This window comes from Leuresthes tenuis, unplaced genomic scaffold (genome assembly GCF_036924035.1).
Source record: "Leuresthes tenuis unplaced genomic scaffold, fLeuTen1.0.hap1 SCAF_24, whole genome shotgun sequence".
Classification (NCBI taxonomy): Eukaryota; Metazoa; Chordata; class Actinopteri; order Atheriniformes; family Atherinopsidae; genus Leuresthes; species Leuresthes tenuis.
Genome location: NW_027325378.1, coordinates 19,914,864 through 20,042,154, shown reverse-complemented (window position 1 = coordinate 20,042,154; position 127,291 = coordinate 19,914,864). Strand labels below are relative to the sequence as shown.

General features: G+C 41.5%; 3 protein-coding genes across 5 annotated transcripts; all 3 read right to left on the bottom strand.

Annotated features, from left to right (window-relative positions):
- Window positions 1-14,739: 14,739 nt before the first annotated feature.
- On the bottom strand, window positions 14,740-22,717 carry LOC140284480 (ras-related protein Rab-18). The gene is made up of 7 exons (XM_072378347.1): window positions 22,431-22,717; window positions 20,637-20,692; window positions 18,243-18,304; window positions 17,873-17,945; window positions 17,193-17,311; window positions 16,870-16,936; window positions 14,740-16,566 (listed from the first exon to the last, which is right to left on the bottom strand). The coding sequence occupies exons 1-7, from the start codon at window positions 22,496-22,498 to the stop codon at window positions 16,397-16,399; spliced, it is 615 nt and encodes a 204-aa protein (XP_072234448.1). The 5' UTR covers window positions 22,499-22,717; the 3' UTR covers window positions 14,740-16,396.
- A 6,346-nt stretch (window positions 22,718-29,063) lies between these two features.
- Window positions 29,064-55,064, bottom strand: itgb1a (integrin, beta 1a). Of its 2 annotated transcripts, XM_072378035.1 has the most exons (17): window positions 54,973-55,064; window positions 41,935-42,001; window positions 41,529-41,614; window positions 41,055-41,289; window positions 40,792-40,962; window positions 38,371-38,609; window positions 37,911-38,066; window positions 37,723-37,818; window positions 35,405-35,494; window positions 35,008-35,148; window positions 33,767-33,972; window positions 33,420-33,658; window positions 33,105-33,327; window positions 32,514-32,749; window positions 32,192-32,358; window positions 30,799-30,876; window positions 30,223-30,292 (listed from the first exon to the last, which is right to left on the bottom strand). In XM_072378035.1, the coding sequence occupies exons 2-16, from the start codon at window positions 41,999-42,001 to the stop codon at window positions 30,799-30,801; spliced, it is 2,430 nt and encodes an 809-aa protein (XP_072234136.1). In that variant the 5' UTR covers window positions 54,973-55,064; the 3' UTR covers window positions 30,223-30,292. The 2 variants fall into 2 exon arrangements, with proteins under 2 accessions (XP_072234137.1, XP_072234136.1); XM_072378036.1 differs by lacking the exon at window positions 30,799-30,876 and having other exon boundaries at window positions 29,064-30,292.
- Window positions 55,065-64,742: 9,678 nt separating this feature from the next.
- Window positions 64,743-120,967, bottom strand: nrp1a (neuropilin 1a). Of its 2 annotated transcripts, XM_072378071.1 has the most exons (18): window positions 120,467-120,967; window positions 118,933-119,372; window positions 117,587-117,761; window positions 100,587-100,768; window positions 94,074-94,301; window positions 91,325-91,480; window positions 88,729-88,895; window positions 79,711-79,866; window positions 77,875-78,019; window positions 74,512-74,843; window positions 73,088-73,232; window positions 70,828-70,938; window positions 70,155-70,202; window positions 68,287-68,430; window positions 67,890-68,167; window positions 67,673-67,769; window positions 67,493-67,546; window positions 64,743-67,372 (listed from the first exon to the last, which is right to left on the bottom strand). In XM_072378071.1, the coding sequence occupies exons 2-18, from the start codon at window positions 118,997-118,999 to the stop codon at window positions 67,086-67,088; spliced, it is 2,772 nt and encodes a 923-aa protein (XP_072234172.1). In that variant the 5' UTR covers window positions 119,000-119,372; window positions 120,467-120,967; the 3' UTR covers window positions 64,743-67,085. The 2 variants fall into 2 exon arrangements, with proteins under 2 accessions (XP_072234172.1, XP_072234173.1); XM_072378072.1 differs by lacking the exon at window positions 120,467-120,967 and having other exon boundaries at window positions 70,849-70,938; window positions 118,933-119,513.
- Between the last annotated feature and the right edge of the window lie 6,324 nt (window positions 120,968-127,291).

The window sequence follows — 127,291 nt, the reverse complement described above, 5'->3', positions numbered from 1 at the left end:
CCACACATTAGCGGTCTGAGCCCCAGCGATTGCCATCTCCTGTGTATCTTTGTTATCTTTAGAAGGATGTTGTGCATTTCACTTTATTTATTTGACTCGGGATTAGGTCAATATCTGTCTCTCATGAGTTCAGTTTGGCAGCAGAAGCACGAGATAAATGGTTTAGATAAAGATTTCATAAAGTTTGGATTACCTACATCCACCTTTGTGACATGGAGTTCAAGAGTAGTCTGCACATATAATTTGAAAACTTGTGGTGATGTGGATCCTGCACTTTATTGTGAATAGACAACAGAGCCTTTGTGCAGAGTCTGGTAACTCAGGGAGGCCAAGGGGAGACTGAATTTATGTCTCACACTTCCTAGGTGTGTCCTTTTCCTCTGGGCTCAGTCTCCCCTCTCCTTCCTGTGTATTAATGGCTCTACCATGCCACCTCTAATCTTGAACCTGAGCTCTGCCACAGAGCTGAGGCCAAAACCTCTCTTACTCCAGTTAGAGCCATAGCAAGAAAGATAGCTAAAGAGCAAGCAAGACTGAAATCATTTGAAAGATGTTTTTCCCAAGCTGGTAGCAGTGACAGCCTCAAACTGGCCATGGATGGGAGCCCCTGGCTGGCCTGTGAGCTGGCCAAACATCAAAACAGATGCCCCGCTGGTTTTCCTGAGGATCAGTTGTCTCTGGATTGAAGCATGCCTTCCTGACACTTCCTGAAACAATCCTATCAAGTTTTTTGACCTCTCATCCCTCACTGCTCTGTGCTGGCCAAACCCCAGATTCACTGAGCCACATTTTCCATCGAATCCTAAGTGATATTCCACGCTTCTTACAACTTCGCCATTCTTTTTTTTTTTTTTTTTTTTCATCCGTGCGTCCTCTGTGTGCTGCTGAAAGCTTTGAAAGAAGTCTGCACGGTTATCTCGGAGCAGGAGACAGACAAGTGGAGATTCTCACTTGGCTCAGTCCGTGACTTGACAGACTCCAGACTTCACCTTGGCCATTTAGTCAGCCAACAACTCAACTACACCGGCCATGGGTAAAACCACACGGAGCGAAATCCAAGAACGCAGACATTCTAAAAATCATTTCTCATTTGATGAGGAAACACGACTCCCATAGCATGCTGAAGTAATTAGTTACCTTGCTGTGAAGGATGCTCCAATGAGTCCCCATTCATTAAAGCCAGTACTATGTCTTTTACTTCCCTCTGCCCTTGGATACAAATATGAGAGAAACTGCTGGGCTTAATTGTTAGATTTCTTGAAAGAATTGACTGATTAAAAACTTGGTCTGGCCTTGTGATCATTTCAGTATAGGAACTGTTTTGGATCAGCTGTAACTTCATGGGTGTTTGAAGAGACCAGGCATTCAAGCTCAGATCATGGACACTGAACTAGTGCTGCTCATATATGAGAAAAAAGGGTCAAAGAAGCATTATTACTGCATGCTATATTACCATATATTTCCCCAAAGGACCCATCTGTGGAAGAATACAAATTCTTTTTTTTTTTGTTTGTTTGTGTTAGCGTCTGCTACATGATGTTAGCTCATCCAGAGGAAGGATTAGACCACACAGTGTTTAGTTACTGAAACAAAGGCAATGGGATGGTTCATCTGCATTAGTTCAGGCTTTAGGATTTCATGTTAATACGTAATAATCAATATGAAAGCGATATGTAACTGTTGTCAGTCTTCTAACCTGAGAATGAATGAGTTACTCCTTTCTTCTAAATTATGTTGTGTTTCATGATGTTTCATTTCCTTTACCAGCTGTGGTAAGACGTCTTCATGATTATATTATCACAATATATCCCCATTTCTGTTTTCTGGATCGCTCTTTATTGTGAGGTGGTTTTGGGGTCTCATTCTTGTTGAGCTAACCTAAGGCAGTTGTAAAATATTTCCTGTCTTTATTTCTCATCATAAACTTCTAAGGAAACCACCAAGAACAAGATGGAAGGAGCTAATGCTTACATGGAACCACAAGTAAACGCTGAGTCTGGCCAGATGAGGACATGCCGGGTGTTTTTCCAGGTGGACATCATCTCCCTTTTGTTTTGTGAAAGGGAAAAATGTGACACATGCCAGTTTTCTACAAAAAAGGTCAACTGCATTTGTGAGAGCAGACTGTGTAGGCATGCACGTTGTTCTGACCTCAAAGGACAGGGAAATGTAGCTGGCTGAGCTGCCAGAGTAAACTGCTCACATAGAGAGTGAGACACAATTTTTATGATACATAACAGGACGGGATCTTTGAGGGCGAGGTAATACAGGAAATCTCTGCTTTGATACCTGATGTCAAATTTTCACTCTCACTCACTTGACTACCATTGCCGCTCATACAAGTAAACACCCTGTTGTCAGCAAGACAGTGCTTATATAACATCCAACAAAGCATATAATTTCTTCCTCTTCTCTGTAGATGGACATAATTCCAGTCATAGCCTCATCACAAAGCCCTACTACAAAACAGCTATCACATTTAGCACCATTCTTCAGAGGTTAATCTGATCTTTTTCCATCAACATCCAGACAGGCCCACTATAAACAGCTGCACACAGTGGATCTCCCTGTTAGTGTTTTGGAGGGATAATCCGTCTGAATTTCTCCCTGGATCCCATGTCTCAGCCCATCCATCCAAGAGTAACACAGACAGACAGACAGACATACACACAGGCACACAACACACACTGTTACAGAGCTGGACAATCAGGGCGTTTAGTTGCCTGTGGCTCAGCTGTTTCCTAACAGCCTAAATCCTTGTAATTGGCCTTCTACTGAGCTCCTGAGACAGCCTGACTAAACAGCTGCTACAAACAACCCCATCCAGAGGTGCAGTGGCTCCAAGTTAGTCCAGAGCTGCCAACATGGGATCAAGGCAAAGCTACAAAACCTGTGGAGAGCAGAATGACAAGCAAGCTAAGGGATGAGAACTGGTACTATGATGACTGTTGGAGCAAACAAACGTTAAAACAACACCACAGGAAATCCCTTGATGATAGTTAGCATCTCAGTTAGCGTCCAAATAACTTAAACAAATGTATACACTGTTCCAAAACCAGCTAACATCTACAATCAACATGGCTTTTAAGAGGAATATGAAAATCTTTCAGTGGCATAAAAGTTAAATGATTCTACAGTAGTCATGGGTATTTATCAGCTCTGCCTCCGATTAGCATCAATGGTTACACATGTTCATTTTAAACGAAGGTGCTACCCTCTAGGTTACAAGAGTTGGCACAGCTAACTTTATATTTACAAAAACACATATTTAACGACTTTGATGTCTCACAGAGAAGCTCTAAGACTGACAGCAATCAATCACAGAAAAAGAGAGACCAGGTTAATCGATTTAACATGTCTGCAAGATATCTAACAGCTTGATTTTTCTCACACTGAATCCTGCTGTATGCGGTGACTTTTATGCAGCCAAAATATAACTGATATGTACATATATTTCAGACAGTTGTGATTAGCAAAGATCCAACGTAGCCTGCAAGATATGATTTAATGGCATTCTGGTAATAGCAAGTTTCTTTTTATTTGCCTTGTTTAAGTGGGTGTACCTGAATAAAAAAAACTGGTTAGTGTAAAAATAGTATTGAACTATAATAATAATTTATAAGTTCTTAAAATGTTACATACAAATTACACACCGCATGTGACATGTTATTTTTTAATAATTTGAAGCTTTAAAGTGTATTTTTGACAATGTTATAGCTTAAGGAAAAAGTACAGACCAGCTCTCTCAGGATATGTCATGCAGTGACATACCAAACACAAAGAAATTGGGGTATAATTACAACTTCAAGAGTACAGGCTGAAAGAAAAAAAAACACATGAAGAGAACCAAAGTATAGTGTAGAAATGCTTGTTGTGATATAACTAATACTAGCTCAGTTGGATTCCCTGTAGCTGAGGAAGAAGAGCAGTTGTCTGCCACTCGGAAGGGCTGATCCCAGGCTTCCTCTGTCCACATGCTGCTGCATTTGTCTGTGTGTCATGAATTAAAAAAAGCACAGCATGGCCTGTAAGAAATGAGAAAGTACAATGTAAAAACAATCCATTTACTATTTACCATTTCATAATCATCGTGAGTTGCAGTTCTCATTAGTATAAAGCTGCCTCAGGGGGTAACTACTGCTGTAGGACTTGCTTTAGCTCAGGTAGAAGAGGGGCCCGCTGCCAATTGGAACGTCAGCAATTCAATTCCACACTTCCCCAGAACCACGTGTTGAAGTGTCCCTGTGCAAGATAATGAACCCAACTTAGTCTCCAATGCATCCATCAGTGTGTGAAGGTGTGTGATAGAGAAAAAAACAGCATGTAGCCTGTAAGATTGTATAGACTAAGCTGTAATAGTGTGTGTGGATGGGTGAATGTAGTTTGTAGTATAAAAGCTCTTTAAATGGTCAACTATGCCCAAAAAGCATCATATAAGTACAGTCCATTTATTCAGGGTGTATCCTTTCTCTGGTGTGCTATTCTTAATTATATCTATTGTCAAAAATGGTCATCAAAAAAACTCTCAAAAAGCTTAGAACTTATTCCGACAAGATTCTTTTTCTTTCACACTTTTGAAATACTGGACACATTATACTGTCTGAGTGTCTTCAGATGAAAGATGATGTGCAACACACACATATTGGGGAACTGAGGATTTACTATTCAAGAAGATGCGAAGGAAAAAACTTTTTGTTTCAGGTTTTAGTCATTTCCCTTGAAGGAACTCTGGGTGTTGGCAGTTTGTTACCCGACAGCATTATTCAAAAATAACACTCATAGCAGCACCCAGTGCCATGATTGCATGATTGCTGTTTTTGCATTCTGTGGTGTCACCAGCAGCCATTTTGCCCTCTGAAGTTTGTCCTTCAAGGCTGAAATGACTGCCCATTCCATGTGGGGTTAGCCCTCAGTCAGGCACTGAATTGTTGGTTTTTGCCAAATAAATGAGATTGTTAGCAAAAGTGGAATCTTGCATTGCCTGCAATTTGCAAAGACACTGCCTCGTTGAGGTGAGTGCATCATCCTTCCAAATCCACAAGCCTACTTTAAAAAGATATTCTTGGGTTCTATCTCAGCAATGCATCACCACTTCAGCGTGCATTTCTTCAGTGTATAAACACTCAAAACAAATTGAGGATGGAAATTCACTCTATTGACCATGGGAAAAGACATTTAAGGACAAACGGCTTGCTTCTTCAAAGCCTACCACAGTATCTCACATATGCATACATTATTATTGCAGCATACAATAAATACTTGCTCAACTTTTTATCCATACATGTGTGAACTTGTCATACTAGGTGGTAATGAAGGAGGTGGGTCGGTGGGGAGTCTTAGGAGTCCACCCCAGGGAAAAAACAGCTCTCTTATATACATACATATATATGTTGAAGCGTCCTTGGGCAAGACACTGAACCCCGTGTTGCTTACCGATGCATCCAGAATGTAGAAGATATTCTAGTCTAGCTCTGTAGACTAGACTATCTCCAGACTCTGTAGACTAAGATGTGTTGTATGTATGTGTATGTGAATATGGCATGTAGTGTTAAGGTGCTTTGAGTGGTCAGCTACACTATACAAGTATATACAAGAGATTAGAGATCTTAGATGGAATAAATGGAACAAATTAAAACGTAATGTCAAAGACTGAGATAGAGTTTTACCTAATTTAATTCAGTTTACTGAGGTTGCACTAATTCACAACAAAAGTCATCTCAAGCACTTGAGATGAAGTTCAATTCAACTAAATTACAACCCATCCATCCGTTATCTTCCGCTTATCTGAGGTTGGGTCGTAGAGGCAACAGGTCTCCAGGAGGGACACTCTACAGCTGGGATTCCCAGAAGGGACATATAATTCCTCCCAGTGAGTTCTGGGTCTGCCCTGGGCCCTTCTCCCAGTTTGACATGCTTTTAAAAAAAATGTCCAAAGGAAGGCGACCAGGAGGCATCCTTACCAGATGCCCACCACCTCATCTGACTCATTTCACTGCAGAGGGGCAGTGGCTCTACTCCGAGCTCCCTCTAGAAGGTTGAACTCCTCACCTTTCAGCCGCATGTATCCGTGACCTCATTCTTTCAGTCACTACTCAAATCTCATAACCATAATTGGATGGATCAATAAATTTAAAGCGTCCCTGAGCTCATTACTCATTACTATCGATGAAGCCCCTGTCGGTCTGTCCATTTATAATCCAGTTCAATCAAATTGATGGGAGAGGAAGTGGAGAGGAAGAACTTCATTTTAGGTGGAGGATACCTCCAACAGGACCAGAATCAGGAAGGGCTGTCATCTGCTTTGATTGGTTGTGGGGTTAGAGACAGACAAATTAATCATAGCATCATAACACATGGCCAGGGGTTTGCATGTTCTTCCTGTGCATGCATGGGTTCTCTCAGGGTACTCCTGCTTCCTCCCACTATCCAAAAAAAATGCCTGTTAGGTTAACCGGTGATTCCAAATTCACCTTAGGAATGAGTGTGAAGATATGTGGTCATTTCTCTAGTTTGTCTCTATGTTGTCCATGTGAAGGACTGGCAACCTGTCCATGATGTACCCTGCCTCTCAGCTAATGGCACCTGGGATAGGCTCCAGCCCGCCCGTCACCCTGACTATGATTAGGAAGGTATGGAAAATGGATGGATGCATGGATATTTATAAAGATTTACAACAATTTTGGATGTTGTAAAAGTCTTTTGTTTTTTAACTAGCTGAGCAGGGAATGATCGAGACATTACCTCAGATGTTATCTACAAACACAATCCTTAAGGTTGTATGCAGTTGTATGCATCCAAAAGACAGCTTCAGAGGAGGAAGGAGCCTTATAACATGGTGTAGAAACATAACAATTATCCCTCAATCATCAAAAATTAAAAAAATGACATTCTCACAGCCAAAGTGAGCCAAAATCAGCCAAAGTGCTGATTTTGCCAATGTAAGTTTGGCTTTTTTTCCTGTTAACTATTCTGTCCAATATTTGGAGGCTATGAAGTTTGAAGCAACTGCTGAATTTTAGTAATTGATACAAAAATCAAGATTACAAAACTAATTTAGATTTTTATGATTATACATAACCACAACTTATTTTACATGTTCATTTTCTTTCACACAAACTCGGTGTCCAAACTGGGAAGTTGATTTAAGTCCTTTGAGGGCACAGAGTGTTCCCACCAACATGGTGAGCTGTAGCACCAGCAACAGCCCAGCGCATAAACTGCCGAGTAAAACAGAAGCCACAACCACTCATAGCATAATGACAGCCAGGGGATCACAAATAAGACATAAAGGACAGCAGGGCCCGGTGTCTCTGTGTAATATTTCATCACAGAAAAGCTAAATAAATTCCTCACTACAGTCAAGTGAAACCACGTCAATGCAGCAGATGTAAGAAATGGCAGCTGCTGGAGGAATGTGGTTTGGCAGCGAACCAGGCCTAGAGAGAGACTGGAAGGCCCTCTCACGTTAACACTTTGTGTTTGAAAACACAAAAATACATTTGTTGATCAGCTGAAGAAGATTCAATCATGTCTGCCTGTGCTTGTGTGACTACTGTAAATATGTCAGTGTTGAAGGGAACCAGGTGGTGGGACCCATCTCTTTGATTGTCATGTGTAAAGGAAAAAAAAACAATTTCCCCTAAAAAGCAGCCTTCATACTTCAGACCAAGTGAAACTCCCTGGGCATATTCCAAAAAAGATGGCATTACAGGGGAGATACACACAGATGCACACACATAGTATATTTTGATATTCAGACATGCAAAGAGGAGGATGGAGAGTGATGCAAAAACAGTGTGAGAAGCAGTAGGCCTGGCAGACAGCATGGCATGAGTGTAGCAGCCAGCTTTGAAGGCCAGCAAATAAATAGGCCTTCCATCACTCAAGAACACAGCTGGAGCCAAAGCTGTAATGTTACCATAAATCTGGAATTGAATGGGCACACACGGCCAGCGCAGGAGCTCACTCTTCCAGATGTTAGTTATAGTACTCTTATTTTTATTTCGCTCCCTCATCAGATAAATACGTACACATGTTAGGCGTAAAATTGCAGAGTGGGGCTGTCTGGATTCACGATCTCATCATGGGGTGATTCGCAGTTTGATGAAGTCAGGTCACGACTTCATTCACTGCAACTGCTCTGCTTTAGTCGACTGACATTTATCAGATGTGTGGTTAAATCATGAGAGCTCCTGCTGCCTAGAAAACCTGACTTTCTTCATATATGATGCATTCATTCAGGAGGAGGTGATTATTTGCCTCAATGTATGCTTCTATCTACTTCTTACACTGTCACATAAGGGTGTTACCTGTCATTGTCTCTACGTTTATACAGGCTAAATGTGCAAAGCTGTAGCAAAAGAAAGTAATTACTGCCCCATACACATGAGTCAACTGGCACAATTTTTGCACCTGCAGCATCTTGGCTCAGCCAGAGATGCTTTAGTAAGGAGATCAGTGAAATATAACAAGTGCTTTGTATTTGAATACAATAATCAGTCAAAACCGTTGGTAATGACACTATAATGTGTTTGAATAATGTGTTGTTACTTTTCTTATTACCATACTGAGTAAATTTCGAGTTTCGCTGTTATCAGATGCTGCACCATACAATATCAGATGAAATATCAGACTGGAATGAATGGTACATTTTGGGGAAATTTACACAGAGTAAGTAAAGTTTAATATCTAGCTATAGCATTAAGACTGGAAAATGCCATGCATTAGAGGTGCTAGTAAAAGGATTCTGGAGTGGTCCAGAAGTCCCCACACTAGCGACAGTTTTCCAAAGCCCACAGAATCCATCCAAGTTGGAGAGAAGATCACAGATGTAGGGCTAGTCCAAAACTGATGGCAAGGAGGAAGAAGCTTTAACCATTTCTGCCCTTGGTCCTCATGGAAAATGTGAGCTCACTGACTGATGAAATGTATTAGTTTTGAGAGCTGAGGAGGACCCAACAAGAATATTGGGAATGCAGTGTTATGTCTTTCACCAAGACATGACAGTAAGAACATATTCCAGTCTCCAATACCTTATCCCTGGCATTTTATTTCATGGACAGATAGAGACTGCATGCAGAGCAGCAAAAGTAAAAATAACAACTGAGGTTGTAATCCTAGATGTGTTATTGTGAGGGAGCATCTCTGCATCGCAAATGTTGAATCATTGTTTGTGAGTTTCTATGTTATCTACCAAGAGAGTTCACCTGCTGACACTGAGTGCAACATGATAAGTTCAGCTGTTGCCAGGCTATAAGCACAACACCGCAATATATTCATGATGATCTCTTTCACGCTTCTCACTGCTACATATCAACTTTCAAAAATGTATGTTGCGATGATATGATTTCCCTTTAGGTGTTAATGTATTACTCACTTCACTTTACTTTACTTTACTTTACTTCATTCAAAGTCAATTCAATTCATCTCAATTCTATCTTATTCTAACACTATGTTTCTATCAATCTTCTTATCTACTGTACTGTGAGGATAGAACGTGAACAAATGCCTTTTCAAAAGATTTCTCCTCAAGCTGCGTGTCAGTGCACAGCAAGAACTCAGTCAATATTGTTGCAGAACCAGGAAGGAGGAGACAGCATAATGAACAGATGAACATTCACAGTTGATTTAGTCTTGCATCCATTCCATTCTGTAGACAGCAGCCAGTCCTTGATCTCCACACAGTGAAAGGAGTAATGGATGGCAGCTCATGACCTCACTGAAATATATATGTGCTACTGTCTGATGCTGGATTGGGTAAATGTAAATATTTGAGTGCAGCACTGCTGGGAAGCTGGGTCCAGATATCAAGCCCCTTAAGTGAATTTGGGAGCCAGTGGGACATGCAAGCGTGAATCCAAGGTTGGGATTGTAGGGTAATAGAGCATGTGTGCAAACAATGTGTTTATATATATATATATATATGAGTGCATCTATTCAAAACCTCAGGAGAGCACACAACAGCAATAGTGTGAGGCGGGGGAGTTTTTTACAAGCTCAATTCAAGCACAGTGTTTATAAAAGCTACGGTAAAGCAAGGAATCTGAGAACTCTGGAGTCTGTGCTGCTCTGCCTTGACACTAGCTAGAGCTCAGCAGGGTAATAACATAAGCCATATTGCAACTAAGGATACCGAGGTGAAGACAAAATAGATATCTTATTACTATAGCTACTTTTACATTCCACCGCTCTCACGCACAGATGCCTTTGCATAGTTGTTGCGAGCAGGCAGGAATAAAGGTGGACCTGCAAGCATGCGCATCCGATCAGCAAGTGTTGGCGTCTGAAGGCGTCAGTGTCAGCTGACATGGGAAACAGACAATCCAAACCTTTTCCGCAATAAAGTCCAAGAACAGCACAGCACCTAAAAATGGTGAATACAGATTTTCACAAGCATGAGTTGGCACTAGAAACTACACAATGTAAAATTTGCAAACTTGGAGAACTGTGTTAAGTAAAAGCTGCCCAGCGCTCAACTCAACAAGCCTTTGGATACTGATCTGTTTTACCTAATCATACTTAATCGAACATTCATATAAGTACATTTCTTTTCTCCATTTTCAAAGATGCCTCATCTTTCATGCCAATTAAAACTCAGGAGTCCCTTAGAACCTCTAGCAGTAAGTTGCATTATGCAATCAAATAACTCTAATAACTTATTCAGTCTACTTGTCAGAGAAGCAGATATACCACGAAGAAGCCACTGACCTGCAGTGAAGGCTACTTGAACAAAGGTACAACCATGACCAATCTACATTTAAAGACCTGCTTTTTGATCTGTAGGTAGCTTTGAGTAATCGGAGCTCAAACACTGTCTTCTCTCAGGTCATTAGACAGACAGATGTATCTGTGCACGAACCCCACAAAATGACTCTCACAACCTATGCGGTTACAAAACACTTGTCACACCTCTATTATTCCACTTAATCTGATTGAAAGGAAACCCAACGACAAAGCGGACAGTGCACAAACAGTCTGATTTAAATGAAAGTTTCTTGTGTTTTCGTGACCTGGGTCCGATTTCCTTGGACAGAGTTTTATTTAAGTTTGGCGAGCTGGTGGGAGGGTGGGAGAGGTAGAGGGTGGCTTTGTATTTTCAAATTCAATTGTCCACTATAGAGTCAAGGCGCCCGAGCTTCCTGTGGTTTTCAGTAATAAACCTAAACTCAAGTTACTTCCAAGGCACAAAAGGACTGCAAATGGTCTGAAAAAAAAGGAAAGTGATGTGGGCCTGTAATAAGGTTAACTCCTCAAACTGTAAGACCCTGTGGGACCTATACAAAGTGCCAGATAGTTTCAGCCCCTAAACATTCTCCCTATACTCTGCTAGGCTTTGCCCAGCAACTGTAGATCTTCCAGGCCATCCAAACCACCTTGTCTCTTCAAAGCATGTGGAATAGCAGTCTGTTAGTCCTGGTGGTTTAAAAAAAATTTCTCCAGTCTAACCCCAAGAAATCAAGATCAGCTTGGTGAAGAAAAATAAACAATGAAATTACTACACAGGGCAATGATTATTTATACAAAATAATGAATTTGTTTCTATACATGCCAATCATCTCACCCAAAAGGGAGTTTATTCTTTATTATTTTTTTTTCACTGCAAGCAAAGCACCACAGTGCAGCATGCGCCTGTCCATGAAAATCTTTGAGGCATGTGGAAAACCTATACCCAGCCCATGTTGACACAATGTGATTAGTTTATTATAGAAACCAATGGCTTGAATACATTGGTATTTGCTTCTATGTTGTAGCATGCAGTAGCATGGGTGAAATCTGGATGAGCGTTCTGACATAGCTAATGATGACACGGCCGAGGTACAGGGGCAGCATGTGGCCTGAGATGAGCCACACAGGATGGGACAACCACATTCACAGGAAATGATGGGTGATGAGATGATGAATGATGGTACTCATCTGTCCATTTTGTTTCCATAAGGCAGCAGTGCCCCTGCGGCCGGCCTGTCCTCAGCCCTTGCGCTTATTGTCACAGTAACTTGAGGCCCGGATGAAAGCAACCCCTATGGCAAGAGAAGTTTTCTCTTCAAGGGTGAGGGGTCTCCATTCCTGCTTTCTTTAGACCAAGTGCACATGGTGTTGTGTTTTTGAAAATAACAAGAGTAGGTTACAGTACAATAATTTGTGTTTAAATTAGATTGACAGGGTATCAAATATGAGGAAACCTAATTAAAGACCTATTACCAACTAAATTGACTTACATGGATACAAGGCCAGATGTTCACACCAAACAAAGACACAGGTTTTCCACTTACACAGAGCCCGTTCTTATCAAATTATAGGGGGGTCATGTGATTCATCCCTATACATACACTACAAGGCATGTGCATACTAGTTTATGGGTAAGCCAAAATAATAATAGAATCCCTTGTAATTCCTGATAGAAGATCTCCCCAAAAATAAGTTTACATTTGACACTGTGACAATTTAGGTGGTGTCCTTAGCTGAAGCCTACCAACCCAACAAGGTTCTGGGACTGTCACGGATAGTCAAGAGAAGTAAGAAGGGGTTTGACTGACTTCTGTGTAACCCAAAGGATACATGAGGTCACGTAGCTCAAAACACATCAGGCCTGAAATGAGATGCTTCAACTGCCTGATGAAATGTCAAAGGGTCTAAATGTGAACGGGTGCAACAATGTAAACACAGGGTTCCAAGTAATCAAAGTGTTTCCACCTGCAGTGACAGAGCCATCAGTTCTGGTCATGCCAGTCATTACCTCACAGTCTACTGGTGCTCAGAGAGTAACCTAAGAGAGACCAGAACTTGGCTTTGGTTGACTTCAGAGGAAGGAAGGAGCAGGAATAAGGGCGCTTTCCTCTACCTCACCACAGAACGTAAACAGTGAAACAGTCTGCAAACCTACAGGTTCTTTTTTGCACGAGTATGGAAAGAGAATGATTGGATCTTGTTTGCAAAGGTTCAGCCCAAAAGACTAATAGGCTCTGAACTTTTGTCCAAACACTCTGTTAAAGTGAACTCAGGGAAGGCCTGCTGCACCTCTCAGTATCAGCCCCACATCACAGGGTCATTATCACAGATTTGTCCTTATGGCAAACATTTTAGGTCTTCAATACAATATTCCGGTCAGGTGGTTGTGCTGGAGGACAATCTTTCCAATCACCCTCTCTCTCTCTCCCTTCTCCTTTCCTCCAATATAAGTCAGCATGGCAAAACAATTACCTGACAGCAAGCCGGCAATGAGCATGACAAAGTGAGTGACGTCTGGAAACCCAACACCTTATGAAACGATGCCCGATGTCTCGTAACATTTTTACACATGACAGCATGACTGCTCTCCTGAGGGGCTCGTCTGAACACTAATCCATACGGCCTGCTGCTGCGGCAGGCAGAGGAGCATGGAGAGACAAGACCGTGCTAATGGGAGCCAGATCTGCTCAGTTAGCTTAGCGCCTGGATGCATGCTCAGACACAGACAGCGGTGCAGAAAGCAGTCCATCAAGCTGTCCCTGCAGAGCAGCTCTCAGGCTTTCGATGCAACAAGCCGGGGCAGAACACAAGACTTCTGGAAGTCTGGCATTTTACTACATCTTAGGGTGCCAAAGAGTGCTTGGTCATCTCTTCGGTCTCAGCAACAGTCAATCTTTCCTGATGTTTTTTTTTTGTGTGGGTGTGCTGGCTGTTTAGTTGATGGAGATATATTGCATAAAGACTATTCGCTGTCTCTTGCAATGGCCTTAGTTTTTGGTCTGTGACTTCCTGGAAAGATTTACTGTGTACTTCTAACACATCATCACCAGTTGTGTCTGAGGAAAACTCTGGACTCGTGCTCCAACAAGGTATCTCTGATTGTAAACTCCTGTTTTGCAGCCCCAAGTTCAGCATTAACTTGTTTGGTCTTCTTGAAACCAAAATTATCCATAAATGGACAAGGGGGTGAAACTGAAGAGGGAGAGAACATAGAAAACAATAAGTCAGTTTTTGTGCCTAAGGGGTGAAATTCTAATTGCAGAGTGCATAAACTTCCATTTACCAACTAAGAATCAGTGTTTTATTTTCAAAGAATGCTTGATTGTCTGAAAGATAAAACATTACCCTTCAACTTCCCACAGTGTGGTAATAAATGCATAGCGAATTAAACAGTTAAATAAATAAATAAAAACCAGTCAGCTTAGGCACTTATTACTTGATGTTTTTCCATTGTAGGCATGAGGACACGGCAGAGCTGCAGCTCAGCACACTGATGGCCTGCATGAAGGCATTATTACACTCTATGCCTCCGTTGTTGTTTGACTGAGACATATTTCCAGACAGTTGCCCAGACTGTGGCAAGAGATGAGGGATATGCTACAAAGGAAGAGTTCTCAGTCTTGTTGCCAAACCCAACCCTTTAATAATTGCCCAGGAATGATGCACATCCCAGTTAAAGCACTGATAGAGTGAGTTATGACTGTGGTGGTGTTTCCTGAGAAGCTGGCCAAAAAGATGATTTAGAAAGATCACACATCTGGGCACCGAGGGTTCCTCGGACACTGCTTAAACACAAGTCTTTATTCTGAGGATAGAGGAATCTGGAGGGTGGTGAGGGAAAAATCCATCACCCAACAGTGACATTTCCAAAATGGCAACCATGACAGCACGGTTATTGGTCATCCCTGTAGATGACTTGTTAAGGCTTAATTCTTCTTTATACAACACAGCTCTTCAAGTGACAGATGTTAGCAGCTGTGGAGTCTGTATCAACACCAACATGTTTAGTTCTGGTTGCTTAAAAAAAGGATTTTACTTAGTTTAATACATCAGGCTGTTTGTAGTGAAATATGCATACATTCAGCTTTATAATTCATACAGGAATTATCCCAACAGAGTCATAAAATACACAATTTACAAGGTATACATGTTTCAACTTGTTTCTTGTCACAAAAAAGACAACAATACTGGTTTTATAAGTAAAAGCCTACTTCAATTTTGTTCTATTTTAACCATTAAATTCAAATGGTCATCGTGTAAGTAGTGTTTTATTCTGAGCTAGGTAACTAAAGGTTTTTATCGGAAATAGCCTTCGAGGGTCAACAGGCTAAAACAAAAGAAAACAAGCTGAAGAATGGCACACTTTCCATGCAATTAAAAATAGATTTAAATACAATTACATGTGGTAAGACATGCATGAATTCATGTCACTTGCACAACCCTTGTTTTGAGATCAAACCCTCAGAACTACATTTCCTGGAACACATACCAGCCCTCGAATACTGCAAACACGGTCCGAGGTCTGGGTACAGAATGCTTAGAACTCTTTTCTCAGATACTAACACATGAATGGGAGCGCTGTGAAATCCATCAGCAACGAGAAGCACAAAGCTTTGATTTTCCAAATACTCTGGAAACACCCTGATGACTCAGTGCCCCGTTTAATATTGAACACGTTTCCTTTGTCTCTGACCGGTCAAAAGGATCCATATAACTGCAGCATTGCTAGTGATATTACTGATATTATCTGTCTGAGTTAGCAAGTGCCAGTAAGTCGCACTCCATTACAGCAACTCGTTGCAAAAAAAAAACCCCAAAAAACAGGCGTGCAATTTTAAAAGGCTCCCTTCATTTCGGCACCCAGTGGAAAGCCAGCTGGTGCCAATCTCTTTGATTTATCCACTCCTAAGCAAAAGTTTTAAATCCAAGTCAATAAAAGACATAAAATGTTGATCCAAACTCTTGGAAAGAAATGAGGCAGTTGTGTGGACACCAGAAACACATGATGCAAGCCTATAGCTGAAAGTAGTGAGACAGAATACAGCATGGCTTGGCTTGATAAGCTTCTCCATAAGCAGCATTATATTCAGAGTCTGTGCAAGGAGGGCGGGGTGGGGGGGTGGGGGGGCAGGATGCAGCACAGCACAAAGCAGAGGAAAGACAAACACCGGGGAAGCCGGCCCTGCGTCCATACAGATGTGCTTATGAAGGGAAGGTGCTCCGAGAACAAAATTAATCATGCTGGAGACACAAAAAGAAACACCTGACCAACTTTGGTTTATATTTTAGATTAAACTGACTGCACTGCAATTCTCAAATGTGAATGAGGTCAAATTTTGACTAAAGTCCTCACGAAGCAGAAGAAAGAAACACTGAAAATCCATTAACAGCAAGGCGGAGCTGTATTTGTGTTTAAGCGCAGCATTGCAATAAAGTGTGCAAAAGGAGTGTGTGTGTGAGCACAGAGTGTGTGTGAGCACAGAGTGTGTGGACGGTCAACCTTTCAGCTCTGCAGAGGGAGACAGCCGGACCTCCCCGGTGCTTCTGCCTGAGAAGGGAGCTCCGCTCAGGACAAGACAAAATGGGAAGGGTGTGTGTGTGTGTGTGTGTGTGTGTGGGGCGTTTGAGGGCATGGCGTTCACATGTGCTCGTCTGAACATGGGTGCAATGTCTAAACCAGGGAGCAGTAGCCGCTGCAGGCTCCGTTGCCGGCATCTTCGTCTGTGAGCTGGACCGCTCGGCCGTGGTTCTCGCTCTGCCACAAGCCGGGAGACTGGATGATCTTCTCAACCAGCTCCTCGAATGCACACTGAACGCCGTCCTTCGTCTTTGCACTTGCCTCTGGTAGAACAGACGGGGGGGGGGGGGGGGGGGGGGAGAGAGAGGGATTAAAGAAGAGGGAAGTGACAGGGCCAGACGAAGGGGGAAAAGGAAAAAAAAAAAATAAAGAGGTTAGGAAATGAAGAAAAAAAAAAGAAGTGCGGAGAATATTAAGAAAAAAATAAATACAGTTGGTGAGAAAAAAGGACAGCCATGAAGATGATTTATGAAAACCTAAATATTGAGAGTAAATGTTCAAAAAGCCATTTCCCTGTGTAATAACCTGCCCAGAAGGTCTCTGCAAAGCAGGGAATCCTGACTTACCTATAAAAAGCATGGAATGTTTTCTTGCAAACTTCAGCCCTTCGGCCCGGTCTACCTCGTGGTTTTCCTAAAACAAAGGAGAGGTATTGGCTTATTTTAGGTCTGCTGGGCAGAGCTGTCAGCTACTGTGGTCATCACAGTTCAAAGAGAAAAGCAACTTGCAGAGTCAAAAAAACAGGACACAATTAATTCATACAAGTCTACTTCGTGGGACTTAAATACATTTTTCGTCACGTAGATAAAATCCACACAGTGAGCTTATACCAAGGTAAAAACTACCACTTATCTCCTATATACCACCATACAACTGTAAGGCCACTCACCTTATCAATTTTGTTTCCCACAAGCATTTTGACGAGATCGTTTCTTGTGCAGTACGTCTCCAGCTCATTGAGCCAGTTGTCCAGTTTGGTAAAGGTTTCACGCCTCGTGACATCATACACTGCGGCAAACCAACCAAATGAACAAGCTCAGTACAAAGGCAAACACTTACAGAACCGGCTGATGAGACTGGAGCACAGAGGACAGGACAAAGGCAAAGTTTCTCTATTTGATCTCAGGATCTATGATACAATAGGATTCTTTTGCGCAACTGGAACAGTTTGCTCGGCACAGTCATCTTGCATTAATTAGGTCCAACATACAAAAAGTTCAGTTCAGTCACGTGTAATCAAGAGAGATTAATTCTGAAAGGCTTTTGATTTTATCTAACAGGGAAAAAAAAAAAAGAGAGCTATCGATGCGCCAAGAAGGTTTTTGTTACTCTCTATCCTGACAGTGGTCAAAAACCATAAAAACTATGAGCTGCAGCTGAATTTGTTTTACAACTTCAACCAATTTCCTCCGTGTCTTTCTGTACGCGCTGGCATGGCCTGCATTAATATTTAAAGAGCTACACTTAGTGGATGCTAGATGAAAAGACATCGCTCTCTTCAGGATGGACCAGGCTCCAACGTGATGAGGACACACACAAAGGTTTGATCGGTGACGGAGCTTCGCTTACCCAGGATGACACCCTGTGCACCACGGTAGTAACTGGGTGTTAGGGTTCGAAAGCGCTCTTGTCCAGCAGTGTCCTGCAAAACACGTACCTTGTGTTCATCACTCATCAACTGCATACACACACAAGAAACACTGCAGGACAGACGGACACGGCTAACACAGACAGAACCTTTTGTGTCCCTCAAGGTGTGCGAGGGCAGAAAATGGTACATAAGCGCCATCTTCTGGCGCCTTGAAAGAACAGCCAGATAGGAGTCATAGATGAGTCTGACTTTGAATCTTTCTGCACTGACAGACAGACAGGAGCTGCCTCTGTTTGTTTGAATTTGTGTTATTTAAGTTCTAGAAAGATCAATGAGTCTGTAGCTTACCCATATTGCCAACTTTGCCTTGTTGCCATCCACGGAAATGGTCTTTACTTTGAAGTCAACACCTGGACAATGAAAAGCCAGCCAGTCACTCAAACTGACATGATTACCTCATTCTGCTTCAGTCCCAGTATGATGACTCTTACAGGTTTGGTCAATTACTGCCAAGAATATTATATCATGCTGACAGGCTATAATTATTGATGATGAATTGTCAAAACATACATTACCACACAATGTCTCTGAACTCCTGCTAACCCAGGCTATTCAGACTTGCATTGTGCCCAACCCATGTCTTTTAGCTAAATTATTCTTTGACTGTGCATTCATATCCACCACAAAGGGACAGTGTCACCCTGTGTCCTAAACTAAAAACAATTCAAAAGAAATTGATTAAAAAAAAAAACTTTAAAAAACCCCACCACCTGTGAATAAGCTCAGAGAGCAATGATTCACGCACGGAATCCCTGCCAGGCTCTAATGGCTCAGACATTTACATGAAAATAACAGCGCTGTAAACCACCTCTATTGTCTCTGTGCAGCGCCTCAGTGTGCAGCGCCTCAGTGTGCAGCGCCTCAGTGTGCAGCGCCTCAGTGTGCAGCGCCTCAGTGTGCAGCGCCTCAGTGTGCAGCGCCTCAGTGTGCAGCGCCTCAGTGTGCAGCGCCTCAGTGTGCAGCGCCTCAGTGTGCAGCGCCTCAGTGTGCAGCGCCTCAGTGTGCAGCGCCTCAGTGTGCAGCGCCTCAGTGTGCAGCGCCTCAGTGTGCAGCGCCTCAGTGTGCAGCGCCTCAGTGTGCAGATGAGAAATCCACTTGAATTTCAGCACCCACTGACAGATTTACCAGGAGGATGCACACTCGTGTTGGGCCTGTTTTTACCTCTGGGATTACGGGGGGGGGGTTTCAATTCATGGACAAAACAAAGGAGGGACTTAAAAAGAGAGGCTGAGGGTACACAAACATACAGTCTGTTCTCACGGTTAATCACAGCAACGAGCTCTTTCTCGAGTCCAGCAGGTTTGCTCAGGTTGTGCTGCCAGGCACATGTGGAGATGAGTTTACACTAAACGTTTTCCTGAACCTGGACCAGTCCCTGCTACTATAATTCATTACAAATTCAGCCATGCCTCTCCCATGGAACATACAGTAAAGCATCTGTTTGTAATATTTACAACACAACAAGATGCCTCAACCACTGACAGTCAAGACCGGGCTGATGGCGGATCTGTAAACACCCTTAAATCATCTGACATAAACAGACTGAACGCATCACGTAAACACGAAAAATTGAGGCGAAGAGAAGAAATAATTAATGATTCAAATGAATATCTAACCCCGTATTGTCACCATTTCCCCTTTAGCAAGAAGTTGCTTTGTTTTTCTGCTTATGATTGAAAAGGAGGAGGACTTGTTTTGGTCGCAGAACACTCTTTGTGCACTTCTGCAGCTTTTTCTCAGTTTGAGATGAGCCGATACCAGATTAAAAAATAATCCCAGAGACTTGAGTCAAATGGGAGAGCCGTCTCCGTGAAAGACAAACACCTCAACTGGCCAAGAAAAACAGTAGCAATCATGGCTTGACCATGACAAAAGAAAGTGTTCTCACCGTCTCAAGTCTATGCTTTGATTGTTTTAACAAAGACAGCGCTGTGAGGAAAAATATGCTTTAGCCAAACTTTTCAGGCAATGAATCAAAAAAGCTCTGTGGCTGTGAGGGTGTGTGGTGACGAGCCAGCTAAGCGGTTATACCTTTTGTTAGCAGAGCCAAAGAGGCCAATTATCAGAACCTTAACTTGTGTTTTCAAATTACCGACATAAAACGCTGGGTGTGAAGGCAATGCTGGTGGCTGAAGCAGATACCAAAGCTTCTGTCATTTAGTGGATTTGTTACTCAGGATCAAGTCAAAGATCTGCTTGCAGCCTAACCGGGGGCCAGCTGCCATTCATTGAGCGGCCAGCGTTGTGAGCTTCAAAAGTTGAGAGAGGCTCAACTTTATGCAGATGAGCAGTGAGGTGTCCACCAGCAGGCCAAATCATGGCATTTTTAAATTTTAAATCACAGAGGACAGGGCCACCAGCAGCAATCTCCCTACAGGTGACAGTCAGGGGCAGGGAGATGGAGGAATAACAGGGAGGATGCCCAGGCAGACAATGAATTCTCCCTGATTTTGCAACCTGCACCCCTTGGATTGTCCCCAGACATTGAAGCCCCATCACACACGTTCCCATTCACACCCACATTCACATCATCACCATCACCTTCAAGCAGGGCCTTCATTCTATGAAGCAGCATTATTCCTGGTTCTTAAAAAAAATAAATGAATAAAAATAAAAATCAACTGTACTTCCAAGTATTAGACAGCACCAAGTTTTCTTAATAAGCTCATACGTTTTACTCACCTATTGTAGCCGATTGCTCTGGGTCAAATGTGTCATCTGTGAATCTTAAGAGAAGGCTGTTGATGTGAAGAGGAGAAGAAGAAGAAGATTATAGCTCATTATTAATCATTACCAAATACAAGGGAGTGCATTCTTTTTCTTAGTAAAAGTGTTATCAGGCTCTTACATCTCACCCTGCAGGACCAAACTTGTCCAAATCTACATCTCTATTTCTTTCTACTGATTACTTTTGACCACCTTCTCTTGCATTACATGCACAAGCTTCAGATGATGTCACCACTAGAATAGTCAGGGGGACATGGTCCATTTCTTACCTCTGACTAATCATGTGCAAAGTCCTTCATCACATCAGTGACGCAGGCGTATTTCTCTTAATTATGTCATTGTGAGTTCTTATTGAGAACTTACATATACATGGAGACAGCCAAGTAAGAATATATGTACCATTTCTAAACGTATGTGTTCTATGCCCAGCAGACACCTCCCCAATGATTTGAGGCCCTCCTAATATTGTAGGGAAACAAATTAGATAACTGAAAGTTATTCCAAATTCTCCCTACTCATTTTCCAAACTTCACAACACCAGAATTGCGTTGCAAAACAAATCAAGAACACAAAATTGCTTTCTGGAAACAACACACTTGGTCTGAACTGGCAGGCCGCATACAGTGCAGCTGGCCACATGTTCTTTTGATATCTGGGAATAGAAGCAAACGCGGGCCTGTGCTGTAGTATCAGAATCGACTCAGACTGAGCTCTGTACACAGAGCTGTACTTTAGAAGTACATGTGCTGTCAGAACCACAGCAGGAAAAAGCGAGGGGGATAAAAAGGACTTCAGTTAACAAAAAAAAACAGGCCCTAAATGAGTACATTATCAACAAAGGAAATCACAAAAAAAGCAAACAGAGGAATATGGAGCTGAAAACACAGTAACAGGATCTCAGCATAAATAAGTACAGGAATAAACAAAGGGATACCATACTATGCCTTCCACTTTCAATCACACTTTAGTTCATTTAAACTTGACTCATCTCAAGAAGCTGAGGTCTGGTCATCAGTCTTCAATGAAAGAGAAGATTTTTGGCAAGACGTTTAACTTGTGAAAAGTTTACCAGAGGCTTAAGGCGGCTCATTATCCATGTACCGTGAAAATGGCTTCGGAAGACACGGTCATAGTTTGCCATGTGATGGTTGACAGCTAAGGCTGGTTATCAGGATTGTTTGTGTGGACCACAGATAGGAAGACCAGCAAACCTATCCAGGCCCTCGGTTGGCAGTGGCATAAGCCATAAGCTTACAAAGTGATGTTCGTGGAAAACAAAGGAAAAAAAAGGCAAAAGAAAATAAAAATGAGCTGCTTCGAACATCCGGCGTATTTTAGAAGAACTTCTGATTATCATATTAGTAAAAACAACTGTACATTTAAACCCATTATCATTCTTGGACCCATATGTTACTTTAGACATTGCATTCTGTCATGCAGTACAGACCCAGCAGAAAACTGGTCTCGATTGCAACATCTTCAGCCATCTGCATCATGCGTGAACAAAGATGATGTCACACATAGCCTGCTACTATTAGCTGGACAACCAGCAACTACAATCTTATTTTCACTGGCTTATCGTTTCTTAAAAGTCTGGCAATTTGTTGACAGTGACGATAACAAGCGTTATTTGTTATTCTGAATAGAGCCCCCCCCCCAGACTATCTGGGTCGCTACAAAGCTAATGTTAGCAAGCTAATGTTAGCAATTAGCCTCGACATCCATTTCTCAGAGAAAGCTTCAGCTTACCTGGACTTCCCAACTCCACTTTCTCCAATTATCAATATTTTCAGCGTCGTTATTATGTCGTCTTCCATTTTTTCTTTAAAGTGAGCTGTGCTACTCTCGGTAAACGGCTACAACTAATTGTAAGGAGCGACGTTGTCTAACTTGCGTTCTTCTTGTTTACAGCCTGCATTAGATAGTTTGACAGCTTGTAAGAAAGACGTCTCACTCCAACTATATCCTGCATGACTTGCTTGTGCTTCCGGTTGGAATATGAGACATGTTGAATAATGCAGATTACGTAATAAAAGCGTACACTAATGTAACATATCTAATCAATGTGTATATTCACATAACTACGGAAGCCGAGAACGGACGTGGATCTTTGTTTCGGTTTCCATGTATAACTCCATTAGTTGGACCGTTATTTTTTTTGTACCCACAATCCAAAATAGTTCTGTTAACACTCTTCATAAAGTTTACTATATACTCAACATGTATTATAAAGTTTCCCAAAAAGTTAACAAAAGACTGAGGAGCCGAATGAAATATAAATACGAATAGAACGCTATGATTTGCAGGAATCTTGTACCCTACATAGGCTGTCATCACAGTTCCAATACAGAGTCAAACAAGACAAAAGAACTATGCACGCTTTCACTTTAATTTTACTGAACAAAAACACAAGACTATTAAATATGGTTTGCTGAATATCCAATCTCTCCTGTGCAAATTAATGTAACGTTAGTAAATTACTTGACTGATGATCTAGATTTATTTTGTCTTACAGAAACCTGGCTGCAGGAGGAAAACCATGTTAGTGTTAATAAATCAACTCCCTCAATCTGTTTCAAATTTCCCATTCTTTTAACTATAGACAGAAGAGGTGAAGTGGCAGCTATCTTCAAATCAGGGTAACTAATCAGTCCCAGACCCCAGATTAATCTTATTATTTATTTACTCTTTTAAATCTCTGACTCAGTTTTTTTTCACCCAAAGTGGTCATCACAAAAAAGCTTTTCTATTTGTTTTTGTGTATCATCCACCTGGCCTTTCTTCTGAGTTTCTGTCAATCTCAGTTAGAGCTGAGTAAAGATAGTCTAAAAAACTTTAACATTCAAGTAGATGTTGAAAATGACAGCCTAAATATGAACTTAATTCTATATCAGTGTACACAAACCTACTAACTCTCTTAATCACTCTTAATTTTAATGACTGGTATTTACTCTATTTAATCATAACCCTGTCTTATGTGAAAATTTTTTGATTAATTTTGAGTTTACATTAGTTTACTACACAGCATCTGAGAAGAAATTTATTTATAGAGGGTGCCTTTCACAGCCGAATTTGATAGTCTTCTTGACAGCACTACAGTTTTAATGTGGAAAAATTGGACAATGATGCCCCTCTGAAAAAGATCTTTAGTATATTTCACAGCTGTGTGCCTTAAAGCAAACTACCAGAAAGTTGGAAATACAATAGTGTCCCAATTAGTCCTAATTAGAATCTCAATTAGTCTGGAAAGATAGTTTAATACACATAAAGAAAACCTTTGCAAAGCTAGAACTGCTTACTATTCATCATCGATAGAAGAGAATAAAACAATCCCAGGTTCCTTTTCAGCCCTGTAGCCAGACTGACTAAGAGTCTGAGCTCTGTTGAGCCACGTATTCATTTAACCCTCAGTAGCGATGACTTCATGAGCTTCTTCACCAATAAAATTGTTTATATCTGAGTGTAAATTCATGGAATCCTTCCCACTATTGTCACTGATGTATAATCAAGTAAAGCAGTTTTAGAAGTATCTTTTGAAATTGGTTTGTATTTAGAAAGCTTTTGTCCAGTCAAACTCACTGAGCTAACAACAGCAACAGCTTCTTCTAAACCATCAACTTGTATTTTAGACCCAATCCCAACCAGAAACAAAGGAGATTTTCTCCTTAATCAGCACTTCCATATTGGATTTGATCAGTCTGTTTTTGTTGAATTGATAGGTACCTCAGACTTTTAAGGTTGCGGTAATTATATTTTTACTTTAAACAACAAAAAAAACTCTGTAGAATCACCACCCTAATGTGGTGGAGGGGTTTGCGTATCCCCCTGGTAGGGTTTCCCATGGCAAATTGGTCTCAGGGGAGGGGTCAGATGAAGAGCAATTCAAAGACCTCGATGGAGTGGAACCAGGCAGTTAGTTCCCTTGCCCGGAAAAAAGAAACCGGGGCATCCCCCTGGAGCAAGGCCTGGGGGTAGAGCATGCCAGTGAGTGCCTAGTGGCACTAGGATGCAGTGTCAGCTGAATGGCAGGCAAAGATATAGGCCTTGGCATTCCGACCCTCTGTGTTGCAAACTGGGTCTTGGGATGTGGAACATCACTTCGCTGGGGGGGAAACAGCCTGTGTGTGAGGCAGAGCGATACCAACTAGACATAGTTGGGCTCACCTCCACACACAGTGTTGGCTCTGGAACCAAACTCCTGGAGAAGGGCTGGACTCATTCATACTCTGAAGTTGCCCATGGAGAGAGGCGTCAGGTGGGTGTGGGGATACTCATAAGCACCTATCTGAGCATTTCCGTGTTGGAGTTCTCCCCGGTGAGCGAGAAGTCTCAATGCGACTGCAAGTCGCAAGAGGGAAGGTTCTGACTGTTGTTTGTGCGTATGCACCAAACAGCAGCTCCAGCCTTCTTGGAGTCTCTGGGTGGCATCCTGGAGGGGGTGTCACCTGGGGATTCCATTGTTCTTCAGATTCTAGAGGAGTAGTGTTGTTTTCGCCCAGGTTATGGAACTGTGAACCAGATCTTTACCCTTGCAGAGTTATGATGGGAGTTTGACTGTCCGGTCGATGTGGGATTTATAGACTTGGAAAAGGCTTATGGTCGTGTTCCCAGAGGGATTCTGTGGAAGTATGGGGTACTGGAGCTGCTTTTACGAGCTATCTGGTCCCTGTATAACCAAAGCAAGAGCTGTGTCCGCATTCTTGCCACTGAGTCTAACTTGTTTACAGGGCGAGTTGGACTCCGCTTGTCATCAATCCCGTTTGTGATTTTTATAGACAGGATCTCAAGGTGTAGTAATAGAGAACAGGGGATGTGGTTTGGGAACCTAAGGTTCGCATCTGCTTATTGTGGATGATGTGGTTCTGTTCCTTTTCAGTGCGCTTTGGTGCAGTTCGCAGCTGAGTGTGAAGCAGCTAGGATGAAAGTCACCTCTTCCAAATCCAAAGGACACGGTTCTCAACCGGAAAAAGTTGGAATGTTCTCTCCGAGTTGGGGATGAGCCCTTGCTTCAGGGGGAGTAGTTTAAAGCAGAAGTTTTATTATTTTAAACCTGGACCTTATTTCTGGCATAAAATATATTCGTCTACTCACCGATAACAGTTTTGGTGAAAGTCGGCATCATTCGGACACTATTTAGATCTGCATATATCCATATAACGGGAGTGAACGGGGGCATCACCATCATTTATGCCACAAATAAGGTCCAGGTTTAAAAAAAACTAAACTTTTCCTTGAAGTATCTGGTTATCTTGTTCACAAGTTATGGCAGGTTTTAGCGAGAGATGTACATATGGATTGGGGCTTTGTCAGAAGTAATGAGGGCATTTCTCCTGTACGTTGTGGTAAAGAGGAAGCTGAGCCGTAGGGCTCAGCTTTCAATTTACTGTTCCATCTTTGTTCCAACCCTCACCTTTGGTCATGAGATCTGGGTAGTGACCGACAGAATGAGATCACGGATACAAGCGGCGGAAATGGGTTTCCTTCAGAGGGCGGCTGGGCTCAGCCTTAAAGATAGGGTGAGGAACCATCCCGAGGGAACTTCAAGTAGATCTGCTGCTACTCCACATCATAAGAAGTCAGCTGAGGTGGTTCGGGCATCTGGTTAGAATGCCTCCTGGTTTCTTCCATTTGGAGGTTTTCTGGGCATGTTCTACTGGGATGTCACGGAACAGACCCAGAACTCGCTGGAGGTATTATATATCTCTTCTGGCCTGGGCACACCTTGGGATCACCCAGGAGAAGCAGTAGTGTTGCTGGTGAGAGGGATGTCTGGGTTTCTCCCCTGAACCTGTTGCCTCCACAAGCCGACCTTGGATAAATGCATGACAAAGGATGGAACCTACTGTTGATCCAGGAATGTTAGCTAATTATTGACTTATATTATATCTCCTTTTATGTCTAAAGATCTTGAATAAATTGTTGTAGCTCAACTTTGTGATAATTTAAACAGAAATGATCTGTTTGATGAGTTTCTGTCAGGATTCAGAGCATATCAAAGTACAGAAATGGCACTGGTTACCCATGATCTCCTCTTGGCCTCTGAGAGTGGACTTGTGTCTGTACTTGTCCTGTTAGATTTCAGTGCTGCATTTGATACAATAGATCACTGCGAAGAATCTTCCTCACACACCAGAGTAAGACATGGGGTTCCACCGGGTTCTGTGCTGGGACCGATTCTTTTAACTTTATACATGCTTCCATTAGGTAATATTATTAGACAATATGGCATTAATTTCCATTGCTATGCTGATGATATTCAGCTATACTTACCTATGAAACCCGTCTAAATCAATTAGTTGGTTAAACTACAAGCATGCCTCAAAGACATAAAGACCGGGATGACTCAGAATGTTTTACTTTTAAATTCAGACAAAACTGAAGTTATTGTCTTTGGACCTGAGCTCTTCAGGGAGAAACTCTAGCTATATAGTTACTCTAGACGGCATTTCCTTGACTTCTTGTAAGCTACTACAGTGAGGAACCTTGGAGTTATTTTCAGATCTTCCCTTTGACTCACATATAAAACAGATTTCTTGGACTGCCTTCTTTCACCTTTGTAATATTGCCAAAATTAGGAACATCCTGTCTTAGAGTGATGCAGAAAAACGAGTGCATGCATTCGATTAAGATTAGACTACTGTAATTCTTTACTGTTGGGCAGTCCCAAAAATGCTCTGAAAAGCATCCAGCTTTATCCAAAATGCTGCAGCCAGAGTTCTGATGAGAACTAGGAGAGATCATATTTCTCCAGTTTTAGCTCCTCTTCATTGGCTCCTTGTTAAATCCAGAATAGAACATATAAAGCTCTTAATGACCAAACTCAATCTAATCTGAAAGACCTCATAGTTCAGCATTTTCCCATCAGAGCACTGCTCTCACACTACAGGCTTACTTGTGTTTCATAAAATTTATAAATAAATGGGAGGGAGAGTCTTTAGTTTTCAGGGCCATCTCTTTTGAAACTAGCTGCCAATATAGCTTCAGGAGGCAGACATCTTCTCCTTTAAGATCAGGCTTAAAACTTTCCTTTTATAGCCTATAGGCCTAGACCGCTAAAGGACGTCACATGATTCCCAGAGTACCTTTCCACACTCTGCCCCCTCTACTTTCCATGTACATTATTTTTGTCAATGTGTTCCTTCTCTCAGCAGGTACCCCAGACCTAGTGTTATGGTGCTTATTGACACTCTTTCCTGTCCTCTTAACCCAAAACCAATTTAGGCAGATGGCCCTCCTGCCTGAGCCTGATTCTGCTGGAGGCTTTCTGCTTTCCACTTCCGTTTTTTTCTTCTTAGCATTGTCAAATTTCAACTTCCATTTGTGGATAGTGTTAAGTTGTTCATACTGGCATTTGTTTGTCATTAAGTGTTTTTTGGTTATTTTCTGCAGAATCTCAAGACTTTTTAAATCGGCACTGCTCGAGAGCTACAAGTCCAACCCAGTTTTTTGGACTGGTCTATTAGTATGACATTAGTCTCAGAATCTTTTAGTATTTCATAGATTAAATTCCTAAATTCTTACTTTTGATGGTCTTTTTCACAAGAAATCAAGAAACTGCGTTAGAGCCAGTTAAGTTTAGAAGTTATAAAATCTTTTCCCACGTTCTTTTTAAGAACTGACCATGTCTCCCAGTCCTTTTTTGACCCATTTTCAACTTCTTCAACTTTTGCTGCCAGCATCAAATCAAGCCGAGTACATCATTTCCAAATGATAATTCAATGACGTACTTTTAAACAGTCATATACTACTGAGAACTTTTAAATCCTTGTGATCGTTTCATGTATATTTCTCAAAGAATGCTCGCTTTTTGGTGTCAGAATAGCAGTCCACACTGCTTGGTATTAAAGTCTATTTCAATATCTTATTTTGCCATTAGCCCTGGCAATCTAGATACCCTCATAAATAAAAAGTATAGACTCATATCATATTGTCATAAGGCTAAACTGGTCTGAATTCTGTTAGGATGAGTAATTGTATATAGAAGTTAACAAAATGATGTATGGATTTCACCGTTTTTTATGTTTAAATGTAAACGCTACACTTGACTCAGAGTGTAGAAAACAACAATGTATTTTTGCACTATTATTCAGACCTTAAATTCATATCAAAATAGCACAAGGTGACATTGGTCCCATACAAGTATTGAGAGAACATATCAGTGAGAAGGTACTCCAATATCTTCCCTTTTTAAACAAACATAAAATGGAAGAATTTGGTTTTGCATGTTGTGCACAACAGTTAAGTCAGTTCTTAGAGAACTACAACGATGGCCTCTGATTAGGTTGGTCGGAAAGCTTGCGAAAGCCAACTCAAAACATTAAAATAATGGTTGAAGATATCTTTTGGAAAGTCACAGGTGGGGTCAAGCAGACAGACACACAGTTTTTGTTCTCTATTTAATAAATATCTCATGAACAGCATTGTAAGAGAGCATGATAATGAAATAAAAAGGCACTTTGAAAACAACAGTGAAAAGCTTGCATGTGATATTTCAGAGGCATTTGGGTGTGAGCACATTTCGGAGGTGATTCAGGTCACATAAAAAAAAACAACTTTTGCAGTGATTTAGCCTTACAGTCTAAATAACCCCCATTAAAACTAACTGACTCGCACATACGAGTTTACAAGGTCACTGAACAAGCTGACAGAAAACATACTTTTGGTGTACTTGACAACAACACAGGAAGGGACCTGAGAATAAAGTAACTTCAGAAAGTCATCAGGTATCTGTTACCTCACTGCAACATTTATCATAACTACAAAAATCCTTTGATTGTTCATCATCGCTTATAATTTCATCATTTTAACCAGTGGTATACAATCCCTTTTATTATAGTCCAACAACATTACAGTCAATGATAATTGAGATTTTCCTTTATGTTGCATTTTAACAGACAACAGTACTCATTAAGAGTGCAAGAAAATCTTAAAACACTGGCTTTTTGTAAATTCAAAAGTACAGTAACACCCACTGCATAATTAGCTGTGACTTACCATCGCTGTCGAATTTCAGTTGAATGCTCAATATTGTTCAAAAGTTCCGATTTAAGTTTTTTCTCCATATACACACAGATATGACATACAGCAACAGCTGACAAGTGACATATCAAACACACGATTCTCATCAGAGGTTAGCACGAGGTGGGACAAACAGAGATTCAGAGTGAGGCAGAAGCTGAAGAAGTTTTGCTCATAGGTTGTATATTCAAAGTATCTACACTGTGTTGATAAAAATCATAAAAAAGCTAAATCCTCTGCCTATACCAGTCCAATGGCAGGAAAAAAAAACATAACTGTATCAACGTCTGCAAAAATGCAACTTAAAAGTATATACACAAACTGTATACTGTACATCTAAAATACAACAAATGCAAATAAATCATGTGTTAGTAAAAGAACAGATGCTGTGGCCAAATGATACATTATTATGATGAAGCGACAAGACAAATGCGCAAATTTTCCATCGTGCGCTCCCATCAAGCTCCACACTAACAGTAAATGCTGCAGATACTTGATAGCAAGCTTCACTTAAATCAAGGAGGCCATCATTTGCCCTCATATTTGGGATTGACCACAGTTGTGACAGCACTTTTGTAGATTGGATTTTCACCCTGAAAGGACAAAAAATAAAAATAAAATAAAAATAATCAAAGTTAGAAAATTCCAATCAAAATTCTAAATGATGTTCAAACTCAACAGAAAAGTTAGTTTTTGTTTGACATATTCATCAGGAAACAAATGAACTCCACACTAAACGGTCATCACAGTTGACGTTCATGTCATGTTTTCTGATCACACTTCACAAACAGCCATGCTCGTGTGCACGGGGAGCGAGTTAAGTCTCACATTTACCTCCATAAAAGATTTACGGTTCCGTTTCAACCTTCTTTCTCACAACAGGTTTATGAGCATCCTGCTGTAATGTTTGTCACAGCACACTCATGCAGTCTTCTTTAAACATACGTTGGGAAAATCACTCTTTCTACTCTATAGTCTGTTCACCGGCTAGACTATTTCAGAAATACACTTGAAACAAAGAAACAAAGTAGGAGCTGAGTGAAATCGGGACACACTTAAGCAGCCCATGCAGGAAGGTGAGAGGAAAAGAAATACAAACTTAAAGAACAGCAGCTTTGCGTCCATAGTTTGGATTCTGGAACTGATTGATTGGACTCTTGTAAATGGGGTTTTCTTGCTACAGGTAGAGAATGAAGACAGTAATTCAGAACAGAAAGGAAGAAAATCAGAACATGAAAAAAGAGGAAATAAGCAGGATAAACTAAAAGCAAAAAGTCCATGGAGCATGATGAAAGGAAGAAAATGACAAACAGATCGGATAAGGCTCGAAATGAGAATCATGTGTCCTCTCTAATTTGACTAAAAGCCCTAACAGAATGACAAGAATATGAGCCCCTGGGTACCATTCAGGGGAAAACATCCTTACTGGCCAACGAGATCGTGTAAACTAAACTCACTTACGGAATGAAAAAATCTAATTTACAAAATCAGGAGAGCAAAGCTGTGACGAGTTTAGGTTTTTGTAAGGCAGAACTGCTCTGCTTTAAATATACTCCAGTTCCATTCAGTTAACTTTCACTTTGCTGTAACCCCAGTCGGCCTCAGTGTAGCAGTGCTGCCGCATAAAAACACTGATGAGGACATCCCCAAATTAGACTTTAGGTTTTCTAATAAGAAATGCTCTCATTCCTAAGAAGCTCTTGCTTTGGAGACTACTCTTCTGCCTACTGTCATTTAACTCATGGAAGACATCTTTGAGTGTTTTTATTATGACTATTTTCTACTAAATCTCGTACAAAAACAAAATAATATGTTCAGGCAACAGATTAGGAGCTAGTTTCAAACATAAAAAAGGAAGTGTCTTTTTCATCCATTGCTTTTATCTTGTCAGGAAACTGTTACACCATCTCTCATTTCTTAAAATTAGAGGGATCTGAAGCCACAGGCTGCTCTGCACATAGAAATAAGTCGATGATTATGGACATGTGCACCATCAAACTCCCTTTCATAGGGGCTTTGACAAACTCTTACCACTAGATGGAGGAATACTACTGCACATGAATATCTGAAAACCAGCTATGTGCTATATTGATGTTGGCTGATGATGTGACACATGGCAGAAAGCAGGGAGAGGAAGAGCTGTGGCCACTCCCAGGAAAAAGTCTTTCTATGCTCAGAGTGCATAGCATTCCCAAAAAAGTCCACAGTCTCCAACATTTTTTCCTCCTCATTTTGAGCACCATTCAATCCGTCTCCACAGCTGTGAGACCGCAGAGAATGGGGCAAAACTCCTAATAATGACATCAACAAGTCTAAAATCTCCTCTGCTGCTAAGAACAACAATTTACCTTCCCAATGTAATTCCTTCCCAGTGAATGGCTCAACAACTACACCTGTTTTCCAAATTCAATTTATTCAACCGAACTCTGGCCAAAAATCCCTTTCTACATCCTGTTCATCTTCTACAGATTGTCACCGTTTCAGGCACTCACCGTATCCCATTTGGCATTCATCTTCTCCTTCTCGAACTTGGCAAACTCCCTTCTGTCATGAATGATCATCAACAGCTTCCAGATGAGCAGTAGGGCCAAGCCAATCAGGACAATACCAGCGACAACGCCTGCCACGATGGGGATGATGTCAGGACCGGAGGGGCAGTCTGAAACAGAGCAGGGAGCAGCAGGGTTTTTATGACTATGTGAATAAACAAAAGACCTATTTTTGTAGCCCGACCACCACAATCCTTGTAATTACTTTTGTCTGTAACAGATTGCTTCTACTTCCTGGTTTATGCTAGCCTAGCGCTTTGCTTACCCGGCTTTTCCACCACATGGACCTCCTTTTCTGTGTTGTTGTTAATGGCATAGGTGTAGTAGAACCAGCAGTCGTTGGCATCCCTCTCCTTGCAGTGCATCACAGGGTAGGCCGCAGCATTGGGCTGGGGCAGCTTGTCCCTGTCCTTCACTTTAATCATTGTGAAGTCGCTGCATTCTTCTTTACATGTGGCTGCCTTTTCACCGGTGCCAAACGCCCGGCACTCGACACACTCTCTGAAGACAAAGAGTATTGTTAGGTGTAATAATGAAATATTCAGACGTCTGACTTTTTGCCTCAACTTCATAAACTGAGATTAAATAAACTAAGATCCATATTGACTGCAAAATGCAACAATTTAAGATTAAAATGACTGTTTTAGGTCTGTCCCTGTGTGTTGACAGATACGGGTCACTGAATGCCTTTGGTGAAAGAAAGTGACATGGACAAATTCCACAGTTGTCTGTCAGCAATAGTCTCACATTATGGCCAGGAGGAGCAACACCTCGGCATGTCTCTATTTAATTCAAATACACCAAATCAAAGTGCTTTATATGGCATCCTAAACATGTTTCTGATTTAATTTCTTACTTGTGCTCAGTACAGACTCCTGGACAGGTAGGGCAGGTTTCACATGTGGGACCCTGGAATTTGGGGTCTGTGCACTTGCAGGTGCCACACTCACACACTCCTCTACCATTACAGATCTGCTTGTTGCTGGCCCGGCACATGGACTCGTCCAGTGAACAATCACAGGCGCTTCCCGTCCACATGGGGTCACAGATACACACTCTGCACTCACAGCGTCCGTGCCCTGAAAACCAGAGAGAATCGCAGCTTTTACCAAGTGTTTGTGCACGCTAACAGACAGATCTTTCCTGCAGCCTTTCATGTTGACATACTTACCGCCACACAGCTTGTTTCCAGAGCGGTCACAATTAAAGTTGTCACATTCGCAATACTGGCCGCTGTACCTCTCCTCTGGGTTGTCTCTCTTCTTGCACTCGCATGTGCCGCACACACAGTCTCCGTTGTTGCTGCAGATGTCAGTGCCGTTGTCTTTGCGGCAGGTCCGGTCCATGTCCTCTGTGGCCACGTCGTTGCTGCTGCATTCACACTGTCTGCCCACGCGGCCTTCCTTACACCTGACACAGAGGGAAAGGTTGTGATTCTGAGGGGTTTCCTAACACAGAGAAAGAAAACCCAAATATGACCCAAAGTGAAACTTAAGGAGATTGCGGAAATGGGCTTACTTGCAGGCTCCGCACTCATAGGTCCCATTGTGGCAGTCTGCACTGTTCTCGATGCTTTCGTTGTGGCAATCACACTCGCAGATAAAGTTGAGGATAACCTCCACCTCCTCAGTGAATCCCAAAGCCTTTATCTTAATGATCTCAGGCTTGGTCCAGTTGACTTGTTTTGAACAGCCTTTAGATGTGATACTGATGTGAAATTTGACCTGGGAATGGAGGAATAAAGCAGAAAGACTGACTCAGACAAGTATATACAGACCCTCAAATTCAACATTGTACAAATACCTACCTATGAAATAAAACGCTGTCTTAGAAAGGTTTGAGGAAATTAGAATAGTACCATAACAATTGAGGTTTTCAACTCTGAAGCTATATTTAGTCACCTCTGTGGCATACAAATTTTTCAAAATTGAAGGTGCAAATCATTATCCGGATTTTGTGGATTGTCTCGCACAAGTTTCAATCTGATCACCTCAGCTGGTGTGTACTCAGAATCACAAACTGGAAAAGAAATCCATATGAATAAAGCACTGTGAGCATAGCAGGATTTAAATGGTCCCATCGTCGGTTTTATGGTCTTTCAGTGCTATTTTCACCAAAACATGTCACAAGAATTTAATTCAAGGGGAATTGTTATGGTGAAAGAAAAAGATTTATTTCTGTTCTTGAAAGCATCAATTTGGGTGCTGAAGTCATCACCAACCAAAAAAAAACTGAAAATGTGACATTCAGTGAGCCCTTCAGATGTGCACGAGAAGCACCGGTCACTTCACCAGACCACGGTACTCAGTCTGTCTCCCGTTTTCCAGCTTCAGGTGATGCTGCATTCGCTGTACCTCAGGAGTGGGAAGTTGCTTTTTGCTTAGCTTTTAACATCAAGTGTCACCATTAGTTGTACAGTTACTTTAGCTACCCAACTATTTTCTTAAATAAGCTGATAATTCTCAACAAGTACTTTGTTCAATGTTTAATACCCCAACATGGAAGTGCTACTTCTAATTGTTAGTTGATGAATTTTACAGGCCAACTGCAGATGATGGAAATATTTTAGAATACAATTGTCAGTCACGTATTGCTGTGTGTGGTCTGAACTCTCAGGGTCTCTATTGCTCCAAAGGTTCTAACATTTACATTTAGCAGATGCCGTCTATCCAACATGACTTATCAAGTAGTGTCTCTCTGTGTTATTTTGACCAAAGAATGACACAACAAGAATGATAATTCCATTTTCTAATTCTCACCTCATCCCCAATGGAGATGTTGGAGCATTTTCGTCCGTTTTCGCCCTCGCTGACCACTCCATTCTTACAGCGCGATGTGTATGAGATAGTCACTCCCTCTGGCAGCTTGCTGTTCTCCAGTATTACCTCTGAAGAGAGAGACTGCCAAAACCCAAAAGATAACAGCATGAATGTTGTTGTTTCCTGCGTTGGAATGCCATCTGGTAGCTTTGCTTTGACAGCACACAATAACAAAGGCTTATCCGAGCATTAAAAGCAAATGTTTTTGGAGAAATCCTCGACTGCTTTGTCAGAATGCAGCACACTTTCAAGCGGTTCATGATAGAATGATAAATGATAGTTAGAGCACGGTTTAATAAATTGGAATTTTAAATTGGAATCTCAACAAAGCACTTACGTTGTAAGCATCGATAATGAGGTGGATTACGTTGCTTGAGTTGGCAGACAGAGTGCCTACTGCAGACTTTGGTATCAGGTTCTTCAGCTCCTGAAGAGAGGGGGGAAAGTTCAGAAAGAGCTTCATCAAAAGCCTTGTTAAGCTCGTGTTTTTTTGGAAGAAACAAGAGATACTTTACCATGAACATTTATAGGTTGTTGTTTCAACTTATGTGCGCATGTGTATCAGACTAACACCCTGAAACATATTGCTTTGAGCATTTCATTCCAGATTCAGATAAAACAAGTTTGCCTTATGAGACTAATCTATTTTAATTGGCAACTGTGTCTCAGACCAAATAGCTATGACCTGTGGGGTTCCCCAGGGGTCCCTCCTAGGACCCCTATTGTTCAATCTGTACATGCTATATATGACACTCACATCTATGTGTTTTTGACGACAGGAGAAGATGGGCCTGTAGTTGCATTGTGTCACTGCATCGAACAGATCAGTGTGGATGCAAAACAATTTTCTCCGGCTAAACTCAGACAAAACTGAAATCATTGTCCGCGGCCCACAGAAACAAAGAGAAAGTGTTATCATTCACCTTGAGACTCTCTCTAAAACCTAATAATCAAGTTGGAAATCTAGGGGTAATATTGGACTCAGACCTGAACTTTAACAGTCACATTAAATCAATAACATCAGCAGCTTTTTACCATCTTAAAAAACATTGCCAGAATCAAAGGAATAGTGTCTTAACCAGACTTAGTAAGACTAATCCATGCATTTGTCTCCAGCAGGTTAGAATACTGTAACGGCCTGCTCACTGGGCTCTCTAAACGGGCTGTGAGACAGCTGCAGTACATCCTTTCTGTTGCCCAGAGAATAGACTTTAAAACAGCTCTGCTTGTGTACAAGTGTCTTCATGGTCTAGCGCCAAAGTACATCTCTGACATGTTAGAGCCATATGAACCAACTGGGACTCTGAGAAACAGGACTAAACAAGGTGAGGCTGTGTTTCAGTTTTATGCTCCTAAAATCTGGAACAGTCTTCCAGAAGATGTGAGACAGGCCTCAACTCTGATAATGTTTAAATCCAGGCTGAAAACAGTTCTATTTAGCTGTGCATATGACAACTCAAAGTATTTTATCTGCACTCTTCACTTTGAATTTAATTAATTAATGATTATCTTTTTTTGGAATGATTTTATTTGCCTTTGTGTGATTTCAATTAGCTGTAAAGCACTTCGAATTGCCTTGTGTACAAATTGTGCTCTACAAATAAACACGCATTGCCTTGCCTTGCCTTGCTGGGACGACTCAAGCGATAAATTGAAAAACTAACCAAAAGTTATTCAACATCTAGTGATGTTAGAGAAGCAGCTGTTGCTGCCCATCATTGTGGGAGGGGTTATAAGGTAATTTCCAAACAATTTATACACAATATACACAACAATTGAAAGTATAGAGAATGTGAATCAGATGCCACAAAATTGTTTCTACAGACCTACTGCATTCCTGTTTGCTCTGAGGGTTTACTTTGTGTGCACAGATTCTGAATTCTGCTTTCAGGACAGTGTTTCTGAGCTACGATTGTAGTATCAGCTTCTAAAATCTCTGTTTCCCGTCCAGATAACCCAGCTAAACAGACTTGCTAACATACAGCTCTGGCATTCAGCAGCCCAGTTTGATTCATCCAATCAAAGACCATCTTCTCTCCCTTTTTCTTTTCAGAAGCTCTTCCTTTCTCCACCAGTTTTTGCAATTTTAGCCAAAAAAGGAAGAAAAAAAAGACAATAGTGGTAACACGAGAGCAACCGTTGCAAGATGGCCTCCCCACGTCGCAGCATGCAACGAGGCACGACATACCTTCACGTTCTCTGTTCTCAGAAGTGGACGGCCCAGGTACACCCCAAGGTCAAAGAATACAATTGTCGGAAAATTGCAAAAAAAAGTAACACCTTAGACCCGACATGTCATGAACTCCTCTGTATACCAAATATTCTAGTCAATCATTCATGATGCCATCTGTAAGACAGCACATCCACAGTGTAAATGTCTGAAAACTAAAAGAATTCAGGTGTTGCGTTGATGCACTCAAAGTCTTCTACCTGAGGAAAACGCTGTTGTAGGACCTCCAGAGAGCTGTGCATGAACGGATACCAATAAATTTGGGCCTATTGCTGCTAAAGGGGGTCGTACAAACCTCTGAATGGGATGTGCTTGGTTATTCAAACACTGTTTTTTAAACAACACAATATAAAAAGGAAAAAAAAGGTATGAGGAACGCTTAAAAGATATTCCAAGAAAAAACTAGCGCATGAAAGAGAACTAACCTGATAAACGGGCTGAAACTCCTCGGTAACTGCAAAGATGGTTTGAATGTTGTTGTCGCTTAGCTTCTGAACAAGGTGAGCAATGGAGGGATAGTCCTTAAAAGAAGATAGAAGGGAAGAAATTACAATTGCAACGTGACTTTACAAGAATCAGTCAAAACTCGTCTGAGCAGGATTAGAAACCTTACATAGTAATGGCTCATTGTGTAAATATTGTTTTCCATGTGACATTTTCCATCATTAGGCAGTACAATGCCTCCCAACTTGCCATCTCCAGCAAAGTGGAAGCCAGCATCAGTGGAGAAGACCAGCAGACGAGTCACATCTCTCCAGCCTATCTGTTGCTGATGAAGAATGACAAATAAAATATTCAAAAAGACATACTCTAACAACAAAGTGGGTTATTTGAGCAGCTTAAAATGAGACACATGAGCTTTAGATTACCATTTTGATTAGCATCCAGAAAAATCCTTGTAAACACAAAGCCCTCATAAAATACCTTTTCACAAATCACCGCATAAACATTTTTACGGGTGCTGTATCCCTTCAAGCGAGTGCCATAATGCTGGGAAAATTACCGTCAAATCTAAACCAGTGTGTGAAAACTTCCCACGGGATCACTGAACAGCAGGACTTCTTACTGCTTACCCCACACACAGCCACTTGCATGATGGCGTCAAAGCCCCCCTCAGGAGAGTCCAGATTCCCAGAGATGTGCTGCTGTCCCACCAGGGTGTTAAACTTCTGGCCATCGCTGGTCAGATTCAACACGTTCTTGTAGCTGAATGGGCTGGTGCAGTTCTGGTCACTTGTGCATGGGTTCAGCAGCTTGGCTGGGGTGGTGCTGATGTAAGGCATGACTGTCTTCTCCACAAAGGACCCAAAACCTTTCAAACAAAGATGGATTCAGAGTTTGATCTGAACAAATGAACATTTTGAGTAAAAATTAAGCAAATAAGTGATTTCAGTAAAGAGTCAATTGCCCCTTTTCCACCAAATCAGTTCCAGAGCTGGTTCGGGGCCAGTGCTGCTGCTGGTTCACAAGCTGAGAACCAGTTTGCTTTTCCATAGCTTGGGGTGCTTGACAACATATTACCTACACAAAGCATCCAACTATTTTGGATAAGCCCAACCCACTAGAGACAGGTAGATTGAAGAACGTCCACGTTATGCAACGCCCTTTGGTTTGCTGAATATTTATTTTTATTTTGAGCGTTTCATTCACAGTGAGTCCTCCTCTACCATCCATGTCAAAGACATTAGCAGTGTGGCAGAATTTTATGAAAATAGATCGAAAAAAGTCGAATGCAAAATTTGCAAACAACAGTTTGCATATCACAGCCCGACTACAAACATGGCGTATCATCTAAAAACGGTAATATTTCAATACTGTAGGCTATTAATATCATATTAAACATATTTCAATATTTTAGTCGAATAATAGTTTATTCGTTTTATAACTGCAGGCAACAACGGCAGCATCCCTCAGATACAGCCGGACCACGCTGGATGTTCAGCCTCCTCCATCATCCAAACGGAATGCAGTAATGCACAGCTTTATTACGTTTGCCCATGTCTTGATCTGGGATGTTTAATAAAGATCATTTTCCCTGAACTGACTTTTGTGTTTAACTGCCTTCTTGTGCTGATATCAGTGCATTTTCGACAATCATCGGCTATTATATTGTGCAGATGCACGCGATGCAAAATGCTGTCAGACTCGAGTTTGCCCTCTGCCTCCCGATTAGTCCATTTTTGGTTGAAATTTCAGGGTTTCAGTCGACCAAGAATTTCTTTGGTTGATTACAGCCCTAATTTTCACCTCCGAATGTCTGTTTTTAAAACCTATTCGAATATATATTCAAACTTAAAATATTCTTTGACAGTCCTAGCTTGCATACACGTTGACGCAAACATTGAAGCAACAACAACACAGAGAAGAAGAAGAAGAAGCAGCAGCAGCAACAATAATGGATGACTTGTACAGCTGCTGCCTCTGGCTTTATGTTGCTTCATTGGGATCAGAAAACGGCAGATCCAATATGTTTGTGTTGATCGACAGCTTTTGATTGGACGGTGATTACATTCGAGGAGACAGGTAATAACCTAATAACGTTTTGACTCTTACTTACACTGAATGTGAGATGGTTATGTTAGCCTTTGCTATGAGCTAACATTAGCCGGTGTTATGTCCCTGCTGGAATCGTCACAAATTCTCAAACATATTAGGCTACTTTTTAAGACGCTCATATCTACCACTGCTCTTGCGGTCTTGCTATTGTTGTTGGTCTTAATAACTCCACCCCCGTGCTGACGGAAGCAGTTCTTTCCTCTAGCCCAGCAAAGACCTGGTGCTACCCTGGAACTGTTTTTTTTTCTGGCCCAGAGCCAGTTCTTTGTCAGTGGAAACAGAAAACCCGGTTCCAAACTAAGCCCTGGCCCCGAACCAGCCCTGGAACCAGTTTGATGGAAAAGGGGTAGATAAGATTTTGGGACCAGGTGCTCTGCGCTGAGGGTACGCAAGTGACTTCTCTGAACTCTGAAGAGTTTAATTTGAAAAAACACTGGAATACTGGAAAACAATCAATCTACTTTCCAGATTGTATAAATCAGTCTATTCAGATAAGAATCAATCCTTTAGACATCCTTTAGCTGTGTATGAATCATGCTGACGGCTCATGGACAACAGAGAAAATGAACATAAATATGTTTTTTCATATGCAACATTATTGTTTGTCTCGGCATCTTGTTTCGTTTGGGGAATATTGACCTTCATGGAACAACTGATTGATTTAGGAGATGTGAGCAGAAAGCATAAGCGTGCCACAGAGTGTGCGCTACATCTTCAACCTGTTTTATCTCTGCCAAAGAAGGAAAAGGACTGGTTTGCCCTATTCAAAGAAGGCAGCTCTGCCACTATAAGTGCATCAGTGTGTATGTGTGAAAGGATGAATGATAACATTTTTACAACATAGGTGGGAAAGCACTTGCAGGTGAAATCTAGCCAAAATTACTTTATATGCTTAATTAGACTGTATGAACATTGACAAATGCCCTATTGATTCTTACCTATTCTGAAGTCAGAGGTGATCTTTGACATCTCCAGCATCAGCTGAGTCCCCAGATTCTTAACATTCTCCAGGTCATCCTTCATGGAATAGGAAAGGTCCATCAAGTAGTAAAGGTCAATTGGATAATCTTCAGCCCGTTTGAACGTCAACTCAAAAGACTGGGGTTCACCTGCATGAAAGGTACCACAATCGTAACAATTCCAAATTGTCATAGACATCTAAAAGTGAAGAGAACATCTTTGTTAAGATGTATATTTGCACCCGATCGGAGGACGAGGTTGATTTTCTGGGGCCGGATCTGAGTGATTTCCTCTGGCTTTAATGGGTTTGCCCTGCCCGGTTCTGTCACTTTCTTGCGATTTGTAAGAGACTTGTTCTGGAGGATCGTCTGTCCTCCGTGGGGGTTCTCAATCATACTTTCCTGACAGCCCCTTTTCTTCAGAGACTGCAGCTCATCACAGCGGGTCGACACAGTCTCGCCCTGTTTCAGGAAGTCCTAAAAGCATCAGCACAGGGACAATTAAAGGGACAATCAACCAGGTTATGGAAACAAATGTTGAAGACATCTTCATTATTAGTACCACTTAGTTCAGCTAAAAGAGGCTAAAGAATAACCAATCATTTTAACAATAAAAACCACCCGCTGTTACAAGCTCACAGTCACTATGCATATTGTAATGGTGTCAGACTGCAATGCTCAGCAGTGAACACGGCCGACAGCTTTGAATCACATACTGGGTCTTTACACCAGCCACATTTGGCTCCAGCCTGGATGCACTCCCCGCAGTATTTGGCATTGGCATTGATGCACTCGTTCCCCTCTATGGAACACAAAGAGAGAAGAGAGAAGAGTTCAGAGGGAGCAGCGACATAACCTGCCCTGTTAAGCCCCATGTTTACGCATCAGTTAATCCAGACCTCTGTGTCTCAATGGTAAAATATTCCATCTTTTTCATGATCCCCTATGGACTGTGATCCTGTGCTAGAAGGCTGCTGACTCTGTTCTTTATCAGCTAACACATTCCTCCCAGGAGGGACCCATCAACATGAGCTGGATGTTTACTAGACAAGCTGTCTACAAAATGACATCATGAGAGAAAATAAGGGCCGTTTAGCTTTATAGATATAACAGACATCTTACCTTTCTGTGCATTACAGTAACAACAGACTCCTAACAATGTTGTCCACAAGATCAGCTTCAGGTCCATCTGAAAAACACACACAAGAAAACAAATGAACACAACCGACTGTGTTTTTGTTTGACAATAATAGCCAGCGTGCACGGTGGCCCGAATTCACAGGACAAAAGGGCCAAGAGGCGTGAAGAAGAGTCTGCGAGAGATGATCGATTGTATTTGTAAATGGCCTGGCTATAATTGGAGGTAATAAATTATCCAGTGATGGGGGCTTGGCTATTCAGAGGCAGTCGGAGTAACAGCCAGCTAATTAAATACAGGCCACTTTCACACACAACCATGGATCTACACCAACACACAGCTTCACAGAAAATTGCTGCTAGCGTGGAGTATCCTCTAACCCCCACCAAGCCTTTACTGTAAATAGCATCAGCTCCCTGAAGTCCAGCTCTTTGTTGTTATGTTTATTGATTCCGTGTCTAACTACAGAGTCTTTGGTCAGAGCATGTCGATGCATCTCGGGCTACTCCTACTGTAAAGCTTGTGACTTACTAATGGATAAAGGGACTAAATGCACTCATAGAGGCTCATTTGTGACCAGTGAAAAACAACAGTTGCAGTGTACCGCAGTCTATGAACAACCAGCCAGTATCGCTATCGCACAAGAAGAAAAATCCTGGTCCCAAGGCCAACTATAACGATACTAATGCTATGTTAGCTAAGCTTTGTAAGAAAAAATAAACAAAAAGATTTTAAATACCTTTTCAAAGAGTTTAAAAAGTTACGTTAAGTTGTTCTGGTTAACAAAGAGTGGTGAAGAAATGTGCAGATCTAATCTTATAAACCATGTGCTCAGTGTTAATTCGTTATGTGGAATCATTACTACATTGCTACTTTGGTGAAAGTTGTGACGATTGAAGGACCGACAGTAGCTCAAACTGTGATCATTCTGGTAAGAGGCAGCTGGAAGGGATCACACAGACAATAAAGCAACGGTTACCTGCGGTATTAACACGCGACAGCCAGAATGCGAGCTAAATCTAATTAATATTTGGAATGTACAGCCAATGTCTCCTCAGGCCATCAATCGCAATCTTTTGGAGTCATTTCTAGAAAATCTCCACAGAAGCTAAAGTGTACCACAGTGGATATTAAAGCACGAGGTTCAAATTAAAGCCAGACAGCGATAATGTGACAAAAGCTTTTTCTCTTTCAGCTCTTTTTTCAAACCAGTAGCGGATGCCGTTTCTTTTTTTTTTTTTTGTAGTGTCACCATTAAAAGTCTATTCCCTTACACTGCTGGTAAAAGAAGCTCTGACAGTTAATGTGTGTGGTGTTGACCGGTGCATTCCTGAATGCCTGTGTGAACGTGTGTGTCCATTTATATAGACACAGGAGGGCAGACAGGCTGTCTGCAGCCCCCCAGATTAGATCAGATGGCTTGAATCTCCACTGCCATACAGGGGCACTGTGTGTTTGCATGTGCTGCATTTCCATATGAGAGCATCAATTACATAATCTTCAAATCTTCTTCTTGTTGGAGTTCAGGCTTCAGCTCAAGTATACGTCATACGGACGAGACTTCTACTGCAACAAGTTCACCAGATTTTGCGTCTTAGTTTTGGTTGTCACGCTAACCACTCTGTTACGCTCCAATCGGCCCATAAGGGCACAAAGGTTGCAGCAGCACACTAACAGCCATCCTCCTCACTTTCTGACGCTGTCAGGAAGTTACTGCAGACCAAGTTTGGTTGAAAGACCACAACAGCAGCTGTTTTTGAACATCTTTCATTGTGAAAAGAAGGACCGCTGCGTAGAGGCCATGCCCGATGAAATCGCCACAATTGTCTCACAACGATCATCTTCCCTCTGGGAAGGCCAAAAAAAAAATTTTGAAGGTGGAAACGGTCTAATTAAAAGCTCTAACTCCAACTAACTATATGCTGTCATGATGCCAAGATTTAAAGAGCTCCTTGAGGACATCAGAAAAACGAACGATTGGAGGCGCCCATGGGTCTGGGAGTGGATTTAGGAAGATCTCTAAAAAATATGTGGAAAAGAAAAGGCTGACGGAGGTGAACACCACTTCACACGCAAACGTTGGGAAGCATAATGACTTACTTGGTGTAGAATGTGCATAACTACACAGACAATCTAACCCTGGTTCTTTATGCTCGTAGCAGTGAGATGCCGTAGATCTATTTCACTTGCACTTTTTAAGGTGGCGGATTTAAGGAAAGTGTGGAAAGACTGTCCCTGATAATAGGTGTGAATATAGTCGTTATTCACTATAAAACATAACCATAACCACAAGTACCATCTTCTAATATTCTCCTAATATTGCATATTTCATGACATCACTGCAGTGAACGGACACCAATGTGTGCACCGGGACACACTTAGAGCACAGTGAAGACTCAACGGTGCTGCCACACACACACACACACGTGTGTGTGGTTGTGGGGTGTGGTTTGTGTTCAGCTGCTGAGGAGAGAGGAGGAGCAGATGGGTTCAGGGAGCAGTGCCAGGTGAGGGAAATTAGCGCAGCTGTGGTGCATTAACTCGTTCATTCCTTTACGTGAAATGTGCTGACACAATCCTGAGGGTACTCTCTTTAATTAAGCAAAGTGGGGTTGAAGATGTGCGCTTTCTGGCATCAACAAGGAGCACCCGGGTGTTGAGGAAGACACTGCAAATATTTAGAGAAAAATAAGACTTTCCATGATTCTCTAGATTTGTTCTGAAGACAACACAACCACAAAGTTTTCAAAATGATATTACAGTGCGGTGTTGTGACAGTATTGGAAATATGTCAAACAATCTGACTGCTTTAAACAAACATAAATACTGCAGTGACACATTAGTGTAATGCTGCATGGATGGACAAACTGACACCGCTGGAGGACATTATGGTTCCTTATGTGGCAGATACATTCTTTTTCTTGGTGTTCCTGTCAATTCTTGCTAATATTAACTGTGGGATGCCAACCAATCAACCAACGAAACAGGTCTGGTGCTGGTTCAAAGCCAGAGTCTAACTTAGAACCAGTTCTTTCTGTTTAAATGATAAAAAAAAACAAAACAAAAAAAAACAAACGGGTAGAGCTGGATGACTACACCGTGGTCCTCAAAAGAAACTGAGAATATCATCATTAATAAAGAGAGTCTGATGCATTGCAACAGACAGACAGTTAATCATCCGAAAGCTGAAGGTAAAGTGGAAAAAGAAGTTTTGACTGGATAATGATTCTCAACACACAGGCAAATCCATGAGGACTGGCTCAAAAAGAGGAAATAAGGAGTGAAAGCCCAGATTTAGTCTCAGACTGTGTTCACTGTGGACTAATCACACTGTTGTTCTCATAATGTGGGATTTATTATCTCAAACACACATGGGAAAGCAACTGGCTGAGTTTGGGTTTGGTGTTCCTCTACCAGCATAAGTTTGATCAAGTCTGTGGAAGAAAAACTAAAAAGAAACAAATGAAACAGCAGCATGACACGGCGAAACTGAAAAGGAACTTCTTATGACACGACAGGAGTTCCCAAAGAAGGCAGATGAATAAGTCTGAATCTAATTTCCTTGGAGGCTCATCTGTTGAATGACGGCTGTTAAGTTTAAGTTGTGACCGTGTGGTAGTGTTAAAAAAAGAAAATTCACCTACTAAAGCGAGACAGACCACCAATGGCTTTCACAATCATGAGTTTATCGAGCTGTCCTCGTCTGTCTTTCAGATGTCAGCACACAAAACATACATTTTCCTTTTCACGCACAACCGAGTTGTGACTAATGGCAGCTTAACGTGTTTTATGGGCTTTCAAAAGCTCTGTCAGTTGGCAGGAGAAGTTGATGCATGGCAGAGACCGTGGTGCATGACTAAAACAGGGTAACCTTCTCAGGCATTCCTGAGACCCTGAATGCAGCCTGACCAGGATAGGAACCTGCAATCAGTTCCTGTACTTTGGGGAAATGTGAGCTACACCACCCATAATGCACAGATGCTTGATTTGCAACACCCTGACTCATGCAACTGTCACTCGTCAGTTTGTTACTGTTCATTATACTAACGCAAGCTTCATTTTTTTAGCTTAATTGTGTCATAAAGACTTGTGAAGATCCGACTTTCCTCCAACCACTCTGGCAAAAGCCTTTTTAGTAAATGTGAGTAAACCTTTGAGAACTGAGGAGACCACTTTTCAAGTATTCCAAGATGGTAAATGTTCATACTGAACTCTAGATTCTACAAAGCTCTTTATATAGGTTTCTATACACAGTATGCGTCAAGGACACATGGACGCACTGAGACAACCCCTAACGTTTTCAACAGTGAAAGCTCTGGACTGCAGGAAGGCTCCGGCACTTGAACTTTTGTAACTCAAGCAACAGATGCAAATGTAGTTAAGCAATGTCTTGCTAAAATACGCAAGGTCTTCCGCGAAAAAGACATCATCTGGATAGGAGCATATTTGGCCCTGTATGTACAGTTTAGCATTGATAGAGCCTTTCCAGATGTAGAAGTTGCCAGTTCCATTAGCGCTAATGCACCTCCATAACATCAGAGGGATTTGAACCAAACACCGGTAACAAGTAAGATGGCCTCTATCCTCTTGCATCCACGATTGAACAAAAGGAGAAATGACATTTTCCAATCCGTCTGACCACAGAACAGTGTTCCAACTCGCCTCGGCCCATTTGAAATGAGCTTTGGCCCAAAGAAGACAGCAGCGTTTCTGATGAGACTTCTCACCTGCGTTTGTGGACGGCAAGGCAAACTGCGCTCAAGACAATTCATTTTTGGAAGTGATCCTGAGGTAATGCAGCGATTTCCATGACAGAATCATGCCATTTCTTTTTTATGCGGTGCTGTCTGAGGGCTTTGATGACCATCCAACAATGATTTAAAGCAGCATCCCGTGCAGACAGATGTCTCCAGATTCTTGGACTCTACTGATAAAAGTTTCTACTGTGGAGGATAGCATATTTAGTATTTTCTATTTCACATTCAAGAACATCGCTCTGATCAATGGATGCACAGTATGCAGATGCAGTTTTTTGGAGATTACTGAACTAACTTAATTAGTTGCAAGATGTTCATCCAGCTGTTTCTTTTTAGTAACACTTTTTCCCCCCAGTCTTATGCTGACCCTGTCGCAACTTTTTTACGATGTGTTGCTGCGATCAAAGACTTTTTTTTATGAATATATCTCACTTTCAGCATCGCCCGCATGTTCTATTGTGAATGAAATGCTGGTTTATGAGATTAGCAAATCACTGCACCGTGTTTTATTTGACATTTTAAAGAGCATCCCGACTTTTTTGGAAGGGGGGGTTGTACTTTGCTCACCGAGCACTGCCGTGAATAATGAATAACCAGAAGCTTGAAGGACTGAAACAGTAAGGCGAGCAACGCAGCAGTAAAGTGGCAGCTCAGAGTCACAGCGGTCTTTGTAGCAGGGGCCCTGGTGCTTCCCTCACTCAGATAGGCCGTTCTTCTCAGTCTATGAAACGAAGGAATGGAAAAGAGGGAAAAACAGGAAAGGGCGTTGCATAGTTCAGAGGGAGAAAGGGTTGCCTCAAGTCCAAAGGAAAAAGATCTCAGACTTTCCTCTCCAGATTTGGCCTATTAGTCTCTTCTAATCTATTGATATTTGGTGAAAATTGTATGATAAGTTTTTTGTTTTCCAGCAGTTTAATTATATAATAGAATACTTAAGCATATATGTTATTCATGAGAATATAAACCAGTCTGTGTGGCTTAAGTTAAAGTTTACAAAATGTCATCATGTTGAGCTTTCAAACGCATTTTTCATTAAAAACACTCGGATGAGCTGAGTTACTCCACCACTGTCTGTGGTATATCTTTCCCATCCTGCACTCCCACCCTCCCTTTTACTTCATGCCATTTCCCTCCTCCTTCGTATAACCCACACAATTGCTTAGTTCACTCCCTCCGCCATGAGCAGAGCCAAACCATGAGAGCGCTTTGACTCCACTCACCCTTCAGATGTGCAGAGTGGGAAACATGTCTGAGTTCTGAGACGTACAAGCACAGCAGAACTGAAGGAGAATACCAAACAGCGTCTGTCTGTGTCTGTGTCCAATCCCCCCGCCGCCTCTCACCACCATTTGGAGGACCCTCTCCTCGCAGACAAAAGAAATAAATCAGGCTGCCCTCTGAGACCATGACAGAGGGTTTGATACTTAAAGTGTCCCTACTCTTTACTAAAAGAGTCGATGCGACAAAGACTACTAATGAGAAAGGCTTATGTCTTTAATCTTTTACTTCCTCTTCTTGTTTTGAGGGCAATCATATGTACATGATATTCAAATTTAATAGCCAACTTGAAATTTCCACTCAGACAAGAAAAGAGACAGAAAAATACCCTGTCTAATGAAGATGAAGGTCAAGATGAGAGAAGAAGTGAACGTAGTTTCCCTATTACTCAAGCATTCCAGGTTTCATACTATTCCTAAATAGGAGAAGCTTAGAGAAATGGGGGAAAAAAAACTGAAAATAACGATTCCAAAGAACAAGTGTTAGAGTGGAACAAGTGATAAAATGAGCGGCCGAGTTAGAAGCCGGCTAATGAGTTCTCTTGCATGCGATTCAGTCTGTAGTCTGTGTTACTCTAAAAATATGCACTCAAGTGTCAGTGACACGATGAGAAAAGCAATCAACATAAGAAAAGTAACAGTATGTAGCGAGATATCAACTCTTTATATAGAGTAAACAGACAGAGTGTGAAGCAACATTCTCTGGGTAACAGTTTTAACATCACATGTTTCATTACACTAACAAATCATTTGTGTGACACTGCTACAGTAAAAGCTGTAAATAGAAGAACTAAAATGATCATGACTTTTTTCTGTTGGGGGGTTGTTTGTCTGTTTTCTTTTTTTAGCAGTGGTATGAGAAAAATGACACCTTATCCGCAGTAAGAAGGCACCCAAACTGTAAAATCACACAACACTGATGAAGAGCTGCCTGCAAACGTCTTGACAGACCAATGGTCGAGTCGCCAAAGCAAAATTCTGCCGATGTCTGCAAAACACGGGGTTCTAGAATTATGATGCATTGACCACTCATAGCGCTAACTGCTGAACTACTGCTGACTACAGCTAGAACAGCTGTCTGAGCAAAGTGGTTTCCTGAACTACCGTTTAGCAAGGTAATTATTCTGGTTGCTAATGGGAGACTTATCACAAACATATTATGAAATTTTTTTCTGCGATTGTGAGCATATATGTGGAAGTCTTAAATCACTACCACCTCAAAAAAAAACAACCCCACTCTGTCATTTTGTTTTGCTCCCTTTATCTGAAAATGTGGCATCTCGTGAGCCGTTCAGATTTGCGGGGAAAAACTCACAGGAAGTCACTCAAAACTCCTGCCTTTGATTTAAGATCGTGCTGCAGTCGCTGTACTTCGGGATTGGGAGGTTGAAGGGAAGTCGAAGTTGAAGAATGGGAAGTCGGGAGTTTATGAAGCCGACATGCGGTAGAGGATTGTTCAACTTGGGAAAGTTCAACATGTGACTTGTGACAAGAGCAAACCAAAAGAGGGACCAGCTGTTCAACAGTGGCCATTTCCACTTTAAATGGTACCACAGGTGTTGAGGCCAGACAATCACCAACCTAAAAAAGAAATGTCAAATCCTCATCATGTACTACATTTGGCAAAATGTCAAATAGGGGATGTGAGGGTACACGCAGCCACCTTGAATAAGACATTTGGCTCGTAGTGAGAGTTTCTTGGTTTGGAGAGTCAAAAAGTTTTTGTCTCCATTTTAACAAAAAAAAATATTACTGCATTTCTTTTTTCTCTGCTGTACAAAATGTACCAAACTGAAGCCATAAGACTGGAAAGCCATAAGAAATATTGTCTCCTGTTACATCTCCAGTGTTTTCACCGCTTGTTGACTTTTCATTTTTTTAAATGGGAAGACAAACATTCCTTAAATGTTACTTGGTCTGGTCAGGAAAATACATTCTGTACAAATTGTCTACTCGTTTCCTGATCCAAGGTATGCAGTATAAAAGCATCGTGTTGAAGTCACTGCCTCTTTCAAAATCTTTCCCTTTATGTTTATTGTGATAAATAATAAAACAATGAGCACAGTAGCTAAAGCCTAAATTCCAGTTGTATCAGTAGTTCCACACAGAGCCTGCTGCTGCTCTTACAAAATCTGCTCTGCTTTTTACAGAAAACACTTTAACCACATATGTTGTTTCAAAGCCTGCCAACATTCCTCTTGTGTTTGGCAGAGGCTAAAGATACACTGGGGGGTGGGGTGGCCTTGAAAAGACTTTCTAATATTTACAGTCCAAAAATCTATAACACTTAAGCAGAGATGGTCTCTTTTTGCTACCAAACAAATTAACATTGAATAGCGTTCACATCTCATCTCCCCACAGCAGTTGAGTTGGAACAATGGAGGCAAATCCACAAACTTTTGAAAGGGGCTTCCAAAAAGTTAATTTAAGCCACTTTCATGTGTGCAAAGTAACATTTTTTTCGACGTATTCTGGTGGAGCCACACGTGAGAATGCAACTGTTCCAATATTTGCTCAAATTTTCACCTTTGTGGGGTACCTTGTACTATCTTGAGTTACTAATAAGTAAGGTACTGATAAGTTTCTGCTTCAAAATCAATTCTCCTAACCTACATGTTGTTTTCCATTGCTCAGGGATGTGGTACTAACATCAACACTGAAGAAATAAGTAGAAGCTGACCAACAATCGACCTTTATCTCATTCACAATTATCATTAACTGTAAACCTAATTTTCTAACAGATCCACACTTTTCTGAGGCAAAGACTCAATAACTGTACTGCCAAAGAGAAGTTGAAAAAGTAACTTGCATCTACACTGTGCATGTCAACACAAACACAAATACAAAAGGAGGATTATGAGTGACACGGCAGGTTAAATGCACAGACTGCTTCACCACTGTAGCTGAATACAGGTGCCTTTAACATGCTTGGCCTCGGTAACTTGTGGCTATACTAATATACTTTATAGCCTTCAACGTTTGAGAACAGAATTAGAAATACTTGACAAATCTTTGATTCCCTGCATGAAGCCTTCATGGAAACTGTTAAAGGTATTTGTGTCATCACATGCTGCTGCTACCGAGGTAAGAGACAGCGTCTTGATAGTAGCCATACACCTATAAAACGTGTGAAACTTGTGTGATTTGTAGAAGGTTGTTTATGTTACTGTTAATGGGGATCCTTTCATTTTTGGGAATCTTGTGACGTTGCCTGGGAGCGACAATGTGAGCTCGGCCTGTATTCTGTGGAGTCGGAAACTGTTGCCCAGTAAGCGTCCCAAAATTCCCCACATATGCTGAATCTGCACTGCACAGGAAGCTCAACTTGATCACACAGGAAGCCTGCCTCAAGATGCCTGGAAACCAGCCAAATCTCGCTATTGAAGATATAACGACAATGTAATAGGCATTAAATGGGAAGAAGAGGTGAAAGAAATACTAAGAGCAAGAGAAACAGTAAGACTGCTTTGTTGCAGAGAGGTGAAATATTGTTCGCTGCCAAAATGGACACGTATTGTTTTTGTAAATCAAGCATTCTGATCTAAACCTAAACCAGGCCATCACCGTAGTCTAAGTTATGGCAAAGTCCAAGTAAGACTGGAAACTGTCTCAAACAATGAGAGTAAAACCGCCAAAAGACCCAGCTGGAAAACAAAAGGTTGGCACTTATCTTGATCCTCTGTCAGTAAGCTAGAGAAGAGCAGCTGCAAATGGGATCCAAACTATACCCACTAAAGGGGGATATCTTCAAGTCTTGGTCTAATCACAAACTTCATGGTACCACCCGTAAAACACAGATTAAAGTGAAAACAGCGGCACAAAGGGCAAACTACAGTATGCAAGTTTTTCAACAGAAGCTAAGCTGTTGCAGAGACTGTGTGTTAACTGCCGCATGAGGCTCTAGAATGTTCCTTCACCATACAGACAAGTATGTCAAAGTTTTGTCTAAAAGATCTATCTTCAACACCATAAATGGGATATCTGTGAACTCCTCCACCGTATGTCTGCTGAGAGCCTATTTCTAGAATATATGACACTCAGATGTCTTTCGTTAGACCTCAAACTTCACACCTAAACCAGGGGGGCACCATTTCTGCAGCAGCAAGAGAATGAATCCTGTGCAGAGTTTAGCTGCAAGGACTCCACAGTTGCATGAGCCTTTTCTCACGAGAACAGTGAAGGAATATCTGTCATGTTAAATCCCCACGAGCTTGAGATGGAACGCTGTATGTAAAAAGTAGTTCAAACAAAACACACAGGCTTGTGTTCATTTAGTTGATCCAGTGCCCAGCTGGTGCTCTATACTGCATTAATTAGTCAATCACACCATATATCTTGTTCATTTTGAGTATTGCATCATTTTATTGTCAGGAAGCTAGCGACCTGCTTTGTTAGTCAGATTCATTCTAAAGTGTCAAACTTGTTTGCACAAAGCATGCAAGTGTTGCTGTATTTATTTTCATGCCTCATGATAAAAAAACGGAAAAAATCTCAACTAGTGATTTGCTTAAAACTCCTGAAACGTCGACATTTTTGTTTACAAAGATGGAGAATAGCTTTATTTACATAAACTCACTGCATTCAGAAAGAATATCTAGAATCTGTGAGTAATCTATGAATAATATTGAATTTCATGCCAGCATCGCACACTAAACGTGTGAGAGGCAAAGAAAGAGAAAGGTTCACAGATTGTGAAAGTAACAGTGTAGAAGATTGTCACCATCGACCGAAAGCTTAGCTTTTCCTAGAAAGAACAGGCCATGGCTCGCCACTTTATGCCAAAGTCCATCAGAGAATCGTTGATTTGTAACTTCTCAATGCAAAACTGTAAAGGTCTTTTTTTTTTTTTTTTAAACACCTACAGTGTTCGAATGTCAAATGTTCCAAATACAAGAAACAGCAGCAGAACTCCAGCTAAATAAAGTAAAAATCTGACATAAATACATGGGATACACTGTGACCGAGGCTACAGATTTAGAGAAGATTAAGACATTGTATTAGTTCTGGCTGGGAAATGTCAGGCCCATGTCTGCCGACTCATTTCCTGTCACCTCCCTGCGCTTTCTTATCTAACAAAGCACTCAGGATTGGTACCCTTCCCCAGTTTCCCACTCCGGTATAATGGCTATTTCATTGATTTCAGCTTTCCTATTGTAAGTGCTGGTGAAAAACAAGCTGTGCCTGCATTTCAAAACACAAATATTTTCATTTTTCATGTCCTTGAGCAAAAACTTAGCACATAAGCATTTTTTTTAAGCATATCACGTTCAGCTTGGTTTTCCCAGCAGACTTTGGCAAGCGAGGGTCAGTTTTAACTGTGCCATTCCTCCTCGGTGTTTCAGAGGCTGTTTTTAGAAGCAGGAGGCACACAACCAAAAATGGCCCAGAGGAGCAATTGAGCTCACTGTGGACAGAGAGAGCAGCGAGTGACGAGCAAAGCCGCGACAAAGTGGCTAAAAGCAGCTCTGGTGGTCATGAACAAAAACCATGAATATGGCCAACCAGGAAATCTAAAAATGTGGATGTTCAAAAACATACACGTCAGACAAATGACATGCAAAAGAACAACACAGAACAAATTAACCACTAATTGAATTTATATGACCATGTGGCTTGATTAACACTAAGAAAGACTTCTTAAGTGTAAGAAAGATTAATGTGCTAAGACTAATAAGGGCTCAGTGGGGAGACATGAGAGTAACTGCCCGACCTATCACAGATAAATGCTCATTTGGGATCATGCGTGTGCATGTGGTCGAGGTAAATGGCTCTAACAGGCGACTGTCTTCACCATTTTTATGCTTCTGAGCCTAAGATCTTCCCGTGCGGCACAAAGCATGTGCTGTGGAGAGCAATCGTATACATTCATCACTTCTGTCCCAAAGGAACAGAGAAACACACACACAGAATCCACATCCATCACTTCTGTCCCTGAGGCGACAAACTCGCACATAAGGTGCATGTCACTCACCACCAAAGACACAAACATACGCCTTCATGTTAAACGTCACATGTCCAGAAGAAAGACCTGGGTGTGGCTCTCTGTGTGAATTAAGTGGCCTCATAAATCAGGTGGGAGCCAGCTCCTGCAGTAGCAGCTGTTCCCTGTGGGTCTGGGGTTCACATCCATTCAGCTGGTGGCCACTACCGTCTTTAACACCCACCCCACCCCCACATTGTCCTACATTTACCCTCCTACTCAATTAGCCTTCCTCTCAGCTCTCCCTCCTCCATCAGCCACTTCTGCCTTATCTCCTTCTTGACATCCCCTCATTCTCTCCGCCCTTGCCTCTCTTCCTGCCTCCATTTCCCTGATTAAACTGAGCTCCAAGGGCCCTCCATCCACACTGTGGAGTCAGCATGGCTTTCGTCAGGCACAACATAACTCTCCAAGCTGATACCAGCTTTGTCTCTTCTAAACATGAGCTGCTCATGCTATCAAAAGTTTCAGACTTCAAACAGGACTTTCCCTCTGGGCTGTCAGCCCCCTCATGTGATGTGATCCCTAAGTAATTAAAATGAACCATGTGAGATCACTTGTTGAAGCCATCTCATATGAGCATCCACATAAAAGGAACAGTTCTGCTGTTGTTTGCACAATTAAATACAAAAAAAGATCACATTCACAACGCAGGTAAGTTCAATCATCACGCTGCCGAACAGTAAGCTTTTACTTTGTAGCGCAAAATTACAAAAACCATTTAAAGTTTGAAAATTAACCTTGAAACTTTATTTCAGTTTCTACCACTTAGTGATACAACATGTAACATAAAATGAACGACACCACAGCACCTGTGAGTTAACTTCTGAGCTCCCGAAACTATTAATATCCATCGAAAACCGTTCGAGAGGCGCTACAACGTACAAGTCAGTTTGCGTATACTCCAAACATGTAAAAAGCGCTCCAAAATCTGACAACAACGCTGTGAAAGTCACTGAGGTTATAAATAAATAAATAAATAAATCAGAGACGTAGAGTTGTGGTTACCTCGCCGCTGTGCTGTTATATCCGAGGCAACATGCAGGAGCAGTAAGCTAGCTTTCCTCGTCCAGCTCCCTGGGATGATCCGCTACGCAGCAGAAAGCATCAACTATCTGCCCTGCTGGCACCGGGGGCCACTTTCTCCTCCGAAAACTCAAAGGCGGTTTCAGCTGCTGCTCATTCCCTTCAGCTTCCGTCAGCAACAGTTAGTGGCTCCGCGCGACATAAACTATCACAGCCAAAAAAATAAACAGAGCTCTCGAGAGGCAAACCGTGTCTCAGCGAACATCGGCGGCTCTTTTTCTCCTCGGTCCGAATCGTGTAAAAAGCCGAGAGGCAAGACCAGCTTCGCTGCCCCCTCTCGAACGCACGAGCGGAGCGCGTTTCCTGTTATCACCTTCAAAATAAAATACATTAAAAACAAACACAAAACAAACAAAAACAAATCCAAAGTTAAAAAGGGCACAATCTCTCATTTAAAGTGTGCTCACGATTATAATCAATTAAAAAATATATTGTGAACTGAATCATGTTTGGTTTACAAATACTACCAGTACTGACACTTATTTTTTTACTTTAACGATAAATCTATTTCCACAGCACCTTGAATGACTTATGAATGACTTAAATGACCATACCTTCAATGACGATTATACATGTGAAATGGGCCTCACCTATGTGTAGAGTCTGTTAATACTATTTTCGAACATATATGTTCATATATGGATAATATAAATATATAATTATACGTAAGGACGATCGTTGAGTTGCATGCCCAGTATTTGTGTCTTTAGTGAAAAAAGTAAAGAATTTGTTCACATTATATATATATATATATTATATTATCGAAAACCGTATGTGTTACATACAAAACATTGCAGCTATTGCGTGCGCTCAAAATGTATTTCTATGCTTTTCCTTTCTTTTTATTTCTATGACTGATACTTCTATTTCCGCTCGATTTTCTTCTAAATTTTGCTGACTTGACTCTGAGCCCGCGACTGACGTCAATGTTAAGCACCCACATCGATATAATTGCCCACTGCTGACATGTCTTCATAAGGCTTCTCAGTCAGGAGCTCGAATAAAGTGGACATCATCATCAGCGTCATTCTCATCAACCTTTTACTGCATGCAGACTCACTAAATGGAAATGTACTTATGTTTGGATGTGTTTCTATTACTTTATCTAATTTAGTAGTGAAGTAAACAAATTATGTCGTAAAATACCTTTAGATTAAGATAACGATTTCCATATATTCTAAATGAAACAACCCTAGCAATTTTGTTTTGGGACCCCTATCGGAAAATGTGACAGTTAGTGGACGAGTTTCTTTCAGAAGTACAGTCAACTCTTTCCCTTCTTGTGAGCAGCCTGTTGCATTTCCTGTTCAGTCTGTTGTCTATGGGATCACTGGGGTATCTGTCCTCAACAACCTCGACCTCTTCACACTAGATAGAAATAGTGTTTGGCTTATTCCTGGTCTCCCTGAAGTCTATAATCTTCTCTTTTGCTTTGTTCGCTTCTTCCTTTACATTCAAGATGAGGGGAATGTTCCTGCACTGTGCCAAAAAGTGTTTGACCAGTTCACTGTACATGCCCAACAAGTAGAGTCATTGAAGTATTTTTGGAGATGACAGGACTCTGAGTTGTACTGGAAGTCTGAAGTGTACAGAAGAAAGAGAAACGGTACCCACCCCTGTGGTGCTCTGTGGAGCAGTGAAGGAGATGTGGCTGACATTTCCAAAGATGGCCATGAATGCGTTGGGGATGTCAGCGGTTCAGGGCAAGAGAAATTGCCCTGAGCAAAAATATGTTTTGCTGACATCCTCAAACACCACTATTTGAACATCACATTTCAGTTTTCAGCTTTATATATTCTATATTCTATATTCTATATTCTATATTCTATATATTCTATACCCATATAATGTTTCTATACCAGAATCATCCAATGTCTGTCTATTTATGGTTAATTTTGATCCTTACATCCACATGTATTCTACCTTGCCAAAAAAAAAAGTGTTGTTTACCTTTGCACTGAGTCTTATACTTTTAACTTGAACTTTACCCAGTCAGTCTGAAGTGTGGATCAGGATACATTTCACTGCGTGTTGTACTTGTATAACATGATACATGTTAGAAAGAAAAATCTGAATCTGAACCAGGTGATTCGGATATAAAGTTACAGCTAACGCTTCCGTCTCCTGGGCAGAGATCACCTTCACAGTGACCTGTCCAGGATTACAGCATCTGTTTTTAACAGCCACTCTGTTTGACGCCTCTTTCTGCATGCTTTGTCTGTTAGTTTTGTAGTGAAGCAGTGGAGTCTGGTGTATCCTCCCGTACTGCATTCTTGATATTTCTACTGTGTCCGTCCAGAAGAACTGCTACCCTCTCCTTGTGTTAATTTGACCAAGGAATGTCCCTGACATTGACCCCAGTAAAATTGTGTCAACTTGTGAAAAAAAGGGCATAATGTGTCTAAATCAAATGAAAAACTTTTATAACAGTAACTGTTTAGAAACCACATAATGCTTTGGAAAACTGGTCAGTTTTAGTTTATTTAATCAAGCCACAAAGTCATTTGTTTGCTTTAAACCTAAATAAAAGTTATTTCTGTCTATGCTCTGGGGTCATAGTGGAAAAAATGTGAGAGAAAACAAACTATTAGGTCCGGAAGCTCCTCAAATCCTGTTTAGTCTCCAGGGAGTGTTTACAAGGGAATGCGGCTTATTTATGTTCCAGTGCTCCACAACATACCCCCTCGAGGAGGATTGTCCTCATTCATTTGATTATTTTCTTTGAAAAGTTATTTTACATGTTTTTGGTAGCAGCTGTATCACTTGAAATTTGATTCTAAAAAGTCCCCCGTTGTTATAATTCATATAATAGCTCACCTCCCACAAGAGAGCCCAGAGCACCCTGTGGCCGGATGAAGCACTCGTTTCACTGACATGAATCATTCTCAAGAATTAAGAGAGACGATGATGCATCTGCATGAATCGTATCCCAAAGTGAGTTAGCTTGGTTTGACTAAGCAACAGGAAGCGTAAATGATGAAAGTGAAGAGTTTGTAGGAATCCAGACTGTCTTACAGGCACATGCTAAATGTACCTAAATGTAAGACTTCCTCATCATCAATTTTAAAGTCAGATTACTTAAAAGTAAAAACTGACATGGAAATGTGCCCAGCGTTGAAATATTTATTATAAAGCTTAATAAAACAGTAGTACATCGTATTTTAACAACAAAGGAAACAAAAAAGTCCTGTTTTTGTAAACTATTAGCAGAGATAAGATATCACAATGTAGCTACTCAGATGACACAAGTTATTGTATACTTCATAACATGAGCTTGTATTTATTATTTCCCTGACTTCTGAAGCCCCCCTGTGGTGTGTTTTAGTCACAACATGACTACTGGGACAAACACATCTGAGAGCAGCATCAGTTTGTTCAAATCGTTTCTCCAAGAAGACCAGAGCCGCCCACTGGCAGAAGCGATAACTACAGATTGCACCTCCGTCTTGATCCTGTAGGAGACTTTAGTGTTGTTTGATGATCCTGCCACAAACGGATAGTTAGTTAGTTTTAAATAAAGACTTATCATATCGCTCTTTACTTTCTGGAAATAGAGATTCTGGTTTTCTGGGGAAAATCCAAATGGCTAAACCTCCTGCGATCTGACACTGGCCCCTTCTCACTTCGTACTGTTCATGCAGACTGATGAATGCTGATCTAGACTGGAATCCATTTACCAAAAAGCATTCACAACTGCAGACCTGAGCAATCATTAGAAAGTGTGAAAATAATGGTTCTACATTAATGCTGCTGCGGATTTAGTCAAACAGTAGATATTCATGACTCCAACACCAGCAAATAGAAAGGAAACACACAACCTTATAACCCCCAGTTGCTCCAATTCAATCACCAGTAGAAAATACATAAATCCTTAATTACAGTATAAAAGAGGAGACCTTAACTCACTTTAAGTTAAAGATTTCCTTTTAGTGTTCCACACAAACAAATGACTGATGTTACTTCTGTTTGTTTGACTGATTAATTAATAAAGGCTGAGTGCTGCTTTGCAATATTATTGGTTGAAGTAGCTTTAGAAGAATGATAAAAAGGATCTAGCTGAAATGCTTGATTACAAGTCTCTTTGAGTTAATTGTGAGTAACAGATACAGCTGCCAAATGTTAAGGGTCTATTTTGCATGTTTTTGATGATGGGGGTCTAAGGATAACTGCTATGTACTGTAGATGCGCTGATGATTGAAGACATTATTCATCACAAATGATCGCTGGTAGCTTGTTCTTTAGTCTCATGTTCTGCCCTTGAATTATCTGTTATCTGAATTGGAAGCTCGGCTCTGCACTGTTGAAAACCACCCGATAGCGAGCCAGGCCCCTTTAGTCAGTGCGGAGCCACCTAGCGTAGCTAGCTCTGTTAGTCGTCCCCGAGCAGATCCCGAGCAGCCGGGACTTAAGAGTGGCTGGGTGACTGTCAGGAACAGGAGTCATAGTCCTAAAGTCAAGCCCGTGGTTCACCATCAACCTGTCCACGTTTCAAATAGATTTTCCCCACTCAGCGACACACCCGCTGAGGAGAAAACCCTGGTAATTGGCAGCTCTATAGTCAGAAACGTGGCATTAGCGACACCAGCGACCATAGTCAAATGCATTCCAGGGGCCAGAGCGGGCGACATAGAATCCTATTTAAAACTGCTGGCTAAGGATAAACGTAAATACGGTAAAATAGTTATTCACGTCGGCGGTAATGACACCCGGTTACGCCAATCGGAGGTCACTAAAATTAATGTTGCATCGGTGTGTAATTTTGCCAAAACAATGTCGGACTCCGTAGTTTTCTCTGGACCCCTGCCAAATCTGACCAGTGATGACATGTTTAGCCGCATGTCCTCATTCAATCGCTGGTTGTCTAGATGGTGTCCAGCAAACAACGTGGGCTACATAGATAATTGGCAATCTTTCTGGAGAAAACCTGGTCTGATGAGGAGAGACGGCATCCATCCCACTTTGGAAGGAGCTCTTCTCATTTCTAGAAATATGGACGAATTTATTAGTCATCCAAAAACATGACAACCCAGGGTTGAGACCAGGATGCAGAGTTGTAGTCTTACACACTTCTCTGCGGCTTCCCACCTGATGCTGCCCCCCCCCTCAATCAAAAAACACAAAAGGAGCAAATCCTCTTGTGCAAAAAAAAAAATTTAAAACAAAAACTTTAACTGAACAAAAACATCAAACTATTAAATGTGGTTTGCTGAATATTAGATCTCTCCCTTCGAAGTCTCTGTTAGTGAATGATTTGATTTGTGATCATCATATTGATATATTTTGTCTTACAGAAACCTGGCTGCAGCAGGAGGATCATGTTAAGCATTAATGAATCAACTCCCTCTGACTATTTAAATGTTCACGTTCCTCGAACCACAGGTAGAGGAGGAGGAGTGGCAGCTATCTTCAGATCAGGGTTACTAATCAGTCCTAGACCCAAGATTAATTTTATCTCTTTTGAATCTCTGATTCTCAGTTTTTCCCACCCAAAGTGGAAATCACAAAAACCTCTTGTGTTTGTTGTTGTGTATTGTCCACCTGGCCCTTATTCTGAGTTTCTCTCTGAATTCTCAGAGTTTTTATCCCAGTTAGTGCTGAGTACAGATAAAGTCATTGTAGTGGGTGACTTTAATATTCATGTAGATGTTGAAAATGACAGCCTAAATATTAACTTTAATTCTATATTAGACTCTATTGGATTTTCTCAAAGTGTTCACAGACCTACTCACTGCTTTAATCATACCCTTGACCTTGTGCTGACTTATGGCATTGAGAGTGAACAGTTAACAGTGTTCCCTCATAACCCTGTCTTGTCTGACCATTTTTTAATAACTTTTGAATTTACATTACTTGACTACACGGTTTCTGAGAAGAATTCTACATATAGAAGGTGTCTGTCAGAGAATGCTGTAACCAGATTTAAAGAGTTGATTTCATCATCCTTTTCTTCACTGCCATGTGCTGATATGACAGAGGACGGCTACCTACATTTTACTCCAGTAGAACTTGACTCTCTTGTTGACAGCACTATAGCTTCAATGCGTACAACACTGGACAATGTTGCCCCTCTGAAAAGGAAGGTAATCAGTCAGAAGAGGTTGGCTCCTTGGTATAATTCACAGCTGCGTGCGTTAAAGCAGACTGCAAGAAAGCTGGAGAGACAGTGGCTTTCCTCTAATTTAGAAGAGTCTCAATTAGTCTGGAAAGATAGTTTAATAACGTATAAGAAAGCACTTCGTAAAGCTAGAACTGCTTATTATTCATTATTGATAGAAGAGAATAAGAATAATCCCAGGTTTCTTTTCAGCACTGTTGCCAGGCTGACAAAGAGTCCGAGCTCTGTTGAGCCATGTATTCCTTTAACTCTCAGCAGTGATGATTTCATGAGATTCTTCATCAATAAAATTGTTTCTATCAGAGAGAAGATTAATGGAATCCTTCCCATTATTATCACTGATGTATCATCAAGTAGAGCAGCTTTAGAAGTATCTTTCGAACCTGAATTGTATTTAGACAGCTTCTGTCCCGTTGATCTTTCTGAGCTAACAACAGCAATAGTCTCTTCTAAACCATCAACTTGTATGTTAGACCCAATCCCAACCAGACCGTTCAAGGAGGTTTTCCCCTTAATTGACACTTCCATATTGGATTTGATCAATCGGTCTTTGTTGATAGGATATGTACCTCAGACTGTTAAGGTTGCTGTAATTAAACCTTTACTTAAAAAACCTACTCTTGATTCAGAAGTGTTGGCTAATTATCGACCTATATCCAATCTCCCTTCTTTGTGTTCTTGAAAAAATAGTTGCAGTTCAACTTTGTGATCATTTACATAGAAATAATCTGTTTGAAGAGTTTCAGTCAGGATTCAGAGTGCATCATAGCACAGAAACAGCACTGGTGAAAGTTACCAATGATCTCCTCTTAGCCTCTGATAGCGGACTTGTTTCTGTGCTTGTCCTGTTGGATCTCAGTGCTGCATTTGATACGATCGATCACAGCATTCTGTTACAGAGACTTGAACATGTTATTGGGATTAAAGGAACTGCATTAGGCTGGTTTAAGTTATATTTATCTGATAGATTCCAGTTTGTTCTTGTAAATGAAGAATCTTCCTCACATGTTGGCGTATGTCATGGAGTTCCTCAGGGTTCTGTGCTTGGACCGATTCTTTTTATTTTATACATGCTTCCATTAGGTAACATTATCAGACAGCATGGCATAAATTTCCATTGTTATGCTGATGATACTCAGCTGTACTTATCTATGAAACCAGATGAAACCAACAGGTTGGTCAGACTACAAGCATGTCTTAAAGACATAAAGACCTGGATGACTCAGAACTGTCTGCTTTTAAATTCAGACAAAACTGAAGTTGTTCTCTTTGGACCTGAGTGCTTCAGGGAGAAATTGTCTAGTTATATAGTTACTCTAGATGGTATTTCCCTGGCTTCTAGTTCTACAGTGAGGAACCTTGGAGTTATTTTTGACCAGAATTTATCATTTGACGCACATATAAAACTGGTTTCTAGGACTGCCTTCTTTCACCTTCGTAATATTGCTAAAATCAGGAACATCCTGTCTCAGGGTGATGCAGAGAAACTAGTTCATGCATTTGTTACTTCAAGATTGGACTACTGTAATTCCTTATTATTGGGCTGTCCCACATATTCTCTGAAAAGCCTCCAGCTGATCCAAAATGCTGCAGCCAGAGTTCTGATGAGAACTAACAGGAGAGATCATGTTTCTCCAGTTTTAGCTTCTCTTCATTGGCTCCCTGTTAAATTCAGAATATAATTTAAGATTCTTCTTCTCACATATAAAGTTCTTAATGACCGAGCTCCATCATATCTTAAAGATTTAATTGTAAGGTATTTTCCTAACAGAGCACTTCGCTCCCAAACTGCAGGTTTCAGAGTTTCTAAAAGTAGAATGGGAGGTAGAGCCTTCAGTTATCAGGCCCCTCTCTTGTGGAATAAGCTGCCAGTAAATGTCCGGGAAGCAGACACCCTTTCCACTTTTAAGATTAGGCTTAAAACTTTCCTTTTCGATAAAGCTTATAGTTAGGGATGGCTCAGGTAATCCTGAAACATCCCATAGTTAAGCTGCTATAGGCTTAGGCTGCTGGGGGACCTCATCTGTCACACCTTTCCTCACTTTGCTCTCTTTTTTCCCCCTGTTTAATTTTACAATTGATTTTATGTACATGTGACATTATTGTGGTTATTAACGTATGTTTCCCTGTTCCAACAGATATCCTTTGAATGGCGTTATGGTGTTTTTTCCCCTTCTTTTCCCTCTTTTCTGTCTTCTCAAACCCCAGCTGGTCGAGGCGGATGGCCACCCTTCCTGAGTCTGGTTCTGCCAGAGGTTTCTTCCTGTTAAAAGGGAGTCGTTCCTTTCCACAGTTGCCTCAGGCACGCTCAGGACGGGAGATTGGACTGAAGACAACTTTCGGTGCAATCTGTTGGTTTCCTTAGCTAGGATATTAATTTTTTGAATTGGCTCTATATGAATTAATTGGATTATGATTACAATGAATTGAATTCCAATTGGCTTGAATTGGACTATATTACTTAAGTGCCTTGAGATGACAATTGTTGTAATCTGGCGCTATATAAATAAAATTGAATTGAATTGAATTGAATTGAATGTAATTCAAGCCCCAAATAAACAAATCGAGGAATTTGTTACCATCAGCGCTCTGCCAAAATAACAGGAAAAAAACATGCATACAATAAAGATTGGGCTGAAAAAGCTGAAGAAGGAAAGAGTGAAAGCCGAGTGGAAAGCTCAGCTTATGTTAGGCATCACAGAAAAGCTGCTCAGTGGCTGAGTGCAGCACACATCATTTTGTTATTAGTGACCAGGATCCACCCTTTGTTTGGGGCTGTATTTTTTGCCATTCTTTGCCACTCCTGTAAGAAATCAGAGATGTTGCTGAAGTTGTCTTTTATCAGCTGAGATCTGGGCATGAATGTTCACCTTTTATTACTTAGCTGCTTTTTCCTTTCACATGAAAAACAACCCAAAACAACTCAATTTAACACGATAAATAATTCCCATAAATATTCAGCCTCTTTCATCTGATGAAAAAGTTTTATTATATCTTTGGAAAGCAATGGCTGTAAGACAGAAACCAGACACAATGTTCTTGTTTACACGACTGTCTCGCTGTAACGGTGGTCTCACGTTACTTTAATGCAAAAAACAGATGTATTTTCAAAGAGCTGCTCGTCAGGGTCCTGTTTAACCCTTTACAGCAGGGCTGCGCTGTAGATCGTCACTGGAGCAGGAAAGTAAATATGTTGGGAGTTTAATATGTAGATCAACAAGCAATTAAACCAAATGCTCTTTAAGGCCTTTGCTGTTTATTTTTATTTTTTTTCCTACAACAGCAAATTACAGAAGCAGTATTGAAAATAAAAGTCTCATTTTCTTGTAAAAAAAAAAAAAAAAAGAAAAAAAAAGAAAATAAATCTGCACAAAATTCAGAAGACAGTACAAAACAAAGCATTAATACAGGATGTACATTTAAGGGGAGAAACATTTATGTTGAAAAAATCTATTATGCCTTTTTCGATAATGAAAACATCTCAGTATTTTTACATTTCAGAATTATATGAGATCTTCTGAAACTATGTATAAAAAAGTCGAAAGAAAACGAACATGTTTTTGTGTTTTGATTTCCATTTTCTTTTTTTTCCTTTTTTTTTGTAAATCAACATTAGAAACACATAAACCTTTTAAATCTATTTTTCAGTGCAACATTATTTCTTCTGAGTCCACGCTACAGTATCCTTTTTCTCTAGTTGCTGCGGCTCCACTCCGCTTTAGCTGAAACCCTCGGCTGAGGAGAGCGGGTCACTGAATCTGAAAGGAACAAGCTGAGAATGTGTTCACCACGGCACAACATACAAAGGACACGGATTTGAAAAGAACAACATCACCCTTTTCAGTATTAAGTGTTTGATTGTTTGATTGTGGTGTTTAAAACCAGAGTTTCAGGACCCCACAGGCCCCTTTTGTCCTTATACTTTCAAACTCACACGGAGTTCTCTCAGAATCTCTTTCCCTTGAGTTTGTAACGGAGGGATTGTCTCATCTGTCCATCTGCAAACAAGAGTCTCAACAGAGATTTGAAGAGTTCACATCACAACATTTGCAGTTTTTTCTTTTTTTTTTTCCTTAAAAAGAGATAGAAAAACAGGCTGTTACATGTTGCTCTTCTCTACAAATGTCCTGTTATCCCCCCTCTCAGTCTCCTCTCGGGGGTCTCTAACAGGGCACATAGTTGGTTCTTTTGTGAGAGGTAACCATTAATAAAACTATGGACCACTGATGAACGGTGGTCTTGTAGAATTCTGCGTGTTGGTGAGAGCCCCCATCAAACAAAGAGGGGCGACCATCCTTTGGTAAAGCCACTGAGGGAGGCCAGGTGACCTGATTCAGGTGATTCCACTCGATCCCTCGATGTACCAGTGTCCCATCCCAATGACATCAGCTCTGACATCACAAAATTATGGCTGCTACATGTAAAACACGTAAAACTCTTTGCGGCCCGAAAGGCCTTCAGCTACACTATGGCATGTGGACCACATAAACTGGGTTTATCATGAGACACATGTGCCTGGCTAAATCACGGATAGCACCATTCTTCAGTTAGTGAGTCAACCCCTCTTAACAGAATTCTATCACGAGGGAGTCAAAGTGCATTCAAGCTGCATTGTCCAGATAGCACTTCTTCAGTTAACAATCCACAGTGATGTTGGAAGTGATAAGCAAGTCTTGCTCCTAACTAAAGCAAAGCAGTGGTGATTGCTGTTTTTTTTCTTTTGGTTTGCAAGTAGATATTTGATATATTTTGCCACCTCCTCTGATATGGACATGTCTAATTTTACCCTAGCAATCAGTCAAACCCACAGATGAGTTACGATGAAGATACACAAGATTAGTAGTGTGGAGTTCCTCTCCATAACATGTTTTTTTTGTGTGCATGTGATACCTTTTAATTAATTCCTTTGGTGGTTTTTGTTTGGTGGATGTTTCAATGACAGATGGCTTGAATGCACATTGAAATTGCTGCAACACACAACATCTTGCTTGCCTGAGCAACATAAAGTTATCACTGCACCTTCCACAAAACAGTCAAAATATTGTATTTACACACCCGTGGAAAAAAGGGATACTGCAGCTTTTTTTTTTCCTTTTTACTTTCTTTAAAAAGGGCAATAAAATATATTAAAACTTATTTACAGTGTGTGGTTTTTGGACAGAAAACAAACAAACAAACAAAAAAGCGCTGTGATGAACTACTATCCTGGTTTGCAGGTATTTGTAAGATAATGAGTCCCTGTTTCCTATCCTCAAAACTCAACCATAAAAAAAAACAAAAAAACAAAACAAACACAAACAAAACACCCATATCAACAGCGGAGGCTAACCAAAAGGTACTAAAGGCACTGTCAGAACCATACATTGGGACTCTCACTTTAGAGTGATAGGGGTCAAAGGGGAAAGGGGACATGTTTCAGGATAATGGGTTAAGGGCACACACTGTGTGCCACACCATGGTGCAAATCTACAGCTTTGCCAGATATGGTTCATTAAGGATTTTCGATACATCTCTTTTAAAACTTAAAAAGAAACAAAAGCCTTTATAGACTGATACTAAAAAAACAGCTTTCTTTCCCAGAAAATGATAAATACTTTTAATATTATTTATAAATTGGTCTCAACACCAGCATCCGATTGTAAAAATCAATGAAAATCAAAATACAAAATTAAAATATAATCTAAATCATCTGTACATTTTTTTTCCTGTATTTTATTTGTACACAGTGTCCCCTACTGGTAGGTTTTTTTTACTGCAGCTCCTGAGAAAAGCGTGGATCAGTCCAAACCTCCCACTGGTTCCTGAACCCGTCCCTCATCCAGTGAGTTGAGGGTGTTGGCAGTCCTGTTGAGCCTGCCTAGAGACAGTTTTGTGCGAGTTCCTCCTGTCATGCGGTCTCATGAATGTAGTTAGTCACATCTCATGCCTCTGAGTATGAGCTCTGTACATTGAGTTTGTCTTTTTTTAGCTTAACACCATCCACCAGTTCAAAGTTATAGTTCTCCAGGGCTGATAAGTTCCTCTCTGACATGGCACCATGCGAACAGGCGCAATACAAAACCACTCCGCAGATGGCCCCTAGGAAGACCCCCAGGGCAGACATGGCGATGATAGTGATGAGAATGGGGTCGAGCGTCTTCAGCATATTGCCTGCTCCACTGATCTGGTTGGTTTCAACAAAGTCCGGATATTCTGTGATTCCCTCAACTGGAGGGGAGAAACGGAAACAGAAGCGGAGATTGAGAATAGTCTAATATATACCATGAAGAGCAAATATTTCCTGAAAAGGCTTAGTATGACATTAAAACGTTAAATTAAATGACATACGGATTTCATTGAATTTGTCTTCAGGTAACATCGGTTCAGTGGACACATCAGGATCTTTAAACAGAAAATCTCATTAAATACAATGCTGCAAGAAAATCAATTGCAGTCAGACCTGTATAGTCCTGTTTCAAGTCAGAAATTAATTACAGGTCCTGGAACTACCAACAGTAAAATCCTCACCTTTGCAGTCTTGCATACTGAGCCCATTGATAACCTTAATGTCATCCACAGCAATGTCTCCCCAGCTCTTTCTCTCCACAATACCTTCAATCACCACCTTAAAAAAAGAACACAGTGAGCTTTGAGAAAAATTGCTGACAAAATGTTAAGTGGCCCACATTAAAACCTAAGTTAGTCAGGTACAGATAGACAAGTGGCATAGTTCATGAGAATTTACCTGATAAGGTTTGGCGGTGCGTGGCACAGGGACACGACCCTCCCTCCAGCGGTTGCCTTGGTGACCGCTAACCATCCACAGTAAGATGTCAGCAGATCCATCCACTGTCTGTTTCCGCTGTTTGACATGCAGCGTGCCGATGTGTGACCCGAACATATGATACCAAAAGGACACACATAGGTCAGAGTCTGGGGAACTGACCATAGGGCTCACCAGCCGAGCCACCTCAGTCTCTTGGAGACCAGTCGCTAAGGTGTAGATGAAATTCCCTGATCCACCTGTTGAATAAATAAACTTGGGTTACAGTCAAAGAAAAGTTCTGGGACTGAACTGAAATGTAATTCTAAGCATCATGAGGTTACACATGTTACAAGTCCCTTCTGAATAGGGTGCTCACCTGTGTGGTCCATGTTGGGTCCAGTGTTCAGCGTGGGGGTACCGCTGGACTGGATTTGCCACTTAGAGCCAGTGTCCTCTGACATCCAGCTGCAGAAGGATGGATCATTGGCCAAGCCAAAGTCGCAGGCAAACCACAGAAAACCTGCAAGTGTGTTGAAGATGAGTTAAAGACATGTTTCACTGCAGATCACACTTCATTACAAAAGGAGAAATGTGAATAGCTCTGGGATGTGCCCACACTATGAATCAAGGACCTATGATGAAGTAACTGCAGACTACACAAAGGGGCTTCTTGTGTTTACTCTGATCAGGTACAAGCACTAGAGGGCAGCAAAGCATTGTGGAACAAAAGCTTAGAGTCCTACTTGTGTGAGATAGAAAATAGATAACTCAGGAAGGGTAATCAGTTTGACTAAGAAAGCAAAATATGGCTGTGACATGATATGGAGAAAAGACTGTCTGCTGTATTGTATTACAGGCACAGCATAACGAATGGATGGGAAGACAGGGTCTGGACATGGTGTCCAGTTGAGACAGAGACATTCATAACATCCCGTTGTGAAATAAGGATTTTAATGAGTGTAGGGATTTGAGATTTGAAGACAGTTATGCTAGCAGTGCCGAGGCCGCTCTCCAACAATGCAATCCCCCATGGATACATGCCACACCAAAGGCCAGAAAATGTGTGGAAGCTTTGGTGTTTTCAAATTGGATAAAGAAAGAGTTCCAACAAACACATGGGAGAGATATGTTTGGGATATTAGCCATGGTTTTACACTCCAGCATGATCTGCCCTTAGAGAGACGATGAGGCTTCCTTCCAAATAACAAAATATATGAGCCAGCATTCCCTATAATAAAGGGAAGGTTTTAACTAGTTTCTGCAGGCAATGACTCTATTTACTCATTTAGCACAAAGGATGGAATTCCCATGTGTAACCACATTTCAGACTATAAGCCACTTTTCACATTGAAATTGCACTCCCAATTAAAATGGTTTTGGTTTTTCTTTTTTTTTTCCATTATTGGAAAGCTTTGACAGAGGCAACCAACAAGTTCTGGATAAGATGAGCAGCCACATGACTCACTTGGCCATTTCATAAAAAGAAAAGTAGACTTTCCTGCTGAATGCCAATGGAAACTACATCCTTGGAGATTAGGGTGCATACGCATGCACAGATCCAGGCACACACACAGGTCTTATCACCATGCATGGTTTGATATTAAATTTATCTTTACCCATAGATACTTGGTTAGATTCATGCAAACAGACCTAATCCATTATCATAGCTTGTACCCCAGCAGACTGCAGACAGACCACAGAGCCATCTGACTGGGTGAATGAGGCTGGGTGGAGCCTATAGCCCATTAGCCAAGGTCAGACTGGGGCACTGTCTCTCAGCTGGCTGCTGCCTCATCAGCTTGCTATAGGACACATTGCTGTGTGTGTTTGTCTGTGTATGCGGCCCCTGCTGTAGTCATCCCCAATGTGCTTTCCGGTTTTGTGTTTTGTGTGAGTCAGTGTCGGCCCAGTGATTAGTGATTATGCTGATATGGCAGCACCAGAGCACCAGTGCTAATCATCAGCTAGCATTTCATCACACAACCTCCCTCACCCTATCAGAAGGAGCCTCTCAGGACCATATCATCAGCTTTAATAACAGACACACATCAGTGGAGAAACACTGCCTTCTTCTGGCATTCATTTGCTAACGTATGCATCCTGATTAAAGCACGGTAATAATTTCAAAACAAACCCTATGCAGTTAAACATTCACACATTATTTCATCATCCTTGTGTGCAATCTCAAACGACATCAGATTCTGTTTAGAAAGCTGTGGTAAAAGAAAACATAGTTTTACTCACCAGGGATAGTATCCACTTCAGTAGTAGTGGTCTCTGGCATCATGGTACCTGTGACAAAATGATAAGTTAGCCTTGCCTTATATACAGTTCCTTTTCAAAAAAACACACTGATGCACTACCCATGCTGGCTAAATTGAGCTCATCACCACATAACACTTTAATTAAATTCTTAGAAATATTCTCTTTCAGTTTATCTAATACATAGTACCTATATAATACTTTCAAAATACATGACAGAGACAGTGCCATGCTCATCATTGGAGACTGCTGGTTAATTGGGAGTGTGGGCAGCAGTGTGTGGTCGGGGAGTTACTGGGTACGTGGGAATGAGGCCGAGAGGACTAAGGAGGTGAAAGTGGAAATAAAAGAGAGGGTGGAGCTTGCCATGGTTAGAGCAAGTGCAAAAACCTTCTCTACTATGAGTTACCAGAGGTGGAGTCGAGAAATTTTAAGAGGGAGGTGAGAGCTACAGGTGTAGCTACTGGCCAGCCTACAAGCTGATGCATGCATGCCTGTGAGCTTGGTGGTATATAGATGGCATAGTGGATGTAGCAGGAGAAGTGGCGGCATTTAATTGAGGGGGAGCAGACCGATGCAAGCTATAGCAAATGTGAGGAGAGCAAGGGGGAAGGTGAGGAGGTTGGTCGCAGTCTCATGAAGGCGATGTTAGCACCTGTCACATCGTAGTCATCACCTGTGCCACTGTGGCAGCTTGCCTGGTCGTCATCACAATCATCTGATGGGGTAGTACTTGGAACAATGGTCGTAGGAGGCAGAGTAGGAGCTGAAAGATGAAGAAGCAGAGAGACAGCAGACAAAAAAGTTTAGATTTTAATTTAAACATGCATTTGTGCAAGGGCAGAAGGTGATGACCTTTGGCTTAATGGCTAAGTGATTGAGGTCACATTTAAAAAAAATGTAAACCATGGTTTCAATGTTTTGCTTAATTCTCTTAGGGATAATAAGTCAAGATCGACCTTTAGCTCTTGCACAGCAGTGCATTTTTTTGGTAAATCAATGTTAATAACATGTGCTTGAACATCCCTCATTAGGTTGCTGCATTTTTTAAAAATAAGTGCATTCAAACAAAACGGTCAGATATCCTAAGTAATGCAAGGTGCTAAACATTTTTCAACGTCACGAACTGTAAAGTTTGTTGGTATATAAGGTACATGGCTTTTAAGTCTGCCCTAAACCAGAAAATAACCTAAAAAAAACCAACAAATACACACGAACATATGTAAGAGCATCATGCTTTCCCCACAGCTAGATTCTGGGTTTCACTGGTGGTCTTGAACAATTAGGATCCCCCTTTTATCAAACTGCAGAAGTGTAGGTGTAAAAATAGACTTGAAAGTAATGCATGGTGCTTTTGGGTCAGGTGGTTGAAGCTTTAAGATGCAAAAAAAAGATTTAGGACTGGCTATAGGCAGACTCCCTGTGGCCTATCATTATGGCCCTGCTTCATGTTGGATGTGGGCAAGAACCAAGATCCACTCCACGCTCCGCTGCCACACAGCCGTCCTGTGGTCTGTGTGCCTTTGCATGTGTTTACACTGGCTGAGTAATGATCGTACTTCCCCAGTGCAGACGGAGGAAAAAGAACGAGGAGAGAGGTGGAGCAAGAGAGGTATAGACAGATTGGGCCTAACTGCCTGAAAAATGTGGACAGTATCTGTGAGTGTGTGTGTACGATCTTGAGCGGATGTGTGTGAGTCAGTGCTTCTGCTCTCACCCTCTGCTGGATGAAATATGAGGCAGATCAGCCCCTGTCAGATTCAGGGTGGGAGAGGTCAGGGATGGGGTCAGTACTGTGTCAGGGGAGTCTCTCACAGAAATGAGGATTTAGCCCTTCTGCTTTGGCTTGATACATGCACACACACACATAGAGCAGCACCTGTGCATGTGTGTGATGTATATAATTTCCTGTAACCACATGTTTGGCAAGGTGATTGCGGTTGCTCTGAGTGCAAACGTCTCTGAGTATGTGTGTGTTTGGCATTAACACTGAAAACAAGCATCATCATCTGACTAAAGCCCCCTGTGGGAGTCCATGAGGCTTACAAGAGAATGGGTCTCCCTGAAATCCAATATGTAAATCCACTTAGGGGTAGCAAGCTCCACACTCTTATATCGCTGAGCTGTTTCATTGCTACCTCAGCTTTAAGAGAGATAGATTAAGAGCCAGAAAAAAATAAGGGTTACTTCAAACATTGCAAAGTGTGTGCAGTCCTTTGAAAGACGAAAGACAAGCAGGAGCTGTGAGGAGTGTGATGGGGGCCAGGCTGCGACAAACAGCAGGCCAGGTGGGCTTTCATTTGATCCCCTCCAGAAGTGGCTAGCTATGGGGGCAGCTTTGATGTAACAGGGAGACAAGACAACTGTTCCTCGTAGGGATAAAGAGCATGAGCTAGACAGCTGTGCGCTCAACACAGGGAGCCCTCACACACATTTTTAAATAACCAGAGCTGTGGAAAAGACCTGACGTGCAAGCCTCTTCCAGCCATGACATAGACAAGGAAGATAGACTGTTCATCTCTGTGAGTCAAGACATGTCAGGTGTGAAGACATGAACACATCATCTGTGAATAGAAGTACTGTGATCCAGGTGTGACTACTAAGGTTATCATCTTGGCTAGAAAAAAAACCATTCCAGTTTTCAGACAGTTTTCACAGCAACACTTGAAATAAAAATGTCATTACCCTGAGTAAAAGTATTTTTACAGCACAAAATGTTAACAGTGTGGATAAAAGGTTTACTCTGGGTAATAACTTTATAACAACTGTCCAAAACACAATTGCCAGCCCAATAGAGAAATTAGCACCAAACAAAAAAAAAAAAGTCACAAACAAAATACATAAAAGACCATTAAGATAAAGCTGAGATGATGAAACAGATTTTGTCAGAAGCTCTAGCTGTTGTTCCCGCTTACCTTCAATCTCGCAGCCCAGGAGTTCAAGTCGCAGGCCCATCCCAGCAGGAGTGGCCCTCTCTGGATAAATTCTGATGAAACGGGTCAGCAGTGGCTCCACTGTCCTCAGTTCAGGAGTGTCGTAATTGCCGTTACCTTCAAATATCTGTCAAGGAAAAGGACAAAAAGCACAAAATAATACATTTCTGATACAGCCTCCAAACAGACTCTTAGACACTAACACAATGAGTAATAAGTGGGTAATGCAAGTGCTTGGTTAGGTGGAGAGTAATAGGGAAAATTGTGAAAAAGAAGATGACCAAGTCTCTCTCATCTGGCTGACATCTGAACCACAGCTTATGTGAGTAACACAGGGTAAAAGCAACATGACTCACACCTTTGTGAAAAGCAACTTTCCACTCTTTCAGCTCTGCCTCAGATCCTCTGCTAGGGAGGCAATAAACGTGGAAAAAGTCGGACATGTGAGATATTTGAAAGTAAGGGGGAACGTAGAGGACTGATGGAAGTAGATTAATGGCTATGATCACGTGACAGAGCCTGGTGAGTTTTAAATGCTTGGAACCTCTTATGGCAGCTAACTAGGAGAGGTGGGATATGGATCCTCCTCACTCCATTCATAAATCAACCATCAGCCCATCTGGATCAGATTTATACCCTGTCAGGGACACTTGTAATTGGGGACAGGCAACTGCAGCTCCTCATGAATGTGTGTGTGGCTGAATATAAGAGTATATGCTTTGTGGTATGTGTGTGAATGCATTTTGAGAAGTATGTGGAGTGTGTCCTCTGTGCAGGTAGTGATAAATAGACAGATAAATCTTTGGTTACTTCTCTAAGTTGTGCATTATTTCCTCTCCATTCTTCATCTTTTCTCTCCTCTTTTCCCTTGACTCCCTCTACCTCTCCTTTCTTTCTAGGGAGGTTTCACTATCCATTAAAAGGGTTGAAAAGTGTGTGTTGTGCAGAATACAAAGCAGGAAAAGAGAACTGGGGAAAAGATTTTGAGAGACTTGAGATGCTTAACTTAATGTGATTCAAAGCACAGCTGAAATTGACTTGCAGTGACTGCTGAATGACTCTCAACTTCCAGGTGCAACACTGATGAAAAGTGAATAAGTGCGTCATGATAATCATCAATATTTCTGATGTATCTGAAAGATTTTTAGAAGCACTGATTCAAATACTTTTTTACAACACCAAGTTAAGACCTCTCATTTGTTTGTCAGAAATCAAATCATCCATTGTAATTCATTCCCTTGACAGAAGTGTGCCTTCACAGATTGAAACGATCAAGAGTTCTTTAGTTAGGCTTAAGCTCCTAACTTCTCATCAGAACTAATCAAATACCCAAGTAATTTCGGTAATACAGGGCATTGCTGAAAGGTTTTGTGCATTTAACAAAAAGTATACAAAGAAAAACTCACTTTTGGCTTGTTCCCACTGGTGTCAGACACCATCCTCCAGTCGGAACCGTTGCTGCTGTAGCCGAGACGGAACTTCTTCATGAAGACCTTGTTTTCACGGTGCTTCCCTCCTTGGATGATCAAACCCTTCACCAGCTTCTCCTCGCCAAGATCGACCTGCAGCCATTCATTTGTGAAGGGCTGTGGCTGGGGCAGCAGGGTCCATCCTGTCCTGCTGGTCAGTAGCCGGGCATTCTCTGGTACCCAGCTCCGGTCTGTATGGGAGGATGCGGTGATCTGGTTGTCTGTGATCAAGCCTGACACCATGCCCAGCATGCCCGAACACGGGTACTCTGAGGAACAAAAAAAAAAGAAAGAAGCAAAAGGTGCGTTATTTTTTATGTGAACTAATGAAAACCTGCAGAGATGATGAATAGGGACACAGAATATGACATATATCCAAGAGCATGTTCAACATAACTTACTGTGACACAAGTCTAGTTTGGTGAGTTTGGGGCTCATAGGTGCAACAGGGGCAGCCATAGTCAAAGCGAGGAGGACCATTATTCCCTAAACTCTTTGTGCTGTTACTGTGATCTCCCCCTTTATTCTTTGTTTCTCTATGTCTGCAGATCTCATGCATACTAATTCTACTGCCTGAAGCAGTTGTCTCCAGGCAGCCAATTAAAACTCCTCTCGGTTGGTGTTTCTACCTACTGCATTCTGGGAGCCCTTGTTCTTTTCATCTCTCCACCCCTCCCTCCATAGACTCGCATAGACTCACACACAAGAATAGATTCTCAGTGTGTTTTATCTGGTGCCCTCATCTACACATCTACCTTCTGCTCCACAGCTGTCGACATTTGTGGGACCCCATCTTTGAACACTTTGCTGTTCTTCTTCCCTCGAATTTCAGCTTCTCAGATCTTATTCTATCTTAACTCTCTATGATAATTTGTAGCTTTGGATCCTTCTTCCATTTGTTCCAAAAGGCAGATAGCTGTCTTTGAATTTTTCATCAACCTCTCATCACAGTGACAAACCCCTTATATTGAAAGCTGAACAGGGTAACAACATGTTGCTCCAGCTTGGAAACATGTGCACAGTGGGACCAGATTTCTTTTTAACTTCCCACATATTTTTGCCTTTATATAACAGAGATGATGACGTTAAACCTTGATTTAACATTAAGTCAGAATTTTAAATTATAAGACTCAATTGTATACTTTGCTTTGTGGTATTTTTTTCTTATTTGGTCATTTAATATGCTACATAGGATACAGGAATTTAAAGTTCATGTTGTAACTGCCAGCAGTCTTACACTTAGCAGCTTGTGTAAGGCTTAAATGTTCCTGTCTGCCTTGTTCCAACTTTCTTCTGATATTCAATCCCAACACAGAGTTTGCCCTGCAATAACATTTGTCCCCCACAGAGGGATAAATCCAGGCGTTATCACATGTCGTGTGTCTGTTTGAAACAAAGTGCTCAGTGTACTGGTGCAGCGCTCAACAGCATAGCTGCATCTGGGAAAAGTCAGCAAAGTCTTATAGAACAGGGCCTCATTCAGACAACCTTTCCAGTTATCTAAAGCAGCTCCTATACAAACCTATGAGACTGATCCCTGGTCCTGCATCAAAATGCTAGCGGAAGATTTTTTCTTGGATTTTTCTTTCTACTTTCTTTCGTCTATAGCCAAGATCTGTTTGAAAGTGATCAGAGGAGCTAGCCTCTGGCAGAGCAAAGCTTAGGCAGTGCACTCGGAACGACTTTGATGTGGGACGATATGAGAGAAAGGTACATACGTGTGAATGAAAGTGTGTACATGTGAGAGAGAAAAAAGAGACTGATCTGAGTTTAGACACTTGAGTGAACTCCCTGCATCATCTGGAGATGCTAATCGACTTCAGCTGCGATCACAGAAGCTGGGGAGATGGCATGCATGCAATGATCCACCCAGTGGAACAAGCCCTTGTGTTTATGTTTGTGGACAGTAAGAGAGAAGATGATCAGGGCTAAGTTGCCCACATTTGAGGTTTGGGTGGAGCATCAGTGGTTTATCAGAGATATATTTATACACTGTGGCATATTTGCAAACAACAGGGTGGTAGATCTTTTTATTAATGAGTAGTTAAGGTGGATTTTGTGACATTCTGGGGTTTAACCCCTCCTTTCCAACGATGCCTGAATAATTTTTTTACTTTAGTAGTGGAAGGTGGGACTGTCAGTTTGGTGCATTGCTCAGCTGCAACTATGGCAACCCTTTTCTTAAGAATATGTGAAGATGTATCTAAATAGCTCTCCATCGTTTTAGTTTTTTTTTTATTAAAGTTTTGGTATCTGGGATCCATAACTCAGTGTAGAACAGAATGAGTCACAGAGTTTATGCAGTCCTCAGAGACCTCACTTTCTCCTCCCTGATGCTGGTCGCCTGCAGTGGAGTTGGCAGTGTCTTTAGAGCACCCAGGGGTGCTGACGTCATCACAGAGGCCCTGTGGTGACTTCGATCCTGTGATGTGTTTATGCTCTGCACAGCGGTCTGATTATGTGCCACAAACACACGCCCCAGCTGTAACCCTGCTGTACCAGCAGTGCCCTTGGCTATTACATGAACAGCCTTGCATATGTAATGTATAAGTGGCTCCGTACAAAAAAGCACAGAACACTCAGAGACTTTACATATGAGGGCATTTAAATGGCAAAGGATTCTGACCCTAACCTCAATCCAAGGTTTACGATTGAACAAGTAATACTGACAGAAGAGGGTTACTTTATTTTTTTCTGTCCATAACACACTTTCTAGGTACAGAAAAAAATAAAACACGCAAGCAGGCACTAATTAGAATTCGAGACACATGTTCCTAATCCCTCAGAGATGAAGAAAGATATGCTAAACCATCATGGAAAGACAAGAGGAGTGCAACCCAAATCCAAGTTTTGTTAGGAAAACACAAAGTGCAGCAACAGAAGAGGCTCAGAACAGCAGGAGGGACGGGACCATATAGAGCCTACCGAGCTTAGAGTCTCTAGGCCTTCTGTTTACTCCATATAAATGGAATGAGATGCATCTAAACATGGGGTGACATGAACTGGTAACCCTTATTCATGTGTCACTATTATGTAGAAGCTAGGTTCAAATAGAGTCTCATTTCACCCGTGGCGGAGACAATGTGGTTGTGCAACTGAGGCTTGCTTTGGAAATAACCATGAGAAGGAAGATAAACAGATGGAATCATAAACAAAGTAAAGCGCACCAGCTCACTAGTAAATTTCAAAGTGTTCACTTTTGTGTAAAATCATGTATTTTTCGTGGCAACTCTGTGCAAAGATAAAGTTGCGATTCGTGAGCATATGAATGAGGATTAACAGCGATCAGCAGTAACCAACCTGATATCTTGCAGCCATACACCTCGAAGCGCAGTGCAATGCCTGTTTCCCAGGCAAAAGGACGGATCCGGATGAAACGTGTCAGCGTGGGTTTGGGCAGCATCGTCTTGACAATGTCTGTAGGGTTGGTGTTGCCTTGGAGTATCTGAGAAAGTAGCACAAGAGGAGGAAATTGTTGGCAGAAAATGCTTGGCTACATCTAGAATTAAAAAAAACAAAGCAAAAATGTTCAGGAAAATATTGCTACAAGTGATGCTCATTAATGAACAGATTCACTGTTGCACCTGGAATTGCTCCTTGTACCACATGCTACAGCTGAAAAACTGTGATATTTGAGGCTGAATGTTTAACACTGACAAGAGCAGGTTGCTTCATGAAGTCCTTTTACTGTCTGCTTCAGATCTGGTGTAGGTTTTACTGCAGTGTCTCACTGAAAGGTCATAGATGTCAGTGTTCTCCCCTGAGGTCAATTGACAGTTTACTAGTACCACACAAAGAGGTCCGCCACAGAGCCAAACAACTCCCTGCAATCTGTCACAGTTCATTCTGAGTAATTGAATCTCAAAGGTGACCACAGAGCCTCCCTGACTGAGATGTTATGGGATGGGAAAGAACCCAGCTGGGAGTATTAACATGGACGGAAGGAGAGATGGAAGTAAGGCTAATCTGGGATGAACTGAAACATCACCAGGTCTGATCCATTAGACTATACAACCACCAAGTCCTTGTGCAATACCCATCAACCAAGTCACTAAGAGACCCAGCTACAAAGTCATCCACTTTCTTAAATGTCACTCGGAGTCTAAATGTAGCGAGTGGAGAGTATGGCTTCCTCCACAGCCACACTAACTGCACGCTCAGCATGTAGAAAATGGTGCCCTTGCACACAAAAGCACTTTAGAGGCTGGAAAAACACAAGCCAGGCTTCCAGTGGCACCTTTAAGTTGCCACTTTACAGAACAGTGTGCTCTGGAGAGACCTTAAAAGAATCAGGCCTGGGGACATGCGTATATAGTCGCACTTGATTGGATGGTCTGTTGATTTGGAGAACTTTATTGTTCTGCTGGCAGCCTGACACCCTTTCATTCAAAAACAGCTCATGTGTTTACATTTGAGACAGGTATGGGGACTACAAGACACACATGCTTCCCTGCCCCTCTGGACACCCACAGTTGAGGCTGTGCTTGACTCCAGATGGACAAAACCTTGTCTATTTGACAAGCTGATCACCAGTGAACGGTTACAGCCTGCCGCGCTCCGGTCAAGCATGCCACCCCTTCCTTCCTTCCTTTTTTTGTCTTTGTCGACTGGACCCACCTCCACCAGCTGCTCAAACGTGACATTCTCAGCTGTCTCCATATATTAAAATCCCCTTTTACTCTTGTTTGTCTTTTGTCATCACTGCTTCTTTTACAACAAGTTGATGGGAGCCAGACATAAAATGGTGGCAGTCGTCTAACACAATCCTTCTTGTAGATATTATACTTTTTTTTTCTCCAGAAAAGTACGTTTGTTTTACAACTAAGCACTTTTTTAAAAATGGGTTGCATGAAGCAGTCAGAGCAATCTTTAGAGAAATATAAAGAATTTGTGAAAGGCGAGCCAAGGCCAGTGAAGCACTGATCAGACCAGGGACAATAGAAGAGTGTTTTTCATCATCTAAAACAACCCAAATCTCAAAAATGTAATTTTGTTTCAATTAAATGCTCATCTGCCACGTGTCCATGCTTGTAACACGGATGCCCTTCAGAGATTATATACTATATATAAAAAAAAAAACTGAAAAAGAAATCCTGGCTGAAATGTACACTGTGTCACATAAATGTTAAAGACTACCTTCTGTTTTGATCCTTCTTTCAAAGTAATCCAGTCTTCTCCATTAGAGCTGACATCTACTTTGTAGGACTTGACAAAGTAAATCCTCCGCGTCTCCTGGGATATGGCGCCCTGGGTACCAATTGCTGAGACAAACCGCAAAAACCCAAGGTCCACCTGAGGAGAGTAAAGAAAGAAGTGAAACGTGTCTATCATGGTAAATTCCAAAGCAGCTGTTAGCCTCTTTTCCTGTAATGTTTAGAAGTGGCCTGATTAACTGGGATACATCCAGTTAAATGTAATGCATTTTGCTTGTTGAAATGCATGAATAACTTGAAGAAAAAGCTTTCATTGCGCAGCTAGCATGAATAATACACAGACGAGAGTTAAAAACATAGCCCTTCTATCAGAACCACCTCTGGCCACAGTCTCATCAGCTGCTACCTGGAATTTGATAAACAGCAATGAAATGATACTCACATTAATGAAAAAGACACAGGATGACAACTTAATTTCCTGAGATACGAGACAAGAGCTTATTGGATAAAAGTGAACGCTGAATAAAACAGGGTCTGCAATCACATTATCAAAATCGGCCAAGAGGAAAGAGGTACATAGACTGAATATCAAATATTGAGCGTTTAAAATATGCAGGGCTTTATAGAGTAATCATAAACTGCAGTGCATTACTGGAGGTCTATTACATTCTTACCCGGAGACAACCAGAGGTAGTGGGGTTAGAGAGGTAGATGAGTGAGAGTCTCAGTGTATGTCTCCTTATTTATATATTTTCATTTGATGCATGTGTGCCCAACATTCAGAAGTAATGCTTGGTTTAACTTGAGGCTGCTTTATCTCCCACCTGCGAACAACCATGCTTTCTCACAACCATGATGCACCCTGAACACATAAACACATTTATTCTCGCCATTCCTGACCTGTTTCTGTGGTAGAAAGAGTCTTCAAACTGGCTTTTGATCACGTCAGTGCTGCTGCCTGAACTCATTGGGACTTCACAGGTCTGAATGAGAAGGCAGCTATTTGCTCTGCGACTCATGTGATCTTTCAGCCACTAGTGATAACAAATGTTCTCCCTCTGACCACTATGGGGGCTAATTAAAACCACGTCCCATCCCTTGATCTAAAACAGATTTAAATAGTTTTGAAAACGCTTTCAAAAGATTCCAACCCCTCTGAGTAAAAGAAGCATGCTTAATTTTAACAAGCGTTAACACCACCTTTGACAGGCTGAGCTGACATTAATGAGGAGTAATGGGTTTTGCGTGCAGATGCCAGTAAAATGCAGAAGCAATGCAGGAAGCCAAGGCGTTGGTAGAATAGGTTTCTAAAATCACAATGAGAGACAAGGCTTTTGATGTTGACATGAGATGGGAACGGGCTCTGAAAGATGGTAACCAGAATCTTGAGTAGATGACTGAATCGACTCAGAGGAGATCAACTGTATGTGCATGTGTTTGGGTGTGTAAGGAAGAGCAACAACAGAGAAATCCTTATGTGAGAGTGAACATACAGACATAGTTGTGAGCACATTTTAAAGCAAGGCCATCTTTCTTCAAACATTTTAACAGAGCTCCAGAATGTTAAAACCATACAGTTAAGCTTTGCTTGCCAACCCTATATACAGCCTTGTACCACACTTAATGATTCAGAGCAAAGAGCAGGAAAAGAACATCTGCATGCCACAGGACACTAGCCATTCCTGCTCGTCAAATTCTCTTCCAGAAGCAAAAAGACATAAACAGATGGGAGCAATAAATGAGATTCCAACATATTCTTTCAGTCTCTCTTGGTTACTTTAAAGGATTTGGATGAATGGAGACTTACAAAAAAGTTAGACACATACTGTACAAAAACAGAATACTTTTGTTCCTGTCAACAGGCTTAGGGGGCTCTTACAGTAAGTCCCAGATTTCTTTTGAATCTACAAATAGAAACTAAATCAAATCCTTTCAGCGTCAGATGGCTTCCATTTAATAAGAGCTGAATTCCTCTCTGCAGGATAAATGGCTGTATGTGGCTGGCAGAGCTTGATGGGGAAAGCATGGGATGGAAGTGAAGTTTGGGTAGCTGTAAAGTACAGGCAGTTCCTTAATATCTGCAATCATTTTTCTGATATTGGACCAATGACAAAACAGCTTACCGTAAAGACTTAACTAAAAATGGACTAATAGGTATGCTAGAAATTTCTCTCTCATCAAAGAATCTCATTAACAGTTGTAAGCGTGCCTGGGAATGAAATGAGTACGGGAGCTAAGTGGGAACACTCACGGGTTATCAGATTAAAATACACGAGAGGGCTGATATACGGCTGATTTGATGAGAGTTAGATTTACCAAAGATTTTGATCAATATTCTGGATCTAGTGTGCTTTGTAAATCAATGTTTTTATTTCCGTATAAGTCAGCTTTTTCAGGAGTCCTCTCACCTTTGATGCTTATGATTTACCTGTGTGTGTAGGTTTGCAACACAGAACCATTTGAAAAGTCGAGTCTGTTGGGACAGTGAGAAACATACTTGGCAGGTGACTGGATGGACCCATCACAATCTCTAATGATCAAACTTTAACCAGTCAAATTAACAATCCACTGGTACTGGAGCCTTTATTCAAATTGAACTCTTGCTGAAGCCAGTCTAGAGAGAAGAAAAAAAATATGGATTTGTTCATTATTGTGGTAATCTCTGGAATCTTATGAGAATCCAGCTGCCTCACAGATTGACTTACTGCAGCTGTTTGAAAAGTTGTGAGCACAAAGTTTCAAGACTTATACAGCACCGGTCTAAAAGTGGCATCACAGACAGGTTGTGATGAGGAGAGTGGAAGAAAGAGAGTGTGAAGATAGAAAAAGAAGACAGCTACGGTACTCCAAGGAGGATAAAGGGAAGAGTACATAGAAAAAAGCTGGGAGGGGAAGTCAGCCACTGACAGTAATGCCTTACAAGATGTGAAGGACAGAAGCATTGGGTCCCCAGTGAAAAAGTGTGTGGACTAGATCAATTTCACAGACAGGGGCTGATAACAGGGCCTGGGTAATGAGGAAAGCTTGATTTATTAATGGCTGCTTGTTTGAGGCAAAAGAACTATGCTGAGGCTGTGCTAACAGACTGAGGTTACACGGGTCAGGGAGAGAAGACGGGCTGTCAGGATGCTTATATGTGGAGCAAAGTCCATTGTAAACCACAGAGACCACAAAGAAAACAAACAACCCTGGATAATGATTACTAGTGGGACTCATTTTATCCCAGAGGCTGGGACAGCACTTACTGACCTATATCCATAGACTAAAAACTAATGCTTAGAAATTGAAAGAAGACCACAGTGGATCTTAGGTAAACATATCACCCTCACATGATTATGGATTTCTCATTTAGAGCTGAAAGACTAAATGCTCAATGGCTGGTGTAATCACTTGGCACAGGGTGTGAATTATAACTCCTAATGTACCACTGCCATGTATGAAGAGAATTTACTGATCTTTCTGATAGTTATTTTTTCAATAAGAACATTTGGAATCAAGCCCACCTATAAATAAATAACACACATTCTGGGCATGCTTGTGCACAGTTACTTGTATCTGGAAAGGACCACACGACCTGAGTCATAAAAATGCCAGGTAGGGTAAGAAATCATCCTTGTTTTTCAGATACTTTCCATAAAGCAGTGGCAGACTATGTCGGCGAGACATGTCCTTGTCTCCCAGGAGTTCCTGCTCCAGCATAGTGCAGAATGGGTTCAACTCGCCCTCCTTGTATGTGGGTGTTCGTGTGTTCTAGGTGTTCTCTGCCTTCCTGTTATGAGTCTAAATAATGACTCAAAGTCTCATGTCTCATAACAGCCTAGGTGCGCAGTTTTAGTGGTTTCAAGTAGTGATGAAACCAGAAAAGCAAGAATTTGTCGTGCTCTGGCTTGTAACACCAGTCAGTTAAAGCCTGGTGTGCATGCAATTAGATCAACAAACTGACATTACCATCAGGCATTTGAATGGAGGTAAATCGTACGAGCGTGAGTTTAGGAATAGATGATGGGAATGAAAAACAGACACTATACTTAAGTATTTATGAGTGTTTGTAGAGTTTTAGTTAAGCTCCAAGATCATTTTGTAATTATCCCTAAATGGCAATGATAGCTTGGGGTGTGATCATTGGGTCTATTCATTACTCTCTCTGCTGTACTGCTGTATGACTCAGATGTCAGGACACATGACTTGTATTTGAGGCTAAAGCCAAGTCGATGTACACGCAGACATGCAGCTTATAAAGCCAAAGGTGAGAGGTTCAACAGACAGCTTAAAAAAAGGCCTTTGAGCCATTCTCCCCACTGCTTGATTGACTTATAATTGAGTTGCCAAGAAGTTACATGCCGCGATTTGCTCTCTGGAAGAAGAAGAAAATATTTTTCTCTTAAATCAATTTCTCTGCTTCCCCAACAGAGGGGGTAAAGCCTCTCATCTACATGTGTGAGTGTGTTTGTGTGTGGGCTGCTGCTGACTGAATATCTAAGGCCCCTAGGGAATGAGTTTATTCATTTGCTCTCACCAGATACAACAAGAGAAATGCTGAGGGTGATAAAGAAGGGAGTGCTCCCCTGAGTTTTAAATTCAAAGAACAGCTGGTCGACATAGATGGAGGTCTTGTTCCAGGAAACAACCTCTGGAAGTGCTTTATGGATCTCCAAGGATGGTATAGATACAGTCAAAGTAGATGAGGAGTCTCAAATCACATGTTTTTTCCGATTATTATGATTCCACATTCAAGTCTCATCATCCTTGTCTGTGTAAAGCAATGACAGAAATGTATTTTTGTAAACTGACATGACAGAGCTACGGACTAAAGAGGTAGGTTTGTGTCCTCAGAAGCAGTGATTCTAAACCAGCTTTCATCAGTCTGCTCAACAGTTTTAACTACAGTTTCTTTGGTGCTAGTAGGAGAAGCCTTAAGGAATAGCTTCATTACTTAAACAAGTAATTAATCCTTTTTTCATGAAAATTGTATTACTCAAAAGCTGCAGGACCTATAACTTGCACTCCCGACCTTCCATTTATTACATTATTCACCTGACAGAATTACAGGTTATTTTAAGCTTGCCGACTGCTCTTTGGCGGCATTAAATTATTGTCTTCACATGCGCTGATCATCTGTTATAGTGACAATGAGAAATGTATAGGTCAAATGACAACAATGATAATTCAGAAGATTGTCTGTTTTGTTGTATATGAAGTGTGCTTACCTATGCAGGATTAAAGTTTCCAATACTGGTTGCTAGAGGAAGGATTACAGTCTGGTTTCAAGTTTTTTTTACGCCTATGAATCATCTTAAAGACTCGAACTCCAGGGTCATTCCCATCCTTGCTACACACACATGACTAATGAGCTGAGTAATGATTATGAAAGCAGGAAACAGTGATGGGGACGGAAAAGAAGGTGACCTGAAGGGATGTCACGTCTGGAAGCTGCTTGATGATCCTTTCCCAGGATACACAGCTGCATATGATCATTTGGTGATGACTACTGCCTAAAGGGGTTTCAGCCATTTCTTTTTCTATAATACTGAAAATGACACTGATTACAGCTGAGCTGAATATTGTCTTTGGGTACTTATGCAGCACTATTTCATTTCATTACATCATGCCATGCCTTGTGTTTCGATTTCTAGTCCCACTTTTTGGCTACTCCAATCGAGTGTGGCTCTGAATCTCTGAATTGATTTTGCAATTGAGAGCGAGGCCCAGAAGCAGTGAGGCACAGACAGCCTCCATTGTTTCCATTTGTATGCCATGATGATGATCTCACCAGCAGCTGCATGCCAGCCTCTCCTTTGCTGATCATGCTAGAGTTCATCAAGTGAGAACTTGCTGTTAATTACCAGTCCATATTATAATTACTCATCACTCGGCAGGGTAGTAAGCCCTGGAATGGGAACAGAATTAAGAAAAGCCACAGTGAAAATGAAGGGGGCATTTTTTCAAATATCTGACTTGAGGTAATTGAGAAGATTTTTAGTTGAGTCAGAAAACAGGATATGGGAGAACATGCTGGTTTATTATCTGACGTTAGCCTTTGCACGGGGTCAGAGCTGCATTCTTCTTAAGGAAGTGTGTAATTATACAGTGTTTGGTTGGTCAGCGAGCCTGCTGATTCACAGTGCTGTTGACTTTATAGATTTTAGGAAAGAGGCTCAAGACAAGTCATGCAATCCCCAAGCCACAACCTGAATTAGTTTAAAACTAACATGTAATCCTGTTGTTGTGTGGTTAATGGTTGATTTTACCATGGAATTAATATCACATGAAGGAGATAAAGGAGCAATTTATGTCAACAAGCACCGATATGCTAGGTTTAGTGCTTTCATCTCAGAGGAGAGATTAAAGGCTTTTTCACATGACCTGAGCAAAGGGATGGTAGGTTTATCTCCTTTTATTACTAAACAAATTAGGTAATCAGAGACACATAGAGACTGGTGATTACCTACATACTGTTGGAGAAATTACACATCCTGGCAAGAATTCTGAGAATAATGGCAGGGGCCACTGAAGCAAACATATAGGTATGTATGGAATAAGATATACAGTATATTTCCATTATGGGAGGCTCAATGACGAGGCTTTCAGGTATTGACAGTTGGGTTCTTTCCAAGACAGTCTAAATTATTGATGTTGTGAGTATGCACAATCAATGGCAGCTGCCAGACAGAGATTCAGTCTAGCTGTCAGTCTTTTATAGGATCATTCAGATACAAAGATTCAGACTCTTGGTGCCCATCAGGTCCTTCCTCTGACATATTTGACTAAGTCATTCTGCATGATGTTGACTTCTTTATAATTTCCCAAAGTCCCGGAGGAAGCATTATGTTAGTCCATAAACATGCCATATCTTGCCCTTGGGGATGAATGTGTAGCACAGATGCAGGCATTTCCTTGCCAGTGCTATGTGAGTTCATAAAGCCAGAGACAGGTCATCGAATTGCTAGTTTGGTTTACCCACATTTATTCTTGTTTTAACCTGCCACAGAAAGGTCTGTTGCTCAGTGTTGATCCCCAAAGAAAGCAGTGGCTCACAGAAGCAGATGATATGCACAAACCTCCCCCTACCTTGATGCTGAGCTTTAATGAATCTTCAAAAGGAGACATGGAAGGAGGTGAAGAAGAATGGAGTAGAAAAGTTCTTGAAGGAGCAAAGTAAAAAGCAGGCCTGTTTTGAGGGGTTATTGCCTCTTTGTTTGCTCCCTCTTCCAGCCACAAACCCCTTAAAAGGACATCTGCCGATCTCTGTATACACCAAAGGATTGATTAATGACCTTGCTAACCCAGCACTCAATGCTGAACCATACCACACAAATCTAATTAGTGAGTAAAGAACCCACAGACTGTAGAGTCTTTTGCTCCTTCTGTCCATCAGAATGATGCAGCATTAAAATGGATGACAATTTTGGATTATGTTAAGAAAAGAAGAAGGAAAGCGTAGCAAAGGAAAATGCCCAGGAATCAAAAGCTGCCTGTCATGAATAATAAAACTGTTTGGCTGAAATTGCAGTCAGGGAATGATCATCAAATAAATAATTAATTGATTACTATGCATATGACTGTGCACTGAGATCATTTGTACATGTTGTGAGGGTGTCTGAGCAAAGTGGACAGGCTTAATGAAAGGGGAATGAGAAATTCTACTCTTCCAGTACCACTTGTGATAATTGGAGCTCAGGCTGCTTGGCAAAAGTGCATTGCATTCCTTAGAAAACATAAATTATTAGGCAACCACAGACTTTTCTGCTGCCTTTGAAATTGAAGATACGCAGAGTCTGCTTCAATGTTTTATCTGATTAGTGTTAAGAATCAGCACGTCCAGTAAAAGCCAGATTTTTGTTCCAAGACAAATCTACAATTTGATCAATACTTTATCAGGGAGTCTGGAGTGGCAACATATCATTGCGATCACTTCTGATATCCTATGACAAAAAGCTGGACATCAGGCTGGGAAACTTTAAATCTACACTAAACACACATTTGGCCTCTTCATAGAGACACATATTTAATGCAACAGACCATCCAGCTGCAGGAGGAAGTGGTAAAGGGATGCTATGTTTCTTCCTGATCCACTCAGACACATGCTGGGCTCCTCCGCAGGACAGAATGGACCCTGCCAGACCCTCCTACTCACCCAGAAATCCAAACAGACAGACACACACTCTAACATGGGAGAATGTACATAAACCTGCGCACATACGCAGTCGCACGCTGATCAAATTAGTGTGAAGGAGAGACAGGGCCCCCTAGGACAATATTTTCATTGCAATAATAAAAGAAAAGCTTGCTTATGACCCTCCCCAAGCAAATATTTGGCTTTAGTTCAGCTCTTTTATTCATCCCGGGAGGATTATGGCTTCATTGCTGAAGTTTTCAGCAATGAAGCAAATACTGTAGAAAAATAGTCTGAGCATTTACAAGGCTTGGAAGCTTAGGGTTAATAAATCAAAGACACTGCAAATGCATGTAGGTAGTGCTGTAGTGGGTGTGTTACTGGGGGGTTTTGTGATGTGAGTGGACTTGGGATATCTGTCTTATCCCCATCAAGGGATAAAGAAACTAAATCCATAATCTTCCCACATAAAGTTCCCTTGGCGGGTGATGATCGCTTTGTGCAGATAAGCTGACAGACGGAAAAATATGATGGAGCCTGTTTGTGTGTTTGAATGTGAGTGTGCGTGTGTGAGTCTAACGCCTGGACTAAATCCCAGCATCCCTGGAGGCTCTGATACCAAAAAAAAAATGAGGAAGTTATCAGGTAGGACAGAGAGACAGAGGGAGATAGGTAGACAGAGTGGTCAGAGGAAATTTTTGTGAAACTCTATTATCTCGACTGGCATTTAGCAGAAAGTTCTTTGGACGTTATGGAGAAGGTGAGTCACAAAGTGACCAAAGTTTTGTGAGAAGACATGTTGACTTTTCAGCTGTTATTTACACCTTTCAGGAAGCAATTATATATAACAAGTTAATAATTTCCTCTTTATGACATGAAAAGTGGTACCTGAATCCACTCCTTATTTGAGTCCTCTGCTGGCGTCCATGCATTTTCATAGTAGTTAAGTCTGGAGCGCTCTGGGGACCAACTGGGATTGTACTGGGATGAAGCCATGATTTGGTCTGATGTTATCTCTCCCGATTCCATTCCCAAAGGGTCACTGCAGTCAAAGTCTGAAAGTGGTGGAGGGACAAATGAGACAGAAAGAAGGCAGAAGAAAGGGGTGAAAGGGGAGAAAGTAAGATATGTTGAACTGAATCCTGAGCAACCAGAATATAGTCAGAATGCGCTTTCAGCATCCCTCAGAATCAGAGCTAATCTCTGGGGAGGAAGCCACCACATGACAAGCACTCAGTGCTGCCAGCCAGAAAAGAACAGCACATCAGCAATGCCTCAGTAAATCCTTTCTGTTTCTCTCTCAGTAGTTTTTAATGGAAGCTGGATGAATGTGTTCCCGCATTAAGACGTAAAAATGCCTTCATAAAACATTCAGTGTGGTTTATGCTAGTATTAGGTGTTAGAGGGACTTTCTCCCCTGTTATTTTTTCCACTGGCTGGATGTGTTTCCTTCACCTCCCTGAGGGCTGTTTAACAGTAACTTTTCTGGGTGCAGTTTAGGCGTGTTTATTATCTGTATTTAGCTGCCATATATCTTAGTCACTGGCCAAAACACTCATACCAGGCAGTGACTTCCGTTGATTGTGTTGACATGGGGCAGCAGTTCTAAAACTCTGTGTCTAAAGACCCTACTGGGTTTGGCCTCTTTAACCCCTGCAGGTCAGAAATGTTGATCCCTCTGTGGAGCAACCGTTGGAAAGACCTCTTGAACTAGACATGAATTGTTTAAAGTCACCATAAAGACAAGCAGGGGTGTTAAGGCACACTTCCACACATATATATATATATATATATATATATATACAAACAAACATAGATCACCTTTTTATTGTTGTAATACCATTTTTCTTCCATTGAAGAAGTCATGAATATAAAATCCTTTGCCAAATATATGTGCTTTTAAGTATACCCACTTTCAGAGGGCTTAGGACAAGGAGCAGTGTGGAACTGCTATTTGACTGCTGTCTCAGAGCTAACACAGATGGTCTACCCATCTGCCACACTGCTAGCACACCCTTAGTCAGTGGGTCATTGTGTGTGTTTAGATTTTTACAGTGTCAGTGCACGGCTGCATTTTGAGCATATCATATGAGCATTAGTCTCTGCGTGAGACCAACAAAACTGTTTAGCACCTCTCAACTCTTTTTCCTGTGCACTTTTATATAAAACTCTCTCATGTCGTCAAATTTCTTTCTTTCTTTTCTTTTTTAACTGAGACCCACATTATCATCCACGATCAATGAAAACACAAAGAGCTGTTTGTTTGCTGCTGAGGGTATCTGATCATGTGGGTTATCAACCATAGCTGAGTAGATAGCACAAAAAAATATAGGGTGGATGGAGGGAATATGAGCAAGAGAAACTTGTACAGGCAAAAAAACAAGGCCTTTTTTCAGCACCTTATCAGCTCCCATCAGTAGCTTTCAGCTAGAATGTACGCTTCCCCTCGCCATGCTGAGGCGAGAAAATCCACTGTGTATTATGCATAAGGGGATTATGAATGATTCAAGTGGTACAAGCCTGGAAGAGCAAAGGCAAAGTTTGGAGACATTTTTCTATCTTGGAATACGTCTGAATTGATGATGTAAGACCGAGCAACTCATTCTTAGATTGAAGAATTTACTGATCACAGGTCAGATATATCACAGTGCCTCTTATTGGTGAATGTGTTGAAGGTGAAGTTGACTAAAGTAATCTGATCTCAGACATGTGGCTGAAAGCAGTTATATAACTCAGAGAAATGACATCAGCAGTCATTGCGGTGTATCACTTTTTGGTGGAGCTGCCGTGAGTGCACATGTGTGCACTCTGCCTCCCCTTTTGGGCAAGACCAAATCCTTTTTGGAGATGATTAGTAGACTTGCTGCTTGCCATCCACCTCGGTTACTATTTAAATGTCTTTGCATGTCTTTGTGTATGGGGTGGTCTTGCTGCTGGACAGATTTATGGTTCTTACCAGAGCCCGTCTTCGTTAATGAAATGTTTAGATGGAGCGTTTTGCAAAATGGGGTCATGGGTGTCAAGCCCCATGACAGCAATGCAGAATGTAAAAGCCCTAGGGGTGTATATGTGTGTGTGTGTCCAGGCTGGTTGCTGATGGGGGAAACTGCCTTTTTGAGCCCTACGGGAACTTTGTGTGTAAACATAGGTCTTGTAAACAGTGGGAGGAAGACTTGTACCCTGTAACACATCCTCTAAATGAAGAAGCAGGGTTAATCTAATAACTCTTAAAGTGTCTTACGAGTGCAGATTTCTCAAAAGGGGACATCTGCTTCTCGCTTGTTTTAATGTTCCTCTGTTGGTTACTTCCTGACCTCTGAGTTTCAACTAAGACTCATCTACGTTTTCGTCACTGAACAAACCTCTGGAATTTTTAAATTTTGATTTATAAATACAATTTAACAGTTTAATTCCTATGTTACTTCATTAACTGTGGTTGTACTCCACATTTTGTTTTGTTTCCAGTGTTTTTGTGCCAGCTCACCCTCTGGAACGATCCTTTCGATGACAGTGAAGTTGGCAGAAAAGCCTTCCTTTGCAATGGCACTGTCAGTGTTGATTGTCAGTGCCAAAATGCCAGTGTAGGAGATGATCCTCCCTGGGGTGTCCTGCCCACAGTACCTTCCAATATAAGGCCCAACTGGAGACAGAAAGAAAGCAAAGCACCAACATTGTTGTATGGGTTAGACTTGGGTTAAATCAATATTTGTCTGTTTGCCACAGCTATGTCACACATGGGTTTAACTATTAACTTCCCTTGTGGAGGAGTAAAAACTAGTGTGTCAGTGAGGTATGGCACTGACTGGATCTTCTCTTTATCACTCAGACCCCATAAAGACGCGTGAGAAAAGCCTCCAACCATTCCAGGCATGCATGCTTGTCGGACACAAAAAGAGCAAACAGACACCTGTTGTGTGGGGAGGGTCATAGTTTCTGTCATGCTGGCTTGCTTTGCTGGCTGCAAATACTGAAAAAACCCTGTATTCAAACTTCAGATCGACACAGTCAGGGCCCAGTGGATTTTTTCAAGGAAACCAGACAAACAAACTCTGGACAGAGAAAACAGGGGATCAAAAAAAGACAGAAAGCTGTGAAGACACAGGTAAAACTACAGGGACATTAGGGGGAGACAGAGAGAGAAAGAAACTCGGGAAAGAGTGATAGTGACGAGGGAGCGCAAAAGAGCACAGTGACCTTGTCCCGTGTCTTTGATGTGTGCTATGATCCATGCACATTTATGAGTGTGCATTCCTGTCACTGTGTTGGGACCTGCAGCTTATCCCGTGATTAGTAATGCTGTGATCAGCGGCTAGTGACAGTCCTGCCTCCCTGCGGCCTCCTGTCATCCAAAACATGCCACTTCCAGCCCAGCTCTGACATGAAAGGCAAAGGCCGGGCCGCGGGGAGTTATGGGCCACGGTGTGATGGCTCAGATTAATCTTCATAAACCAGGTGCCTGGTGTATGTCTGTGGGAATACTGTGTGTATTTTTACCCAGTAAGGGCTGGGCTGCAAAAAGAAAAAAAAGCTATCCATCGGATTATCTGCATGATTCCACTGCTCTATGAAATTTTAAAGAACCTGAGTGTGTCCTGCTATCCTCACCATTCCTCCGGGAAGAAAAAAAACAGGTAGTGGACGTTCTTCTACAGAGCCTGTCCAGCGAAGTGTACTTGAGAGGTGTGGGTATGGGGAGGTGTGACTCCCCTGCTGCTTGCCTGGACATCTCTCACCCCAGCACACTTCAACTGCTAGCATGCCTCCAGCCTTCTGTGCTAATGCACTATCGATCTAGCAGGCACAACAGGAACCGCCTGGCAAAAACCGACACACTATTTTCCCCCTGTGGCTTATTCTTATACACCACTGTCTGTCACATAGCAGCCCTTAAAAAGGTGTGATGGCACATAAAGTGCTTGTGTCCAGTTACTGACCTGGACAGACTCACAAAAGAAACTCTGACTTTTGGCTCATACTTTCAGCTGAATGAACAATCTCAGAGTTGTAATAAGACTGAAGTAACACAGGAAATGTTTCTTTTCCAGACATCTTCTGTTAAAATTATGGATTAAAAAAGGTGATAATAATGTGGCATGTTCTCATCTCTAACAGTTTCGGAAAGTTTTCTTAATCAACGCAAATCTTGAGAATGAAACATACCCAAAGGGGAGAACATACAAATGAGCCATGAAATCAAAGGGCAACTCTGAAAGGTTTTCACGTTTTCAGAGATGTGAAGTTTAAGTAAATTCACTTGAAAAGGGGCAGTGATTAACACTTCAACCTTATCACCTAGAGTGAAAAAGTTGAGAATACAGATGTGCTCCAGGTCGAACGCAGCTAGATAAAATTCTTTCAATTTTCAGTCGTTGACAGGCGAGACAAGCTTTCATCTTGTCTGCACCCTGTGTTGGAATAGCTGGGAGAAAAACTTCAAGATGTGTTTCGCTCGCTGAGTTCAAAGACTAATCTCAGGCTATAGAAGCATAGCTTTGAACACTGCTCACCCTCTCTCACCCCGTCTTACACCTGCTGATTTTTAAGATGAATGGATTTGAGAATCCTGTTATAAGGCAATATTTGATTGCGTGTATGTGAGTCTAGGTGAGTGCTACAGGCTTTGCTCAACCTTGTGACCAGGGGATGTTGGCTCATAACAATTCCAGAGTGCTTTAACTGAAGTGCAATAGGAATTCTTTTCTTCTCTTTGATGAGAGACACAAGGAAATTTATGGATATTTCATTTCATGTCATTTCCTGTAAAATGGGACTGTCAAACAAAACCTCAAACATCACATCCCAGATTAGACCTTGAACTCCCAAAAGTATTGGCCCTGACAAACTGTTACAGCCTGTGACTGAAAAAAAAAAAGAAGGGTGAGAGGCTCTTGCTATCAATAAGTGTCTGGCATTGAACGATGACAAAGCACTACACTCATGATGCTATGAGACCTCTGAAAAGTCTGGTGAAGTCAGATAGCGCACTGATCCAGGTAATGTCATCTTAGTGTGTAAAGTTGTTACATTGACAATCAATGTATCCTAGAGTAGTTGCTTTACTTTCACAATAAAATCATTGACATGCAATGAGTAAAAGTGGCAATAGTATGAAAGAATCATTAAGTTATCAGCAGAAAGAATGATTAACCTACTTTTCTGTAGTCTTTCAGTTACATGAAAAACCAAGAACGCTCAGGTTTGTCTAAATCTATCATAGCTGCTGTTTTGCTCACCTCCAGGGAAGCCGTCCCAGATCTCTAGGCGATCGTAGCGGCAGAAGACACCAGTAGGGGGTGTTGGGTCGGGCTCCAGCTCAAAGCTCTCAAACTCCAAAATGATTTCCGACCTCTTTGGGGCAAATATCATAAAAGTGCAGTCCAGGTTGTTGGGGTATTTCTCTGGGAACCCAGGTGACTTTATGACACCACTAGTGGAGGTGAAGTTCCTGGAGCATTCAGGTCCTGCAAGAAGGATAAAGGTTGTAAACAAGATGGGAAGTGAGAAAGTTAGCTGCAAAGAGTACAAACCAGGGGGAGGAGATAATGTGTTTGAATGGCCATTGTGAGAGTGACGTATTGGGTGTCTTTATATGGTGGTCATTGAGAAGCTCTGCTTCCCAGCTGTTCTGCTGAGGACAGGACAGTTTATGGCCCAAAGCGAAAGGACCACCTTGATAGCTTATCTATTTACAAGAAGCTACATCTGGATCTCTCAACTGTTCTCTGTGCTGCTCTGGGGTTTTCTCCCCTTATTAGGACACAAATCATACTTATTTGCCATGTGAACATCTGGACTAACACTGAAAACATTAGTGAAATGTCTCAATCAACTGTCGAGCAATGATGAATAAACCTCTCACTGTCTGTCTCCCTCTCACACACACGGAAGGACATCAGGACATGTCTGTAAAACAGATGTTCAAGCATGAACAGACATGCTCAAGTAAAACAACTTGTGTGATGGAAGGTAAGAGCAATAACACATACATACACATAGATCAACAAACACACACAGCCACACACAGATTTACACAGAGGAAAGTCAAAATGTTTATCCACAGCTCCCCAGAGAGGCTGATAAGACACACAAACACCTCTGCCATGCTAACTAACCCTTGGAGCATAAGATTAGAATTTAAGAAGGAAAAAAGGGAAAAAAAATCACATACAGACACACACATGTATATGCTGTATGTATATATATATATATATATACATGCAGCATATACATATATATAACAGCTGATGTATAAAAGGATAACAGAAAGTTGTTAAAATTTCCAGGCTCAAGCGCAGGTCCAAGCTCAGCTTAACACAAACACACACTTGAGACAACAGAAAAAAAGAGAGAAGTACTGTCATTCAGTGCAATTATTTGGAGCCATTAGTGGCAGAAATGTACCCAGGATAACATCATTTTCATGCTAGTCTGGCAGCTGGCGTGATGGGTGCAGATGGGGCCAATCGAAACCAAAATTGCAGGGAGTTATCGCGAGATAGAGCCACCACGCTGCAGTCATTGTAGCTTAAATGAATGTGGCAAACTGCTTTTTCCAGCATCACTCAAGCGTCTTGCTGTGCCCTAATTGAAGACCATCAGGCCCAGTTGAGCCTGTCCACTAGTGGTGTGAGAGAGGGGACGGAGAGTCATATTGATTTTCTTTCTTTCCGAGTTGAAAGCCGTGACGAGCAGCGTTTTGACTCGAAACAGAGTTGACATTTCGCACAGTATCTAAATTGTGGCTTTCAAGAATAGTGGCCACCAATAATTTTGCTGCTTCTCCTCGTATTAACTTGGAGAAAATTGAGAGATTTTATTAAGAGACAGTGTTCCCTGGGTGACAGATTTGCTGGATGCTGCTGTACTGCACTTTATTTATATGCTGCACATTTGGGAAAATGTCAGAAAGATTCAGGGGAGGAAAAAAAAAGAAAGAAAAAGATAAAGCCACTTCTTTAAGAAAATGTTGCCATGGAGCTGGGGTGCTCTAGATAACTGGATATTGGGCCAAAACCTCACTCTCCATCAATTCCATAAGCCCCCACCCTGGTTCTTATCTCAGCTCAGCACTTGACCAGAACAAATTAGGTGATTGGGAATGGATCACACTGAAAACGTGTCACAATCCAAGCACTCCTACCTCTGTTATCATTACACACAACTCCCATAAACCCTCTGGCATGTGTAATAACAGATACAAATCTAACTAACTTACTCTGTTCAACTCAGAGGCCTTTCATTGTTTTTATCTGTTGCACTGTGTTGCCTTGTCATGCAATGCATGCATCTCTTAGTCAATAACTTGTCTTGCATTTACGGTAAGCAAACAGGTCTGGTCTTCCCTATGTTCTTACTGAATTAGCATGGCTAAGGGCAACCAAAGGATATACCTCTCAATTGTGAACTTTTGTATCTCTGGATGCACATAACAAAGAGTAGAGGCAAAAAAGGAAGAACACTCTTGTTGCTCCCACCAGTGAGATAATCAGCCGACAGATCTCATTCATGTAGTGTCTCCATGTGTGGCGTTCGTCCCCATTTCCCCTTGCTGGGCTTTGTGCTGATGTCTGCCTGAGAGGCATTCATTGATAGCCGTCACGCTTTTCTGTAGCATCATCCCAACGTCCATTCAGCTTGTGTGCATGCATCTGTGTTGACAGGGAGTTTCTGGACACAAACATGTCAAGTTGTTGGCTGACTGCTAACTCCCCGCCCCTAACTCGATCTCTGTCTCACCCACTGTTTTATTGCTTCACTACTTGTTGCCTCTCCTGGAGAATTCATCGCTGTAGTAAGAAGAGATTTGTGAATTTCAAAGGTTTTACTCAATGGGAAAGGACACAACTTCAGTTCATTTTAATCAGATAGTTTGACTATAGTGCAGCCAGCAGTTCAATGGCTGAATTTACACAAAAGAAAAGACAAGTAACCTTGAGTGCATATTAACCTCCAGCTTACACCAAGGCACCTCAGTATTCTCTGCTGGCTGTAATGACTTGTTTATAATGAGTCTTCCTCCTCTGAACAATGACATAAACAAATGCCATTTGGAACTTGCTCAGTGGGTGATTAGGATTGGATTTGACTTTGATCTTTGCAAGTGTTTCAGATTCATCATGAATCCTTAAATAAATATGGCTCCAGTCGTATAGATGATGCCTTTGAGCTCCCTGACCACTTTCCCTCTGTGTCCCTATTAAGCTGCTGCCTCTAAGTGCTGAGAAGCAGACCAGAGACTGGGCGTTAATCGTTAGAACAACATTACATTAAAGAATGGTTCAATGTGAAAGCCTCTTGCTTTTTTTCATTTCTAAAATGACTTTTTCTGTCTGACATTCCACACATCCACCTCTGTCTTTTTTCTCCCAGCTAATCATCCCCACTCACCTCTCCTCACATACACAGTCAAGGTGGTTGGAGCCACACGAGCTGAAGGTGTTGCTTTTGGACTGCTAAGTTAATCACTACTGTTTATGTGTAATGTTGTTCTCTTTCTGGCTATTAGCCCAGCTCAACTCCGCCTTCCACACCCATTACTGCCGTCACCTCCTTCAGGTACCCCCTTCACCACCATTTTGTCCTCATGTCACACTGAGAGAAGGGTTAATCGCTTGTGGAGAATGAGCTCTTTCAGCACTAAATAAATAATCGTCATGGAGGGACAGCCATTGAAACAGATGGAAAGGCATTTACCCGTACACACTCACATCCTGAGGCACTGCAATATCAACAGGGCATTTAACGTGGCAAATGTGCCCATGATGACCACCATCTTCCACTTCCTCTTAGAAGAATGAGCAAACTTACCATGAGGGGTGTGTGTGGGGTGGGGATGACACTGCGTCTACATGCCAGATGTGACCTATGCCATCAAACTGTGCCGTCCAGAAAAAGCTTTCCCGACAACACACACCTTGAAAGTGTTTTCACAGGTGTGTGCTCAAAGTAAAGACGAGTCTCTCTCCAATTGATGTTGTCATTCTGCTGAGTAATTGAGAAATTGGGCTTCTATTTGCATGTGAGTGGGGGGCTACCAGTGGCACTATCTCAGTCTCTTCGCCCACATCAGCCATCTGCCAGCCTTCATATTGCTCTGGACAGACGGCAACACTGTTAGGAGAAAACATATGTTCAGCTATGTGCATGTTTAAGGGTAGGTTTTTTTGCCAGTATGAGTTTAGAACTTATAGAGAGATTGTTTCAGACGACAAGATGAACACAGCTTTCCTCTCCATCAAGATTTTGGTGGAGGAAAACCTGATGTAAATTCAGATTTTTCTACTAAAGCGGGGCTGGTTTTTCATGTCAAGGCTATAGTTTGCTGAGTGTTTTCAGTCACCATCTTATTATTCTTTTGAAGTTTAAGTTCTTTAAACAGACAAAACACAACCATCTTGCTAATGTACTCCCTCCTCTCCACCTCCTCCTTCCCTGCCATCTCCTCGTCTCTCACCAGACTTCAGCCAGTGGAGCGAGACTGCCAATTTGCAGGCTGTAAAATAAATAGCCCATGCTAATTAAGATAGCTGGATTGGATTGAGGAGTGGAGAGGGGTAGACACTGATGTGGAAGCAACCAAAGAGAGACGCAAAACAACCTGTTCTCTTCCAATTAGACACTTTGCAGGGAGCAACTGATAAAAGCCAGAACCATTAAAGCCAGCATTTTGTGTGTAATAGTGTATTTACATAGTTTACAGCATAAGTGGGTCAACCTGCACAAATAAACATACTTTTGTAAGTTGGCATATGATCCCGAAGGGAAGAATGTGTTTACATAAGTAAGCTTTGAGTTAATTTATCTTCCAAGTGACCTCTAATTGTGTTTAACCCGAGGTTGACATGCAGTGATCCAGGCCTATAATCACAGCAATAAACAGTCAGTAATCCTTGCATTTCCCTTCCCATTGACATACACAAGCACCAGCCTCCTGTTCCTCTATCCATTATCAGACCATCTGTGTATCATCATTAACATTACATGTGTTAGCCAACACAATGTTTTCCCAAGTAATACCCTGTTTGTTGATAAGCTGTGCTAATCAGCTAGCTTCTCTTTCTGCTCAGTTTTCTCTCACACTCTACAAACAGAACTGTTAATTTATCTCAGGGCCCAAAAAACACCCAAAAAAACTGAGCAAAAAGAGAAAAAAATGCCTGCCTGCATACCAGCCCCATCTCAAGTTCTGAATTGAATCAGAAAAAATAACACACACAGAGATTGTCATCAAGTTCCAACTCTGTAGCTCTATCTTTGTCCACACTTTCAGCTCAATTCCTTGCTAGATCTGTATTCCTCATCTCAGCAGCCTGCAAGTGTGCTCAGCAATTCCTCCCCTATTGCCAAAGGGCTCCTAACATGGCTCATTTATAATCAGTCCCTGCTAATAGATGAGACTGGGAAATACCAAGCTAATCATGGAAAGAATGTAGCAGATTTAACCAGCCTATCGAGGGGAATGAGGCAGTGTTTGGGGACGAGTTTACGTATGTCAGGGTGGAGTGTCGCTTTGATCTCACAAATGGACCCAGATTCCACCAGCTGCCCAGCCATGCCAGTGACGCGTACAAAGCCAGACACACATCCACAGGCAGATGCACAAACACACACACACATATAAACCCAGATTAAAAGGAAGGAGGAACTTGCCAGGCTATTCATCAAGTCTCCAAGGTCATTGGGGGGAAGGGTCCAATAGATTGCTGCTAAGGTTAATTAATGAAAGTGGAGTCTGTAGCACCTGTCAGCCTACTAGTCAGTCTCTAGATATGATGTCCTCCTCTCTCCTCCTTCTTGCAGTCCAAACAAAGGAAGGCAGCAAAACCAACAGGAAATTCTTCTTCTTCCTCTGCTGTGTTCTGATAAGATATACATCTCCTGATAATATTTGTGCTTTAACATACCTAAATGGTACCCAGAGCTCCTATCTTTATGTAAAACATTAAGGAATGAAACTCTGAAAGCACTTTCTGACATGAACTCTGCTGAAAGGACTGAATTTACTCTCTCCACATCCAGTGTTTTAGGCTGATAATGGCGGGCTCATACCCAGACTGTGGACTGCCATCTGACAATAAACCAACACTTGAAACAACATTTGTTCAATCACTGCTTAGCAAATTATATCCTTTCTATTGCGTAATAATTCACACCAGATAAAAATTGCAACAATTAGGGAACATATGAGACTGTGATTCATTGGTTTTGAATGAATCATATTGCTTGCCATATTTCATTTGCATAATGAGATACTCTGATACCTTGACTAAAGCACAAACAAACCATGAAATTGGACAGAGAGGCTTTTTCTTGCTTCATTATCAAAATTCTTCCTCCAGCTTTCCGAAGTCTTCGTGTTTGATGGAATTGGTGACAGATAGATCAGGAGCTCTGGTGATCTTCTAAACTTAAATGAAGATCTCACCAACGAGGTCAATCAAAAATAATTTTAAATTGAATTAAAGAGCAATCAACGAATCAAACCATTACAAAGACAACAATCATGTGGTGTCTGCAAACAGGAGCATGAAATGTACATTATGATCTGGAATGATATGTGTGGGTATCAGCGGAGTGAGCTGAACATCACCGAAACTAAAAACATTAGAGAATAAAAATCCAAACTTAGATTTACAATATAAGTAGGACTTACAGACACAACTTTAGATGTACTAATATTTCAGTGTCATGTGTTATTTAAAATCATTTGGATTTTATAAAACTACAATTGCAATGTTGCCACCCACCTGTCTTAAAGATCTCGTATCGAATGGAGAAACCTGCTCCGTGGGTCTCGTAGTCAGACACAAACTTGATGAAGAGCTGATTTCCAGAAGAGACTACCGGGGAAGGGGCGATCTTCCCACAGTACTTCCCCACCAGCTGACCGCTGTCGTCCACACCATCTCGCACTTCCACATAGTCGTACCTGAGCACACAACAACAGCAGTGTCGGTCACATGGTGCAGTGTGAGTCTCATGCTGCCACGGTCTGCTTTTCAGTTTGTTCGTAAACATGTTCGTGATTAGAATATTACTACTTTTCACTTCCTACTGTGTCTCTGATAAGGGGGAAAGTGCAAACGCAAATACACAAATACAATTCTCAAAGGATCAGAAACACCGACAAACACAACATATTGTGCAGGTAATGTAGTGGAAATAACTAGTGTACTAATGTGGTCTCAGGTTAAAACTCAGGGAACAGGTGGGGAGGCTATATACTTTCATTATATTGAGACACGGACGCAGAACACGCACACACACCACGTTTATGTAATAGTTTAACTACTGATCTTGAACTGAATGGTTGTCTATCCCCTGTTTAACCACAGGTTGACACTCATTGTGTGTTCATGCTTAAAAAGAAGAAAAAAAATGAGGCTGGAATGTAATTATACTTTTGGCTTATAGTCACATAGAAATAGCAGGTGTTAAGAGTATTAAAAACCCACACACACTCAAACATTGCATTCAAATGGAATTTTACACCCACAGCTATTGAAGGGAGCTCACTTAATTGAGTCAGCACAGAGTTCTGGAGGAGAGGAGGCGAGGAGCTTTTATCATGCCACGATACAGAAACACATGAAATCTGGCATGCGAAACTTACGCTAGTAGTAGGAAAAAAGGGTGGTCTAAACAGCCTCTGGTTGTCAGTGCGTGTGTGTGTTTCAGGCACTTGCAAAAAGTGTGCATGAAATGCATTTGAGTTGTGGTTTTCACTCCAGTGCCTGCCTGCATTCGTGTGTGACTTTTAAGGATGAGTAGAAATGACTTTTCCATGCTGTTTTTTGATTCCATGTGATGGATGATGATCCAAAAGTAGATCTCAGTTCAGTTCGGGTTTCCACAGTTTTTAATTGCCCATATTGTGATGTCCCTGTGAGTTTTCAGTTCTGCATGCTGCTTATTGAATACATTCCTCTCCAAATGCTCATGAACTGCTTTTCCTTCCTCATCAGAAACCAAATTAATTTGAGAACAATAAATAATACAAAGATGAAGTTTTATGCATTTGACCACACACCTGCATAAGATGTGGCAGGTGTGTGGTCATATTCAGTCACACACATGCTCTTTCAGTCCTCACAGAAAATATGCACCTTCTAGGCAAAGGGGCTAATTATCATAGTTTTGCTTGATTCCTAAATTACTGTCAAAACATCAGGTCTCCTAGGGGATTCTGAAGTCACTTGGTGCATGGGTTTTTGCACAAAAAGGTGATCTACACTTTGTGTGAAGGCACAGTTAGGCTAAATCCCTCAGGTGGAGTTTGACTTGTATCAACATGCCCCCTTTGCCACCTTTTTCTACAAAATGGCTTTCTTCACTAGTCTCAAACACACAAAAAAAGGGGGAACCAGGTTATAAATATTAAAGTGACCGATAGGCTTGTGTAACGAGGAGGAGGACCACATGTGGATCTGTATCCCTCAGAGGGAGTGCCTCCTCTTGTACCTCAGGGTAGTCCTACCAAGGAAGCCAACAGGCTATAGTTAACCTTCCACTATTAAGAACTCTTTAGGATTACCTTTTTACAGGCATTGTAGCTCCCTAACAACTGGTTTTCCTGAAGTCTTTTGGGAACTCAGTCTGTGTTGCTGTGTGAAAACCTGTGCGGTGCAGTTTTTATGGCTTCTCCTCCTCATTTCTCTTGTGATTATGGTGTGATTTCAGACCAGGTCTACTTCCTGTTTCCTCATCAGACCACCAGCTGTAGCAACAGCCTTGCTTGGTTTACACAAGCACCACTTTGTTTCAACTTCTTTATCAGCTGCAGCTCAGTAAAAATACTACTTTCACATGGTGTTTACAGTGTTATTATCCCCTCTGTCGCAACCAAACACCCTGGGAGTAACTCGTTTGGAGTTTGGAGGGCTCCCTTGCTATTTTAGTTTTTTCGTTATAATGATGTCATGTAGTTTAGTTGAAATAAAAGGGTTTTCTTTTGCAAAAAAAAAAAAAAAAAAAAGGTATACATGTTGGTATGGGCAGCATACTAGCAACATGTTTGCTGGTACACTAGTATGTGTGGTTCATACAGTGTGTAGTTGCTCGTATGAGCTGCATACACAAGAGAATTATTCCCCAGTTGTTTCAGTTTCATAAAGAGCCAATTTGTCCACTTAGCTCCTCTCCACTACTCTCCTCCTTTGTGTTCTCAGCCCACAACAGATCATCAATCTTTCTGAGGCCCTCCTCTGGTCTATCAGCAGACTTATAATTCAACTCAGAGCCTCGGTCTCTGCAGCTATCTTACCCTTCCACGCATTGTAACTGCCAAAAGCTGAGCATTGCCATACACCTAAAAAATTGATGCTTAGATGCATCACTGAGATGGAGAAGAGCAAGCTGCAGTGCAGCAGAAGGAGCTGAGCATCTGTCTGTGTGTTTGGATTTGTGTTGTTTTTATGCGTGTGCTCAGTGTATTCACGAACAAATGTGCGCAGATGAAAAGGATTATGCATATTATGTACAGTGTAACACGTATTGGTGTATACACATAAATAGCATCCCTATGCTTATTCTAAACACGATTGAAAGAGGACAAAAAAACTTATTTTTGCCTCTATTTTGACCCGCTTCACCCCCAGAAAAGCTATTCCCTGTATTTTTACCCTGGCACACCGTCAGCTCGGCATCTTGAAAAGTCGACACAGTCAGCAAGATAATGCAGGTCGCAGAGTGAATACGCCCTGGGGGGTTTTGCAGCAAAAGATAGAAACCACCATCTCCAAAATGTCTCTATTTGTGCCAAAATGAGTGGTGGTAGCCAGAACCACTGGTTCTGCACCAGTGGGTCCACACGCTCTGCTCTACTAACACAGATCTATCCAGACCCTTATCATTTGGAAGGCGTTATGAGAACTGCTTGGCTGGGCAGTTTGATGCCTTCCAAAGACTCCCCTGTTGCTTGCAGTGCCAAAATGTAGCTGGAATATATTTCTATAAACACCTGTGGGTATTCGATTCTGTGGTTCAACGTCCTGAGGGAGGACAGAGGACAATTAACAACCTCTATCTAGGATCATCAAACAAGTCCATGGACATGTCCTACTTATAAACCTATGACAGTCCCACAGTTTGGGGGTTTGCCACTGTTCTATTTCCTCCTGACCTGTCAAGTTAAACTTAGAATGTTCGTTGGCGCTTGTGTGGTGCTTTTCATGTCTTATTACTGCTGCTGTTGTTGCTCGTATTCCTCATGACAAAACAGTCCAGTTGAGCCACGTACCTATTTATCTATCGAGTGTGCTTTGGATCTGGGTGGGCTTGCATGCAATAACGCACATGCAGATAATTACACACGCACAGTCAGCTGCCTACCACAGTGCTAATAGTGAAAATGGTTTACCAATCCAGTGGGGAAATTAAAGGGAAAAAAAGAAAGCGGTTGGAGGGAAAGGGAAGGGGGGCAATGTAATGCTCAATGACCTTCGCCTCACCAACTCAAATGTATTAGCCTGCCTTCTTTCTTCAGGCACAGAGAAAAAGCAATCCGCTAGTGTCAAACAAGAACATTAGTCCTCCTCGCACAACCAAAGAGAAGGCGACAAACCACTGGCCCAACAGTATAATAGTTATATTGCCTGAAGCTTTCCCATGGAAATAATCTGTCCACCCTCTATAAATGTCTGCTTGATATGGTTTTACAAAAGCAATACAATCTGAGGCAATGGAATAACCCTATGACAGATTGTGTAAGCCTCCTACAATTAGTTAGATTTCTTAATCAGACCATTTATACACTCAGATATTCTGCGGAAAGCCCCATAACAAGAGCTCTTTTTTTTAACCCTTTGGTTCAGTTGCATACAGAACAAATGCCTGAGCCATTCACTTGCATTTCTCTTTCTACAGCTGACACTGTATATATTGCTGCTGTATGAAAACATGTGACCTACAACATGTCAAAACATCTCTTGGTAACACAAGTGGAAATTCCTAAACAATAAACTTGGGAAAGCTCCATGAAGCCCAGGAGACTTAGCAGGAAAAACGACCTTGCTGTCAGCTGTCAGAAAACTCTGACTTGGGGACTTGAGGTATTAACGAGTCTCTTCTAACAAACTGTCACTTGGGGCTCAGGCAAAACATCATTAACATTTGCACAAGCGGGCTTAGGACAAGCTGATCTTCGAGTTACTTTTTCCGAGGCCGGAGGGGACATGCCTCACCGAAATAAATAGTCTCTCTTTCTCAACTTTCCAACCCCTGCTGCCTCCCCAGTGTATGTGACATTCATTAACCTGGATTGGAACAGACAAGAATCACAGGTTCCCTTTTTCCTTGGGCATCAGTCCAGCTGTAATGACCTCTATGTCAGCTTGCGTGGATAGACAAGGAAATAAAAAAATAAATGGGGCAATAAACCAAGTTTATATTTTTATAATCCCAGGTGAAAACATTAACCCTTATTAAGCAGCACATTAAGATTTTTATTGACGGGAAAGACCAAATAAGATAGACAGATACTTGAAAAATTGAAAAAAAAAAGGTTCTTCTCCACTTTGTTGTGACTGCGCGAAAATAATTACAGGGGCTGAAGACCTCAGAATGTGGTAACCCACCTAGCAAGATGTCCCACCAACCAATCAAAGCTGAAGTGGTTATCTCCTGGCAAAGGGCACATCTGCTTTGCCCACCACTTCATCTATTTCCTCATGTATAGATGGAGATAAATAAGATTCCCCCCTTGATGGCCCAGCTCCACCCGTCCGATGGGCATCTTTGGGTGTCACCCTTAGAAGGTTAAACATTAAACATTGTTTTATTTTTAGATGCTGTAGCTATTTCAGATTTTTTTTGCTGCCTTAGTCGCACATTTGTAAAGAATATTCCTTGGCTGCAATTATCATTAGCACTGATGGATTTAGCATGCTTACATCCATTAGCTTCCCTAATTACACTGTCAAGAGATCTGCTGTCGCCAACAATCAAATTAATGAATTTGGCCGTTTAGACTATTATTGCACACACCACCCCCCCCCCCCCCCCCCCCCCCCCCCACCTCTGTCAGCAACATGCACAATAATCCTTTATTCAGAAATATGAGCGCACAGTGACAGAGGGAGACTTCTGCCCCAAGGGGGGGATCCTTTCTGCTCAGCACAGAGCAGGCTCACACTGCTGAGAACTAAAGAAGGGACGGGTGCAGGGTGTGGGGCTAAGAACAAGCAAGGGAAATAAAACTGACCACAAAAGCTCCCACTGTTAGCAGGCTGCCTTGACGGCACCTCACATGTCAGGCCTACTACACTTTGAACCCTGGGGATGCTGAACTATGTTCAGCTGATTTACTTTCTATTCCCATGAAGGACTGTGACACGCCTACCAGGCAAAAGCAGAGCGGTGCATATTTTCAGGCGTCTGGCTTGGAGCTACTTTCTTTTCTCATTAAAACTGTGAAGTGTGACAAATAGGTCATAATAATGTAATTATAGACATTTAGATATTTCTCAGTAGTTTCACCAAAAGAGTACGTATTTATTGTGGCTTATAAAAACTGATTTGACCGCATAATAACTGGAGTTGTCCACCTTTATAGTGACTGTATTTTATAAAAGACTAACCAGATTAAACACACTTTTTGCACCCAGGAGCCGATTCTTGCTCAAATGGGACAATACTCACCACATGTAACAGGGAAGAATGTCTTTTGCTCAGATAATGCTTTGAGCATTGCTAATTGAATCTACTAATAAGACAAAAAATTATCACTTATCATCATTTTAGATGTTTCCCTAAAACAGTATTAAATAAAAGTGATAAAATAAAAACGTTTTTTTTTTTTTTTTTTTTAGAAAGATAAACATAGAAAATGAGCCCTCAGCCTATATTGCAGTTGTAAGATAGGTTCATGTCTCTGTTTTCATCTTAGTATCATAAATGCTATGAATATACATAGATATAGTCTATTAGAAGACTGCCCGTGGCTAATTGGAAGTACACATTTAAGACTATTCCCTGAAACGTGAACCTCAGAATGGCAATTCATTTGCATAGAACAAATACAGAATACATGCATCTTAGTGTGGAGATATGAATATTCAGACACTAAATGTGTGCTTCTGGAAATGAAGTGACTGGCCCTTTAGGTGTTAATCAAAGAAACCCTACATATAATTACAGCAGCGAAGCTGTGATAGCCTTGTCATGTGGTCTTTGTTACTGAGCGCTGCATGATATATCAAATACACAGTCTCTTTTGAGAGCGTTCACATATTCACATACAACAACCAGAGACTGTGATATGATTTGAAAGGCACCAAGAAAAGGTAGAAAAAGAAAGAAATTGGTATCCCATAAAGGCATGAAAAGAAACTGAAAGACAGATGAGTAGGACCATATGTTTTCAGAAAGAGAAAGATAGAGAAGGAGAATCTTTCCAGCCCATTTCTAGGGGCCATTACTGGAGGGAATGGCTCCCATTTGTCCCACCTTGACATTTGAGAGGATCTCTGATTACACAGAAGAGAGAAGTGGGCAGAGGTGAGCAAAGAGAGAGTCCTCCACAGGGGTCTGTGGCACAGCTCGGATGATACGCTGCCGCGACGAGAAGTCAAGGGTAAGAAAAACAGGGCACTGGGAGACGGGGTGGGGGTGGGTGGATCTGTGTCTGCATGGGAGTGTGTGTGTGTGTGTGTGTGTGGGAGGGGGGGGGGATACAAGCTGACTTGCATGCTTTTCAACACACTGTTCCCTGTTTCTGTCATATTGTTGTCGCCCACTCTTCTCATGGAACACCTCAGTGACCTGAATACATGCACGTCCAGCTGGGGGTGAGAGGTGGCTGCATCAACTTAATTTATGATGAGAAACTCATTACAATCCAAAACTCTCTGCTCAGTGAACAGTGTAGGTGCTAGTCAAATATATAAATGCAACATATCCTCTTAGTTACAGTGTGTATAACAATGAAAAATCAATATGAAAAAAAAACACTATATGAAAATGATCTTTTTAGTATTACCTAATTGCTCTGGTAAATGATTTATTATATCTTTGTTACAGTATAATGAACCATTTATGTAAATTTGTGCAACGTGTCCTTCTACCCAAGAGATGTTTCTACCACTATCTTGCACTGTTTGGGATACCTTCCACTATAAAAGGCACATAAAAGTTCACAAGAGACAAAAAGGTGCGTGAGGTGTAAGAGTGTGAGGGTAAGTGTGAGGATAAACATTTGAGTAATGGAGAACCGCACCTGTTAAGCAATGCAAGAATAGCCATCAGAATATGAATCATCTCGTTAAAGGAGCAAAAACATGAAGAGATAACGTTAATTTGGAACAGAGGGAGATAAAACACAGGAATAAACATTGATAGGGCTTTTCCCAGAGGGAAATTGCCGAGAAAGGTCATCTGAGTGACACAGAAGTTGCTTGTTTATAGAGATGCTTTTTAGATGCTTTTTGTTATTACAGCGGGTGTATAGCATTCAAGATGAAGGCTAACTCTATCTTGACAAATAGATGTCAGTAACTGCTACACATTATGATGTCAGTGGTTATTATTAACCAGTGGAAGAATATTAGTTTGGCACTTACTTGAATCAACTTTGTTTATTTATGAGCATAAGGCCTTACTATTAAACTACGTTATTTAGTGCTATCACTACTTTGTCTTTGCAGCACAGTCTCTCTGCAGAACTTGTAATAGCTGTCATTCCACAGCACATTGTGGGCCCTCATGCGACCACTTCCTCTTTACAGTTGTATTTGTGGATGTTAAAGAGAAATAAGAATTCTCACAGAGCACATCAAAAATATCACACAAAATGTCCATATATAGTATTATAATACCCATGTATAGTATTTCAGAGCCTCAACATAGACTGGAAATGCTTGTAGCTGACATGAAGCAGCTATTGCTTTTTTAAAAAATAACTTGCTTAAATCGTGTTTGTATCTTTGGTCATTGGCTTCACTATTACTCAGACTTATTATTACTTATTAGGTCTGACTTTCTGGTAGAGGACACCATTATGCAGATCACCCCCAACACTCATCAAAAAGATCCAAAAACAGTATCCTATAGTATTTATTTAGGGTATGACACAAAAGAAGGGTGCTTGTTAGGAGGAAAACTATTACTGGATATCCTGTTAAAGACATGTAGGCTGTACAAGATTGAGGACAAATTCACTTGAACCATGGAATGACAAAAATATAAGGAAATATGAAGATCACTCAAAATGACTTGGTGCAAGAGACCCACTGAACCTTAAGACATTTTATGGGCTAATTAGCGAAAAAACCCCAAACAACAACTAAAAAAAACAATATGCACTCCTGAAACCATGCAGCATTTAGCGAGGCAATCATATATCTGTTGCTGATGCTGTGAGTCGCTAGCAGTGCTCCCCATGGAGTAATGAGCTGTGCATGTGAAGAGCGTGCTATACTCAAAGAAACCAAGTGGAGGAGGACAGAACGGGAGGAGGGGAAAGGAGGCTGAGGTCAGTTAGAGGTAAAGCCTGTGGGTGCTGGTCCAAATTCTCCTGCCTCACCACAATGGAAAGGAAGAGGGGAAGAGTGCGGTGTTGGTGCAATGGTGGTGATTGTGTGTGAAACGAAAACTGCTGAGGAAGATAGAGAAGGAATGAGCTTTCAGTTGTTGACAAAGGGAGTGAGGCAATAGCTACAAAACAAAAGAATGGTGCAAATAGCTGAGGTAGTTGGTAAATAGATATCAACATGACTGTGATAAAGGGTTCAGTAGCATGAAGCAAGCACTCTCATCTCTAAGATTCTTACACAAGACTCTGCAACGGCTAAGAAGCTCGAGGGCAATAGAACTAATAACTGCTCTGGGAATTATTCAATTAAATACCCCCATCCGCCCCCCTGGCATCCTCCCCCCCCCCTCTTTCTTTTCTCTGACCTCCCTGGAGGACTTTGTAAAGGGGGATGGGGGGGGGGGGGGGGGGGTGTCAGAGAGCAGGCTTGGCTGGATGCATCATGACCCGGTCATTTGGCTGGACGTACAGCCTTGCGACTGAGAGCAGAGAGGGCTGGAACCAGACCCTCTGGGAGTGTTGAGGGTGACAAGGACAGTCTTCTTCAGTGTATAAAAAAATAAAAAAAAATTTTAACAGTAAGAGGGAATAAACAAAGGATGAGCTTAGTTGCAGGCGCAGGCAGGTAATCAGCTATTGTCATAACCTGGCACTTTTCTTTTAAATGCTGATATGAACAAGGATGTGATGTCTCATATTTAAAAACTTGTAATTTATCAAAATTCTATGGCTGCATTGTTCCGACATTGCACAAAGTAGTCAGATTTTTCAGTGATGCAGCACTATGAAAGCCAAAGAGGCCTTGCTGTGTGGGCCACATGCCAAGCGGTGCATCTTCCATGGTGTCAGCCAGAGAGGGTGAATTCTTGGCATTACAGAGCTTACTTAGGTGCTGATGGTCAGCCAACCACTGGCAGTATTTGAAGGGCAATATGACACTTCCACTTACTGGCCTGACAATCAAACTTCCATGTCAAATTGGAAGCCAGCTGCATAGTGGTCGAGAGGCACTCTTGTCACTTACTGTGTTTGCAGGGGTCATCCTGGAAAGGCTGAGCAGGCGCCAGAGGAGCAGGCTACTAATAATACTTTCAGCACCTACCCCACTGAGATAATGCCATAAAGGACTGCTTTAAGCTGAATTTACAATCGTCCTTTACAATTTCAGCCCTCTAATAAAAGAAATAGGGCTGTGAGAAAAAAAAATTTAATGGTTGCTGCAATGAAAAAATGAAAGATCACAACTAGTGTTAGCAATTTAGTGAGGAGAGATCAAGCAAAGAGCAAACAAAGCAAAGGAATTTGAGGGACTCTAACTCAATCAGAGAGCAGTGGGGTACCACCCCATCAATCACTGTCTGCTTGCTGCCCTGGCTGAATCACGCAGGGTTGAGTGGTACAGAAGCACCAGTGTCCCAGCGGCCTGCTGTATGCAAACACAGTAACCAAAAATGATCCCAGGGAGCTGGGCCTGAGACAGGGGGGGTTTTGGCTCTCTACTTCCTACCTACCTTCCCTCTTACTCAGTGCAAACAAACTTTGGCTCACCCAGAGCCCCTCTGGGGACTTGCTTGATTGTTTAAATAAAGATCCCTGTGGTCACTGTGCTCCCCCTCCAACCTGCTCCCCCTGTAAGCACCAGGGCGTTAGGGCAACAAACAAGCTGTGCAGCACCGTGGCCACATCAATCAAAATCATAGGCCCCATTCAAGGTTGGAGCACTGAACGAAACAGGTCTGACAAGCATGGACATGCCGTACTAAAGTGTCCAGAGCTCCCTCATCAATTCGACTAAAGAGCCCACTCTCTCCCACGTCTCGTCTGGTAGAGATGGATAAATAGGATATTTGGAGGTACTGTTTCAAAGTAATTCACAACTTACATCTGCTTGCCACCCACACAGTATGATTTATTCACCTTGGTTATCGCTTCTTGTTGTTTCCATAAAGACTTATAAACTCTGAAACCAGCATGAAATGGAAAGAAAAAAAGGGAAAAAAGGAAAACTTGTAGCTAATTATAGCATATGTTGCAGAGCAAGGGGGAGACGGTACTTACTGGCAACTGTCCTTAAGAAACAGAATGCGTAATTAAATCATAGCCGTAGTTTTTAATACTTTTTCACTGGCGCTGGAAGGAAAATGAATAGGAATTTTCTTACAGCGAATAGATGTATTTCCAGATAGAGAGATGAGATTACCAAATGTTGTCCTCTAATCATGAGTCTCTCCATACATCTCATTTTTGCAATCTGTTTTGGATAAAAAGGAAAGGAGCAAAAGGCTGACATCTGTAAGCTGTGTGGGCGGCAGTTCCATTCCAGAAGAAACTGCCATATAGGGAAACTCGCAATGGTTTAAGGCTAGAAAGAAAAAAAGGAACAAAAAATAAACACGAGCTAAGTGCCAGAAACAGCGTAGGGACTCTAGTCCCAGGCAAACACAAGTTGTTCACTCCCACAGCGAGATGAAAACAAAACAGGCAGACAGGTGACTGCAATGGTTTTTGTGCTTTTACTGATATTCGACCGAGGTCTGAAATCCAGGTTATTTATGAGTAAGAGCCTCATTCTCTCCTCCTCCTCTCCCTCCTTCATTCTTCCCTTTCCTATTTCTCTGCTGTGAAGTGAACTTGCATCCCGCTGTGAGGTAGAGTGGCTTTCCTCCCAGTTGTGGTCAGGTTGTGCATGAATCAAAGTGGTGACAGAGCAGCAGGGAGGATGGCAGATGCCACAGCCAGAAAGCTTTTCAATCAGGCTGCCCTTCCAAGCCGTGGACAAGGTGAAATGCTTCACCGGTGAATGAAAAAAAGACCCTCAACCTCTCGGTCTCACACGCTGCATGCAACCAAGCACACATGTCCATGGGCCTATTTCAATCCTGCTCATTAGCCAGGGAGTAAACCTTCTATGGTTAAAAGAGATGAAGAAGAAGAAACAGTAATGAGATTGAAGAGCACTGACTTTCAGAGCTGTGTGCTGTCCAACCTTTTCTATCCTCTGCTTAATTAACAAGGGGAACACTTGAAAATGCATCAGCACAACAGCTTCTCTTTACTGTATGCTTTAAATGCCTCAATTGCCTCGTCTCTGAAACAATGGCAGTATATTGCAAATAGAAAAGCTGCTTGTTTTTTTCAGCGTTTTACCATTCCGACAAAATAAGGTTGGACATAACAGCTGTGAAGTGCGAACAACTTACATTTAAAGTGGATTGCTCTTTGAGATGCTGCTGACAAGCTTTTTTTTTCAAGGGGCACTGCTTCAATGTAATTTCAAGTCTAATTTGATTTCCATTGCTATAAACTGTGGGAGTCTATTGGTGCAGAAAATACCAGGTGCACATATTGTGCTGTTTTTGATGAAGCTGGTAGTTAAAAGAAGCGGTGCTTATTTTGCGCTTCCACTTTGAAGCCCTCCAGCGTGCAGTCCTCTGTGACATGACTTTAAAAACAGAGAACACACTGACAGCAGAAATAAATGTCTGCTTACGGGCCATAAGTATGTCCAATAACCCAGGTCAGTCATTTCCTTTTAAAATCTGGCATTTCCACTGGGCTGTTAACAAAGGTTTCTGTTGTATTCCTGCATTCTTTTTTCCCTTCATGACAACAGCTAATAAACGACAGTGCATCTCATCCTCTCTTATTTGCTGCGTGCCTTTAAGTTATAAGAGGAACAACATATTTAGGAGAAGGGATCAAATGGATTCTTTTCCGAAAGTCTCTTCTTGTCCTTCACTCTCACTTTTTTGAAACAGGTGGCACTCTTTGTTGGTTGCTATAACTAAATGATTGGAGTTAATGGGATTCCACGTGACAAAGACAGATCCAACTATAGATGCAGGGTATAGGTTAATACCCTGCTCCTGTTTCTCAAACTCCCCTTTGGAGTCCAGGTCTGGTCACGAATGCCAGTAGTGGCAGGATGTCTATTGTATAAGGTACACAGTGGAGAATGTTTGCATTCCCAGCAGGTCAAGCAGTTTCAGGGGGGGGGGGGTAGCACTGTGGGGTACTGGTGTAAAGGGGCAGAGGGATAGAGAAAGAAGAGAAAAACTATTAAAAAGGGCAACAGAGTGCTTTTCTAGGCTTAGAATTACAGGCACCTGAAAGTGGGGGGTCTCTTGCAGACTTTCGCTGACTTTCCTCTTGAATAGCATTCCTCAAATGTCTGCTTCGCACCTCCCTGTCATACATCTCATCTTTACTCCCCTCCATCTACTGCACATGCTGTCACACTGGAATTTCTGTGAGAACCAGAAACATCCAGATAGATAGAAATGCAAAAACGTGAGGGAGAGCTGAGAAAGAGGAGACATCCGCTCTCTCCCTCCTGTTTTTAAGCCACCTTTTCTGCCCCTCCAAAGCAAACAGTGCAGCTCTGACTGACTGACTGGCTGATTGTGAGGAATTCCAGTGGGCTGAACATAGAACATTTTTCTGGTCTGGTCAGCGAATTCGATGCTATCAATGATTCATAACGTTGTCAGGAATGCATCGTATCTAAACAGAGCTAGTTCTCCTCTTGGAGTCAGCAAGATAAGAGGAGATGGAGAGAGCAGCCTGCAGCTCAGGATGAAAGATTTAAAGACGTTCAAAACCTCTAACTCTATCAAACCTCTGAACAGAAAAACTTACTTGAATAATGAGATTTAAGGTATGTCTTTTACATCATGGGGTTGTTCTTTGGTTTTGCCTTATGTGAAACCTGCCTGTCACTTGTTTAGATTCAAATTCACTGAAACCTCCATTTCTCCTCCAGATGGCAGAGCTTGTGCAGCCAGACCAGTCTGGCAGCCTTTATCAGATCTCAAAGGAAAAGAGAATGGATTCATTGGAAGAGAGTGTAGCAAAAGCATATCTACTTTGTTTTTCACTTCAGCGCAGTTTGCTCATTCCAACGATTTTCAGGGGAAACTGACTGCAAATATTTGCCTTGATGAGAGCTGTGCCTTTTTTCTTAAACTTCATTAGCTGAGAGAGGTGGTGAGCGGCGGCCAGCGAAACTCCACTCTGTGAAAGTCTACAACGGCGCGTGAAAGGTAAACACGTTCTGCATTCAGGATTGCAAGGCTCACTTAGTCCCCTTATCTCTGTGATGAAGTGTTTTCCTCCTCCCGTTCTCAGGATACAGGCCTCTGCACTTCCCCAAACAAACCTGTCAAGGGTAGCGCACACGTGCAACAACACCGCAGCAGTCAGACTCCAGTCAGTCAAGACTGTTTTTCTTTTTATGAGCACCACTTTGAGTGCTTCTTGTTTGGTTTGCTGATAAGAGCCATGTTGGGGAACATGTGGTGCATGTGTGTTCCATTTGCCCACTAATTAGATTGCAAGGCAGTGCACTGAAGCATACGCTGTAACCCCCACTGCCTCCACGTCCACCCACTCTGCCAGTCCATCAGATAAGGAACAAAGCTGGCTCTCATCAGTGTCCATTATGAAAGGGCTGATCTGGTGAGTGGAGCTGCGACAGGGAGTCTGATAGGCCCCATGCAAATTACACCCAACTGTATTGCAGGTACACAACAAAGTATTCCCTTACAATGATTGAGTTAGTTATGATATGCCTTGTCAGCATTTAGCCCCGTAATCCACATTCATCAAAGCAGGAAAGTTCTAAATTACAGTGGAAAAAGGAAAATAGACTTCACTCTTTGCCTTGTCGTTTCAGTCTAAAGCCAAAATGAAGGCACACGAGCTGGAAGACATTGTGAAGTGGAACTAAAGTCCCATGAAAACCACTCCATTAACAACATAAAAAATGAAAGAGCGCAAAGTTAAAAATAGGAAAAAGCAGTAGGTCAGGACGACCCCATTTTCGGGTGCCACTTCTGTGCGGCCCACATGAATCTGACTTAAGTTTCACCCAGCCATCTGCCTGGGTCATTTGTTAATGTATCCTCGAGACAAGCGGTTTAGATCCTTCTGACCACAGAATGAGTATGACTGTCTGCTCCAAATTCACATTCCTTAGATTCAAGGGCAGGATGGGAAGAAGTATTCAGATCCCTTCAGAAAATGCCCCAATATAGCAATCTTTAAATGCTACATGTAAAAACTTTGCTTCAGAAAAATGGAATAAAATCACTATGTCATGAAAACATTGGTTTAGTCCTTTTGAATTGCTATGATTTCGTTAACTGTTCTTGAATAGTAATCTATTCTCAGTGTTAATCATTGTTCAATGGATTCAATTATCAACACAGAGTTCTGAAATATAACACCCACAAAGCTTTTTGTAAGATGTCAGAAGCCAATAAGACTGTAAACTACTGATTTAATCAGCGTTAAATTTGGCAAGGGTTTTGTCCATTTTATAAAATCTTTGTCATGAAAGTAACAAGTAAATAAAATCTAAAGTACAATATTTCCCTTTAAAATGTCATGGAATAGAAGTTGATAATAACATCAAATTCTAATGGTATTCTGTATCAGAGGAGTAAATATCGTTTTTCACCGTTGACATAGGGAATAGAAAACAGCAAGTAGGCGGGAGAGATGCTTGCAGACGTAGACACGAACATCATCTGCTAGCACATTTATCAATAGTCAATCAGCTGGCAGTCTGGCTGCTAAATAAAAGAACAATGCTAATTTGTAAATTATAAATCAATTGCTCACTAAACTGAAAGCCCATTCTCCTTCCACAATGAAAACAAACATATTTCCTTGAGCCTGGAGGAGCTAATTCCTACTAAATGCATGTGCTTACCGACAGGATATACATTCCAGACTAATTTCATTAACACAAGTATTGTTACTGCCCCCATTTCTTCTCTTGTCCCTTCCCCACTCTCTGTTTCTGACTGATGATCTTGGACAGTTTAATAGTCCCTCTGTGCTGAAACTGGACCCAAAAGAAGTGTCAAAGAGCATCCAGCTTCCAAAAGACAGCACCATTCAGTCTGTCATAAATCTTTGACAGCAGTAAAGAAAGGTTAAAGTAGTATTTAAATACAGGATTAAAAAAACCAAGCTGCTGAAAGCGTATACAGGGGCCATTCAAGGAGCACAAAGGAAGCGTAGGGTCCCGATTTTGGGTGGAGCGGAGATACAGTAACAGGATCCACCAAAGCCCTGTGTTCTCTAGAGCCCTGCAGCGTAAACAAACAGCTGAGACAGAGCAGGACTGAGGCACAGACACAAAAAGCACGCACACACACACAGAAAGACAGGCAATCAGAGTGAGGCAGTCTGCCCAGGCAAAGCTCACCTAAGGGCACCTACACTGACACAGCCTCATCACATTACTGTCTGTCTCTGGTTTCACCGGCTCAAACTATCTAACTAACAATAGGGTGGCTGCTTGGCCTTTTGCTGAATGCAACAGCTCGTGGCTCACAAGTCAAATTAGGATCAGTTACTAACTGTCACAGAGAGGTCTACCAATAAAGAGAGGTTTCACCAAGTTTTCAAGTGAGACAATTCCACACAAGTCAAATAAACTCACCTACCTCCAACTCTGATACCAAAAGAGGGATTGCCTAAATTATATTATTATTATTAATTATTTTTGTAAACGCATTCGACACATTTTTCTTGTGTTAGCTGAAAGATATGGTTATGGATATCAAGATTGAATAGGAGTTTTTTTTTTTCCAATTTCACAAAAAGTAGCCACAATAAATAGACTCTGATGAGGTTTTGGCCCTGCGGTCTCACCCAGAGCCTTCTGCAAAAGTACAAAGATTTGAGTCAGTGTTATAACTTGATGACTCCATTCCACAGAGATGGAAATAAAGGAGATTCCCAAAACCAGGGATGGGACATTCCTTCATCTCTACGCATTGCCAGAACTGAATAACATTAATACCGTTTTTGGTAAGCTTTCCGACACTAGATGGCGCAGTTTCATGTGCAATAGGCATAAGCAACGGAGAGCAGTGTCACACACAAAGCAGCACTGGAATTCACACACATATGAATGGAACTTATATATATTGTCTCGTGTGAATTAACATAAATCTGGAGGGTTTTATGTTTGCATGAAAACACGCAGTACAGGATCTGATTGTAAAGCGTTTACCAAAGTCAGGTCTGAGGGTCAAACTTTGAAAAAATATAAACTGTAGATTCGATGCTTTGATAAAGTTTCATTCCTCTAACTTTTGCTTGGGGCCCTAGAGACAAACTATAATTGAATGATTGAGTCTTGGGGGCCAAACGCACATGTGTTTCTCATAGAGAAGATCGCTAACTCGTGCTGTTGCTACTTACTTGCACTCCCGGTCCTCCAGATCAAAATGTGGGTTGAAGTTGATGAGGATCCGCTGGTGGGGACCAGGCGCCGAGATCACCCACATGCATCTCTGAGAGGGCAGATAAGACATGGGGTATCCGGGCGAGGTGAGGTAGCTGGCGGTTGAGATTCTGATGTTGCCTCCACATTTATCTGCAATGGTGAGCGGAAGCAACAGAGCGGTTAGGCTCAACGAGGTTGATCTCACGTTTACCTCACAGTCACACAACCAGAACAAACATCATCATAAAACAAAATATATATATATGCATACATATATATATACATATCAAATATATTCTTACAAATAAGATTTGCATGTCAAGATTATGTTCCGCAGAAACAAAACTGCTCTTGTACATAGCTTAAATAACCGTGTGAGATCCTTAAAGATACATATGATTAGAATCATCCCAAACTTATTATTTTGTTTATCTTAAGCAAAGTATTCCAGGTGGACCGCACTTTGCACATTGTTCAGTCTACAACAGAGATGAGTAAAAAGAGATATAACATTAGACTAACAAGGAAAATTCATTCATGATAGGCGCGTACATTAACCTTAGGTCATTCCATTCTGTAGCATGTATGAGCTCAAGTAAAACAGCGCTCTTTTCTCACATTAAAATCAGAGCAGCTTTCGGAACTGATGCGTTTTTGCACCGCGAAAGTCTGAGTAGACGGACGCTTCGGGGGAAAGTTTTGTTTTGAAGCCTCGCTCATCTTCAGCCTCCACCTTACCTCGAAACAGCGCGTTTGATCATTAAAAGAACGAATCATTAATTTTTCAGAAGCTTCATCCGCATCCATCTTTTCATTATTGAAGCGGCCGCCATCTGCTGCTCTGATATACATTTCTTGAAAGTCTAAAAAAAAAATCTGGATAAATAAAAGTAGATGGGTGCCGCAAGAAAATTGGACGAGGTTTGTCAAAGGAACATTTTGGAAGGACTGTTTAATCTGCATCATATCTTTTTTTTTTTTTACCAGTTGCACCTAAAGTTGCGAAAAGGAATTAAACACAAAAAACACACAAAACCCCTGTGGTTTTGCAAATTTACTATAAGATATATATGTATATATATTCAAAAGAAGGGGAAATAAATTCTGAAAAAAAATCTGACATCGCTATCAGGCAACACTGTAAAATAATAGCCTACATGAGAGGTTTTCTTTCGGCGTTGTTAGAATGGGCAGGTAAGCGCCGAATTTACCAAAAGATCAGCGGAGATCAGATGGGCTAATCTTTACAAAAATATACTGGGATTAGTGGCTTTGCTAAGTACATAAAAGCTTTATTTATATTGATGGAAGTCACACTTACCGTTTTTGAAAGCTTTGGCCACCAGGAGGATTCCCATGAACAGGATAAAAACTAATCCACAATGCATCCTTGTTTTATCACCTTAAAAATAAAATTATGTGTACAAAAAAAAAAAAACACTCCAAAATGAAACTCCTCCAAAAGCTTCTCTGGCAAATACTCTTCTTCTCCTCTTCTCCCAGTTCAAGAAAAATGAAGCAGAAATGTCTCTTATGACAAAGTTGGAACTGATTTGAGTGCGAGCTCAGGTCGCTGGCATCCTGTCATTCAGCTCCTGTTTCCTCTCGCCTTCGCCGGCTGCTCTCCTCTCTCCAGCGCCGACCGTGCCATATCCTCTCCAAAGACGCCAAAGTGCAAGATGTGTAAAGAAACGAGTCACTCCGCCCCCACCTTGCCTTCTGACTTCTTTAGATGATGCCCGGGCAGGACGTAATCCTTGGCTGTGGAGTGTTAAAAACAGAGGTGAGCTGATTATAAGTTCGAGTTGCTGCCGTGCGCTCTGGACATTTTCCAGTCTGTCCAGAACCTGATATAAATAAAACTATGAAGGCAAGGGTACAGCCCTTCTCCAAGTTGAGTCTGCTTTGTTTCTATTGGCTCAGGGTGGGGACTCGGAGAGTTTGGTGATTGGCTTTATAAGTGCCAACCTATGTCTGAAAAGTCCCGTGGTTTTATAAGTAAGCTGAGTTGCACACTGAGCCACAGAACACCAGCAGACAGTTAAGTGACATGACTCTCTTTCTTTGACTCTCTTACCCATTCTTACCTTCCCTCCCACTTTCCCTTCTAACAAAAAGAACCTAGACGTTAATGGAAGATATAATGACACAACGGGACCCTCCCAACACAGAAACATGTATACAAAATATGGTGTTTAGTGAAATAAACTAACAATCGATTTTATTTAATTCCTCAAGAAATCTCGTTTAAGTTTCGCTTGAGCCTGATTACTATGAAACACCCTCAATCAACATCAACCAAACCTCCCGTCCATGTAGCCTATTCTGAATCATGTAATAATACTGACCCTAGCCAGCTCCAGTGAAGGCACATATGATCCAGCGTTGTTTATCACAGGCCCCTGCTTTTTCTCCGTTTGACAGCATTTGTCTCTCAGTATTTGTGAATTTACTTTACGCACCAGTAGCTATCAGCATACATCTGTTTGGTAAAGACTGCCACAGAACAATAACCCCACCAAAGAGACACTCTGAAATTTAGAGGAAATCAATAAGAGCGTCAATTTTAGCAGCTTCGGGACGTTCACTCAGTTCTGCTCTCACTGGATCACTGTGCACAAAAGGGACCCGGCTTGTATCCATCAACATGAAATATACTGCTCCGCAAAATCCTGTGTAAACACAATACATTATAATACGTGATTATAAAGTAACTGAGGAAGATTGGGTCATACCAGCCAGGTTTGTGAAAAAGTCAAAGGAATATGATAAAAAAATACTATTGATTAAAAACACCGTATAGCAATACGTCTTTCAATCCTTGACGTAAGTCAAATGAAAACATCTGCATTCACCTGCGTCTTGAGGACCCTGAAACTCTCAGGCATCCAGCCCTCCTCTTTCCAGTCCCAACATGCGTGGTGTACACGACCCGATAGACTTCTGACGATTATTTTAAAATTAGACCAAATCTTCTTCAGAGTTAGGAAAAAAAGCGAGTCAAGAGTCAATCAATACCCCCAACCCCATAAAGTCCTCCAGCCCGGTCCGCGCAAAGACGCACAGCCGATGCGCGAAGATACGCTCTCCTCTCCCCGCACTGACAAGTCTCTTCACCGCTGATCTCTCCTGGTCTTTCTCCGTGTTTGGCTCTCATTCAGCGCTTTCACAACTGAAATCCGACCACCGTAAAGGGAAAACGAGCAGTTCCCAAATATCTCAGGGAGAGACAGAATACAAACGATTAATTATAAAAGTGCTTAATGTTCTAATATAAGTTGATTTTTCCCCCTTCCGTCTCTCCTTGCGCCAGCACTCTCGGTTCCTCCAATGATTCAAATGCGAAGCGTTTGAGTCCCTGCCAGTCCCACACGCCCCTTTACAAGGGGGCTGAGTACTCGGGTGCGCGCGATTGTTTTTCGTTCGTGTGCTGGCGTGTGCGTCTCTGCAATCGATATGCAGATTCCACCAAGCTGCTCCTCTCGCGCTGTCAGGTCGTAGTCTTTATTGGACGTGTCAGAAACTCACAGTAAACATAAAATGCGCAAACTCATGGCGTCTCGGCGTCTATGAGTCACCACGAATGAGATCTATCTGTCATTTTGGATCACTCACAGACAATATTCCCCAGCTTGATATACCCATATGATAAATAACATTGCAACATGGATACTTTTATAAGGTTTATGAGGATATTAAGAAAACAGGAGATTCCATCTCCAACTGCGCAGGAGCACTGATTTCACAAGAGATAAAGAATATTGAGAGGTGTGTTAAGGTCATTCCAGTGCACCCCACACATATAGTTCAACAGGAATATGATGTTAATTCTATAGAGGAGCAACTGTATATGGGCTTCTGGCAGGTCATGGGCTCGTGGGGTTTCTCTTCATTGTCTTTTTCCCCTGGAAACAGTTTTATCTATTTTGCCACAACCTGTACTAAAAACACAGACACTCTTTTGAATGATTGCATACTTACTTCTGAACATGATTTGGCCATGCATTAAATCAGACCCCCAAACAGGGGCATCAGTTTCGACAAGCATCCACAGTAAGACTTTCATTCAACATGAGCAAACTGTGGAATGAGGGCCACAGTTGTCAGAGAATGATTTTGGTGACCTTAAAAACAGGACCAACCTTTGAAAACACCCGTTTGAACAAAATTCCTGAGGAAGTGCTGCTTCAAACAAACATTACTTTCAAAAAGCAGCTGAGGAAAATCTGGGCTCAAAAACATCCATTCATCTTATTGTGCAACTCTGAAAAGGGAAGTAAAACTAAAACAGCTCTCAGTGTCATATAGCTCAAACTTCCCTAACCTTATTTCACCAGGGACTCTCTATAGGCCTGAAAGGTTAAGCCCGTGCACATGCTGCTTGGGTTCTCTACTTTTTGAGCTCAATTTACCGCAATAAGTGGAGGCCTCTGGCTGGTGGTCCCTGTGGTTAGTTGCCTTCTGCCCTGAAGGGGGCATCAGAGCTAGTGAGCAGTTAAGCAAGAGTCACCCATTGCTCCAAATGCTCACCTTAGTGTACTGCCTTTGACAGTGCAGAGCTGAATTCATGAATGTCTAGACTGTTCTCTCATTCCTCTTTGTGGAATGTTCAAACAATAACCCTAATGTACTGTGTCTTCAAATCTAAAAAAAAGGTTAATCACCACTCACCCCATGAGAGACACCAGCGGCACCTTCTTCAGTTTAAGCAGCTGTTATGCTAAATTCAGAGCACACCATAATGAAATGTTCCCAGTTTGAAAAGTTCTTGTCGCACTACAGCAAGATAAGCCTGCGATCCTTGCACGTTATTATTTTTCATTCTCAAAGAAAGACAAAGACGGAGGATCAAGTGGCTTTATTCTCATTCTCTCTCAGCCTTAGTAATTCTCTGTCCTACTGATAACACAAATGTTCAAATTTCACTGGGCATCTCTATCAAAGGCAGCACTCACTAGCCTTTGGTGTCATCAGGATAAAACAGGAACAATGGTTTAGACTCATTTCACAAGGGGGCCTGACAGTGCGGTATCTAAAATGAAGGGGGATTGTAGAGGAACAAGAAAGAGCCATTTAAGGATTTGGCTCTTCATATATATCCACACTTATCTTTAGTAAAGGCCTGATGAATAATTAGCACTCATACAAAAGCAGACCTTTTATGGCTCCTGTGAGGATTTGACTTGATTTCATTAGGCTGCCCTTTATTCACCAAAGTGAATGAGTCAAAGTGAAATGTACAGACTCAAAGCATCAGGCACACAGTCCAATCTGTGACAACAAAGTCTGTCAATTGTTAAGAATCTGGGCACGATTTGATTTAAATTTATTTTGTGTTGTTTTTTTTTTAGATTGTTTTTCTTTTTCCAAGTGGGAGAGAAGCTGAAATACGTGATTAAAAAAAGAAACTCAATGCTTCCGTGTGGAGTAAAAAAGTCATATTTCAACCCATCCTATCGCCAATGGGAGATTATGCATCAACGTATCAACATAATCAAAACGACAAATGACGGATACTCTTTTAGAAGATTGGTGTTCATTCTCCCAGCACAGTTGATGAGACCAGTAAAGAAAATATGATAAACCTACAGCAATAATAACAGGCTGATAAGAAAAACGTATCTTCTTTACAGGACTGTAATTCATCACTGGTCTCCTTGCATGAATGTAAGATATGCTACCTGCCCATCGATCATTCTGACCTCTACACCTCACCATACAAAGGAAGCACTTCTTCCTGGGCAGACAGTGAACACTGACACCATAGCTCACAATAAGCAGAATCTCCCAATATGATTCTTTCATAGAGAGAAAGATGTGATTATTTTCTTTTTTCACAAGATACCAGAACAGACATAAGGAAGCGACTACAAATTCTTGAAAACTCTAAAACACATTTCAAACCTGTTTTGTTTAGTCTGACTGAACCCTTAACTAGTTTGGTTTCCCCACTTGTGTGTTTTCCTTGGGTTTGAACACACAAGCACTCAGAAAATCATACTTTAGCTCAATCTGAACCAAATACATACTGTGCAAGCTTAAGCTAGAGTGCTCACATATCCAGCTAGTTAGTTAGCTTTGTAATGTAGATGAGCAAGATCAACAGTTGCTAGCAGCTGGCTGAAGACTGAACCAAGGATAGTCCAGAGCTGACAGCAAAATCTGTTGCCGTCTCTGCGACTGCCGGGTAGATACAATTTTTATCCATGAACATTGTATTTGTATTTAGTTTTAAAGGCATGATTTCAGGCTTACAGTACATAATAGGACCCAATAAAGCTTTTCTGCTATGGATATTACAAACAGTTTCCTGCCTTGTGGTAATAAAGTGGGTCCCACATTAAAAGATATCATCAGTTTTCTGATTGCAGCTGCAACAAGCAATGCCAGATATTTTCAGCCTTGCTGTCCCAAATGACTGGGTTCAGGATGCCAGTCCTGAAGTTGTATCATCCAACCCATACTGCACTGATCTTAGACATTGGATCTTGCTGACTGCTGTCATATGGACCATTTAATCCCTCGGATTTATGTGCTAAAAATGCCAACCTTTCATTTATGCTACACCATATCCACCTTGGCAGCATTTTCTCTGTAAAAACCAGTTCTGACTTTCAGAGACCTCATCAGGGACATCGCCGCTCCACAAAACTCTGGACTTTTAAGTTCAGTATGTCTTAAGATATCGCAACACCAGGAGGAACACCTAAATGCTGGATTAGAAGCACAGACTGTGAAGTTTTTAGAAGACCTTGTTATCTTGTAATCACAGAGTGTTCCAGTTTCTCCTCCATGACAACCACTGTAAAAGGCAGCCAAAGGCATCCACAGGCAGAAAGATTATTATGACCATGAATAGGAGCTGTACAGTACAGAGTTTTCACAGTATATAGGTTGCTGTACCTGTTCCACAGTTTTGGCAGTTGGTAATAATTACTAGGCAATGAATGTTTCACACTCTTGAACATGTTTGCTGGTAAAATCCCACACCTTTGTACTCTGTCATGGTGTTGCATTCCTGGGCTTTTTTGCTTGGAGGAATGTGGAAGGCACATGTGCTTGTTTGTGTGAGACAGGAGAGAAAGCCAGAGGTGAATGGTTTCATAAATAAAGGGGAGAGAAGCAAATAGAAGCTGAAGTGAGCAAGCACTGCTACAACTGCAAACGTGAGCGCTGGGTGGAGACGCAGGAAAAAGTACAGACCCAGAAAAATCCCTGCTCCGCTAACCCTTGAGCAGTGGGTTGGAGATGGTGCTGCAGGCTCAGTCACATCAAGGCCTGGTGTAATTGCTACAAAGTCAGCGTGTTTTGCCTCTGAGGTGTTTGGTTGAGGTGAAACCAAGTGTGAACGGAATTATTAGAGGCTGAATAAAGTCCCTCTGAAGTTTAGACACATTATGGTAATAGTGAAAGAACAATAAACCTACAAAATTTTCAGGGCTATTCCTCATTCTGATACAGGCCAGGGGAAAACACTGAGCAAGAGAGGGAGGAAAACGGAGGGATTGAGAGAATAAAACAACAACATAAAGAAGTGGAAACATTTACAGTGACATTTAGTAACACGGGGAGGAGGTTTGAATAAATATGCATAATGTTGCCGGGAAGCATCGAGGTCTTCTCAGGGGCAGAGGGAGAGTGAGAGTGATGGTTCCTGAATTAATGATGAGGGAGTCTACTGTCTGTCTCTGTGTGCATATGGGTCTGCATAAGAGTCTGCACATGTGACCATGTTTATCTGCAAATGTGTGTGTGTGTGTACGTGTTTGTGTGCATCATAAATTCACACACGCAAATCCAACTCAGTTTTGCAGCACCCCAATTTCACATCATCACTGATGGAAATTACCCAATCCTAGATACCTAATCAAGCGATCATTTTTTTGGAGACACACAGATTCACAATTGTCTCTGATGTTTAATTACATTTCTGGAAAGCCAAGGAGCAAACTGCTTGGCAAATTCCAAGTATTGGCATGAATATATATTTTTCTTATCGGTTGGGTTAATTTTCCATTCTCCAATGCTAAGATGATGAATATTTTGCTGCTCATCATCAAATGCGCAAAGAGAAGCTGCAGAGATTAGGGCAATGAAGGGGAGGGAGGCAGGTGTAGAACCGGGAGGGAACTGTCAGGGAGAAATGCTATGTAGGTCAATGAAGAATTGCACTGGGATATTGCCTCCTCAGCTCAGAGTCTTGGAAGCTGATCTGATTTCCGGTGAATCCATCTGACTTGAATTATGAGAGATTACCCTGCCTAATATCACCTTGGTGACTGCCATTGAAACCCCTGCTCTCTGAAGGCCATCTATAGTGTATATATTTTAAGTCTGTCTAAGTTCTCAGAAGCAACATGACCATACAGCCTCCAATATGTGAGGGTGTTTCATTCAGATTTGTGCTGAAATGTAGAGAGAAGGAAGCCTACCTACTCTGGTTATTCATACTTTTAATGCCATGATCATAGTTACTACTGCTTGGAAATCAAATAACAATTCATAGGAAGAGCAACCTGGCTGCATATTTTGATGAAAGGTTAGTGAATGGCTACAATTAGATATAACTCAGTGAGATGATACCAGAAAAAAATGTTTACCATTTTACATTTCTAGAACTCTGGATGCACAACAAGACAGCATATTTCCTCAGCCCACAAGCTTGAGTTATTAACCAGCAAACAACTCTACATTTAGAGATTTTTTTCTTTGTTTCTTCAACTCAATTTTACCATGGATCCCACAGTTTCAGTCTTTGCAGGTGCCATTTTTTTTTAAGTATCTAGCAACGTGCTGCTGTTTATTTACAAAGGGCAATGACATCCTCTACGTTTGTGTTTATTCTTAACATTTTGAAAAAAAGTAGACCTGAAAAACAATTTTAGAAGTAATGCATTAAGCATTAAGTAATTTAGCCAAATTCATTTTGCTATTCAGTAGTGCCATAAAAATGACTAAAAACATGCACATGCATTTCATTATTACTACTGTATGGTATAAATCTCTTGGAATACACAATTTATCAAAAGAAAACAGATTCAGGTTTACTTAGGAGGTCAAGTTCTGCCTCTGTCACTATGCATTTACCGTAACTGTTAATTTACATGTGTGGAATGGATAGTGAACAGTACTAACAGTAATAGTTCAACTTCAGGGCATGGTGTCATCCTCTCACTGCTCACAACATGAAATGACTCAAAAACATCAACCAAAGGTTGTGTAGTTGTGACAAGGGATCTCAGTTGGCATGTTATAAATGACCTATTTTATTTTTACCGGGTTTTCTGAGACCAAGCTGGTTTGTTTTGCCAGCATGTCATTACATGCAAATATTGTACGATTAAACAGGTCTTTCTCTAACTGAACTATCAGAAACGTTAACATGTAACATGCTATCTGAGGCCTTTATAGTCTTACATGTATTTTTTCGGTATTTTGCATTTTCTCTTGTTGGGACAACCTCCTGGGAAGACTGGCAACTGTTTTGACTGTTTTACACCTGTGGAAAATCATTCCAATTATTCAATGACAGACTCCAAATAATTTGGATTTGGCCTCAAAACCACTCCCAGATTAACGGGCAGCAACAATTGTTTCTCGAAGATCACTGCTGATGCTCTTCCTACTTGGCACTGTGTTACCACACACCTGAATGCTCCAGACCAGCAAAACATCTGCTC

Coding starts and splice junctions, on each gene's coding strand:
- LOC140284480 (XM_072378347.1), bottom strand. CDS start 22,498: ATGGAAGACGACATAATAACGACGCTGAAAATATTGATAATTGGAGAA. Junction 16,937..17,192: donor TGGGAAACAAAATTGATAAG/GTGAGTGGCCTT, acceptor CCTTTGTTTTAG/GAAAACCACGAGGTAGACCG. Junction 16,567..16,869: donor ACATTCCATGCTTTTTATAG/GTAAGTCAGGAT, acceptor CTGTTCTACCAG/AGGCAAGTGCAAAGACGAAG.
- itgb1a (XM_072378035.1), bottom strand. CDS start 42,001: ATGGACCTGAAGCTGATCTTGTGGACAACATTGTTAGGAGTCTGTTGT. Junction 40,963..41,054: donor CAACCTCGTCCTCCGATCGG/GTGCAAATATAC, acceptor CCTTTCATGCAG/GTGAACCCCAGTCTTTTGAG. Junction 33,328..33,419: donor TGGAAACAAGCTGTGTGGCG/GTAAGTATGTCA, acceptor TCTGGTTTTCAG/GGCACGGACGCTGTGAGTGC.
- nrp1a (XM_072378071.1), bottom strand. CDS start 118,999: ATGCATTGTGGATTAGTTTTTATCCTGTTCATGGGAATCCTCCTGGTG. Junction 100,769..117,586: donor CTGGAGGACCGGGAGTGCAA/GTAAGTAGCAAC, acceptor TTGTGTGCTCAG/GTACGACTATGTGGAAGTGC. Junction 67,373..67,492: donor AGACAAATTCAATGAAATCC/GTATGTCATTTA, acceptor TCTCCCCTCCAG/TTGAGGGAATCACAGAATAT.